This window comes from Athalia rosae, chromosome 2, assembly GCF_917208135.1.
Source record: "Athalia rosae chromosome 2, iyAthRosa1.1, whole genome shotgun sequence".
NCBI lineage: Eukaryota > Metazoa > Arthropoda > Insecta > Hymenoptera > Athaliidae > Athalia > Athalia rosae.
This window is the reverse complement of record NC_064027.1, coordinates 12,626,642-12,759,918: the sequence shown is the minus strand read 5'-3', so window position 1 is coordinate 12,759,918 and position 133,277 is coordinate 12,626,642. Positions and strand designations below refer to the sequence as shown.

The following is a 133,277-nucleotide window of genomic DNA, read 5'->3' as shown; positions in this document are numbered from 1 at the left end:
CGGTATAAACCTTCGCCAGGACTTCCCCTGTGGTTAATTCTACATTTCATCCCCTTGGGAATTGTTCGCAGCTATCTCATTGCTGATTGATCAATCGTTATCCGTCTGTAACGGTTGAAAAACCACCTTGTTTAAAATTAAATCGGGTACATACTACGCATCAAATGAATGGTTTAGAACCCGGTAACATGAAGTGTTTTTCACATGGCCAATTTCTATAGCTATAGTATAGTGTTTGCACAAATATGTTACTTCCTTTAAATGGTTTTCACAAGTTGTTTTTCACAGATATTTGTGTAATTATATGTTTGCCTGAGAAATCGAAACTTCTGACCAATTAATTCAGTTTTTCGATCTAATTTTCTGATAATGGCATCGATTCATTCGAGACTATATGTACATAGGTATAGACGATGGACGATGTTCACGTTGCGCGGATGTTATTCGACTGAACTCTAATGCTGATTGGAAAGTTGAAATTTTTTCCCTTCTTCATAATTTTCCTAAACGATCACAACGTTTATCGTCCGTATAACGCGGAAGCGCGGGCGCCCAAACCACCGCTTTATTCTTCATATTTTCAAACATTTTATCTGCCGTTGAATTTTGAATTGACTTCCATTGACTAGTTACGTACGGAATTCGTGGACGATCAAAGGAGAATTTGCTGCAGTTAATAGAAGTGAATATAACAAAGGTGAAATACGTATTTACCTTTATTCGAAAATACCTCACAATGATCAATATCATGGCATAGCCAACTGAGTTTCTATAACCGCTCTCCTGTATGTATACCCGTATGGTAGGTACGCTACATGGTTGAAAAATACGTAACTGATATATGTGTATGTAATATAGATATATAGCGGAAAATGTATGGGGCATCGAAAGATGTAACCAACTCACGTATAGAGCGAAATACATATTCTCGCCGATGTATATCTATATGTATGTATAATATATAAACATACATACAATGTATGAATTTTTTTAAACCAATGTATCAACAATAAATTTCAACTTATGCGGAGGGTACAATGGTGACGAAAATCGATATTTTCTTATCAAAGCATCAGAGAAAAGAAAAAGAAAGGAAATGTAACCTGATCCGACATTGGTGTCATAATGTATGACGTTGTAGGCACACCCAATATGTCCTTGAATACAAAAATTTCAAGGAATTATTATGTAACAATTTTGTCGAAAGTTCGCCCGTTCGTTCGGCACGCACATCTCTAACGATTTACAGTTTAAGCAAGTGGGTATATCATACGTAATGTATGATTCGGGCTTTGTAATCGCACCACATCTAGACCATCCAAGTTGGTACGTGACTGCGTGGGGCTCAAGGCGACGCTCAAGGTATAAACGCAACCCCATAAGTACGAATGAATGTGTTCAATGACGGTATAAAGTATATTGGGTCACGTATGCCGCCACATGCTATTCCATATTATCCGAACTCTGAGTCTAATTAGATGCTATTACCTGTTTTTTTTTTTTTTTGTTTTCTCATTGGGTCTTTCCTATTTTCTTTTAACGTTTACCGAACGATTTGCCGACTGTTTTGCCCTAATTAAAGAGAGGCAGAGATTTCGGTCGGCGGTGGAGGCTCTTCTTAAAGTGAAGGGTTTCACTAACGGTGTACGGCAGGGATGTGGGGTCGTTTTTCTTTCGTTAATGGTAATGGTTTCCATTCTGCCAAACAAGGTTTCGTATGTTTTGTAATCTAATATTATCGGACGCGCAGACCGTGTGTAGAGCGCAGTACCTACGACCTCGCGTGGGGCTAAGAAGAGGAACTTTGCACTGTGAACAATGGTGCAAGTCTATATAGGTGCACACATAATATAGTAATACAGTTCACCGAATAGCGTTGTGGCAGCCAACTTTCTTGTCGTGGTACTCAGCCTAATCGATGGAAGCGATAGAGTTAGTAGCGCCGTTAGCGGTGGTGATGCTGCAGTTGCGAATGTTTTTATAAAAGAGACAAGATAATGCAGAGGTTGAAAAGCACGTATAACACGGAAACGTGGTTGCGGATATTCTCTTTTTCGACAGGGTGGGTTTTTACAAACTTTGCATTCGCGACGGGTCTGTAATTCGACTCATATGGCTCCGTATCTTTTCATCTGCACCGTGTAAACGCGGAAACAATTGTCACCGAGAATTTCGGGGAGTTTTCATAAAAAAAATACTGCTCACTCCGAATGCGGAATCAGAACTAGAAAAACATGTGGTAATGAAACGTAGCATCGTACATTGAGGACTTTTTGATCGATATGGACTTTTGGACAGTCTTCGAAAAATACCCCGCGTGTAATTGTTCAATGTTGAGAAAAATGAAAGGATTTCACGAAGAACATTCCTCATCTGCGACAGCCTCCACGCGTCTCCGAAGTACGGAAATTCTGTTATCACCGCTACTACTATTTTATAGAATCCAAAATCTTGGTGAATCTTCTTGCGCCATTCTCTATCTATACACATTACGTACGCGGGTACATCGTGATTTCGAAATAATTCTCAGGATAACATCCTTCTTCGGTAAAAAGTTTGCAAAGTACGGGTATGACATATATGTACACCTTCTTTTTATGAACACATACAATATAAAATATGCACGCATGAATCCTCCGGTATTAAGTATTTATCGTGTCACTACCACCTCATAAAAAAAGCAAATAAAGAAAAAAGGTTGCGCCGCTAGAAGAGCTTATCTACCCCAACGGCTTTCCGAACTGCTGCTCTTTAACGCGGTCTTGGAGGTCCGACTAACCTATGCTGCGGCAATCCTATGTCAGTTTGGTCCTTTAAAACGTTAAGGATCAACGCGGTGCCGGACCCTTTCAGATCTTGCTCACGTGCGGTTCCCTCAAATTTACGTACGTATTTGCCGGTTCGGGTTCGAAGCAATATAATGCGAAGGACGTCCGACTGCCAGAGGCTCCCCAGATCCTCTACCATCACCATTTTTCGTCTATGCATTTATCTTTATCACGTATTCTTGAAACACGATGGCTGAAGAAAAAAAAAAGATAAATACCTACGCTGAAAAATGGAGGTAATTTATAGGCCGTTCTTCAAAGATCAATATAATCTGGAAGAATCTGAATCTTTTATATTAGACTCTTGAAACTCGAAATTACTTCTTTTCGAGATCCAAATATTTGAGACACGTAAAAAATAATCTGAAAGTTACATCGTAGAAAAAATTGTATCAAAAATTTTCCACGACGTCGTTTTATCAAATACGGCAATTGAGCCGGGTCCCTCTCTGAAATACCTTTCACCTTTTTTTCCGTCTTTCCGTCGTAGCTTCGGCCGGAAATAACTCATTTTTCTATACTATACTATAGTGGAATCGTTGTAGGTGGATTTCCTTCGGAACTATAATGGGCATTGATTTTCGAATCAAAGATTCAAGTTCAGAAACTGAGTGTTCAATTTATTTTCTATCTTTTTTTTTTTTTTTTTCGGAAGACTCCGTCATTATGAGACGAATTATTGCATGGGGTCGAATGTGGAATGTGTACCTTCTTGAACCTTGTGATATAAAAATCGTTTCATTAAACTGGAGGTTTTTCATTTAATCGCGAATAATTTATCATCCTTCCTTAATAAAAAGGTATATGACCGAGCTGCGAGGCTATACGTGTTAAAATATACGTCTATAACAAGAATTACGGCGCGATCATTGATTTTGTTGTGCAATATATTTATTCTATGGAAATTTTCTTATCCGCGTAATAATAAAGGTCATCGTCGTTAATTTTTCATTTCTTATAAACCATGAAAATTGCAAACTTTGCCCGGTCGCTCTATCCCCTAGTCACTTCTCTGAAAAGTTATTAAGGTGAGTTGTCCTCGGCCCTACTTGGCAGTTCTTTCGGATCGTGACGTCGACGTATAATAATATGTTTAATTTAGTTCCGCGAATCCGTTCGCGAGGCGAAATATCTTGATAGGGGTGCACGACTGCTCACTTTGGACCCTTCGTCATCTTCTATCCCCCATTTCCGGCCCCTCTGCCGCCTTTGCTTCGGAGAAGCACTTGTATCGATTATCGAGACGAGGATTGAAAGTGCATGCTCTGCTGGATTCGGATTTCAAATGCTGATGGGGAAAAGAAAGGTAAGAGGGGAATGAAAGAGGAAAAAGAAGACGGGGTTCGCGACGAAAGAGAGAGGGGAGAAGGTTGCCTGCTTAACGGAGGGTCAAGCAGCCAGGGCGATAAAGTTTTTCAAAAAAACTTTTCCTACGAGATGTACACACACACACATATAATATACCTATGCGCACGTACAATAGGGCATCAAAAATTCTCGTACCATATAGTTAGATATACGTATAATGTATGTGAACGAGAAACAAAGCTTCCGCTTTTACCTACCATGTATAAAATATAGTATACGTACAAAATCTGCAGAAGCCACCTCCACCGCTCAATATGGTCCCGTTAGCTCAGATTTTGCCCCTCCGTCAGACTCTGTGTTCGAGCTTTTGTTTGGATGATTCGTTGCTGTGTTCACGGCCGTTCCGAAGCTCGGGCAAGATGAGAGGGAAATACGTTTGTCGGTCCGAGTGTGGACCGTTGATCCTTGTTCGTTTCGCCCCGGTTTCCCCGAACAGTTGAGCCACGTGATTCCGGTTCTCTTATGTAATATCTACTCGTGCAGAGTGAAGTGAGGCTTGTTTGCGTGGATACCCCACCAGCAGTGGTGGTAGCGGTATACGTTCAAACTATGCGAAGGGAAGTTGTCCCTTCAGACTCTGGTCGGTAGGTTGATGCCATTTTCGCCTCGGAAAAAAATGTAAACGGTGTTTCAAAGGCCGGCAAGAGGAGAGGTAGAAAATAAGGAGAAAGGAAAGGAACCAAAGAGAGAAAGAAAAAGAAAAAAAAAAATTGGAAGTGAAATAAAAAACCAATGAATAGGAGAAGTAAGACCGCAGAAGTTTACTTTAAAGCCTTACTCGTATTCCCGAGCACGAGTCAATGTTACATGATGGAAGTGGAGACGGTATTTTCAACCCGTTTGCATACAGGAACGGAGGATCCTCTTATACCTCATACCGATTCGGTTTCCGTTTCCTGGTGGTGCAAACTTTGCTTTAAAAAGAGCGAGGGATACGTGTGCGACGAGAAACAACGAATGAGAAAAGACGCGAGGAGTGCGATTAAATATGTAGAAAGAGAGAGAGGGCGAGAAAGAGAAAAAAAGTCGGAAAGGAAGGGGGATGGAAAGTGAACACCCGTGTGTTTTCTTACACCACAGCTTTTTTTTATTTGGTTTTGCAGGCTCCCGTTGCACCGCGAATTATTTCTTTCCTCGAGATACGAGTATTGCGGACCAACCCAGCTAAGAATGTAATTCACTGCTACGGACGCTTGTACACATTCAGTGCATATAGAGATATACATACCCATATGTAAATATCCTGTATGTAAATAAGCGGGTACTGCGGCGCCCAGGATATATGTATTCGAGTAGATGTATGTATTATGAGTAGGGATCGCAGTTGAATTTTCTACGGTGAAATATATCGGCTTTTTTACACACTTTATAATACCAGAGGTTAAAAGGGGGCCTTTATGACGAGCTAGATGTATCTCTGCAGACATATTATACCCGGATTGATAATAAATTATCCATGTTACGAACAACCAGAGCGCCTTATGAATCACGGTGCGCACTTCCTGATGCCGGATGCGATCGTTTTTATTCAGCTGCAACTGAACGTTATGGTATGGAATGTATGCGATTCGCCCGCCATTTCATCCTGTCTTTGACCAAAACGAAATGGAGGTTGAATTTTCGTCCGCTAGAAATACTAGAATTTATTCATTACACCTTTACCCCTAATTCGAATTGAACTACTATTGATTGAATAATAATGAGAAAAATAATGCGAATTGGAGTGCGGCTACGATCGTTTAAAATTTATTTTATTATAGAGTTGCAAATACCATGCACCTTCTCCGATGGTATAGTACAATCATTTTTCATACTTCGTTATTTTCACTTAATATTTAATGTAAAAATGTTTACAACTAAATATCTCCGTTCCTTCGAGTGGCGATATCTATGGGGTAACGGAATTGCCCTGAAATTACTTCAAGATCGACTAAAAAGCGAAGGCTCTAAATGTATAACTTATATCAACGTGAGTTATAGAAACTTTACATGTACATGAACTCGTCACCACCTCAGAAATGTGTAAATTCGATGTCTACGTGTACATCACATATATAAATATATATGTCTACAAAATGTGTTGCGTCGTTCATTTTTGAGAATCGTTGAATAAATTTCAATTTTCTTTTTTGCAATCGTCAGGGTTCTCATATACGTATGATCTTATATAACGGCGGATCATAATCTTACACTTCTATGATTTCTAATTGTATGTAAATGTATAAATTTATCACTTACTGAACTTTGCTCTGTGCCATTTTATTGCCAAAGGTATAACCTAAGATATTTAGCTGATAAACACTCGACTAAATTACCATTGAACGTTGATTTAATTACAGATTTAATACCTAGATTAATTTACGGTTGAGCCTCTCTTGTCTCGTAAACGTATTTTTTGCTTTTGTTCTTTCATCTCACAACGTAATTGCGTGGAAATAATTAAGATTTGTATTTCCTACATAACGTATAGTAAATATTTCGGCGCGAGGGGAATAGTTAATAATAAGAAATAAATAACGACATATCTATAAGTTTGAAAAAATTACGTCCTATCGTCCTAAATATTTGGCCTAGGCCATTTTTGATCCTTCTTCAGGATCAAACTATAAAAGGGAATATTGGAGATGGAAATCAAAACTCTATTCCTCGGTAATAAAACAGCGAGGGTGGACGAAAACACATAAATTGTCGGCTTCGGCAATTTCGCAAACCCGGGCATTGGAATTATCACGACCTATCGTACGTGGCGGTTATTCGCAACGACCTTCTTCGAGAAATAAAAAATAAGGAAAAACAAGCAGAACATGAGAAAATATAAACGGTGGAATGAGAACGAAGAAAAAGAGGGGCCGGAGTAATCGCAAAGAAATCCTAACTTGTGTGGGTAAATGTACCGGTTTATAATTTTCGAAAATCGATGGCGCATAGTTTGCTTCAATTTAGCTTCCGATACTATAATTTACTTACATCAAAGAATACTTACGAATATTTATTTACCTATAAATATACCTATGCACGTCCATTTAATGTGATCATCTAGATTTCATCTAGAATCATCTGCTAGAAATACAGAAAAATGTTTCGTAACATAAAGTCTGTAGCAATAGTCGCGAGCGTCTTCGGCCGTTTTTTAAAAGATTCCAACTACAATACACGTTACACCGAAGGTCTAATGTAGACATTTCAATAGTACTACATCTGTTTATTAGCGTGACTCTTTTCCCAAGAAAGTCCAATAGTTGCGGAGTTTCTAACACGCAATTAAAATCGACCAAACACGATTCTCTCTGTAAGTTCACAACGAGTATCTGATTTTAGATTTGAAGAAAAGGACTAGAAAGTTGAGAGCAAACGATACATATACATGTACCATATTACATTATCAAAGGACAAGTTATACGTATAAAATTCTCACTTTTTATTTCGAATGCCACTAGTCGCTTCCTCCCTGGCAGATTTTTCCATACGAAGAGTAATGTTTTCATCCCCTCGGAGAAGTGATCTCGTATTAACATACTTTTTCCTTATCTTCATTGACTGAACTTTTTCTCACTTTGGTGGCGTGTGTCAGGGTTGGCCTGGCTAGCCCTGGTTCGTATTAGGTATGACTTCATCCAGGAGTCGGAAAGTGAAAACTTTATTTCGCAATCTTTGAATTGTAACGGCCGCCGACTGCAGAGAGGATAAGTTCTTGAGACGAAGTTAAACACGTTGCGAGTTGTCATGAATTCGAGTAGCCTGTGGAGCTCACATGTAATACGCATAACTCCATTTGTTCCGATTTATCATCTGATCACTTAATATTTCCGACGGAGATAAATAATACTGCGGATAACGTATATTACGTATAAAAATGGCTGAGCTGACGAGGCTGAGAGCCGGTAGTCACAGATGCAAAATACTCTTCAGTCCGAGCTCCGTTTCCTTCGATCCGCCTTTTTGCATTGGCAGGTCATCCATCACAGTCACTCGAGTTACTTTGTTTTTCAAACTCCAAACTATTAGGACTGTATAAGGGTGTGTCTTTCGGGAGGCCATCACGTAGGTATACATATATGTAATACATATATATATTATATATAGGTACATACCGAAAAAGAAACGTGCAGGTTGAAATCGACTGATACTCTGTTCGACTTGGGATTAAACTTCATTTCACTTTTTACTCGATCACTTCCCAATGTATTTTTTTTTTTTTTTCTTCCCTTTTTTCGCTATCAACGAAATAAACGAAAAAGAAAAGAAGAAAGGAAAAAACAACTTTGCTACCCGAGTGAATATAGGTATAAGGTATTAAAGTATAAAGGAACCTGGGTGGTGAATTTCGGATGTGGATATGAGGCCTTGGATAAACGAAACTGGGAACAATGAAAAAAATGTCCCAGGAGTTTGGGTCGCGCTTGATCTTTGAAATAAATCGAAACGTACTCAAGGGTCACAATAAAAACACCAGACTTTTATGCCCCCGAATGAAAACTCCTACTGTAATTTATAGAATAGAAAGTTTTCTTGGCAATTCCGCACAGCATAAGATCGAACATGGCTGATGTACATTCCTTTAAAGAAAAAAAAAGGTCAGTTCGATCAGACGAAAATAGAAAAAAATTAACAAGCAATCGACTGTGTCGGAGGTAACAACAACAACGATAACGCATTAACAATGACAATCGATTAGGCTAATGAGTATCATATCAAAAATGTTGATAAATTCATTGAAGAAATAATCATTTTTTAAGAAGTGCGAAAAAGAGCATTTTAATACATCTCACAAACAGTTAAAACACAACCAATCATAGGTATCCTAATTCGTTTAACGGTGTAGTTGGAAACATTTATATAACAATGGTATTCATAAACCGCTGAAAAATTATTACACATAATGGTTTTGTTCGGAAGAACAAATTTTTCAATACGTCACTGCATCAGGTTTGCAGACGAGACCGTGTGATTTTTATTTTTCCTCTCCTTCTATTGATTGATTTATTTATTTATTCTGTTTATACGTATTTATTATTTTTTTTCCGTCATTTTCAAACTACGAGGTTAATTCACGACGGATAAAGGATACTCTATAGCGGGATAGCGATTCGACGAAAACTTTGATTTATAGGCGTTTGTCAGCAGAAATATTATCTTCTTCCCTCACATATATTATCATTATTACTATATATACATTATCATCACTATTGTGTACACGGATTACCGATATATCGATGTAGGTATGTATTCGTTTTGCTATTTCGCATGGGTGAGCTTTTGCGCGCATTTAAAAATTTTGTGTTTTTCTCCTTTCTTTCGATTCGTTATTTTCAGAACATCAATTTATATATAATTGTATAATATACATACATTACTTCTATTGTTATCATTATACAGTAAATTGAATGCGTCATATATGCTAATGTAAGTATCCCGGTTTATAATATCAGGTATAGTAGGCATCGTTCACTTCGTATAATTATTTTGAGCGCCCAATTTCATTCATCGTTATTAATTCTCTCTTTTTGTTGGTTTTATATATATATGTATGTGTATATATACTATTCAGTAGTTATTATGCGACATCGTTAATTTTATCGTATAATATAAATATTATCATTATTTTATTATTTCATTTATTTTTAATAAAACTTTTGATTATCGAAAGTTGATTTTTGGGTCATCAATAGGGTCGTATAATACATTTTAAAATCAATCGGGTGAAAATATCGTCATCCGAGTGTATACAGGTGGTGGCAATTATACCAATATAAGCCCGTAAAATTGAAAATTTATTTAGCACTCACAAATCAGATTATTTTCAACGCTCAAGAGAATTGAAGTTTATCGGAGTGAGTACCTATATAAAATATAATATTTATTCAAGTATAATTACGTGCGTATCGATGGTGTGTATGAATTTCAATTCACTATGGATCCCTGCAGTGTATATAATTATATGCGTTACAAGAAGAACACGCTACGAAGGAAGAAATTTTATGTACGATCGAATGAAAAGTATTGAAAATTCTCGAAGTATCTTAGATCTTGAATCGATGGAATATTACGAAGAATTGGATATACGACAAAAAATGAAAAGATGAATCAAATCGAGAAAATTTAACCAATCAAAAACAAGTGAGTTTGCGGCAAGTAATTTTTTTAAATTAATATTAAAGACGCGAGGGAGATAAAATACTATTAAAAAGTTTCCGTGTATCGCAAATCCTGTTCATATAGGATTTTAATGACGACAAGACACGCGAGGTTCTAAAAACTCATTACAATAATTAAATAGTAATTAGTGAATAGGAAGGTAGTAAGTCTGGAATAATTTTAAGCACGTCCAAGTGAACTATACACGTACAAGGTAATTTGAAATTACTCACTTCGCATACAGGCGGTTTCACGATACCCTGACAAACGATAATTTTTTTCTTATTGAAAATTATTTTTTCAACGTCAGAGGCAGAGTAATTTTCCCCTCTTCAATTTGTTTTTTTCCCCCCTTTCTTCGCCACACCCATTCAGTTTCATCCGATGTTCCGTCCCTTCGCTTTTCTAGCTTCTAGCGTGACGCGGCTCAAATCTCTACCGGATTCTGGATTCTAGGTCATTTGTGTCACCCATTGCTGGTGCGTCGCGTTTTCGTCGAAAACTGAGAGTTATCGATGGAGGGCGATAGAAAAATATTGTCCAACCCTGCCCTGACCCCTTGTCTGCCCCGGAGCCGGAAGTACTGGGTTCGAAGGCTTTCGGAATGGATCCCGGAAGGACTTCGCGTCATCTCTCGTTCTCTTTGATTCAGATTTCGATCATGATTTTCCTTCCAACACGATCACTCTACACAAGTAATCCTCCTGTAGTGTAGAGATAATTTTTTCCCTCGTTCATTTCTTCTCTACTTTTTCTTTTCCGACGATCGGTCACCACGCGAATCCTCGGGGTACCAAACGTACTTTTTTACGTTTCCTTACAAAAAAAACTTTCTACGAAAAGTTTTCACCTTGTTTCACCGCTGACGCTATGCAGGTACGTATATACGGGTACAACACATACAGCGTACGTACATAAAGTATAAATTTCGTTTTATTCCGATTGTTTTCACGGTATAAATCGTTACATGAAATTTCATTTTTTTCAGCGTTTATCGGATGTAATATTCCGCGCACCTGTCACGGTATAAAGTGATTCACGAACGTTGCAGCGATAGTTATTATACGTGAACTGGGTGATGAAGGGTATTCGCTGCGCTCTGTAGTACGTAGGTACTACATACGTATACGTTGCACCGTGCATCGACTCGGCATTGCCGAGCGAATGTAAATGAAGCAACGTCAGCTGATCGACTTTGACTATTGAGAGCCAGAGTTATCTCTGGTTAGTATTACGTACCTATACACATTTACATATAGGACCACACTTGATCACTCTATACGATACGGGGTTACCTATGGGTGGAGAAATACAACTATTTCTGCAAGGGATACATGTATGTACGTACATTGCACATACCGCACGCGGATGTGGTTGTGTTATTTGGACTTGTTTCCGTCATTGTGTTACGGTGGAAGGGTAATTGTACCCGTAGTTCATGCAATCCGTTGAGCCCGCGTGACCGGCATGGAGTGGAGTGGAATGGAATGGAGTGGAGTAGGTGGGATTTACTGCACAAGTATCTCGTGTATATATAGGTCCTTGGTTCGCGTCTTTCCATTGTTTCGTTGATGGCGTGTTTGCTCCGGACAGATTCAAGTTTATACTCCTCGTATCTCGCAATGCACTCACTACTATTCGTACACCGTAATCTTGGATTAAGCTTTTCTACACATTTTACAAATATATATGTATAGATATATATATATATATATATATATATATATATATATATATACATACACGTAGGATATACGTACAAGTGTAGTATAACATACGTATCCACTTCATCGTCGAAAATATCTCCTCATTTGCCATGTCGGTTTTCAGCACCACTCGTACGCATATACCTATGAATATATAGATATAAACTAGACAAAGGTTAGGTATGGTATATTCATTCGTATTATTCGAACGTACGGACTTTAATTAACATCAGCGTTACATTCAAATGATTTACTTTGTACACAAAAAATTATTTTTTTTTCTCTTCTTATAATGCTTCGTATAAAATAATTCAATTTTTTCGCGTTTATGTACCTAGTTAATGTATACTTGTGCTGATAAAGGAAAAAAAGCAGAGATGAGATTCGTTTATCTACCCTGCGAGAACGAATTCTCGCGTAGAGGTAAAACTTTGTCAATTATTAACCGCGCCGTAGTGGAGCCGCGGTCAAATAGGGGATGCGTGTATGTACAGAGTGAGCGAAGGAAAAAGTCAATTTTATAACCGAGGGAATGAAAAGCTTTGCCGCGTGAAATGTTTCGACGCACTGTGATTTCCTACGAAAAATCTCTATTTCGAGCGCGCGTAATGATAAATAGAGCGCGAAACGAGAGCTCCATTCTTCTGTAATTTTCGCGATCTTGAGAAAGCTAAAAATTGGCCTTTCCTTTTCGCCCCGACCCGTGGACACACAGGGTGCAATATAAACCCTTTACATCTCGTCCGGGGAATAAAAATATTACAAGTGCAGAGAGAATTGGCAGAGAAATTTCTGCAAGCTGTCGTAGAATATCAAAAGGTCAGAACTCAGAGCGGCGCTACTGCGGGCTACCGGTACAGCATGTATAAGCAGCGTAGGAAAATTTGCTGAATAATTTTACCCATTAACGAATATCTGGCAAAGCGAGTAGACGGTGTAGTACAGCTATGGTGGCCGCCGGGACTATGCGAGTAGGTAGTGCGGCACTTAATCCTGGATCAACAGAATCCTTCAAGTATTATCCCATGACGAATGACGTCGCAAAATAAAACTCTACTCTACACCTATTCATTCAACGTTCCCATTATGCTATCCCGATGGTATATCGTTGACCCAATTGTTATACAATGAAATTCTTTCCCTTTCCTCTCCATCGCCTTACTTATTATTCCACCGAATCATTTCAGTTCGTTCGTCCAATCGTTAATCACGAGCCACGTGCCCCTCAACCCCCTCCAGATTTTTTTCTCCATCTTCTATATTCCCTTATTCGCGAACTGTGCGAAAAATATGGCTACGATGATGACGCAAGCGATTGAAATAGTAACCCCGAGGTGGTGACTCTGGAGATTTTCTCTTTCCTTCTTTATTTCCTCTATACTTCGCTCGATCTAAAATTTTGACCTTTTGAATACACGTAGGTACGATGCGTGCATCTTGCATCGTTGGCCCGCGTGCATGGTCTCGTATTATCCCGGTTTTAATAACCTATATGTACGTAGAATTTGTATAATATACATGAATGTAATAGCTGCCCGTTTATGGGATTCGCTTAACTTAAATATTGAATTTTAATAAAATATAATATAATATCAACAGGGGGAAGCATGCATGCATATCGATAACCTATTTTTATTATAGATAACGTACAGCTACTACAAACTACGTTCGATAATCGTGGTAGAACTCCTTTCAATTATTATTTAACCATGTGAGCAAGAGGGCCTTAATTTTTTTTCTTCGTTTCCTTTTTCGTTTTTTTTAGTTTCTTAATCTCTTCAAATTTCTATATATATATATACGTGTAACGTATACACTATTTTTAATTTACACACATATATCATCGTACAGATATACACTTAACTTACATATGTATAGATTATTTATTTATAATTTTTTTTATACCGTTGTTACGAATGAAAACTATATTATATGTCATGTATATAAATTGCACTGAGTGTACAGTTATAATTTTATCCTTCGTGTGTGGTTTTATTCGTTATTTTTCGGTTTGTTTAACATTATTATTATTATTATTTCTTTTCTTTCTTCCTTTTCTTTTTTCTCCTCTGTTTGTTAATAAAAATTTTTCGTTATCGGTATACATACATATACCTATACTATATCTGGTTTTTATATACGCGGCTGCGAAAGCAACGTCTTAAGCCTCGTCGCCCTACGTCAGCCCATGTATATATATGTATATATCGATGCCCTGTATCATTATTATATATATATATATATATTTATTTATTCGTAATTACGTTACTTATAACTACGAGCAAAATTACCCTTCGATCTTTATCGAGCGAAGGTATTTCGAGAGCGGACTTATTATTCACAAGGGGTGGATATCGTAAGATGACAGTTACTTTTCTCAGGATGGCCATGATGATGACAATGATAATAATGATAATCCAGACGACAGAAGAAATAGAAATAAAGAAGAGAACGCTGTCGATGTATATGTATATAAGAATGCGCAATTCCGGACGGAAGTCACGACCCCACGTACAAAGCCGAGCTACGCTTCTTGCTTAAAACATATACCTATTTGATTTTTATGTAATAAGCATTCTTAAGTCGATCTCGTCGCGCAATGTCTGCGTTACGCCTAAGCCGATGGAATTCATAAAGGGCCGTTGCACGAAGACGTTTCTTCAAGCAGTTGGAAGATGCGATTTGTACAGTTTTTTCGTAGACGAGTGTAGAAGTTTTTTTTCTTAATTTTCGGGTGAATTGAAATTATCTACCAATGTTTGGCGAGACAATTTATCGTTTTTCAAATGTTTCGTACGTGTGAATCGAAAGCATCGTTTCGTGAAAACTGTACGAATTGCGTTTCTGATTATAATTCAACGGATCATTGAAAAAAAAAAAAGAGAAAAAACTCACGGTTCTGAATAAAAATAATTGAAACAGACGGTATTCATCCTACTCTCATTTCAGTCTTCCCGAGTTCTAAAATGGCCCAATGTCCACGCGATGGCGAAACGCGGTGGTAACGTAACTCTCGAGTTTACTCAAACGACTCTGCACGTGTTATAATATGTACTTATACAAGTTAGCTTACTAACTCCATATAACAATAGTTGTTGTTTACCTGTTTTGTTATACGAGTAAAATACTTACGAGAGATATGGATACGTTACACCCCGCACACGTTTAGCCAACTTTGCAAAGCCTGTTTCCAGGCGTATCGCGTTTACAGCGCCGAGCAACATTTCGTTGAGCGGTACGCTTGTAATTTTTGTCACTTTCAATTATTAGATATTATATATGATGAGAATATCTAACCGATTTTCGTTTAGTACGGATCATTGATGCGATACATGTAGAAATACACGATACAAATATTCATATATAGCAGCTGTGCGTGTACCTGAACTCGAGGCGATTGATCAAGTATACTTGAAAAACTTGGCGATGGTTACGGCTTCGTGTTGTTGATCGGAAGAAATGTCGTTGACGCTAATTAAAAGCATTAATTAAACGGCCGACGTTCGTGATATTCTGGGCGTAGAGAAATTCCTGGTTTTTAGCCTTGGAAATATTCCGTATAAAGGAGCGCGGGGCCCTCGGGTTTTCTTCCTTTAAGATATTTCGCAGCGTGAAATTGTTGAGTAATATTTAAAATGGAGTCGTTGATTAGACCAACCTGAAAAATTTCCGTTTCCCTTTGACTTTTCGTGACCCGTTTTAAGATCGTGAAATCTTATCATCATCCGACCTTTGCTGCACCCACGTCTCGAAGTACCTTGTTTTCTCTCAAACATCATGCCACGTTTCATCCGTGTCTCAATCGGAGATTCAACATCGTTTAACAATAATAACAAATCGAACATACAAAAATTTCAAATCCCTAATATTCGAATCTCACCAATCTCTTGTAACCGCTTTTAAATATAAACCAATATAAAAAACCACATAAATTTCGTATCATTCAACAATTTTCTCTGACTAGTACATTGTTTTTCGTACCAACGACGCTTCAACGGCGTTATCATTACCTTCGATCAGGATTAGAGAGATGATTTATATCTACAACGACTATCTCAGTAGCAGTTGCACGAGACCGAGGCAAATCAAAGATGCTGGTAACGACGTCATCGTTAATCCGGGACAACCGTTTTCCGAAGTAACTGAAACATATCAATAAATAACAATGATTTATTAGCCCTCCGTTATTACCACGCCGTTATTATCACATATGCTTACAACACGACTACACACACCGTAGTATACTATGGCAAACCAATTTACTCCATAAATTCAGGTATGACAATGTGTTCTTGGGTTCGAAGGCCGATACCTCGCAAATCTTGGCAAAGGCTAATGTATATTACACATGGGCCTCTCTACGGCTTACACTACACTGCATCGTGACTCTCGGTATAGGGGTGGTGCTGTCGCAGATATTCCGCTAAATGCAATAATAGTCGTGGGCTCTATACGGAAATGCGCTAATGCGTCGCTAAATAGGTAATATCCAGCAATGTGACAGAGACATCTGCGAACACGTAACAACAACGATACGGTGAAATGATGTACACGCTATACAGGGGAATTATCTTCCACGCCGTTGTGACATCGGTTGATGCCAAGTTTCAGGCTGAACAAAAACGAGGATTCGTTCGATCTTCGCTGCTTTTGTATTCATTGGGTTTAAGAAATTCACATAGATTTTCTATTATTTTGTTTCACTGCAAGCGATTGCCGGTAAGACTTGAAATTTCCAAATAATAAAAATCGACTTGCGAGAATTTCAAAATTTATAAATCGCGAAAACCTCACCGATGAGTTTATCGTTTGTAAGTAATGTAAATAGTTTTGGCAAAATCTCAAGACGATGCGGTTCTTGAAAAAATATACTCACCGAATATTCTATCGGAACATTTGAAATCATCAGAAAAAAAAAAAAAAAAAAAATCGTGTGTCGCTCATCAATATTCAGCTAATCACTGTGTTGACGTTTTTTCTTTTCATTTACGGATACACTCTTTTGAATAATCTCGACACATCTCGAATTTCAAAACATTAACTTTCAGCGAGACTTTGACTTGTTTTCCTGAAACTTGTTTTGCAGAGAAGGTAAACCAATCTTGATTAAAAAGAACGTATCAAATTACGAGCAGCTTTTTGGACTACGCGATCTGATATAGCGCGATGCGGGGTGCTCCGTTTTCTCGAAGTCACTTCGACTGTTCCTGCGGTTTTAAGTAAGCGTACTGGCTCAAGCCATTCAGAAGACTTGAAACTTTAAGGAAGTTGAATAAGGGAGTGGGGGTTTGAAAAAATGAGTGATTCCTCAGAGAATCGTTCCAACTTTCTGATGAGTATTATACAAAATAACGCATACCTGTGTATACACGTTTATAGAATCAATTTCGTTATGGATTACTGGTAATTTACTCGCAGAAGGAGTTGAGGAATATTTGTAGTTGGTATTCATTGAAAGATGTCCAATTACATTAGCAACGGGGTAACGGAATACCTCAGTCCCGGTTGTTTTATTATTTAATTGACGAGATAGACGACAGAATTGTGGACAAGGTTCCGAAGGACTCGGAGGACTTTTATAAACGACCTGGACAGGACTAACTGAAACTCGGAGGTTAATGTGCAAGTTGTAATTACTTTATTGGGATCGAAAGGGAAAAAAAGATCCGATGGCTACTCGTGTATTCCGTCACCTGACGAAGTTTGCCATAATTTCGATCGATCGTCCCTCTGAGGAGGAAAAGAACACTTCGTCATTTCTACACACTCGAGTGTTCGGATCTCAATCATTTTTTTTTTTTTTTTTGTTTCGTTTCCTCCCCACTTCGATTCTTTGCAACTATAACGAAAAAGTAATACTTTATTAGAGCACGAACGAAATAATTTTGGAAATATTCAATTCCATTCCAATTTTCTGTATCAGTGATTGAATTTTTGACTAAGTGCACGTCGCATCAAATGTGATTGGAATTTCATGATTGTAAAAACTTGGTAATAACTAACAGGGCTCTGGGGCTCTTGCTATTTCGCACCTCTGACTGCCTACGAAACAAACATTCAATTATGGAGATTGAATTTAGATAACTCATGCGTTGGAACAAAAATTCGATGCTGGTGCTATGAACTTTGCTTCATTTTTTTGATTATCATCTCTTTGATGTTACTGATCAAAATAGTTTAAACTGAGTTTCTGAATGTCGCGTACATGAGGATCAACCACTAAAATTGGAATATTAGGTGAGTAAATTTCAGGGAGCAAGTTTCAGAAATGTTGTCGACGTTTCGTAACTTGCGGATGATTGTTCGACGATGAAAAACGGTGTGGGTTTCCCGAAAACTTGATCGATAGCGGAAATGGATTTTCATGAAAATTGAAATATATTATATTATTCCTGACAGCGATAGGAGTGTAAAGTTGAAAAAAGTAAAAAAGAGAATAGAATGAAAAATGGTAAAGAAGAACCTGAAGCGGGGTCTTGTCCAAGCAGCTACTAGAATAATCCTTTGTGAAAATAAATCCGTCTATGAAAATATACTGTGATGGGATGTATTTTCAAAGATACTCGTTGCAGTACGAAAGGATTAAAATTCTGTATGCGCCGTAAATAAATTAAATTATTCACCGGGTAAACGGAGTCCTGTTAAATTTTACGTACAGATATACCCGTACGTCTACCTTATATTACAACTGTACAGCGATGTTGCAAATGAAATGAACTCCGTCCTCTGCGCTTCTGTATTATCCGAAAGACAAAAGGTGCGCTCTCAAAGTATCGCGTCGCCAAGATTGTCCCCCGTTTTCTTAAACCCGACTATTAATTCGACGGTGGTTTTGACCCTACGGTCTTAGAGCACCGAACTTCCCAGCCGGACAAGCACACGCCGTTAAAGGATTAAAACGAGATCGATGTGGAGGGACGCCCCGCCGTTTCGTGCGTTTCACAGTCTCGCAATTTTGGTGTGAACGAAGCGAAGGGTGTTACAGTCGATGTTTCGTTTCTGCTTCGATCAATCCTATCGATATCTATTCGACAATTCTATACACGTATAAAAAGTGGCGAGTCGCAAAGTTGAATTGTACGGGCATCCTTGTATCACATCCACCTTGCAAGTGGGTACTTTAGATCCTTTGTAAGTACAACTTGATGATCTTGTGAACGTGCACATGACTTGAAACATGTCTCGGGTATTAACTTAATTATACTCTCCTTGTATAATATTAAAATATTCGTACATAATTATATTCATGAAATTGTTGGAGAAATTTTCAGCGTTACGGATGGTGTATATGGTATACATATGTACGTACACTGGTGTACATATGTAAGGCAGGGAGCAATTTTTGCCTCGATCAAGTCTTATTTCATCTCCAGTTTTTTTTTTTTTTTTTTTTTTTATATTTCACTTTTATTTTTAGTTTGCAAGTCTGTAGAAAATTCTGAAAAGGTTATCGGGCCGATATATGAAAACAGCGCGCGATCCGCTAGGAAAGGCGCGCGTTAAATTGGAGTGCGTGCGCGATGGTGAGGATTTCGTTGATGGGAACGACCCCTTTTCAACGTCACCCTCTTTAGTAACCTGGATTATCACTCGGCGTATATAGCTGGAAAACTTTACAGCGCAGTAGGGAGAACTCTCTTCAAGGACCATCGCGTCGCGTCGCATTGCCGCTGCAAACTCTTCCCCCCCCGCCCCCTTCTACGCCGCCACCCCCGCGGAAACTAACTCAAAATTCAGTCAAACAAAACACTTAACCGTTCGGACGAACTCTCTGGACTCCCTGGGCTTTTAGATCCACAGGATTTACCATTCCAACTTGAACGAACGTACAAATTGCTGCAGTATATGTATATATATATATTCGAGGGTGATAATATCACCTTTTTTTTTTCAACAAAATTTTTTTTTCACCAAATTTATTTTAATGAGACGCGGCGCGCAGTTGCACCGTGTAGCGTTACATCGATTAAGTTCCCATATATGTTCGGTGTACCTTTGGCTACTCAAAGGAATTTTTTCACTCGTTCATCATTTTCATCAAGAGTTTCCTCTCATCCGTCTATCCTCGTTACAGAAAATGCTCATCAATATGTATATGTATTAATGATCATCATATACATGTGACATATAACATGCAGATACATATATATTTGTCGCGCGTATACAAGATGTTTAACGTATACGATAATACCTGATACAGTTCGGCGGATATTGGATATATGATCGCATAGCGATTGGTACGATTGTACGGAAAATGTTCAATTTTTAATTGAACCTCAGGGTCATAATATAGGAAAGAGGAAAGAAACGTTACCTACCGATTTGAATGATTGAAAATAAATTTTGTGCTAATTTTATTTTCATGACGCAATCACGAGTTGTCGCCTCGATTTTTCGGAAGAAAATAATAAGATATTCGCCGGGGAAATGATTATAAATATAATTAGATGGGTTTACGTAATTCGAAATGAAAACGGAATCGTCGAATCGCAAGTAATGTGCTCGTTATAACGGATCGCTATATTACGTTTACCTCTCTCTGGGACGGGTTCTCGTAGCCCTGGGCCGAGCTGCACTTCGGCCGTTGACGAATATACGGCAGGAATCTCAGCCAAGCAGCGCAGGTTCAATTGACCGTTGACATAATGAGTAGGAAGCAATTTAAGTACCAGGTTGATTTCGCTCCACTGAAGTCCCGAGCTCACGGCGTTGTGCTGCTGACCCTCGTTCGATTCTACCCTGTGTTGTTTGGTATTCACGTGGCCGATCTGAGGGCAACCGATTAACCTATAATTAGTAATCATATCCTGCGAGGAGTAACTCGCATATTAATTACATGGATATATGATCGTCCATCACGAGGGGACGCGCGAATGGCCGAGGCGCGCGACGTCGGGACACTTAATGTCGAGTGTCCGCGACCGATTCGAGTGAAGCCGCGTTGCGTAATTCTGGATAAATAATGAAAAAAGGCTTCACGAGTAAATTTAATAATGTTCGCAGTACCGAATATCACGTTGAACAACTCGCTTTGTTTTCAAATATTTTTTTCTCTCCCTTTTTTGTTTCAATTTCACGGCTAAAATAATGAATACCGTAGTCTGACACGGTGTAATTTAGTAGGTTAATTCTCGCGTTGATTATAGAAAATCTGAATAAATTTAAATAACTCGATCACGCATAATTACATGAAATTTGGAAATTTAGACGGACAAAATGAACTTTCATTGAAGGGGGTACGTGTTGCGACGAACGATTGAAATATTCTGATTAAACGTTGGTCATTCAAATAATTGTTCGAAAATAGGTTTCCGCCACCGATATACCAATTTTCAATCGTTGGATTTAATTTAACGATGTAATCAACACGTTTTACATCGGTTCGGCGGGTCCGTTCGCGGCGTTCAATTATTGCATAGCGAATAAATAAAATCGACCGGTGCAATTTTTCACCCCGAATATAATGATCTTTGAACAAGTTAACACGCTATAAATAGCAAATGTTGTCGGGGTGTAGAAGGAACTATCTACGTATACGTAGGTAATATGCATATATATCAAAAATGGGTAACAGCTGTTGTACAAGGCACCCCATAAAATAATTTCTTAAAAGTATGGTAATGTTTCTAGAGGGTTGAAAGGTGAAAGTAATTTCTGATAAGAGGATTCTTGAAGAAAAAAGAACGCGCAGCGAGGGTTTGCCGTCTCTACTACGTCTGGTCAACAATTACCACCCGTAGATATACGTATATGATATTCGCGCAACGTTTGAGAATTCCGAATTTTCATCCATATATTCCATCCTCGCTTTTTTCCCGTGCGTATAGTTATTGAATCGGAAAACGACGAGTATATTGCGCTTTTTGTACCGCTGGACGCGGCCCGTTAACGACCCGTAAAACCATTCGTAATTTACCCATTTTTTTTTCAAAATTGTATATTGGAAAGAGAGAAGAAAAAGAAAAACCGAGTCCCAGCTCAGCTCTCAAAATGATATTCAAATACCGAAAAGCCGCGAATAATATGCGCGTGAGAATCGGAAAGCGGAATCACATAAACCTATGTATGAGAGATGTACATATGTATTATATATATACAGGGACAACCGGTCGAATGTGTGTGGCTCCAAAATGTGCGAGGTATAATGTTTAAGTGGGATCGGAGAAAATGAAATGTTATGCACCGAAATTCAACGTTTCCGAAACACCTTGCGAACCAGCGAGGCCACATGGCGCAACAATTTGAATAATTTTAGGGGCTACTGATCCGATATTTTACCTGCCAATATCGGGCTGCCGGCGTACCCATGTATTTCATATACATACGTATATATACGTGGATGAAATTCTTATATATTATGTATTTATATATAATGTCTATGTAACATACTACACATGCAATTTATAATCTTATTGAATTTACCTGCTCTTACACTCATGCAGAATGACATACGGGTCTTTACGATCACTTGCTGATTTTGGTTATTTTGATATTTTTCTTTTTCGAAATTATTATCTTTTCTTTCTGTCTATATCTTTGGAAATTATTGAAACAATCTGCAGATCAAATAATCAAACGTGCACATTGAATTTTTTGAATTTTTTTGTCAGTTTGAAATTTTGAAAAGACTGGCAAAAAAAAAGGATACCACTGTTTTCTAGGTGTTGCGTCCTGAAAAAAAAAAATGTCGGAGAGAGAGAGAGGAGAACGTGGCGATGGCTAAAAAGTGGTCGAATCGACTTGAAACACCCCATTTAAAAATTCAGTTCACCGCACAGAAAAAAAAAAAGGAAATAAACGCGAGCTATATAGCTACCGATAAAAGTGCTGCTCGTGACACTTTTTAAATTGAAAATTTAATTGTAACAAAATCGCGAAACGTTTAAATTTTCAAAGTCAGTACCGTTCGTTTCAACGATTTCATTACATTAACGAATGAAACGCGTTGATTAAAATTGGTATTAATGCTAATTGGGCGTCTCGAAACCTTACGAAGAAATGGTTAATCAGAAAATCGATGTTCGATTGCTTGTCAATATCGTCAACTTATTTCTATATCGTTATCGATGCGATTCGATGGTATTCGAGGATGTCGAGTAGAGGAGAATTCAACAAAATTAAGGTAATCTGTAAAAATGGATGAATTGAATGAAAACGAAGGGGGAAGAATTACGTAACATATATTATGTACCTATACGGTTCGTGATATCATATTCCTATGTGCGGATGAAGAAATTGCATCCCTTATGTACGAAGCCGTATAGTGTGCAATGCCGTTATAATATATTTAAATATATATGCGAATAGAATATTTATCAGAAACATTTTCTCTACACATCGTACGTACGGGATCATAAAACAAGAGCTGTATCACCCCCGTAACAACCACTCGCGCAGCTGCATGAGTGTTTATTTTATACCGCGATATGAGGAAGGGTAAATATCCGTGTGTATAACGCAAAAACGTTGCGTGGACGATTTTTCCTGTTATTGACATTCGTTTTATACGAAGGCGAACACGTTAGATGGATTTTACCGCAGATGCGGAGCCTCCGCCACGGTATATGCAAACGTCAGAAGTGCTCCTGAAATCCTCAGTCTATAGTTTTACGGTGAATTCAATCATACGTAATATATTCCGCACGCGACATTTTTAGTTTCACAACGCGGTGGTCTGCGCGTTTTATGTCCCCGCGTCTTACGTATATATACCTAGGTATATATGTATTATATATCACTACGCTTCATGCCCGCGGTTTTGTCCACTGCACTCCGCTCCGCAGTTTACGGTAAAATTATTTAGCGTTACGTCCTTTTCTCTTTTAACTATATGGTAATATTTCTCGGCAACAGTGCGCGGGATTGCACAAATCCTCTGAAATATAATACACCCGGAGTGCACCGCGTGAGCATCTCTACGATACGTGTGTTATGTGCACGAACACATTTGCACGTATGCGAATGTGTTGTACATATATGAAATGCATTTATGTGTACGTATATTAAAATGGCTGTAAACCTCGCCGTGGTGTTTGCGGATGCCCATACGTCTGGCATTCCTAGTACGTAGACCACGGCCGGGGAGTGGACTATTCTCTAGGGTGAAGAGAATATGTCCACTTTTCTACGTTTCGTAGTTACCCGAGTCTCTGCGGAACAGCTCGTAACTTCGGTTTTATATTCTATGTACTTCAAAAACCGTGCCCTATCGAGATTTCCAGTATTAAATAACCTCTCACGAATTATCGTGGCGCATGTTTGCCGGCTTGATTATAAAACGAGGGATAAATAAATCGTAAAACGACGCTCTCAGATCAAAAGATGAATCTCCTCCCCCCTTCCCCGGCTGATTTCCAAGTTTCGTCGAGATCTTCCGATGCATTTCGAACGTGTGACTCAAACGGGCATAAATGTGGTGGTCTGTCGCCATTGCGATCGGGTGCCGGGGTTAAATTAGCGCAAGAATATCTCTTCGTTATTTTACCGGCTCAACTTTCGTTCGCGTTGTTTCTCAAATTTTCATACCGTTTTCAAAAATTAAATGATGAAACGTTGAGTTGATGAAAGTGTTGCAACTTTTCTTGACAAAATTTCTTAATATTTTATAAATTAAGGATGTAATCCTTCCGGCTTTTCCTACAGAGGTATACGTGTATTTCTGTTTTCGATTTACTTGAATTTTATTTTTTTTATTTCGGGCGAGGCGAGGCTCGGCAGGTAATACTCGACTCGGCGTTCGTGTTTCAATCGCGTCTTACATATAGATATAAAGCCTGTATCGTCCGTTCTTTTTGAGTCCGCGGTTTAATGCGGGTCCTTTTAAAAATTTCTCGAACGTGACATCTTTTGTTATAGTTGGAGCAAATTTTCTGCAGAAAGGTCGTCTGTTTTTATTTTTTACAAGGAATCCGTCCTCCCTTTCTCGGTGTTTCCCGTGAAATAGAATAGTTGTGTTTGACGCTATACGTTGTAAAGTCGGATTGGAACGCGAGAAATTCTTTCTTTTTTATTCTCCGTCTACGAGCACCCGCGTTAGGTATGGGACAAAAAGACGCTGTCTTGTCATTAAAATCCCATTCTCATCTTTGCCGAGATTCAGATAGAAGCGTGAATATCAGCAGATTTTCTTCTTTATTATTTATGAGCATTTCTAAAGGTGGGCAAATTATGACTTGTGAGTTGGTGCCGAGTAATTCTAACGGAAGAGCAACGATTACTTGACATAGCCCACGAATCGGGGGGCATAAGATCAAAGAGAATGATCTGACTAAAGGTAATGCTGAACTATGCCCAGCCCGTTGCAAAAAAGTATTATCGACACAGAGCGCGAATGTCAGAGAAAGACTTCGGGAAAGAACTTGGGAAAAAAAGGTTCCGTTGAAAACTAGATGAATGAAGCTATGCGGCTGTTCTGAAAAATTCAAAGAGACTGTCAGCTGAAAATCCGTCAAATTACCGGGTAAGTTTTCGAATTTCTCCGGCTCGGTTGGCCGGTAATTATCCAGTGGTTGCAAGATAATTTGTTTTTTTCTTCTTTTCCTCTCGAGTTTCCATAATTTATTGGTTACCCGAAGCGTGCGAGAAACCTACTTCCGAACATTCGCTTCGTTTCGATAAGAAAATTCTGAGAATTTTTTCGTTCGAGCTGCCCTTGATAAATATCAAAGGTGCAAGAATTAATCAAAATGGAAGCTACGTTCTCCTCTTTTCGTTGAAACCGAATATGTGCCAGGATCATTCGAAGGTTTCAGGTTCTATTAATATTAGTCCGAATGTTTCTGGGCCACCCTGTACGTTATACGTAAGACACTACGGAAACCTATTACCCCGAATATAACAATGAGGGATTGACTGTACTTTCGTTTATAATAAAGCACACTCGAAGAAGGCGCATCAGTTACAGTTAAGGTCGAATTACAGAAGATTTATTCCGATCGAGATAGCAGCGCGGGGTGCTGTGTCGGTGATTTCTGAGGTGGTGTGGCTAAGGCAGAGAAAGGTGGTTGGCAGCGGATACATTTCCACGGTTTAAGCAGGTGGAGTCGAATGTATAGAAAATGGAGGGCGTGGGTGGATAAAAAGGTATGGAATGAGATGGGCGCTGAAAAAGAATAAAGGAAAGGAAATAAAGTGGAGGGGGTCGCCAGCTGATACCGAAAACTGCGTGCGTTGATCTCACGACGTCGAGTCAAGTGGAGTGGAGCCTCGGAGAGATCTGATCGTCTCGCAATCAGGTGCACTCGCTGTCTATAAATTCGGTGCTTCTCTCCGTTAGTTATCAATAAGCATTGTTTTACCACTTTCGGGGTCGCGTAACAATTGATCGCGCCGGCGTCGTGGGCCTGATGAAGATTAATATTCGCGTTGTTCGTAGCGTGTACTCCGAATCCTAAAATATGGCCTTCCAGCGGAGCATATTCGATCGAAAAATTACAAATCGGCATCTCACTTCTCGACGGGAATTAAGTGGTTCGGAGTATATACGGAGGTGGTATAGGGGGGTGGTACGAAATTGCGGGAAATTCAATCGGTCCGCATGAAACGCTATTAATCATCTTTAGAGTCGTTAGTGGCACGCGAAGACTATCAACGTTACAAAGTGGAAAAATCCCGCAAAGGGCGAGGCTGAACGAGCAAACTACTCACTCTTGTACCCGACGCCCTTCGCGCTATCACTTTTTTGTAGCCTTTTTTGTCTCGGTTATCAACCCGGTTTATGGTTACCTGGATATACCTATATATATGATTTTCAAGATTATTTTTTCGCACAAATTTCACCTATCAGGTACACGCACCATCGGCGTTACAACGCTAACACAAGACTTTCTTCTCATCATTTTACGTCATCTCTTTAAAAAGAAAAAAAAACCATTTCACTTCTACATATTTGCAATACACGAACGCTTCGAATCTTGTAAATATTTCGATGACGTTCCAATTGTTGTCGGATTTCAATAAATTCTCGATTGATTCTCTCGGTTCCTAATAAATTCAGAAAGTAAGATAGAAAATTCGTCATTTTGATAAGGTGTTGTGACGCTCGGGGTTAACTTTGGTCGTCTCGGGTTGGGCTAGGTTCGAGTACAACTTGTCCAACAGGCCAAGTAATTTTCTTTTTTGTTTCCCCGAAACAGTTTCCGGTAGATTTCTGACAATATGCGTGGATCGGGGAAGTCGTTAATTGAAACCAAGAATTAAAAGGCATTTCTCTACGTTCGAGCCGGCTGGCGTCCCCTTCGCTTTGATCTCTGAGAATTTGATCTAGCAGTTTCATTTGCACCAAGTATGTAGTGTGGCGGTACGCCGTTTACACCCTCTTTTAACTGTATAAGTCATATCGGGCACAAAGACCCTGTTATAAACAGACGCTCGTGCAATTACGATTCATCTGACAATGCGGCATTGTGGCAACAATCAGAATTTGACGGAGTATTTTTTTCTTTTTTTTTTTTCATTTTCATTCATCCATTTTTTTTTATCGTTTCCATTTCTTTTTGCCTTTCCTCCTTCTGCTTATTCCCTCGATTCATTTTTCTATTTTATTTGCCCCTGTTCGTGCCACTTGAAAACACCGCATTCGCCTCGTAGACACCCATACCTATTTACGCACATTAACATCACGACTTACACCACGAAAACGACCGTTGCAGCAGCCTGCAGTGCGGTATAACGCTGTCAGTTGAATGATATGTATAATATAGAGTATATATTTTTCATCATTGTGTTTTCACCGCGACTGCCTCCGGGTTGCGAGGAGGTAAATCTACCATTCATATTTTCTTTTTAGATTTCTATGGCGAATCCAACAACCGCTGCTGCGGCGCTGCACTGTACGTACTGCACCGCTCTATAATATAAGCGAGAAAAGCGAGTGGTCGTGTTCGTATCGTATAGGGTGGCCCATTATGTTCATCGTTTCATTCAAATATTTTGCGTACCGAGGTAGATACGAGGAAAATTTAGGATAAAAATTGTTTTTCGTTAACCAGGATAACCGCTGGCCCGATCCCGCCTTTCTTTTTTTTTAAAAAAAACCAAAACGCGCGCACACTTTTGAAAATCCCAACTACAGTTGCCCCTTTTTTCCTCTCAATTCACATCTTGCATGCGATATGGAAATACAAAAATCTATGAAAACTTTTTTCTCAACTCACAGGCGATTGAGAGTTTGTAAATTATTTTCAACAATTCGTTTTGTACAGCCGAAGATAATGATTTCGGAAAGAATAATCTGACCAGCTAAAAGTTTTGTATGAGAAAATTGAATCGTGGTTTGTTTAAATTTTTTTCAAATCGGTAGGTTTTTTAGAAATTAGAATGATTTGGCCATCATTTGGCCCGCTCAAGACCTTACGACTTTGTTTCGAAACTCTCATGCGTAAACCATATCTTGTACAGTTCGCGAAATATTTGATCTTATTGTTAGTGTTTGAATAGACCACCTTCTATATTACATGAACGTACGCGTATATCATTTCCCCTTCAGTCTTGATGCGTGTGCATTACCTGGATCATTATCTTGTCTTCAAAGGTCTTTACAAAAAACCTCTTGAAAAAAAAATCTTGCTCGTTGCTGGCTCGAACTACTTCCTGCGATCGATTCCTTACTTTTCTCTTTTTCAATTTTAACATTCGCCCGAACACGCGCTCTTCATCGCGCGGTTAGAAGCATAAAAATTTGAATGAGTATATGCGCTCAATTTCAGTCGCATAGCTGATTGTGATGTCCGGTTCCATGTTTCTGTACACCTATATACAGATACCATCGTACTGTGAGACAAAAGTCGGAATGATATATCTGACCGACGGATAAAAAGCCACTGCAGCGCATTCTATGAACAAAAAGTTTATTCTTCACGTCTGACGAGATGTCGGTCGTTATACCGCGAAAAAATTCCGAGTACATCGCTCAGATCAGAAATGTTTTGTCGGAACAACCGAAGTACCGTTTCATCGACAAAACTTTATCGTTGAGATTTTTTTTTGTTTTGTTTTTTTTTTGCGAGTCCGACGAATCTGTTTTGAAAGAAGCAAAATTTTGATGAATTACACGGTCATTTATCTCGCGATGTAGAAAACTGATTCGTCCAAATTTTCGTTCATCCAACGTGATAGTTACGTGCAGATAATTTTTCATTTTCAAAAACGAATCGAAGTGAAGTGAATGAAGAAATTTTTCTTCATAATTTTCTTTGGAAAATCATTCAGCATGCCGAAAAATACTTTTCCTTCGGAACTTTAGAATTATAGATGAAAAATTTTCTTTCATTGATAAAATCACCTCGTTGTGACTATTTTTTTGACGAATGGAATCTTTGATGAATTCACCGACGTAATATTCGACGAAACAACCGTTGCCGTGACGAAACGAGCGTCCATGCTTAATCGTTGGGAAATTTTATTTCCCCAACAAAGTTAGTGAGATTTACACGGGAAAACTTTTAGACGGATTTTTCCCGCGGCCGAAAAACGATTCTTCAGTTTACCCGGCAACAATTTTATTTATCTACGTCTTCGTTCGTCGGGGCCTCGATCAGGACGTTAAAATTTCGTTTTTATTTTCGAACGAAACATTCCCTGTCGTGCGACTCGAAATCGGAAATCGAACTGCAGTGAACGTCAAAGTCGCATTCTGCAGTGCTCCGAACTTGTCCCCCGATACGTCGTTTTTCACGTAACTAAGCTTCGCCAGTGGGTGTGGGTATACGCGTATATGCATAGCTTATTTATTGTTCAACCGTGAAGTAACTTGGCGAAGTTTCACGTATAGTATATCGAGCAACATACCGCACCCGTCTGAGTAACTAAGGTTGATGTTCGTTATTCTCTGTTCGTTGTCCGAAGTAATTGTGGTGAATATAGTTGTTTCTATTCACACTTCTATTACCAACAACGACGCGTACAAAGTTAAGTTCTCGGCACCGTCTAATAGGGATGGAATAATTGGTACCAAGAGTATTGCCAACTTAGTAACGCGGTGGGAACTTCGACGAGAGCCGGAGTGGTGGATCGCCAACTTACTTTGCATTGTGTACGTCGCAAATTGAACTGGATACACCTGATTTGGTAGTAGGTACCCCCGCGATATCAGGCTACGTATTTTTTAATTAACTTCACGGCGGCCGTTGTTTGTTTTTTTATCCGGTGAATCGAACCGTGCAAATATTTACCGAGGAGTGTAAATGGCACTCGTCTTTCGACTACGTATTCTTGAATCTTGTAACTCCGACACCATGTAAATAGTCGAGTTGGAAGACAAATTGATACAAGGAGATAATTTGAGAATGTTATTTCGGCGGGACTCGGGTCGTTTCTGACCAAAAGCAAAAGTTCAAGTCTCGCGAATCACCAGACGTATATATATATGTATATGCTCATAAAAGGGTGAAAGACTGTCGTTTGCCGTTTCTTTGCACAGGGGTGGAACATGCCATTAGAGACGCGCAGGGGTGCTTCCACCGAGGCAATTTAGTAGTTGAGTAAATTTTTTTCCCTTTACTTCTCAATTTATATTCCACAGTACTGTTGGTTCTGGCTTGAATTAAATAAAAGATTTGATAATGAAAATGAAGAGCGACCGAATATATGATCCGGATACATTTTACCACTATTGATTTCGTTCGTATGGCATAATTTCATAGTTACGATTATGTACAGTTGTAAATACAGAGTCCAATGAATTCTTGAAATTTAATCGTATTCGGAAAAGGGGAAAAGTTGAAAAAAATCGGATATTATTCCCTAGGTTTGTAGCCCAAAGGTCGCCTACGGAAGGAGCTGAAATAATATTGGAATGAATAAAAAATTTGTTGCTTAATCTCATAATTAGATATCGGTAGAACGGTTTCCAGGAAATCATGTACAACGCAAAAACTGTGGAAAGGTCAATTTGCACTTCAAATACGTCCGTAACTGTGAATTCGTTTGCATATTTTTCACCGCGCCGAAGCTGTAAGGGATGTTATGTATACAATATGTACACATATATACAGGGTAGCTCATTTCAAATCTTCCATTTGAATATCTCCAGATAGGGAAGAAAGTTTCTGATGAAAATTGCATTGTTCGTTTTACAGAATCATCTACGCGAGAGCGATGACGCGTTTACCATACGTGTCGCAAGTTTTCAGCTGTTATATAATGACGAAAATTATTTCGAAAAAGGAAAAAGAACGAAAACACAATCACGTGATCGAACTGTACACTTGAAATTTCCGAAGCGTTGAAAACACGAAGAATTACGTGAAATCCGTGCGGAAGAACGTTGGAACACGAATCGTCTATAAATTTAGTGGAAATCCTCTTATCACGCCGTCGGAAATCGACAGTTATCCAGAGCTTTTAAAAGGCCGTTCGAATTCCCGGTTTTATACCGACTGGATGAGAACTTTCCACTCTGTCGGTGTCATTATCCGTCTAGTGCAGGTTCATCGGCGGATCATTTCGAAACGTTACGACATAGAAAACGTTATCTACTGCAAAGACAATAGCGGAGTCGTGTACAATATTCCCCGAACAAATTGAAAACTGGGATATAGGTCACCGACAATATGCGTCTAACAATAAGGGTAAGTTAAGACCAAGTCGCGGTCGTGCTAAGGGTGGAAAAGCTGTTCGATTATCGGCCCGGTATATTTGTACGACGTGAACGCGCGAGGCGGTGGGGTCAATCCCGCAAGAATGACGAACAGTAGAGTTTATCCGCTTGTATATCCGTTGGGTGGATCTAAATGGAAGAGCCGTCACTTGTTTGCTCGGCATCCTTCGGTGGTGGGTTGATATATTCGAATTTACGAATCCCTTGTACAGCTTTGCACGGACTGGCGAGGCTTTACAGAAACGCAATGGCCTCCCGCGAGACCAATGTCGTACACACCGGGGAAGCACAAATAGAAGAAAATGCGTAGAACACGAAAAACAAACGAGGGTGTTCAAGGCAGGTAATACACTATAGGCTCTTCTCTATACCTTTCTCTTTCCCTGGACTCCCTTACATTCCTATCCACTTCCATCTCTTCTTTTTTATCCCACAGCCACTTTCATCCTATAAAGAAAAAAAAAAAAATATGCCGACGGTTCTTCCGCTGCTTCTTGGGTTATGCCAACATCAAACGACATTCGGTACGCACGGAAAATAGTTCAAGAATATAAAGGAAAAGAATACAGCGAAAAAAAAAAACACGCGCGCACTCCTAATGAAATAAAGATGTGAAGCCTCGTGACAATGTTACAGAGAGACGAAGACGCGGTGAAACGATGAGGAGAAGGTGCGACAAGGTCGCCAGGAATATACTCGGTAGATGGTTGGTTGTTTTCGGGTGTGTGTATCCGTATGGGTAGGTGTCACGAGAAGTACGAAAATCACGAAGAGGTCGAAGACGCAGAAGAAGAGAAAGCCCTCGTAGAGCGGAAATGTTTATTTTCCCACTACTTGGCGGGGGCGCGTTTCCTCTCGTGCGAGTCTTGAAACGTAATACGACCGCCAATTCATATTACAAGTAGAAACCAATTTAGATTCGAAACTTGTAACTTCGCAATAAAGTAAACCAACTTTATCGCGGAGACGCGAGTTGATCAAGAGCATTATATTACGTATCTTGATATCGCCGATAAGTTTGACTATTCGAATCCAGGTTAATCAAATCAAAGTCGGTAAAGAAAATCACAAAATGTTCACTTTGTAACGCATACATTAATACCAAAGCTTACGGAAATTTTGTCGGCAGTTCCGCGTTCAATCTGATAAAGAGTATATGCATTAGAAGTTGTGAAAACCAACAACGTATATTCCTATAAACGTACACGCGAAAGCGAAGACAAAAAAAAGATAATAAAATACACTGCAGCCAACTCTGTGCCCTTTAATTCGCTCTCCGTCGCGTCGACTGGGTGTGGCAACGGCGACGGTGGCATGCCATTTAGATTTTTTTTTTCAGACAATATTCATTTACAAGAGATACAAATTTCGCATATAAAAGTGGCTGGGTGTTTTTTCTTTTTTTTTTCTTTTATTTTACGCGCTGAGTGTTTGCCGTGTCATAGAAACAAGAAAAAGCCCAACTCTATTGTTTGCATAGGGAAACACGCGAGGCAATGTGGGGTAGCGGGGCGAAATGGGAAACCCCAAAAATTTCGTGAAATTTTTTCCCAATGATCGAAAAGAACTTCAAACATCATGCGGGATCGAATATTTCTTTCTCATGATTTCCTTAAGTACCCCGTTTTTTACCCGTCTTCCCCTATGTACGTTGTTTTTTCTCAGCAAACAACAAAAAGTTGTTCGTTCGACGTAGGATTCAGCTGTGTCTCGTATTAGATGTCTTTACAAAGTCCGGAGTGCCCGCGGGTTGTATACTTTTCTTGGCGCGCATTCCTACGTATACAGGGAAGTCGAAGATTCTCCGGCCGCTGGCATTTCGCGCGTACGTACGTTTCCGTGGATCGAACAATTTGTGGGCGAAATAAAAGAGAGAAGTGAAAAGCAGAGAATGTGGCGGTTACGCCGTCGGCCGCGAAACGATCGAAAAATACCTCATAATTGGGTATTCTCGGTTCGTCGGTGTATCCAAACTGGAGACTTGAACTAACAAAGGTAGGGGGAAACGGTGAGAGGGAGGTAAGAATCGAAATTTGCGACATTTGCTGGCGCGAGGGGTATATTTGAACTACGCTAATTGCGGTGCGCTGCCGCAAGGCATTCATGCCTTTCGTCTTTCGAGCTAACGTCGTCGGGACGTCTGCCCCTTTCGAATTATAAAGTCAGTCGATTATCATCCTCGCCTCTTCCTTACCTAGATGCTAATTTTATGCGTAAAGTAAAGTTCACCTCGTACAGCTCTAGCTGGTTATACGTATGCGGTATATATAGGTATACAGTTGTGTAGCTTTCCGTTGATTTCCGGTTCAACGCGAGAGAGTAATCCAGGTATCAAACACGAGGTAAGTCCCGCTTACGTCATTGTCACTTGTAATTTCTGACTCGTTCCACCAACGACTGACTCTAGCCAACTTATAAGTTGCGAGAGACCTCTTCAGTAAAGACCGCAGTTCAGCGAATTAGAAGCGCGGCGCAACCATCTCAAATAAATATCATAAGACCTTGCTACTTATTCAATGCTTCTATCTAGTTTTCTTGCGAACTTTACTTTCAGCAATCGGCAAAAAAAAAAAAAAAAAAACCAAGAAATGCATCTCCCACGGAGGCTACAGTTCAACCCGACCCAATTCTTTTTCAAGATTTGAAAAATTATGATTCCGCTCTCATTATATTCACTCATCGACGTTTAAAGCGGGGGGGGAAATCTCTTCCGTTGAATAGAGAGCTGCTACGATTCTATGAGTCAGATTAATTCCATCTTTTCTGTATTTTAATCTTAATGGACACTCGGATGAAATCTTCAATGTCCGCACCTCGTTAGAGATATGAATATTTACCCCGTGGTTTCGCAGGCTTTTGCCGGGATGAGCGAAATTCCAATGCTGTAACAATGACGTGTTACCCCGCACCTCACACCTCGGATTATATCACTTTTTTCGAAAATTGCAGCAGTCGAGTGTCGGCGCGCCGACATGATGTCAAAAATTATCGCTGTAACCGCGTCTCTTGTATCAGACATCGTGTAATTAACATACCTTAATGCTTCACAGTGATTTGCATTCAAACCCGATTTGTACGTCGGGCTCCCTACATTAATTGGCGAGTTTTACTCGAGAGATGCACTTTTTAGAGCGGAAAAGTTATCCGATTCCAACTTGTAGCCATCATATTACGTACGGAAATAATTGCCATTATTCAATCTACAGACGAAGGAAGAGACGACGTCGGAGTCGTACGTTTACTCCATCCAAGCGATAAGCGTTGAAAATCCTCAGCACTCGCTTTATCGTATTCGGTTCATTGGTTCCACGATGAAACGAAAATTGGCGAACGAATTATTTTGGTTACGGAGTCACAAGAATAATCACATACGTCGCATCGTCGTTTTGCACTTTGCGAAACTGATTGTCTCGTCTTTAAAACGGAGACTACGTTCTTCCGATCGGCTTTGGACTCAACACAAATATTGACCGACACTAAACAAACGGATCCTTTCATGGACAGGAGTCGTGCGAGAAGAAAAGGAATTCGTGGTTCGCGTTACCTTGAATTTTCCAGCCTTTGCGCCCCTTGTTTGCAATGTCTTGGTATTAAAATGTAAAATGTCTGAGCGATTTACCTCGGGTGCGATGAGGGTGCATATCGCTACAGTGACAACGGAGAATTTTCGTCACAGATTGGCAAATCCCACGTCTCCTCAACTCGTACGGTGAATTAAGACGAGATGAAAATTCACGCGGGTTTGATTCGCCGGCTGATGTGCTTTTGCTCCGAGATGCAAGTGCGTTTTCTGACGCGTGATTAACTTGCGAGGCGAGTAATACTTGCTCCTCGGAAGCGTTGTCTAGAGACTTCTATGAGGGTACAGATGTCATGTAGGTAGCGTGTATTCGCGATACCTGGATAGTCGACGTAGGTACACACGCGGCGTAGTTTGATACGGAATACCGGGCGTGAATTGAAATTGCGAAGTTATTCGAATTCAACGAGGATTTAGGATCTTGTCGCTGAAGCAAAGTTCTGCCGCGACGTTATCAATTCGCAGTTCCGTTTGATAACGGCAGATGGGAAATGGCTCGATTCGTAATATCCTCGAAATGCAGTGTTAATTAATCCGGCACCGGTATAAACGAAATGGTCAAAGTACGTTGCCTGGAGGGGTGAGTTTTGATCGTTTTAAACTGGGTCTAGAGAACAGGAAACCGTATTTGAATGGGCCAGCTGAACCGCAACGCAATCAAATTCGTACCAAAACGTGGTGGTTGGTTGGCTGTACAGGGAGAAAATTAAATTTCATAAACTTATTCCATTTTATGTACTCTCTTTGTGCATCCATTCATATACGCGCCATAAATGCGGTGTAGCGCTGGAAGCTCCGGCAGTATTCGTTGAAATTCCGGCTTTGAAGATGTTGAAAATCAACGGAGGAGCAAAAACTGTTTAACCATATTCGACAGAGGAATGGATCGTCTTGATTTGATTTGCTTCATTTCGTCAATTTCGGTCAACTCAGATGACAAATAACGTAATTCAAGTCGCACATCGTCAGTTCTCGTGATTAACGTATCCTACTCGTTTCCATCGTCTTCGAGGCAAACGATGCAAACGAGAAACAAAGAAGTTCCAACACGGTACTTACAGGAGTTCATCGCACTAGCTGCACGCGATATTACTACACGTCCATTTTCAAGCTCTAACTACTTAGATTTAGTAAGGGATCGAGTAGGAAATGAGGGGATCGTGTACTTTGTGGTAACGGAGAAAATCGAAACAATGAAATGATAGAATCCGAGTTCTAAGTTTAATTTCAGACGCCAATTCACACACGCGGTGGCCACGTTCGGATCAAAGAAAAGAGGGAACGGAATGAATGCCATGGTGTACAATTGTACAAGTACACGTGAATTCTTTTAGCTCGTACAAAACGACCCGCGGACTTTTGATGTTCCCAAAGAGCCTTGAAAAAAGTCAGTCGGGCGGTGTTTCGACGATCAAAAATAAGTGTAAAAGGCATTTCTCGAAACATTTCGAAATCCTTCTGTACTTACACCGAGCCACACACATATCAAGGACTTCGCTAAATAATTGTTACTCCCACACTTGGTGTACGTGGGTCTCGATAAAGGTAAAATTGAATTATGAAAAATGAAAATAAACTAAAACGAAATAATATAAAATACAAGGAGAACGCACCGGAACGTTGTTGAGTGTGAACGAAAGCTGAGTAGGTGGTTTCGAAGGTGGTGAGGTGCAATTTGCTCTCAAAATATCCCCCGGATCGTAGCGTTCCCTCTCGGATGTGAGCGCGAGTCTTCCCTCAGGTAAAGCTGAAACACAATTTTCACAGAGATGAACAAGACTCTTCGTACTCTCCTTTGATAGATAAGCCAGGGTTGACACTTGTTCAGAACTTGCCTAGAAAATACTTTTTCCCCCATTTTCTCCACGAGCTACGGCGCAAACCCCGTACAACGTTTTCGTACCACTTGTGATAAGATTATACTCATGTTTCATGTTTTATCTCTCCTCGATGAAAAGAAAAATAATCTTACAACGCTACGATTGTTTGATAAATACCCCGCAAGCCCGACAGATAACGGACATTGCGAGATATTTTCTGTTTTTTGAAAAATCGACCGATATCGAACAATGTATCAAATGATATGGAAAGTTCTGAAAACAAAGTACCACGTTGTACGTCGTATTACCGGGTATACTTATTTACAGAATGGCAAGCATTGGAACGGTACGGTGATAATTTCGCTAATTGGTAACCGTTGCCAAATTCTTGTGGAAATCAAATCCGGATTTGGCGATGTTATTGGTAAGCGAAAATTGCACGTAGGTGAGGCTTAGGTTAGTTTGCCGAGGTCTTTTGTATGGTAATATGTGAATTTACCTTGCGGATTACCTGAACGCGGAGATCAAGGATTAAGGATTTGGCGTAAAAACTAATCCGCGAATATTCAACGCTGTTTGTGTTAATTTATCGAGGAACGGTCTCGCTATAAGCGCAGGGCCCCTCCATACACGTGATATTCTTACAAGGATATGAAACTTTTATAACTCTTCGGAAATTGCACGAAATCATCCCATAAGGTGGTTAACCGGAATTCTGTCCGTTCGACGGCGTACCATGGCGCTCGGGGTACAATGAAGCGGGTAAAAATATTCGATGGAGAGTTCATCAACTTTATTGGTACTCACATACTACGGTCAAATTCTTCGTCACAAAGGCCGTTGAAAATGATGGTGCATCGGCGGTAACTTCGCAGCTGAAGTTACCCGATAGTCTGAAGTCGACGTTCCTCAACATAACTTGACTCCCGTTGGAGTTGAGAATCTGAAAAGTGGAAGAGATCAATTTTAGAGGAAATTTTTACCGATACCTGTTGTACGTACACGCGACAGAAACGACGAAATATATTCCCCACACAAGGTCTACGCAACTATCGACGCACTTCAAAAGTCGTTGGGTCAATCGTGATTGATGAAACGTCATTGTCATTCAACTTCCAAATCATCGGACGTCAAGAAGGGATATGAATTGAATGGAGAAGCAATTCACATTGCAAAACCGCCAATCCCGGAATTTAATCCGGTTCGAAGATCTTCCGGAAGATATTAAAAAATCGGCGACGGAAGTCCGGTAAAAAGTTGTGACGTAACGCGCGATTCGATGCCAACTTGTTTTTCAATCAAGGGAAAAACAATCAAGCTCGTCGTATGTATATAAGAACCGTTCAATTTCTCATGGGAGGTTGAATGTACGTATATTTCGCGATATCCATGTAGTATTGACAAAAGGAAATAAAGTAGGTCATCAATTCTGAATTCACAGATACCCTTACCTTCGGAATTCATCGTCACAGAACAAAAACCTACTTAAATCTTCTCCTCAACTCCGTACTATTGCTTCCGCGCGAGCTTATACGAATTCGAACTTGAAAGCTTCATTGTCACGCCGAGTAAATACCAAGCAGAATCCGCTGCATTAATGGTTGAAACTAAAGGGTTTTCAAAGGTGGAAATAATATTTCTCGTATAATATATTTTAATCACGAGTCTCGTTCGGAATAATGTACTCAACCGACTCGGAGAGAGCGCTACAAAAACGACGCGGATTCAATGAGAGATGAAGCATTGAAAGTTCTTTTTCTCTTCTCTTTTCTTCTCTTTTTCCTTTTTCATCCGTATTTTTATACTCATATTTGTTTTTAACTAGCAAAGTACAAAACTGTGAAGAAGCGCGTATTAGGAATACAAGTGAGATGAATAGTGAATCCCCCTGTATGCTATCAAAATAAACTTGAAACCGCTTCACTAAAAGTTTCACATTTATAATCTTTTTATTTTCTTCATATTACTTCGGAAGAAGGGAGGCTGATATTGACCGACCCCTTCCATTCTCCGTCCATAACTACCGTACTTCTTTTTTAATGGAACACAATCGAGAATTTATCGGATTTCGATACTATACGTATGCACGTAGGGGATAAATTGCAATGCATATCTGGAAAATAGCGCGATCGAAAGAAATTATTAGTGATATTGACTTCGCTTCTTTGCACGTCTAATGACCCGTCAAACACGTATATTTCACCTATAGCTGTATTACTTTCGAACATTAAAAGGAGATAAAGATTTCTAGATTTTTCAAGAATAAAAATCACATCAATTCTATTCAACTACGTCGCTGATTTCCTCTAATTTTTTTATCCGTTCGTAGAATGAAGAGCTATTATTCGCAAAAATGATCTTTTTTTCTTACCGATAAAGGCACGGGAACCGACGCGGTATCAAGCGATGATTCTAAACTCGACACCGCCATTTCAGAATCTAAAAAATCCAAGAGTTGTGCTTCTGTTTTTTACCTATTGGACCGATACCCATATCTGAGGGGACCGAGAAAAGTGTGTCTGTGCGTGCATCGGGTGAGGGGAGACGAGAAATAATAATCCAAAAATTGGTGATCAAAATTGCTTGACGAGGGTAGAAATTTCCTACCGGTGCGTCGAGTTGGCGCGACCGAATTCACCCTCCGCGACTCTTTCCTTACGAATTTGACGATCGCGGGCCTTTTGTTATATATATAAACATGAAGCAGCTAATCGAGGTGAATACAAATTCGTCTATACGGAGTCAGAATTACGACTCGTTCCCGCTACATTGCTGCGCTCATACTTTTCTGTATATATTGTGTGGATAATCATGATTTTTGTTGTTAGCTTACAATTTGTATACAACCTACCGCTGAAGTAATTGGAGTGCCACTTGAAAAATTACAGGATTTAGAAGGTAAAACCTCTCGGAAATTTGACGTTCACATGAAATTGAAGAGAAAAAATAATCTAACTCGATCGGCAGATCGCGCTATGGAAAGGTACGTTGTTTTTCCATAGGGAGATTGAAAAAATCTTTCCGACTATCGAAAGAAACAATTTTCGTATCACGGGCCTCGTCTCTTAACAACCGTTTGATTTCATCGTGTCGGAAACACTCGATTTTCAAATCACCTCGTTCCGTTCCGAATTTTCTTTCCCCCGATTTTCGGGTTACTCCGTTATCTCCGAGTCCATCCAACTTGCATACATACGCGGTACATAAATACAGCACGTAAATCAACGTGGTAAATATCGTGCATTTAAAACGTACATCATGCGTACATTCGAGGCCGTATATATTCGTACACATACAACAAATATACTTCCCGGCGCGACACTCTCGTTAACGATCTCTGGTTAACTATGCAGTTTAGACTCTACAAGGTTTCGTTGTGCGGTATGATACGAGAGCGCCGGTGGTACTCGGTGCCTATGGGACACTGTACCGTTGGTACGCAAGTACTCCCGTGATGAGGTAGGTAAACGTTGCACAAACCTCCATTTACATCTCATTTACTAACCCTCAAAGTACTCGGGGTACCGGTGGCGGATTGTAGGTCAGTTGTACGTAATTACATACATTCATACACAACCCGTATATACATATTCGTAAGTAATTTCGTCGGTGTTCGGGAACCGGGTAGGCGCGCCCCTCTCTCTGCGTGTACTACACACGGGTTCGAACGATGCATATTTTCACTTGCCGGCTCTCCGACACTTCCCAAATCCATTGGGAATCGTATACCAAAAAAAACGGAATGACTGTACCAGCCACTACCCGAGATACGTTGGAATCATTATTCTTCGTCAAAGATTCCCCTCCTCGCTTCCCTGCTTCTCCATCCCCATCCCTTTTCCTTTGTTAAGTGATCTCCCTAATTATGTAAATGAACTCTTCTCGCGGGCGGCACCACCGGCACCACCACCACCATCCACGGCACAAGGAGAAACAGCGACCGCCGACGTCGACGCCGACGTATTATGAACGTACCTATTATACGTAGGTACGTACACACGCGTACACGCGAACGCGATGTATCATACACACGCGTTGTACACATGCAGGCGAAATAGGCATCATTCTTAATCAACGCCGCTTAATTATTTGAGGTGATGTTACACACCGCGGCGAATGGATGTTTGCTTAATTTCCTACGCAGCTATTTGGCGCTTCTCAATGAGGTGGTGGTAAGTGCGGTTTATTACCATTTCGTTACCCCGAAACAATATACGTACAGCTAGCGTGGCACGTATATCCGTGCAAAGCTGCCGATTGCTGGCCGTGTTGGAAAATAATTGAAATACCTGTACCACCTATACTCCGAGTGGAATACCCCCGTCGCGGTTTCCGTCACGTGAATATAAACCAACGTAAGTTTATTCAACCGTCGAAGTTAGTCGAGCTACCGAACATTTCGGTACGTGCGTACGCAGCTTCCCCGCCGTTATTCAGTACATCAGATTTACGTATGATACGTGGTCGCGTATACTTGTGATACGCTACATATACAAGCGCGAGGATATTCGCCGGGAAGAAATGCAGCGTAAAAAGCGCGTTAAAACGAACGTACAATGGCTGGTACTGTAATACAATCTTGATGTTTTGTAAATCAAGTAGAAAGGGGGAAACCACGGGCAGATGATGAATCCCATTCAGCATAATTATAAGCTCTTCGGAGAGCCGGGTTGTACCGCTTCACTTTGTATTTATCACGGGCTCTGTATTTCTCTCGGAATTTTACACACCGTTGTTTAAAGGGAAAAATTAATTAATCACTCTTACGAACGTGCGATGTTTTTTTCTTCGTTAAATATTTGTCTGTTTCTTTTTTTTTTTTCCGGACGTGAGTTTGTATGGATTTACAAAACTACTTCATTTACATACGAGTATTCCAGGCGGTTGTGGAAGTGGAGATGGAAAGATTGTTCGTACAAATGCAGCATAAGGTGTTCCACGTCGCGTTGGGTTCGGAGGGCCGGTATTATTGATACGAAGATAATTCCGTCCGTTGCATTTGCATAAAGAAGGACGCTTAGCCACGACCGCCGGGTGTCCCTTGAGTAAACACAATTTGGCAAGGTACTTTAAAAATACCTACTGGATAGCGGGGCGTAAAATACTCAAAGTCCTTCTCTCTATTTGCACACCTTTCTCTTCCACCCTCTCTCTCTCTCCCCGTTCCTTCCTTCAACTTTAGGTAACACACTTCGTTCCACAGGTTGTCATTGGAAATTTCCCACGTTCCGATATTTACACTGTTACATTGGTAATCTGCAGCCTGTTTCGATATTTTCATTTTTACAATATCCACCGTATAAGAGGGCAAAGACGAGAGGAGAACAAAAAGAGAAGGAAAAAGGAATCCAAATAAGAGCTGACAATCAAATAATAATACTGGGATCTAAGACGCCTTATATTCCGCACGCATTGCGCGTTCCTTGTCAGAATATGATATAATATCGTGTGATAAACGAAATTTTTCCATCGAATAAGATATTCGAGATGATCGAAATTGCGCGAGGTCGTATATTTATAATATAAAGAAAATAACGGTAACAATTATAATGATTTTTTGGTCGGTGAGTTACCTCGGAAAATGAATATGCTACAACGGAGAGGAGAATGAGAAAAAAGGCGAGCAGCTGGCGAGACGAGGGTGAGAAATAAACGCCATGGAATGAAGAGATATCCGTATGTTGGTTGGTAGATACGTAAAGCACGATAGGCATCTGCCCCGAGTAAAGCCGAGCTTTGCAAACAGGGGAAATACTACCGAGTGTTTTGACTCCGATGAAATTTCGTCTCACTATAGAGATTCTGGTCCACTCGCGTTGTTAATCCGATTTTTCTTTTTTCGTTTTTATATTCGTTCTTTTGCCTTCTTATTTATTCCCCTCTCTTATACTCGCTCCTGTTCCTCCGGCTTCTTCTCCACACCCCCGCAACGGCTCGACCGTCGCGCGGTTCAGCGTTTCGTTTCGTTTGTTCTCGCCTCATTCTCCCTACCTCGCCTGTCTCAGCCACGCTACCAGCTCACGTACTCTACGTGCTACGTGTTTATGATACGCGAAAAACGAACAATATTCCACAGCTCTTGATGGCCCCGCACTTCGGAACCACCATGTTTTTCAATTAGACCACATCCCGTCACGTATAAATATGTGGGAAAATAAATGTATTTATTACATTATTGTACATGGACGTACGTACGGCCATGATGCTTCTGTGCAGACGTAATCTTCTCCACGTTTCCATCTATTTCAAATATTAAATCGCTATTCTGTTTTCATCATCTCAATTTCAGATCTATTTTTCTGTCACGTTCACTCGGTTCTTTTTTTTTTCCAACATTATCCATTTGTTTATTGCTCTCAGGTGTGCGGATTACGGATAGAGAAAAAAAAGAAAAAAAATTATCGCACAATTTTTACCGTTACAAATCGCCGCAGTTTCAGATAGCTGGAACCAATCGGAATTATGATCCATTTCGCGTCCCTGGGACGGTATAAAAACTGCTTTCCGCCCGTTTACAGATTTTATCGAGCTTCAACAGATTTCACGTTTCTAAAAAACGCACAAAAAAAAAAAAGAAAAATTATAATCGAAACATCCTCATTTACAGTCGAGACACTGCTTCAATTTTTTTTTTTTTTGTCTCGCTCGCTTTTTTCAATGGTCTCGTCAGTATTTATTGTCAGTAATTTTCGATTTCATCGATTTTCCTCGAAGAGAAACAAAAAAACAAGGGGGAAAGATTGAATGGAATGGAAAATCCTCGGGAAAATCGTCGCCCGGATAATTATTCCCCTACCTCATAATGTCACTACGTAACGAAAAATTAGAGGAAAATTATTTCATCAGTTAATTTTCGTGGTAGGGAACAAAATGTAATCAAAGTATCACGCTGTCAAGTTCCCAAGAATCTCACCGACCTGCCATTCAATTTTTTAGAATTGCTGTTACAATTATGTACATGTTTTCGCACAGCGTTTTTTTCGAAGAATCACACGGTGCACGGTGATGATGATCTTTGTCGAGCTAGCATCGCCACAACGTCAAATTGAAAAATAAACTATACCATAATTTGAGGCTGATTCTAGGCTAGATAAATGCCGTAGTGCCAAGTTTTACGCTTTTCAAAAAGACCTACAACCTGTGGTGGTGTTAGCTTAACGTTAATTCAACACCATTACAGGTTTTGGGTGTTTTTCGAGAAGCATAAAAGTAATCAGCCTAGAATCAGCCGCAAGTTATGGTATACTTCATTTTTTGATTTGATATGAAATGGAAACCGGCAAGTTATGATAGTCCAATTATTTCGCGGGCGTTATCTTGTATACTTTGGATACAAAAATAATAAATTTGAAAGGTCTGTCTTACATTGTCCTCTGGATTATAATACAGATATATATCACACTGCGACGATTTCATCCCCATTTATTGAGAGCACCTTTTCTCATCGATGGTGTGCCGCTTCAGAATTTATCAGCTGAGCATTTTCTCAAGGATTATAGATCTGAGTGATTATCATTAAAAAGTCCGTTTCATAACGACGAAACTTGCGCATTTCAACCGGGTTGGCTAGAGAATAAAAAGATGCACGAAAAAGCAAAAACAGAAAACAATTATTTATTCATGGTAATCGTCCACTTTTTTCTATACCGATCGGTACGAAAGAAATGGTTGTTGTTGTTGTTGTTGTTGTTGTGTTTGTTTTTTAAACTTTATCAAGAGCCGGCTTCAATTTATACCCCACGACGCATAACGAAATGGGATGGTCTGTATAGCCTACATCTCATTTGACGAAAAAGTTGACCCATTTGTTTTTAATGTCAGTGAGGACCGACGGGGGCGAACGGTATATCGAAATTATTCGGATAATGCGTATGGTGATATCTGAAAAAAACAGAAAAGAGGCGGAGAAAAAAGGAGACGAGACAATAATAGCAATAACGGAAAAGTAAATTCAACGGCAGGTTGAAATCGTTTAGGACTTATAGCCGTATGGGTGCAATATTTGGCAAGTTTTCATGTACCATCAGCTGGAACCACCGCTTCGCAAAAGTGCGGTCGCATCGATTGCAGGCTTTAGTGCTGATTTGTTGCTAATTTTTTACCGGAATCCGAATTTCGTTGCTCAAGCCGTTTGGACGAAATCGAAGGCGGTGCTAAGTTGCGATCAATTGAGCGCCGCCACCCTTGAAAATATCGTGACGAAATCGTAGGCCGTTGTGGAAATCGAGTGTAAGTTAGTTAGTTGCCGTTTGTCCCTCGAATCTCGATTCTTTGTCGCCAACCGTTGAAGAAAGAAGAAAAAATTGAGAAGTATACTAGAAAAATTTATTGATGCACAATGATCCGGAATTCCGGCGTTCCGAAATTTGTGTGGCATCGGAGAATGAGTATACATAAGCGGCGGTTCCAGCTCATGGGACATCAAGTTTTCAAGGTGACGAGCGAACGCGGATAAGACTGTACCCACTCTTTCGCGAAACACGATTGCGATAATTCATTTTTTGATCTCGTTATTAAAATTCCTTTTTTCTTTGCCTCTTCTCCGACATTCTTCCATGTATTCAAACAAGTGGTTACGAAAGTTTATACGTTTGACTTTTTGCTATCCAATCTTCAAATACCCGAAATTGTCCTGTAGGTACGTACTGCATACATATTTATGAGCGTACCGAGGGTACAAAAAGAGGTTCGGTTGGTTGGTACTCCTCATCTGGAAATTATACTGACAAATGCCAATAAAAGAGTATAATTTCTTCAACAATAAGTATATCCTCTATTATTACAATATTGCTGTTTGAGGTTCCGGGAAATTTTACGGAGTCGGGCAAATTAAGTTTGTCATTCTTATTGACGTAACGTTAACGTGCTTGAAATTCAATGGGTAGGTTATACGTGCGCCCTTAATTCTGACCCTCTTCAAGTTCGACGTCGATCAGCATTTACGTTATAAACGCGTTACTTGCATTTCAGTTCTTGTATTTTATACATTCTATCCTTCAAACTTGTTGGCTCTCATTACCCGCAGCTTTGAATCGTTCGAATCCCTCGTGCGGTGCGATCGCTCTACCACCTCTTGCAATGTTCAGCTATTTGTGATTTTTCGCCCAAAACAAGTTCATACCGAAAATTTCACGAAATCACCAGGGGTCCCAGATTTTGGTACCACCTTTCAATTTCGGAAGAGAAAAGAATCCCTCAAATATTCGAAAATTTCAAAATAACGACATCGCATCTTTCGATGCGCCCATATGGCGAGCAGCGAAGTCCAATTATACAACAGTGTGTTCGTTGTTGAGGTAAGACGCAAGCCGGTAAACAACCGTTCCAGAAATCAACCCAACCCCTGCGGTCTATATTCACCTCGGTTTCCGGTCAATCGGTGGTAGACCTTGAACTACATCCCCCTGTCCCGTGATACCTTCGATCTGCGGCCAAAGTGTACAGCGATTGTAGTCTGAGGTGAGATACTTACGTCGACGTTGATGCCGGCAATAGGAAAAGTCTTTGTTGGCGGTGCCTCCTTAGGTGCGAAACGGTAAAACTCGTGCCTTCCTCTGTACCACTTGACGGAGTACAGAGGCGCGTCTTCCAGGTCATAACGGCAGCGTAGAATCGCTTCGTGACCTCTCTGGACCGCCTCGGGTACCACTTCCAGGCTGACATTCCGCAAGCACCTGCCACCTTTGAAAATAAAAGCGGAGTCAGATTATCGCGTCACGCTGGTGCCGTGGAAGCTGCGGATGTTGCATAAGTTGTCCGTGGGGTGTTTGCAGCGGTATGTATGTACAGCGAAGCGTTATACGTGTATAGAAAAGCACCCGTCATTAGTCTAGTTTTATTTTGCGGAGATTTGGCTCGTCTGCTTTCGTCAGCGGTAAACAGCAATATGAGGGAATTCCGATTCCCGGGAGATTATCGGTAAAATCGATGGACGCTTTGAATCGCGACTCTCTGGATATAATGTATTCGCAACGTGTGCTCGGGGACATTGGGAGAAATTTGATTTCGGTACGAATGAATATTACCAAGGACGCCACGCTCTTGCCCGACCATCACCTTCCGCTCGCTAAAGAGCTTGAACAAATGAATTTACATTTGCATTACGTCGTTCGTTACGATGAATTTATGTAACATGAAAAAAAGCTTTATTTTCCGACTCGCTTCCTATGCTCTTCATTTGCTGAAGAAAAAAAAATGTTTTTATTCATCCCGCGCGAAACTTATATACAAAGAAATTTCACCGGAGTTATCAAATTACTTACGTCCGTAAGACACGGTTTTGAACGAGGATTTGAAAGAATTTTGAAATTTCTTAAGGTAAGTGCAGAATATACTTCCATCGTATAATACATAATTCAGATTACGTCACGCGCCGGTATGCGTTGGGAATAACGTAGTAACAAAAATCCCGTTCCGAAAACTGCCGACGAAATGCTATCGCGATTATCTTCCGAGTAAAAGTAACGATGGTATCGAATTTTAAAAACGTATCGCGTTGTTTCGAATCAGGTACGTAATTCGGTAGGGATCCGCAATTGCTGCATTGTTTTTTCTTCTATCTTTAAACGACGAGCTACGTTACAAATTACTTTCAACGGAATACCAAAAAAAATGTGCGTCCAGCTGGATCGAATAAGGATGGTAAGTAAATGATGCACGTGGACTCTTTTCTACTTTTTGTTAATTTCGCAGAAAGAACTTTTGACAAGGGCTCTCAAAAACAAGGGATACACAGTCCGTGTAAGGTCAGTTTTGCGAAGAAACAGTTGCAATGTAACAAAAAGCATTTATTATGTGCCCTCCGGTGGTTTATCCAGTTTAATACTCGACGGTATCCCGTTACGTGGATTCATTTTGTCCGATTTGATTCTTTAAAAACTTCTTTCGTTTTTTGTTCTTCTTTTTTTTTTTTTTTTTCTCTTTTAAATTCTAATCCTACATCTCGGTTGGTGTACCGTAAAAAGGACTTTGAGGGCTTATTCGGGTAAGTTCGAGGATAAAAAAAAAACACCAAAAAAAGAAAATCGCCGGGCGGGCATGAAACGCTGAGAAAAACCGCCGTGTAGGGTTTAATTGAGTATACCTATAATAAACGCGGTACGATATCAAGTGTATTAAAAGAGCACCGGACGGAGACCGAGTATCTGTGGAGGTGAGAGATAGAAAAAGCGCTGTAGGACCAACTGTTTCAATAGGTATCTCCGAAATCATCGGTATTCCGGGATATTTGGATCCATTTTCGTAATATGAATCGTAGCGAACCTTTCATTCGAGTCCGATTTCAATGTCATTGATGTTCGAACAGATGTGATCTTATGATAGTAGTCTTTGTCAGTATAACTTCCGTGCATGATGCAAAATCACATGTACTTGGCGCGATGATTGATTTGGATTTTTTTTTTTTTTCTCAAGAAAATTTAATTTGACGGTTATACTTGGGAAACGACTCTTTGGTGGCGATTGATTCAGAAAAGTTGATGTACTTGGCGATGTTTTTTTGCACCCTAGGTAACACTATACGTATAACGTGCGCTCAATTTTTCTCACGTTCATTCAAGCGATGCTATTATTCGATTTTCACCATCCGATTCCTTTACTTTTGTTTTAATGTTTTTTTCGGTTTCACCGAAAGAGCAATAATAATTCCGGTTTTAAGTTGTGAGCGGGTTGAGTGGTTTAGTTTTTTGTTGAGCGTGCAGACTTTCATAAAATTTTCGCAGTATCATGAAATAAACTTGTCCGAATAACAAGGGTATCGTAGGTACCACACAGTACATTGAAATGGGAATGATCTCGAGCAGGTAATAATAATCAGATGACATGAAACTGAGATTATTTGTTATGATATTAAAAAAATTCTTTACCGCCTCGCGTGCTTCCGCACATCGAAGAACGACGGTGATGAGTTTCGGCGGGTGAGAAAAAATAATCGAGGTAAAAAGTATAAAGAAAAATTAAAACATAAAGAAAAATGAAATTTTCCCAGATCTCGAGTCGGCCGAGCCACCCCAAGTCACCTCCGTTTATGAAGGAGCCTATTACGAAAGCAATGCTAAATTTTCATCTCGGGTTCGCGGGGAGATGGAGGTATAAAACTGCTTAAGGGCGAAAACGAAAGAATGTATGGGCTGCATATCCGAGCCAAGGTATATGGTAATAACGTCTAGTTGGTGGCCGATCGCCAAGGAGGTCGATAATTTCGCTGGTTTTCAACTAAGAAAGTAATAACTTAGGTCTGAACTAGAAATTAGACTTCGGGTATAAGATTCTCCATGGTCGGTTGGGCGCTTTGAATCGAGAGCACCAACAGTAAAGCAATTTAGACTTTCTGAAAGTTAATATACCAAGCCACGGTGGCAGTGAGCTTATCGTGTGCTGCAAGCACTGCTTTTTTTCTTTCATATCTTCTGAAGAGGGCGAATAGATATAGGCAATCACGTGATCGAGCTAAATCAGCGATGCAAATAAGAATCCCGCGGAAACTATTATGCGAAAGAACTACGGGCGTGGGAATCGGCACCCATTCGATATTTCAGTAATTCAATTTCAACCGCGAACCCCTTTTCGCCGCCTCTTTATTTCCGAAAGATCGTTACTCGTCCGTGTTCTACCGTTTGACGAGGAACAAAAAATCGAAAAACAAAGAGAAAATAAAACATTTCTATGGTGAGTTCCGTGGAATTTGTATCGCAATTTTTCGCCCAGTTATCTCTCGCCGCTTTGATCATTGGAGAAATATCTCAAATATCCCCGATACATAGGTATACGTGCATCGCCCTGCATACGTATACCTATCTATACACATGTGCAAATATACAGATATGTGTATCGTATTCGGAACTGGGGGGCATTTTTCTATCTCTCTACTCTCATTCTTTTTATCTTCCTCTCTTCGCACGCGCACACATGCTCTCTTTGACTGTTCCAGTCACCTGAACCGAATGCCAAATAACAAATCGATATTCCAATCGCGTCTTGGGATATCGCGTTCACAATGTCGCCGTTCTTATTGATACGTGTATGAACGTACAGACCTATATACCCGCCCGGAATACGTACCTACGTACGTACATACCTGTACAGACGTAGGCCTGTGGTGAAAACAAAAAAAAAATCAAAAAATTGAAAGAAGTAAAAAGTACTCCGGTGTAGATTATTTCTCTTTTTTTTGTTGTTTCATTGGAGTTTCTTTTTTCTCTTGTTTGCGGAGAAAAGAGTTTTCATGGTGGTGTAGGCGCCGCGCCGCGACGCGACGACGTCTTGTTGTTATGCCTTTCTCGCTTGAACCGCGCGCGTCGTAAAAGAGCTTTTCTTCGAGATTTCGCTAACTATACGCGTCAATGCGGGCCGCTCAGGGGTCGCTCGGGGGTAAAATTAAAACTTTCCGCCCCCGAGTAACTGTTCATTTTTCTAAGACATTAACCACCGCACCGCGTGGAAAGTGAAGGTACGCCGTGGGCTTTCAAAATAATTCCATTCCCGTCCAGTGATCCATGAATTATCATCCCGACGAATAATCGATATTGTGCGCGGCGTATTTTTTGGAATTCAATAATAAAATGATGTTCACGAGTTTCTCGGCAATTCGCTCGACAATGACGACTCGCATGACCTTTCTCTTATCTTTCTTCTGTAAAACGTTTTTTGCTCTCAAAAAGACTCGACGATAAATGTTTCTATTCAAAAATCTGTAAGAATTCTAGAAAATCATTCACCCGGTGAAAAACAGCCCCTTCGTAATCCAAAGAGTAGAACTAATTTCACCTTAGACTCTTCTTTCTGTCTCCTGTATTTAAATTTGTTATTTATAAATATGAAAGTGGAAAGGAAAGAACAAATAAAAAAAAACTCGTCTTTACTCCTTCAAATCTTACATCAAACGATTTTTCAGCACTTTTTCACATCCTGCGATTCAAGTTAAAATGGTGGATGTCATCGTCATTATACGATAAAACAAAGTTTGAAATACACAATTTCAGAAAGTAAAAAAAAAAGATTATGTTTTTCACCGTTCGCAGAGTACTTGGAAGATTAAAACCCAAAAATGTGTGAAAAATAAAACTAAAACAATGCAAAAAAAATACACAAATGAGGCGATAAATTTTCTTCTCACAGCTGTAACAGTTATTAAAAAGGAGTAAATGAAATTCGGTACTCGCGATGGTTCAATTAGTTTCCGGTTGACGTGGAAATTTTCATCTGACATTTGATTAGCACCTCCCTCTGGGCATCAGCCACAACTTATCATCTTCGCGACAACGCGTTGGAGAGTAACGTCGCATCGGTGTACAATACAAGTCGTTTATTTCCTTTGAGCTTCACCGAACTCAATCGTTCAGAGGAGATTGGGATTCGGTGGTTCAAAAATGATAACACTATCGCGTAACAAGTTGTTCAATTCACCAAATTGAGAGCGCTGTAACTAACGCGCGTTTCAATCAAGCGTACAACAACTAATTACGCACATCTTTGACAAAATTGCATAGCTTGCAGCTGTGGGACGCGTTACATCAAACATCAGAAATTTCGCTTGTTCGTAGACATATTACAATCTGGATGAGACGTCCAAAGTTGGATCATTAAGAAAAGCGTGACGTTTGAGTTTTTTTTTTTTTTTCGGTCTACCTTGAAACTTGTCAAATTTCAACTCCTCAAATTTTCTCGTCTTTCCAGATTCGGCTAGACACCAACTTCTCAGATAGAAATAACCTAATTTTGATTCGATCCGAACGACGAGAAGAAAGCGCATCGGTCGGTGAAATTAATCCTTGACCAAATGAGAAAAAAAAAAATTATGTTGCTCAGAAAAATCAAAAAACTCCACTATTCCGTAGCACGTCCTTTCAACATTTGTTGCTCCTTTTTGTATTCGTTGTATTCATCTGCCTGTTGTTTTTTCGCCGATATATTTTTTTCTCGGCTCGAAAGCAATAAGATTCCACGTTCTGGGTGGAGGGGAAAAATTGGAAAATGAGAAAAAACGGAAGGAAAATAAAAAAGAACGACAATAATAACTGGTTTATATCCTCGCGCCTGCACCCTAATAATACGGGCATATTAGATCGTACGAGTGAAATATTATTCCCCTAAAATTGCAGTTGACACGTATATCCCGGTTATTCTAAGACTCCAGACAAACGAACGGGGTTCTGGGTTATAGTTGGATTTCGATGCTGGCGTAGCAGCATCATCTGGCGAGCATATCATCTCTCGCTCTGGTGAGAGAGTAGAGTAGAGTCGAGTCGAGTCGTACCTACGTAGAGTCGGTGTTGCGGGAAAAAGTATACATCTATCACGGATAAAATATGCCGTAAGATTCGCGAAGGGCGAGGAAAAAATGTACAACACGCGCATATTTATTCCTAGGCAATTGACGTTACGCTATTTCGCTGTTTGATATTTGCAAGTACACGGTATCGATAGCGAAGTTACTGTGACGCGAGTAAAGCGACGCGGGTTCCATGTATATATATTAATATAGCGGGTCGCGTAATTAATGCTGCTCGTATACGGAGGTAAAACGAATATAACTGGAATTGCGATGTTCTACAGCCGGATTAGCGGTTATATATGTGATGATACTATGGGTGCAATATCTCCCCTTTGTTTCACACATCCACTCACGCACCCTGTCCCCCCCTCCCGTCCCCCCCCGCGGCCCGACCTTCTACATGTGTAACTACAAGCCACATACACACGATTAGCTGATACACACGCTTGACAAGTGCGGCGTGGAAAAATATTGGTACGTATGTACATCGGTACGTACGTGGAAGCTGAAATATTATAGGTACATACAGGTATACGTAAACTCGAGAGATGATGCGGAGATAGACGCTTGATATTTTAAAAAAAAATGGTCACTCCAAAGTGCGACAATCGGAAAAATGACGACGTTACAAGATAAGACAGGACGAATGGATAAGGTCGCGGAAGATGTAGAGGACGGACATGGGTCATTGGCACTCTTTTGCTCTCCCCTTCCCTCATCCATTAGTTGGGTATTTATTTTTTTATCAATCGGATGTACGTACATGAATTTCTCGGCATGAGTTTTTTCTGACGACACCTGATTATAATAAATATGATTTACTGTATTATTCTATCGAACCCCTGTTATACGCCCGTCTTCCCCTACACGAACTCGGTAATCGTTAAAGTGGCGCTCGAAATATTTCAGCTGTAGTATGAAATTCGAGCCAACAACCTAAATCGAAATATGTGTCGCGATAAAAGTCCTCACGGTGAGGATATCTAGGTATGCACACCAGGGTGGGTTGAAAAAAAAAATTTTCTTTTCTGGTCAAAAATCATAGAAAATATTTAAAAATTGTCGATTGTGATTGTTTTTTACTCGTTCACTGATCAAAATTTTTTTCCTATCATTTTTGTGATTCGAGTATAAAATCAAAAAATGACATGCTCTTCTTTTGACTTGAAATTGAAGTTGAGTAGCCAGCAGCGTAGCGCTTTGTTGTGAGACGTCACCTTCGGGGCTGAGCAGAGGTGACGCCCCAAAACAAACCGCGCGCCCGTGGCTACCTGATTCCAGCTAACAATAAGCTCGGGCTCACTCGTAGACCGAGAAATTCGAATATTTCGACCCATGCATAAATTGCGTAACAGTTTATTTCTTTCCGTTATACGTGTTACGATCTCTCTCGAATTAATATATTGCTCAGCAGTCAGAAAGGGATCATTTGGAAATGTAGAGATACATAGATGTTAGGCAAAGATCACCGTGATAACAAATCCCTGCACGGGTGAATAAATAATTTGCTGACACGTGGAGATCCAGTGCCGCACTTGCATTATAGTTTAATGATATCAGCAACGAGAGCGGTGTCGTTACGATAAAATATTATTCTCTTGGATCCTCTTGCGGAACAGGGCTTGCAGGTCAAAAGTTGACACGCTCACCAATGAGTTGTATAAACATAGTTGTATAAATAAGAACAAAACGATCACGAGCATATATATATATAAAACGATACAGGTAAAATTGCGATGAAAATAATAATGTATATACGTGTATTTGCGACTATGACATAGATTTTGTGCTTTCTCTCGAATATATTAAATAATCAGTATTAATGTGGCTACTTATCTTAGTCTACGCAGCCGGTTCGGTGCGTCCGTCCAGTCCGACGAATTCGGGAGAACAGGCTTATGTTCTTTTTGCGTATGAAATACTTCGATTCTCATCGGTACTCTTCGATCATAGTCGCGATAATTAGGCAATTGGAGAGGGAGATTCAATGGGAGTAGGCACACCGTCTAACACGGGCCTACAATTGCGACGAATCAAAGTGGATCTGCGACTAAAACCAATCGATATGCCTTATGATTTTTCTGCTCTCAACAGCGAATAATTGATGATTACTTGATCGATTGCACGAGTAGATGATTTTGGGTTTCAGAATTGGATTCCTGAGCTGATTAGATGTGAGATTACTTTTGAAGAACCAAAAAAAAATTTGATTTTTGAGCAAAAAATTAATCATTTTTCTAATTGGGTTTAATATGCTTCTCATACGTATTTTGATCTCAGGAATCCGAATCCGAAAATGAACGAGTTATCCCCATTTTTTCGCATTTTTTGGTACAAATTTGAGGATATCTCGAAGGGAAAAAATCGTAGCTCAATTTGGACAACGGATTCGTGTTTCTGAGGTCAAAATACATAAGAAAAGTGCCATACGATCAATTCTCATTCTCTCAGATTCAAATTCCTGGGTACGAATTACATTAAAATAGACGATAAAATGAATTTTTTATTCTTGATCCCGAAAAGCTGAAAATTGGCGATCACTCGGTCAATTTCAGAGATAGATCAATTCTTCTTTCAGAATCGGATTCCTGAGGTCAAAATACATGAGAGGAGTGTCATACGATCAATTCGCAAGAAAAAAAAAATTTGGCCCAAAAATCCCCAAAGGGATTTGAACCCGTGCAAATTTATCGATTTTTGGGTCGAAAATCAACATTTTTTTTTCTTGGGTTTCCCATGCTATTCTCATGTATTTCGATCTCAGAAATTCGAATCTGAAAGCCAAATTGATCTATCTGCGGAAATTACCGAGTTATCCCCATTTTTTCGCATTTTTTGGTACAAATTTGAGGATATCTCGAAGAGAAAGAATCGTAGCTCAATTTGGACAACAGATTCGTGTTCCTGAGGTCAAAATACATAAGAAAAGAGCCCTACGATCAATTTTTATTATTCAAACTCAACTTCAATTTTATGTCAAAAAAAGACCTTGTCATTTTTTGATTTTATACTTGAATTACAAAAATAAAAAAAAAAAAACATTGTTCAACCCACTCTAATGCACACGCGTACAATCGGTACTGTAAAAAGAAGAGGAAAAAACCATTCGGAAATCCGATAAGAATATCGAAAAAATATCATGCTCCAAAATATATTTTCTTCAGAAAACAGATTTTTCCAGTGCAATACCAGATTCGAAAGCGACAGGTGTACGTTTTTAACGTAGAGAGCTTGAACACCCTTGAACGATAAAATTCTGCGTGCCGCATGCGATGAATATTTTTTATTTTCGAGAAAAGAGGGTTTAAAAAATGATCGTAATGATGAAAATGGAAACTTTGTCGATTATGGATTGATTTTATTTCCACGGTAATTGTAGTGCTATGTATAAGGTTTGGCTACACAGTAGGTGTTCCCTCGAATTTTAAGATTATGTGATCGTGCATCACAGTTGTTTTCGAATGTAGTATATGGCAGTAATAACAGAGGTTTCACGGTACGCGTGGGGCGTACCGAACTTAAGGCTTTCGTGGAATTAGGTCGCGACTTTCCCTTAATTATCTTGATTTGAACTTTACAATTACTTAACCCGTAAATCGCACCACTTACTTCGTGGGTAAAACAGTCGCGCCTGCTAATTTATCCGTAATTATAGTAATCCCGTTATTTAGTTTTTTGCCCGTCTGCAGAGTAGTAGGTAGTCCTTCGTGTTTTGTTACAGACGCTGCTCGTATAGCCGCTTTCAAGATGGATGAAATAGGTGCAGTATTATTATATACATATATACGTGTAGACATTGTGTACAGTTCAGTAAATTAGATTACACGTCAAACTTTGGTGTCTGATTTAGAACAAACAATCCAATTTTATGGGAGTGAATTTAAACCGAAAACAAGCTTTAATTACTTATCCATACACATATGTATATAATATGTATGAGGGCGGATCGAAAAAGATGAAAATTGTTGGCGACCTCCAAAAAGTAAAAGATATCGCGAAAACAAAGTTCCACTTATTACGCGAGAGAACGAGATATTTCGGGAACAATAAATTTTCAAGAAAAACGTTTCGGTAGAAAATTTTATGATTCCAAAGTGAAAATATACCATGCCATCGTATATTTCATTTAATGAACATTTTCAAGGCCACTCGAAGGTCGACCGGGTATTTCCAATGGAATCCCTTACTTTATTCAACAGATTCAAAATCTGTTGAAAAATAGACCTCATGGATTTAACTTGAAGAAAAATTGACCAAACGGTACCAAAAACCCCGAACGACGATAAATGTCAAGTGTATCCCGAAGTTGACAGTCTAGTACATTTTATATCGGGATTGTGCAACTTTTGTTTGACAAAATTCTCCTGAAAAATTCATTGTTCTCGAGGTATTTCCTGACCCTGCATATCCAGGTTATAGATATAGTATGTACACGTACGACCATGTGTGGGTGAGTACCAATACTATAATCTAGGTATTGAGGCAGCAAGAACGAAGCAAAGCTGCACTTGACAACCACCGTAATAATGGATTCCTATATACAATACAGTATAATTAACAACCGCGCGCACGGTACCCGTTTTCTACATGTATAACTATATACGTACACATAAAACGTAGTCCGTAGTTTTGGAGAAATAGTGAAACTGGTCTCGAAGTAACCGAATGGAACGGGAAAGCGGAAAGTCAATTGGATCAAATTCGATGGCGCAGCGAAGTGAAGCAGCCGAAGTAAAGCTGGAGCCGGGATCGAAGCTGAAACTGAAGCTGAAGCCGAAGCCGAAGCCGAGTCGAAGGGGGTTGCGGAACACGAACGTGAAACGCCTTTGAATATCCTGAATTTGTGAGTTCCCTTCTCAAAGAGGTGTAGGATTCAGACTCAACGTCGCGCCGGCACCCACGACTCCTGATCTCGCGACAGCAGTTTTTGGTTTGTCCTCAACTCCACCTATACAGGGTCGTACCTTCCCACTTTCCACTTCCCACCAAAAGTCAAGCGGTATAGCAGTCTACGCGTGAAACATACTCTCTGAGCTGACATTTCCTCTACCGGTAGGTTACACGGTACGGCGTGTTCTTTCCCACTTTTGATTTTCCATTTCTCTTTTTTCTTTGCCCTTTTTATCATTATTATTATTAATATTATATTTTTCCCCCTTTTTCGTACATTTCTTTTTTTGCACAGGAAACTGAAACTAGGACAGAAATGCACCGCGTACAGTCGGAGATCTATGCCGTACGACAAAAAACACAACGTGTATTTTTCCCTCTTTACATATATCATCACACCACACGTAAACCACCCCCCCCCCCCCCCGCACGCCTGTCTCTCTGAATCATCGAAAAATACGTACATCGATAAATTATTGTAGATTTGTTGTACGTATAACCTCAGTTACACGTACGTTGAGTTTGAGAAGAAATTATTTATTGCTACATGAAAATATACGTACATACAGTTCTCGGATCTTTTCCGTTATAGGGCCGAAACTCAACGAGGAACATCCGACACACAGCCGAGTTTTCGAGGTCCTCGAAGTAACGAAAAAGATCCCGGTCCTCACGTGGAGGACGAAAAAAATGCAGTTCATAAATTATCGATGCGATATTGCAAAAATTTTTCTAGGGTAACTCACATCAGATTAGGGTAGATTAGGGAAAAGATTCGGTAAAAAAAAACTTCAAACATGTTAAGCGAGCCGAGATCTTCGAATTCATAAAATTGAATTCAAATATTTTCTACATCTCAAAAGTCAGGTGAATATTCAAATATTGGATTGTTATTTGACGGGGTTTACTTTTCGGTAGCAAAAATCAAGAACAAAAATTGAAAAACAAAGAGAATTGAAGTAACAAATATGAAAATATTACTTCTCGGCGCCACCTGCAGCTGGATATATCGACTAAGGAAAATGTAAATAATTGAAAATGCAAAAATAATATGATATTCCTCGGCACAGTCCAAAATCACGTTTATCAGATGCATGGTAGTTAAATATTTTTCCTTCAACGAGGTAAATATATTTTGAATAATCCCCGAGACAATTTACAAGCTCATACATTTTTCCAAGTCACTAGAGAAAAGCGGAGAGAACACAACAAAATAGCTCAAGTTCTCTAGTAGTTTCAACGATAGGTTGAACGAAAAAACAAGCCATTCATTTTTGAGCGAGCCTGTAGATGACAGAGTCTTTTTTGAAACAAGAATTTGATATCGTAGCGGGTGAACAGTTCGTCTCGCTATATGTAGGACTTGTATAAATAACGGACATGCATGTATAGATACACAGAGGCGTTGTTCGTTAACTCAATCGCGATAGTTTTGCAGAGTCGATGCAGGTTGAACTACTCAAAATTCTGCACCTGCCTGCATCGGTTATATACACCTAGGGGATCGGAGAGAGGGAGAGTAGCGAGCGCATCTAGTTAATTTTCTTTGTGGAGGATGTGAAATACTGATTTGGAAATTTCGTTTTTTTGCTTTCCCGTTTCTTCGCCAGGCGTCTATAATCAAACCCCCGTTTTGCCCCTTCTCGAACGCGGAAGTTTAACGGGGTAAGTCCCTAGAGAGTAATTAGTGAAGGATCCAATAAAACCCCGACACCTGAGCGAGGGGGGGAGGGGAGGACTCGTTTTTGCTTTCGCATGAATTTATACTGTATAAACCTAAGTGGTTCCTGCACTGCAGCTGGTAGATTTATGTATCGTGATTTAATGTAAATACATAAACGACGACGTGCCGGTTAAGTGAATTAATAATTATGCATACATATATATATAGACCATTAATGCGCAAATTAGTGAAATTGCTTATCGATCGCGATGTCATCTCATGATTGTTATTAGCGTTTGGTTTTCATGTGGTTTGTTTTTCATAATAATGCAGTTGAACACAGATGAATATCGTGTGTGTGAAATATCAAATTCAAAATACTTTCAACCTAATTTCAATCGAGAGACCCTTTTTTATCGCACAATTACGTGAAAAGTTCACGAGGTTCGGATTTTATCGGTGTAACATAATTAAAATGAGTAGATAAAGCGAAAGATGCGCCGGCCATAAACCGAAGACAAGTGAAAATGGGCGATTAAAATTGACCAAGTTTTCATCAAGTTTTGACGGAGTGGCGATGAAATAACAGCTCTTTTTCCGAAACCTCGGAAATATCAAAAAATGTCATTTTTAATTTCCGTCCTTAAATTTCGAACAGATGTATTCACATGTGGGTATACGTAGTCGTACGTTGTTTCGGTAAAGTAAATATTCAGAGCGTACGTTCAGGTTTTCGAGGTTCGCTCGAAGGAATGACAACGATTTAAATTAAGAAGAAAGGAATGCGAGACCCTCAAACAAAGCTCGACGCGTACGCTATCCACTCGTCACCGAGATTCCTCGGGGTGGAAGAAGCGCGCTCGGTCAAACGAGGCGTTGACTTTTGACAGTCGTACGTCGTACCGCGGGGGGAGCGATAACTAGAGGAGGAAACGACGGGAGGGAGGGAGGGATGGATCCTATTTACATAATCTTCTTAATGCAAATACTCATACGTCTCGGAACGATTCCGGAAGTAGCGACCAACCGGCGAAAGACCAAACCTAGAGCGACCCTTGGGCACACGGGCTACACCCAGCACTCGCCCGAGAGTTTCTCGGTCGTACACCGAGAACGGCTGCCTCCTACAACACGTAGCTATTATTACTGTATATACTGTACGTGTTTACTTATCCCACAATAGGCCACCGTGGGCTATTTATAAATTACCACCATATGCTTCCATACGTAGCCTATGTTTGACCCTTTGAAGATACAAACCTCAGACTTGTCAAACAAACACTTTAGCTCCTATACCTACTTCTCCTTGTTGCCGTAGCTGCTGCTGCGTGACTGTCCGGGTCCAAAGAAAGGGTTACGGGGTGACGGTGCACGATCCGAATTTACCCTTTCATGCATCACTCCGTTCTTCTTAGCTCGCTACGCGACGCGAACGACGCCCGTGTTATATCGAGAACGTTCCACGGCCTCGACGTACACCACAGGTATACACGCGTGATCCGTGGTCCGTGGTATCTGGGTCTAGGTCTAGGTCTGGGTCCGGGTCTAGGCGGAAAACGAGGGTACATCTTCGTTAAAGTACGGGGTGTGCGTCGGTTGGGTAAATGCAGGGGATATCGCGGCGGCGACGAAGCCCGGCGTGGAGTTTATACGCGAAGAGTTCGCAGGGAGGGAGCGAAGGGAGGATGAGTGGTGGTGTTCGTGACGCGCGCTCGGTATAGGCTTTGAAACCGGCTCTAGGTTGGTACAAACGTTCTAACCCACCCCTAAACTGAGCCAACCTCAACGTATTACTAGGAAAATAATGGCTCGGCCCTCGAATTAACCTTATCTCTGGGGCAAATTAATATTTGCGAAAATCTACAATAAAATTCAACCTCCGTTCGTTCCACCCTGTATAGGCGCGCGTGGGTGTACGGCGAGGCACCTCGCGACCAGACCGGCGAAACCCATCGCGATATGAGAAGAAGAGAGAATTAGAAGACAAAGGAGGAAGGAAGGAAGGAAGAAAGGGAGACAGAGGGAGGAGACGGCAGTATACCACTGGCGAGAGGAGCGGTAAAACGCGAGTCGCCGAAGCTTTTCCAAGGAGCTCGGAAATTTCTTCCGACGTGCCACGATAGACTTTCCCAATTTATAGACCAATTAAGTTAGTTATAGTAGCGGTAATAGTTTCACGATCAATTGTCGACTTTTCACGAGCTTTTTCCGAAACCCACACAGCTATGCGCCCTATAGGTACGGTGTGTGTATATACGTATACGTAACAGGCGTGCCAGAGAACCACCATCTATAGAGTAATTATTCACAGTTCGAACGCGTTGAAAGCGGAGCCGACATTTTACTCGCTTCTCCTCTTTATTCCATCAATTTTTTTATTTTTCCCTCACTCTTCGGCATTCTTATTTTTCGCTTTCTTTTCTCTCTTTCTTCTTCGTTTTTTTTTCTTCTTTCGAGTGATATAAGATACACCCCCTGAAAGCAGTCGTGAAAATTTGCACACCTCAGTCGCGTGGAATCTTAAGTGTAGTTGAGCGTGTAGGACCACCCCTTATTTTCAACACTTCTCTCTCTCCTCAACCTCCACCTCGTACCCCCCACTCGCTCTTATACTTTCCTGCATCGCCCCTTTCAACACGGATATGATTTTAAATACTTATACATATATGTATATAGTATGTACAATATACACACCATATACACCCACTGCATATTCGCGGCGAGGGATGAAAGTAAGGCGGGTAATGTAGATTCCAATACGAAATTATGGTCCTCTCTCGATAAAATAAACTCATCCTCTTTCTATATTTACCTAATTCTTTTTTTTTTATATTTTCATTCCTCCTATATCCCAAGTTGGGGCGCAAATGTCGACAAGAATATCGATCAATCGGAGTCGACGATATCGGTAGATATAATGCGACGATCGGTAAAAAATTTTCCAAGTTTTTTTTTATTTCCTTTGTGAGATATTGTATTATTATACTAACTATATATCGGAGATGATTCTTTTCTCAACCTTTTAGTTTTTGCTACTTTTCCTATAAATCTTTACCGGTAGCAACGTTTTTACTTCCTTTTTATTTTCCTCTTTCTCTGTATGTCTCTTATATGCCGTATACTTATTTATTCTTATTTTATTTTTATGTTTTCTGACGTTCCGACGATATACGGCAGCTTGCGTTTATAGCATTCAGAGAATGGTCAGTTTGTTTATTCACTGACACACGAAACGGCCCGCTAAGTTACTCGTAAATTAAGGTTTCAATCTCATCCCGCAGCTATTGCGGTAACAAATAGAAGAGAACCTTGCCACTATCGCACGTCGTTTTTTATATCAAGTGGATGAAAGTTCATATATATTTTAACGCGGCATCCTACCGTTTAAGTGAATAGGTATTGGCGTAGAATATTTCTCTTATGCACACACGTATACACCTATATTTATAACCACCGTTACAGTGCAGCGATTGTTTTACATAAAAAGGGCACTTTACTAAATTATCTCCCTGTACGATATTAGTGAATTCCACGAAGATTCTAAAACCAACTCAATTAATTGTACGACTGTTCGCGTTATAACACAAGTAATAATCGAATACATGTTACTGTATGTAGTACGTTTGAAAACTAATAGAAAAAGTAGGTGAAGTTTTGCTTCTATATGTGGAGCTTTTCAAAATTTAACAGTCCTGTAATTTCTGGTGTGTAAGGAGAAGAGGTGTGGAAAATACTGTTAATAGAATAAATATCCTCAATGTTAGTATATTTGTATGTACGTAAAATACGTGTGTAGGTATGTATATCGAGGACTATAGTTACGATTGAATGCAATTCGAGAAAAACTTTTTTACAAGAGGTTTGAATTTCAATCATTTTTGTTGGTGTTTTCACGCCCTTTTGTCGAATGATGCAGTCGCGTGATTTTGTGAGATTTTTCACTGATTTTCACGAAATTTCAAATTCATGGAAACCCCGTTCGCGGTACTTGTCTTATTCAATTTTGCGGAATACGTTTTCATACCAGAAAATTGATTGAAATACCAAAAAACGAGGCTGGCATCTTACCGATTCGTCGTACTCGTTATGGACCAAAAAGGAATCTGCACGGTATAAAACACCACATCTACCTATATGCGATGTACTGTGTATGTATGTACATAAATTATGTATGTATACGATCTACATGTAATCACGTGGCATGAATGAGCGATGAAGTAATCCCTTATAGTCTGTGTTACGTGTATATATACGTTCCTTTTCAAATCTGCATATCGTTCCGAGCAGCTATTGAAGAATGATTGTAGATTACGTGTAAAGTGTCGGTTGAAGTGAATCGAATGGAAAAATGTTATTGAAATTTTTATTCCCCCCCGCCCCGCCATTTATTCCCATCCCTTGCCGCGCCATCGCCCGCGTCCCCCCCGATCGGCTTTTTACAACTACTCCAATTCCGGAGTACGTTTTTTCTCGTTGCTCTACTATACATCGTGCAACCATTTACAACTTATTTATTATCGGCACTCACTCGCCGAAAAAAAAAACCAAAAAACAGAAAAAAGAATCGCAGAAAAATTACAATTAATACTTGATACGATGTTCTTGTGATTTGGGTTAAGTCTTTCACTCGAGATCACGGATGGTACGTCCTCATAGACGGCATGGCAACACCCCGTCAGTTTCAATTAGCAGAGATGTTGATACATTTGTTATTTCTTTTTTTTTTTTTTCTGGTTTTCATTCAGACTTCATACCTACTCCTCTTCCCGACCTTACAATTATCTTGAGGCTAAAATAAGTGAAGCAAATAAATAGAGAAAAAAAAAAAAAAAAGAAAATACAAAGAACGAGCGGAAAAGCTTCGGGGGAAGGGAGATGACGTTTGGTTAAAAGAATAGTTGTTCCCGCCGACCGCGAACCCGTATCTTCATAGCTCGGGACCCGCTTTTGTTTTTACGGATTTCCTTCTGCCTCGCTTTCCCTGCAGAGCCTAGCTTATATCCGCATGTACACGTATATATTTACAGTTCAGAAATTAGGTTCCCTGTGTTCGTATAATATGGGATTCGGAGCAGTAGACGCGATCTTATATACCGGTATGTATACCTATAGATACGTATGAAAAAAGGAAAAGAAGGGCGAAAGAAAAAGGAAGAAAAATAAAATGGGAAGAAATGAAAAAGGTAAGAAGAATAAGAAAGGGAAACTATACATGTATTGCACCTTCTCACGAATTGACTTACCGAGGTAAACCGGTGAGCTTTCCATTTTGTATCAATCCAATTGTTGGTATTTCTGCAGTAAATCCGGATCCTTACACCCGTCTGTAAGAGGTCCTCGAATTTTTTAGGATTTTTTTTGTTCTCCGTACGCACCGATCGGCGTATATCGTACTCTCTTTATTTTGTGATTACACCAATCTATGGGTGTGCCCGAAAGTCGAGAGAATGACGAACAAAGGTTTGCGGCGAATTTTGCCATGCGTAAAAAAGTATTTCTCGCAACGAAAAGTGGTGAATAATTTTACCGCTCAAATAACAAAAACTACATCTCTGACGGTAGAATCAGTTTTTTCATCTCGCTCTTTTCTGGTGGCCTTTGTTTTTCTACAACTAATTCTACAAGGCGGGAAAAATTCATCGCGTGTAATGATGTTGATATCGAAATACACTGGAACGAGCTGTTCGCGAAAAGTTTCCAATTATTAATAATTGTACCTCTAGACTCTCGAATAAAATTTTTTTTTTTTTCATAATTTTTGACCGAGAAGAAAAATATCGAAAGCAGATTAGAGCGCATTCTCACAAATGTCGATTCAAACTTTCTAAATTCTGGAGTACATGTCACATATACATCATACACCAATTGGCAACGATCCGGTTGATTTCAATTCTTCTTTGGCGAAAATAGGGATGTTTTATCCTATTAACAAAATCTTGTAATTTCACGGGTGAATGTTCTTTTGCACCGATCATGTCAACGATCATAGTTATATGCATATGGTTAGTACAGACGGTATCACTGTATGAATATGTATTTTATTTATCAATAACTAACATCTTGCATATTAGTTGCATCAAAATACCGAAGTCTGTATACCTATACCGTATAATGAATTACTATCATACGTCTACCGTACGTAAGTACATACCAACCTACTCATATATCTGCTGAGGTCAAGCCCCCAACTATATTAACGATTGGCTAATGGCACTCTCTCACGTTCTGTGTACTTAGTAAGTTACGCTTGTTAAAGGGTTGTCCGCATATACGTATGTATAATATCTCTGCGGGGAATTTGTAACTCGAATATATGTCTAAGGTAATTAAATGTTATCCAAAAATAAAACTTATACGATAAAACGATTTCGTTATAATTTGGATCGACTCTTGGGTTTGAAAACGAGGAGGTGAATAGGTGGGTCATAGTTTTTTTTCGTCAAAAATAGCAGCGAACGTCGTTTGTCAAACGCCGTATTTCTCTTCTTTAAATGTACAAAAAATGAAAGAGAATTTCATCAGTCACAGCCGTTTGTACAGTACAGTTATTAAACAGTACCAGATTTGAGAAGAAAAGAATGAAGAATACGACAGAATGAAAATAAATATAAAAAGAATAATTTGACTACGTGTTGATTGTTTTAATAGGAGGTGAAAATCATAGGAGTGACGATGTTCGGTTTGTTTATTAAGTTTGCAGGCTGCACCGTATGTGCATGCTAACTCAATTTCTTCATACCACATTCTAGAATAGAATTAGTATGAAAAAGAATAGAATAGAAGTGTTTTGTTTATTATACTCGGGGGAAGAATCCCTCCATGGCCGTGGGTACAACGCTTTGATATACAAACCGACCGGTTGCTCCGTTCGCAAGCTTCGGTTTCAGTAGCGAACAAAGAAATGAAGGAAATAAAAAATAAAAGCAAATAATGAAAAAAAAACTCGTGGCTCGCGGCGATGAGCTCAAACGTCGCGAGTATTACGCGATGTGCGAGAGGCGTAAGGGTTCGCCAGAAAAAAAGAAAAAAAAGACCAAGGAAAAGAAGAGAGAAAAATTGTTGGATTTAGGAAAACGGTGCAAAAGAACAGTTTCGGGGACATTTCGCGTGAGATGACTGTCTAGTTGATGCAGACCGATTTCAATAAAACTTGGCAAGAGCCTTCAAAACATCCACGCACAAATATTATCCTCATATCAAGAACTTTCAAATATACTCAGGCACGAGCCTAGCAAGTGGTTTCTCATGCAATAATAGCTTCGAAAAAACTATAAAATACTCCGAAACTATCTCATACGATAGGAATTGAACTTTCTCATTTACTACCAAAAGATTTGTACACACGGACTGAATTCAACGTCCCCTGAGCTAAAACCGCTACCTTAAAAGAGTGCATTCACATTGATGGGAGGATTCAGTGCTGATTAGTTGGTGTTTGTCCCTTGAATCTTAATTCTGTTATTCGAACGATGAAAGTAAAAAATTTGAGAAGTTCTGAGTTTGTGTTATTAGGATGAATAAGCATTCTTAAATTTGTGGCAACGAAATACGCATTCCTAAAGTTGTGGCAGTGGGAATACGCAATTCTGATTCTGTAGCATTCGAGTAGCTGGAGAAACTTTCGATGCCAAAAATTCAGGACGGTGTTTTCTTCCCGAATACACGATGCCGCACAAATTCAGGACAACGTTCTCTTCCCGAATACATGATGCCACAAAATCAAGAGGTCGTATTCTCGATACCACAAATTCAGTGATGCTTATTCTTGATGCTACAAATTCAGAAATGTGCATGCTTGATGCAACCAATTCAGGGAGTCGTATGTTCGATGTCACAAATTCAGTGATGCTTATTCTTGATGCCACAAATTAAGAACGTAGTTTTCTTTCAGTAATCTAGCACTTAATCCTATCGAGTGGTGGTGCCAATTTCAACCCACCCCCTCGATTTCATCCAAACGGCTGGAGCAACAAAATTTGTGTTTTAGTAACAAATTAGCAACTGATCAACACTAAATCCTTTCATCAATGTCAACGCACTTTCGTGAAGCGGTGGTTCCAGCTCATGCATGGGACGTCTGAACTTAGGTACAATCTAAACACCGCTTTCCCCAAGGAATTTTCGTTTAGATTATAACCATGTCCTCGCTCCGTGTAAAAATTGAAAAAAAAGCAAGAAGAGGGGGGGAAAAAGTACAAATCGTGATAAAAATGGTTGTTGGGATTCGGCGAGGTATAAAAATTGGAACGCGAATTCATCCCGCGGTGCTCGATTTTCTGCCTGCAGATACAGTGTGTACATAGAGATGTAGATATATAAATATATATATGTATGTGTCTGAATTAATAGATACACTTTTTCAACGCATCTGTCTACGGTCTCCGGGAATGGGAACAGAGAGAAAACGAATGCCTCTGGCATCCTGTGTCTGCTCTTTCGTGCTAAAATCCGGCACAGGAATTCGGAAGCTCTTTTTATATCGTCCGTGCAGGATTCGGGGTGTAGCTATAACCCGCCACCGAGGCGAATAGCGTACCGCCCCACGCAAGGAGGAATAGGAGGACAAATTGCTACGCGCGCCGGTGGAGTGCCGCGCGGCGAAGCAGTCGATTTGACCATTGATCCCCGGCTAACAGCCGGACTTATCACTGTTAACAGATGACAGGGCGACTGTACGTGACTTTTAGCGTTAGCGAAGCCAAGTGTTCGGTATATACACACGATATACTTGTCCATAGATATACAATTGCATAAAATCCAGCATGCTCGCCTATTTTCTAGTCGTTACATACTCATACCGTCGCGATACAAGAACCGGTTACACACTTCTCGGTTCTTTTTCCTTTTCGTCGTTCCATTTTAAAAAAGATTTTTCACTTCACTCGTCATAATTTATCGGGTATTAGTTTTTCAATCCGCTTTTCGCTGCTCATACCGATTGTACGTTTATACGACTGGATTTTCATTTTTCGTATAACCGAGAGCAAAGTTGTCGATGATTGCAAAAACCACTGCTTCTGCGATTCGGTGAAGTTAAAAAAATTATCTTTCGCATGTAAATGAATAAACTCATCGTCTGCTATGCAAACTACCTACTTCGATTAGAAATGACGTACGAATATGTATTTCGAATATAGTATCAACGAGTGGTCCACCAATTGGATCACTACTTTTTTCACACTCTTCCAAAAATACACCGTTATAATGGTTCACTAAGTGCGTGTTATGGACTGCGAGCGATTGTGGTGTACCTATACTGGTTGCATCAACTGATTGAATTATCGAAGATGCTTGAACGGACTATATGAAAAAAGTCAATTTGTTTTTATACGTAATGGCATGGAAAAAAAATGATCCATAATTGAAAAGACGGGTTGGTCTATGCTCTATACCTATACATAGGTAATACAGAGTTTAGAAAAAAAATATGAAAATAGACTTCGTCTGTCATTGCTAGACGGCTGAAAGAGTATTTCAAGCAGATTTTCTGCCATTTCACTCTCCAGAAATCGCCCATATCGAATAGATATTTATACAGCATAAGAACCTTTTGCGAAGGAGAGAAAAGCGACGGAGAATAATTTTAAGTAATGTTCATCGACGTCTGCGATTCCAACAAGAATCACCCAAACATCCCGATTGTTCAATTCACCGTCTGCGATATTCGGGAGGTGATGAAATATTATATCGTCGATTTTATCCCAGACATCTAGGTACGCGGTACAACCTTTGGCGAAAACGTGGATGACGTATGGAAAGGGATGTTCCTCTGTTCAAGGAACAAGTATCATAAGTATAACTTCCTATACCTGTAGTCTGGAATTGGCAGTTCCAAACTTCCGAGGAAAGGGCATGAAATTATTTATGGGATACCTACTCCCGTATTTCCGGTGTTGGACGTCCCTCGCTTTTTTTTCTCTCGGAATCATCCCCCAACTCTGCATCCGCCGCCGTTTGCCACTCCCCGCTCATCTCGTAGCGACCCAGCCGGCTCCTCTAAAAGTGACGCCCTTGATGATATTATCTCATGAAATCTCGTCGCTGACTATTTCGTTTGGTAAAATTGGGTATACTCAGCTCCGGTAGGTATACAGTCAAAATTCTGATCTCGGTACGTGTCTTTGACTCAAAACTTCACACGTAACTGGCGTATATGCCGACACGCGGCGAGATATTGCACCGCAAACGTCAAAGTGAGCTACGATTATATTATCGAATACTAGCGAATACGCCTCCGTTTTCTGCTCTACCGTAACCGCGGAAGAGGGGTATAAATACGGGGATAACCACGGCTAACCGGGACCGATTTACAGGTTCGAGATTGCGTGAGACCAGAATATCACATAGCAAGCCACGCGCTAGGGTAGGCCATCTTCTGGACCCGCAACGCGTATTCCGTGAAAACGGGATACCGCAGTGAGTTCTACATAGGTAAATACGTACTCAAACGTAGGTAGGTACCCTACGTACCTAGAACAGTTTCGTAACGTTGCGTACAACGTAAAATTACCGAGTCAGCGGGAGTCTTGTTTTATCTTCACTTTGGGTTGTTACTTTTTTTTCAATTTTTTTCCTCCTCTGTTCTCTTTCTCTTTATTTGCCGTCTGAAGAGTTTCTCTGGACGTGATGATCCTTGCGAGGAAACAACGAAGGATAAGAACAGGAAGGAGGTATCCGGGAAAATATCCACGGGAAACACGTCGCGTTTGTCGTCATTTGCCTAGCGCCATCCTTTGCCATTTCTCTGGTCTTCCCCACTGGGAGTTACACGGAACCTTTCTCCGAATTTTATTTCATCGTGTGCGTGTACGAGAATTCACGTACAACCCAAAGCCCTAATAATGAACCAACGGAATATTGCCTAACCAGATTGAAACCTACACCTATGTGAACGGGAATCGATTCGGAATCGTACGTACAACCTTGGACCACTGTGTTTTCGAATTTCGGGTGGCGGCCATTTTATGAAAACGCTGTAACGTGTTGTTCTTCGAGGTTCGAACGAAAAACAAAATGGTACCAACGAGTACAAATGGAGTACGATCGATTTCAATCGTCAAAAAAATTTGATTTCCAAGTCGGGGTGTCAAGTTCACATAGACGAAACTCACCGGGAAAACTGGAATCCCGTGCGTAAAACGGTAACGCACCCTACACGGATCTGAACGCGAGTATTCGAGCAGCATCTTGTCGGTGGTTATTCCCTGGTTGTATTTGTATAAATTGCGCGAATTTCGAGACGCATAATAAGGGTTTACAATGGTTGTAAAATGAAATAGAATGAAATAAAACTATAGCGGGGAGAAAACCCGTTTAATACGAATTACTTCAGGCTTAATTCTACACCCTGGCGCTGATGATCTGATTTAAACGGAAACTCGTCAAACGCGAATCGGTATTATTATGTACCCAATTCCAACGCGAAGAAGCAGATCCAATGTTACCTGAATACACGTTTTCCGGTGTATCCGTTTGCAATAATTATTGATTCTAGAAGGACATTCCCATAATAATTAGCCGCACTAGGAAGGCGATAATTATATTGTAGGTATACTTGTCGACGAGAGAGAAGTGAGATAAATAAATGAGAAATAGATCGAAAGAGGGAGGAGGAGAGGGAGACAGAGAGAGAGAGAGAGAGCTGTGCAGTATCGCGCAACGTGCCAAATAATTAGAAACCTATTAAGGACGAACAAAAAGTGGATCTCGTTGAAATTGGTTAAACGCGACTTGGCTGCCGAACGAGTCCACCGGGCACCATGCACCACCAGCTCAGGTTCCCACGCGGAATTTATCCCGCCGCCGAATAATTACTTTACATTTTACCCCCCTCCCCCCCCCCCCTAACGTGCATGTGTCACGCGCACACGTATGTATGTTCAACCGATACGATCCAAACGATTTCTCGATCCCTCGAATCCTTGATTTCTCATTTTTTTCCGAAGCAATTGTCGTTTCGAAAAAATTTTCATTCCGCCCTCAAAAACTGATCGGGACAAATCATCGTATTATACGAGCGAACAAGCTGCGAAAATTGCCCGCGGTATAATATACAAATTCCAAAGACTCGCGCCCCGGTTCGACGGAGAATAATGACGTTGATAGGCTTTCAATTGGCTCGGATAAACAGCGAAAATTTTACCCTATTGTACGGTTAGGCGGTACGGTATGATACACGTGTAGTCCGATGCTGCATCGGCACACATCTCGCATGTGTATTTACTTGTACATATATGTAAAACGTATACGGCACGCAGCAGATATATGAGTGAAATTTTGTCCACGCATCGTGCAAACCAACTCGTACTACAGTTCGCCACACGGTCATCCTATGAATCACCACGTCACTATACGCGCATTGTTGTATCTGCATACCTATGCATGCAACGTCGTTCTATATTGTTCGCTATTGCCAATATGCTGCGTATTCCGCCGGCCGCGCGATTTTGTACATTGGGCCACATGTGCATATATTGAGGGTGAAAAATATATAGCATCGGTTACTCTGTGCCGTTACCTGCAGTGGCGGACTAGGTACAGCCGGGTATACGTATTCGTACGTTATACAGACGTATTTGAATTCGTTTTAGAATTCCGACGTTGAAAATTGCATTTGCCAGCAGCTCTTTTTCAACTCGAACTAAAATTTATGTAACGCTGTGTATATGTATATCCGAATCGTTCTTCCGCCCGTTTAGGCTAGTTTTCCGCATCTATCGATTTATTTTTCTCCAAGTTCCGTTTGTTTATTTTGCTTCATTCAATCGGTTATTTGTTGTTTATTTTTTTACCCTCGTAGAAAATTTCCCTTTTTTTTTCTCTCGATATTTTCACCGCTCGAAGGGCTGAATGGATTGGAACCACTTAGAGCAAAAATATCAAAGCACATGGAGCATAACGGATCGATAGGAAAACTTCATTGAAATCGCGTGCTAAGAGGGTGTGCTACTGCTACCGCTTCTGCCGCTGCTGCCGCTTCTTCTGCCGCTGCTGTTGCAGGGGCGAGGAAATCAATTACCCGGAGAAGTGTAGAAAAATGTTTAAGCTAAGCGTTCAAGCCTACTTTATTGTCGGATTTGCCAAATAATAGGGTGGCTTTTGAATTTGCGAGGTGCGTTATACCCGTTATACGCATTAGGCGTTGAGCGTCAGGTGTTATACGTTTTCCTCTTGCGGAGCATTCGACTTGATGCTTTTCGATTAATCTTCGGATCGAGGAGGATTTTTCCCCTTCTATCGTTTCGCATTCCCATAAACCAGATCCTACGCTCCGCAGTCCAGAGAAGATAAAATTTTGCCGAAACCTGTCAGGCACATAAATTCATACACCTGTGTGTTCTCGTTTTTTGCAGTGCTCTTGTTTCCTTTTTCCTTCATTTTTTTCTTTTTTTTTTTTCAGTCGGTAAAAATAATTACCAAAATGAATGCTTCGTTAGCGCGGCGGACCTTTGCCAAGGTTTTTCGTTCTCACAATGAGAAAAGAAAAAACTAAAAACTAAAACGAATGAGAATGTAAAAGAAAATTATATACAGGTACATCGCCCAAATGTTTTTCTGTAGGGATTCTTAATGTTTATCGTACAACGGATGATCGCAGTACTCTTTCTTCCATTGAGATGATATGGTCTTGCAGGGCGTATGGGAGGAATGTGAGGAGTAGCGTGAAAACGAATTTCCCATAATATCTGTAGAATACAGACGTTGGGATGCTCAAAAAAGTACCAACGGTATTCGATATAAAATGACGACACATCGCGCAACTTATCTCGGATGTCTCTCTGCACGGGACCTTTTGCGAGTTCTTTTCAAGATTGCGATGTGTCAAAGGGCAAAATACATATGTATACGTACGTACGTACACACGTATCTCTGGGGTCCGTTTATCCAAAGCCAAACGGACGTGACCACAACGGTATTTGTGATTTTTAAATCGAGCGAAAACCTAAAGTCCTTCTTCTACGGACTGCAGGTTCGATTTGCTCGGTAACATTTTCAATAAAACGAACTTCTCTGGCTTCTTTCACAGTCGACCAGCCAACCACCCCCCTCCCCCCACCCACTGAATACACCCCGGCTTCGGTGATCCTTCTGAAGATTTTTCATTCAACATTCACCGTGTGCGCCTCGTAGATGGGTATACCTGCTCCAGGAACAGGTCGCCGACGGCGAAACTTGTGTGGCAGTAAAAACTTTTCCGGTTGTTATTTTTCAGAAGTGGCAACAAAAGAAAAAGTCGAAAACAAAAAGAAGTGAAAACCAAAATGAAAATGTAAAAAAAAAAAAAAAAAAACGGTAAAATTTTGTTGTTTTTATTCGTTTAAAGATTTCTGCCACTCATCCAACTTTATTCCTCAACTTCTTGGTGCATCTGGAGTACCAGCTGCGTAGGGTGGGGGGTTCGCGGCAGCCGTAAGTCACTTTGCTGCCTACCTACTGCTGTTACTGAACTCATCCGGCGCTCATTCGTTTTATAAAATTTATTCTCGTCGGAATGAACAATAATCGTCGCGTCGCGCACTCGTTGAAGTATGTACAGGAAATGAGAAATTGTAACGCAGCTCGTCCTCTGTAGAAAAATTTCGCAACATTTCGCGCCAAATTTGCCTCAATCATAAACAGTGAATGTAACGGTGCGAGTTCAGTTTTTTTTTGTTGTGCATGCTTACCTTGAATGCTAGCAAAAATTAGAGCGAGACCTAGCCACAGGTGGTGATACATGGTCTCTCGGGATTAAACGAACGCAGTATTTCTTCCAGATCGTAATGACAGTTCGTCACGAATATTTCGAACCACGAAACTCAACAGCTGATACCAGATTTGCTCGTATTATCTTTGGATTTACTGCGCGACGAGCGACAACACGTGCGGAATAGATCACTTTCTAATGATTCTTGTAATTCATCAACGAATGTCAAAGCATCCCCTTATCACCTTGACACGTATATGAAAATTTTTGTGACACATGTAACGGCGATTCAATCTGCTGATTAATCACACACTCGCACAACACACAACGCCGCAGATGCACACCCCCCCTTCAGTTTTTGTTTTATATTTTTCCTCCAATTTTTTCCTGGTTTAACTTCATTTGTTAAAGTCCGTTCATCCCTTATTGGCTTACCGTCTTTCGTCAACTTTTTCTCTTTCTTTCTTTCTTTTCCTTCTCGGTTTTCGTTTGTTTTTATCTTCTTAAGCCTCTGAAGATGTATAAAGTTACCCCAGTTGCGATGATTTCGCGGTGTACGAGATTCCCGCGGATGATAGAAAGTTTAAATTGAAAAAAGAACAGGGGAAAATAAGTCGAACAAATGAATGTAGATGATCGCTAATCGGTAACTCGTTCGATCCGTGTTATCGATTCGCACCCTTTTGCGATACACCGGTGACGGCGTATAGACGAAGAGATTTTAAGTACCGCTGACAGGGTAATTGCACGTATATCTGCACTGGATTGCGACAGGCGAGACTGAACGTCGCCGCGCGGTGCTGAACCTCTTTGGATGTAACGCATGCGCCCAACTTTCATCCAACGCGCACGCAACAACGGCCAGGCCCATGATCTTATTCTACACCTACCCGCTACCACCAGCGGGTACCTACTTTTCCTCTTCCTTTTCCTTTTCCTCCCTTACCTTTCTACCTTTCCAACCTACCTCTTCTACCTCCACCTTACTCCATAAGAACTGAGAGTTAGAGCACCGGATTCAATTTACTACCAAAACTTTTTGTTGAATAAGGTTTGTTACGTATCATCATTCATCCGCATTAGGCCCATTGTTGGTTTCGTTTCGTACACCTTAATATCTAGAATACTGGAAACAGTTCTTTCTTCGTAAAATATTTGTTGCCATAAATTGGCGGTGCGGTATCCCGCGCATGAATATCACTGCGTGATTTTTCTGAAATTTTTTTTCTTTCCCTCAACCCTGCAGATCTTTTATCTGGATTTTCAATCCCTTCTCAGTTCAAGGAGTCAAAAAACCATTGTTTTCGATTTCGGTTCCCTCCAGAGCTCGCAGGCAAATTAGATTCTTAGACGAAACAAGATGAGGCAACGAGAGCTCGCGATGACAAAGAAAGGCAGGGCGAAATGAAGAGGAATGAAAGAGGGATGAAAAAAAAGAAGCCTGGGTCAGGGTGGATGTTTGGGAAGGTATATTGACCGCTCGATGAATCACGTGGACTCGCAGAGCTAGTTATACCTTCAACCTCCAGCGGACCGGATAGTCTTCGTCCACGCGAGTTCGCTACCCATGCCCCCCGTTCTCTCTCCCGTACTTCAGCCATCCCAATTCATCGGATCCTATAGTCTTCCAACTCTTTGTCCTTGTATCTGCAGCAGCGGTACGAAATACCCGGAGAGAGGGTGACGTGAGCTACTAAAGCTTCGCAATCCCGTCTGATCTTCGTCCGCGGACGTGTCCAGGAAAAGGTACGACCGGCCTCCTCCACTGAGTGAGCGTGGTGGACATCTCGAGGAAAGTAGCAGGCATAGGATATGGTGGAAAGGTTGATCTTCGTTGGTAGGTTATACGGAAAGCCCTAGCTTTCGCGAACACTTTTGCACCCTGTCACTCGTGTCACCGGTTGCACGCCCCGCACGAGACAGAGCATGAAAGATCGAGAAAAAAAAAACGTCCTCTTGAGAAAACTGAATGAAAAAGTTTTTTTTCTCTCGTTCTTTTTTTTTTTTGAAATATCTTCAGAGGACTTCCGCCGCGATTTATCGATGCATAATGTGAAAATCAAAAATAAGTAACACCGTACACTTCTACGAGCTTTTTTCCTCCGTTACGTTTCATATACGAAGCATATCCTTGCACTTCGGCGTCCTGACTTCTGTTCAGAAGTTAGTTGTGCAGAAGTCTGTACCGCCGATGTTTCTGTCGGTGGCACAGAGCGTCCACTTCTTCTACGTTGTTTTTTTTTTTTGTTGATTTTTTTTCTGTTGTTTTTTTTGTTTTCGCTTTTTCATTTTGTTATACTTTTACTACTTTTACCAGTACTTCTTCTACTTCTCTCGAAGTCTTTGTGCGCCGCCTCGGAGACAAGAGAATTCTCTGGATTTTAGTTGAGATGAAAAATCTTGAAAAAGATATTTTTTGTCTTACGGTAAGAACGAGGAGTAGTGCGACTCGTAGGTATATCGGGCGAGAGAGCGTATTACAAAAATTGTACGTAGGGGAGTTACGGGCGTTAAAATCCCACGCGACACGAGGTCCAAATTTTTACCGGTAAACAACTGTAAAGCCAATATACACGTGTAACGTTCTGTGTACTACTAACTGAAATAACACGGTGAATAGAATTTAGCGGAATGATATTTGAAACTTGGGTCGACCGCCTGTTTCACCTTAGCAGTTTTGGGCGTGGTTTGACGTAGTCGAATATCAAAAGTTTGCCGCCAGTGGACACAACACAACTCCGGAGAACTATGAATTGCGCGAAATATAATATCTATATGTGTACATAAATACCTGTACGTGTACGGGCACACACGGACCGGTTACAGTCGTGATGCAATTCCCAGCGGAGTCATCTTCTCCGTATGTGCCAACGGTGTCATATTATACAAGGTACTACCTACCACCTACCCCGGGCTATATACGTTACACGTTACCTATACATGCATAGGTATGTACCGCGCACACGGTGGCACGTGTACATAGGTTTACGTGCGAAACAGTCAAATTTTCCTTTATATACAGCGTTTAGCTGCTGCAGGAGTTGTTAATTTGGAAAAGGATTACCATAGCGGTAACGACCCACCAATGACATCTCTCAAGTTTCGTGCTTCGTTTCTGAAATGTTTTTTCTTGTTTTTCTTTCATCGCCGGGTTTTCTTTTTCATTTCTTTTTGTTTTGCGGCACACAGTTAATTAACTGAGATGTTTTTAGCCGTCTTCACGGTTTTTCGAGTTACCCGCGTATATACAACCCTCGCTCGCTACGTAGCTGATGTAGGTTGAGCAAAATCGAGGGCACTCACTTTTATACCGATATAGATGTGTACGTATGAATTGTGTATGTATATACGTACGCGCGATGTATAGTTTCGGTCTCCTACACGGTTGTTAATATTTAAAGTTATATATTTCGGAAGTGTGGGTAATGGTTATCTTGCGCAGCTATTATATGATTAATTATAATACGTATATGGCTTTGCGATAATCTGCATCACAGTGTGACACGATGATGAGTTTCATACACCTGCGGCGTATACGTACGTATAATCTATATCTTGTATTGCACAGTAGCATCGTTGTGTGTATAGAAATGTGTGTCTCCGTCTATATTGTATAGGTACCGTATAGTTAGATTTTGCGTATCAGCTAATTTCCTCGTCGGCGGTATATAACGATCCTCGTGCTTTGCCGTATCGACATCGTTCCAATTTCAGGATCATCGCCCCTGTAATCCGTAATACTCCAACTACGATACCGAGACTCGTGGAGGGGTTGGACAGAGTTCAGGTTGAGTTAGCTTTTTTCATTTGATTTCTTCTTTGAAGGACCGGCAGTTGGCTATATTCCTTATATACCCTCGGGGGAATATTTTAATAGCCCAGTTTTATCACATTCGGTTTACTAGGCTTTTGAAGTGTAATTTGGTCGCAACTTCAGCTCTCTCCGAACTGAATACCCTCCGCTATAATATATACTATAAGCAGTTAAATCAGTAAAAACTTAAACGGATATACGGCCGCGTCGTAAGGTATGCGTATACGAACCGTATCGATCATCAAAAAATCTTTGAAATGTTTATTTATTATTTTTTTTTTTATTTTTATGTCTTCGGTAGTACTCAAATATTCCCATTTCGTAACGGACGCATCATAATATCCGATATAGTTTTATCGCATGAATGATTCATCGTATATAAATATTTTTGCATACGTTACACGTATGAGCGAATAAACGAACAAATAAATGAGACGAACGAATTCAGTCCATAGCGAATCCTCGTATTCCCATCCATCGATCATACTTTTTCTTTCGACGATTCGATCGTCATGTGAATTTTTTCGAAAATTTCTTGTGGCTAGTCTATGCGGGGTATGCAGCAGCCAGAAAGAAAGCTTTCAAGCATCTTCTCTGAACTATGTTCCGAAAGCAGGGAAAAATCGAACAATGTTGTAACGAACCTTTGCCGATGAAATCCAACCCCATCGGAGCAGACACGACAAGTCTTTCGAAAATATCCAATTTCCGGGTTTGCGTACAACTCAACAAAATCAACGTCAACACCTCGAACAGGTCTAATTATTTCCGGACAGCTTCACCGATTGACCCGAAATTCCGCCTCGTAGTCAGCTTCGAGTGTGTTCAAAATCCACCTAAAATGGTAACGCGAAAAAAGAATCGTTGCGAAAAACATAGGAATTACAAGTGCATGGACCATCAGTTTGGAAACATTGAATCTCAGACCTGAAACAAACTCGGGCGGAGTATGATTATTTTTTGTTTCGGTAATTACTTGAAATCGTCTAGCTCAATTCGCGACTTGAATTGCTTTAGTTTTTGAATGCCGTTTCCCAACGCGTTTCGGAGCTGCGGAGTTTCGACTTTCGCTGCGTATTGGAAACACCTGAAATTATCGCCGGAAACGTATTTCGAGTCGAATCGCTCGTAGTGCCTGAAATTAACCGGCAATATTCGGCGAGAATTTGGTTGATTAGTTTGCGAGTAAACTTCGAAAACGAAAACAATAAATGAACGAATTAATGCGTACATACGGTGTAGACGAAATTATATTTTCGCCGAGCGATTTCGCCACGCCATATTCGCATAGTCGGAGGTACGAGGGTGGAGTGACGTCGTGACTACGAGATATTCACACCCGAGGATCGCGTCGGTACGCGCAGTTAACCGAAGGCGATAGTTTCCCATAGCTAAACTATAACTGTTTCGAAGTTTAAAATACCGGTATCACTTCGACTCGTTCCGGCTTACCGTACAATTACTATAACTTTAGTTATATGCTATCGGCGTCAAGAGGTATAAGCTCAAAGAGAGGTGGGAGTCCCGCTGCAGTGTATAGCGGCAGTTGGGTAAGCCAGTGCCGGGTGGTCTGAGGACGAGAGAAAAAGCTTTGCTGGGTAGTGACGCGGACGGGGGATGGAAATAGGAACGGGAATGGAAGTGAAAGTGGAAGTGGAAGTGGAAGTACGTGGGGTGTGGGGTGTGGAGAATAGGTAGGGAATAGCCGCAGGTTTCGAAGAAGCCGGTAATTATTCGCAAGATTCCACACAAACGACGCCGTGAATGATAAGAATGGATCAGCGTTACGTGACTGACGACAAACAAACATTCGACGGGCTTATATTCTCTGAAAGCTCAACGGATATGAAAATCCAAAGAATAAAAGATCGAATGAAGAAAATCGAGAAACAAAACTGCAGACTCAAATTTCACCCATCCCTACGTCCGATACACGGAGAATCGAGTCACGTCGAGAGTCTAGCTCTTCGTTAATCTCGAGTCATTCTTCGCAATTGTTACGTGATAATTTTGATCGAAATATCATCGTTACTGGCGATATCGATCGGTAACTGAATTTATATACATATGTATATACGGAATGCATATATAGATATATATATATATATATATGTATATAAATAGATTGGCGTACCGCAGACTAATGTCAGAAGTTTTCTCCTCAAAAGTTTTCCGGAATAGTCGAATGGTTTCGGTAGAAAAGCTGAGCGCGAACGTCGGCAACACCCCTTGACGTTTGTGACTGTGAAAAAAGATATATAGTCCGCTGTAGAGGAAGTGAAATTAACTTCGAGTCCGGAACTAATTAGCATTAAGCAAAACTCGGGTGGAAAATGTTTCTTGACGACCCTTATTAGCACACTAAGAGACCTCATACATTCGAAGGGTGGTATATCCCTTCGTTCTGTGTACATATATATATATATATTATTTTTTTTTTTTCAACCTCAAGCCACTTTAGGGCTCGACTTACAGCCGTTAAAAGATGCCGGTAACAATTGTTCGTTATAAAACAACAGCGGCAGCGGCAGAAGCGGGGGGGGGGGGGGGGGTCGGTAGGTACGAACTGTCAAGGTTACAGGCGGGTTAAAGCTCAGTCCGTAAAAGCGACGGGTAAAGTGTTGGTTCTTGGCATAGAAGTATACAATTCGCGTATAGCTCGTCGTCAAAATTGTTGAATTCGCGAGGGTTGATGCTATACGTGAGATGGGGGTAAAGACGAAATTAGAATTTATATGGAAAAGCTTAGGGAAACCGCCGAAATCGAATTACCAAACTTTGAATGGTTGACCTAACAAATTATCAAGTGTCTGTCAAAGAATAATCAATTTTCTTCCTTGCGAAATAACTATACATATAATATCGCGTTAGTCGAGTGACTGTAGAGGAAAAAAAATTCATCTACCGTTCATCCCAAATGGCGATCGTTTGACATCAGCTCTAACAACAATAAGTAGGTACGAGTGGGTGATTGTACAGGACGCGTTCGTACCTATAATGCATATATAATGCTCGTGATTCAATCAGGATTAGTATACGCAACTGGTTTAGGTTTACAGGATTTCCCCCGAGAGACTTCACCACGCAGGTTGGGTCTGGATGGGAACCTCGAAGGGGAAGGGGGGCCCGTGGGGTCAGGGGGGGGGGGGGGGGGGGTGAGGTGAAATAGGTAAAACGGAGCAGAGGGTTGAAGGAGACGGAGAATTTTCAACGCGGTGGGACAGAACGAGAGGTAAGGATGTTTCGTTGGAAATCCAGCGAAGTCTTACAAGACGCCGCGGAATGTTGCGGGTAACTGACGGAAGCCATTGCGACCGAGTTGGAAACACGGAGAGGGACAAAGAGGCTGTGAATCACTCGTTTTCATTCGGTGAACTCCCCCTGCCGCCGCACACAATCTCAACGACGGCGCGGTGTGCGTGCAACATGAGCAACCTGGTGTTTATGTTTACGGCGTCGTAGTCCTCGACGTCTTCAGTGTCAACCCGTTATAGACCTCCGCGCGTAGGTACCCCTCCACATGTATAATGTACACGTGTGTATATCATACTATATTTATCCGCATGTTGTGTGTATTTTCTATGTACCGGTGAGATGTACATTCGTATGTATGTGTAATGTATGTACTGGAACTATGTGAAATGGAATAGCTGGGGTCGCTCGGGGGGTTTCTTGGTTGACTATACGAGGCGTCGGGACGCCGCCGCGGAGAACGCACTCAACGTCGACTTCGCGACACGGCGTTATCAGAAGGCGAAAGGGTAGGAGAGAAACTGAGAGAAGGATGAGGAAGGGTAATGCCACAACCGCCACAGACGCCACGGGAGAGTCGGAAGCAACAAATCGCTTCGTCTAACGTAACAAACAGCAACCTCTTCGCAGAAGCGTCGCGACGTTTCAAGACTCGGGAATGCCCTCGAGCGTCGCGTGAACGGTGAAATGAAAATGGAAAAAAAAAAAAAAAAAAAATACATCATCTCTCTCTCTCTCTCTCTCTCTCTCTCGAGGGGCGGTCTTTATCGAAGGGCTACAAACGGGGCTGTGGGTGCCGCGAGTCGATTCATGTTTCTGGATGATCGAAAAGCCATTTGTCGCCGGTGCGAAAGACGAGGAGGTGAAATTCCGGTTCCAATTGGCCGAGTCAATAAGGTCGGGATTCGGATCAATCACGGCCCGTTTAGCGAGCAGTCTGTTCTGTGATTTGTCAAAAGCGCGTGTTATACCTACCCTCGCGCCGTTGCTTCATACCCCTACATCCTCGCGTCGGCCGATAGACTTCCGAAGTCGCGTGAGCTTCGAGGCGTTCGTGACGTGGTAATAATTCGGGTCAACGTCACTTTGGGCCGGTGGGTGGTCGGTGGTCGGGCCTACCGCTCTTGGAAATACTTAGGCATTCAATTCCCTGGGTGTAAGGCGGACGACGGATACCCATTCCGAACTCGGGGGTATTAAATATCCAAAGCCCAAAATAATTGGCAAATAACCGAAATTACTCGAACCCGTAACCTCGAGGAGAAAATCTAATTCTGCCTTGCCAATTAAACAATCAAACTCGATCAATCGTCACTAAAGGAATATTGCAAATTGAAATTTTCAACCACCGTCTAGTTCCCTCCATCTTTTGACGAGCACACCTCCCGAATCGTTTACATTGCCGTCGCTGTGCAATCACGGAATTGAAGGTTTGTCAATATGCTTAATTCGCGGTGCAATGGGAGAGTGATAGATTACAACCTGACAGCGGTTCCCGTGGCTATTGGAATGCCCCGATGGCTGGTAAACCGATTCCAATTCGTACTACGATCGATCAATGAACTTAGAATACGCACTTTTTAACAAACAAATAAACCCGTCCGCCCAACTTTTTTTTTTTTTTCATTCGTGCTACGTCAAATACCACTTCAATGCCGATGTTTCGTCTGAAAATATAATTGAAATTCGTTTTTGCGAAGAAACGATACTACGCATAATTTATTATTCAACTTTGAAAATTCTCTTTCGCAAGTCCTTCGTTTCTCCCCAAAACTCGCTGTCATTTTGTTTATTTTATCTTATCTCATTCCACATCACTGCAGCATCGAATTTACCGAATATGATAAAATTTGACGAAGAAAAAATAGGCAGCCAAATTTCAACCGACATACATGAACTGCAATTATTGGCGGAAAGATCGAACTCGTGGACATGCGAAGTGCGCGGCACTTATATATTTGGATCAGTTGAAAAATTGTTATAAAAAATTACGGAAACCACCCGTACAACGTTCGTAAAGTTCGATCACTTTTTTTTTTTTTTCGTTTTTCAACCCGCGTAATTCACGGATGCATACCGTCATCCGTTTACACATGTAGAGCTATGAAATATTGTAGAACTCGTGTACCGCGATACGGCCGGGTAGTATAAGTTAACGAATGGTACATAGTTATAAAATGATGTCGAGGGGACATTACGATTTCGCGTCATTTCCCCTTTAGAAAAGGGGGAGAAATAACCCGAGTATTTCCGGTACAGAGTAATATATCGGAGCTTTCTACCTTCCACTTTTGCAGCAATAACACCGGGCGGCGGGGGGGCGGTAACGCTACTTCGATTCATACCCTATACCTATATTCGACGTACTCATACCGCTAGAAATACAACGTAACTTCATGCAAATCACGAGGCTATATGATATTCAGTTCCCTCTTTATCGGTTCTACGGCATACGCGGCAGCCACAGGTATACATTACAGATAGATAGATAGATGGATAGACAGATAGACGTGGCTGCCTATAATCCAAGCTTCGTCGTTGGGTATGGGTAACGTAGGTAGACGGCCGTTCCGTACCCACACGTGCGCATCTATACCGATACATCGGGGACAGAAGAGACAGTCGGGATGTACAGGTATAATATATATATTTATATGTGTATATATATATATATAGGCGTTATATGTATAGGCGGGAGGATATGCTGCCCACGTATATCGGGAGTATCCTATGAAGCTGCGCGCTGGTAGCAGTTTGGACAAATGACATGTCGTCGGAACTCCACGGGGGGAGAACTGCATTGAATTCGCGTACGCAGCGTTCAAAGCTTAGCGCGAATAAATTCCGTGAAACGACGAACGGGTTACGGTTGATGGAAGCTACGATGGACCCGACAAACCCGACGAGTTCGAAGGGCGCAAAGTGACGGGTCTCGTCGTTGATGCTACGTGTATCACTCATTCTGTCGTTCGTCGATACATGGGTATGTGTATACGTACGTACGTACATAGGTATCCGCTCTGTTCCTCTGTACATAAGGAAGGTAACTGACTCCGGCGCAGATGTACATAGGTTCATGTACATTTGTAGGCGGTACGTATAAAGGAGGTTGGTATATGGCAATTCGTTTGTAAACCGAGGATATATATCGAACCGTCTAATGCGCTGATCCCATTGGGACAACGCGCCGCTTGGTGCGGGGAGTCGTTAACGACTTTTGAATTTCGAATTTAGAACTTGGAAAGTAAATCTTTCTTCAATTCATGATCTGCACACCTCACACCCCGTTCATGATTCTTTTTATCCCCTCACCCCCCCTGCCACCCCTCCACCCCTTGTGCTCTAGCTTTGAAGTTCTTTAAAGATCCAATTAGACGTCGACGCGACGATTCGGCGTCGCCCGGCGCCATATAGTCAGCGTTTTATCGGAATCGATAACAACGGTATACATAGCGTAGGACTTATATATTATATATATATGCGCCTCATATACTGCAACGCTCGTGAAAGTGATTAATATATTAACTTGGAAACAGATACGGATCACTCGTTCGAAATCTCATAGCGGAAATGACTCTCGATTGGTCTGCACGACGGAAGTTATTCGGAGGTGTGGGTCGCCTGGGTACCCCCGGGTTGCTGCAGATTCGGGCTTTCCGAAGCATATAACTACAGACAGACACACATATATATATATATATATCTGTACAAACACACGCACACACGCACACACACACAGGGTATACACAGAGCGGCAAAGTCGTCGGAAGACGAGGGAGAGTTTCGAGAGGTAAATGATAAGAGGGTAAGAGGGAGATTGGGTGATAAGGAGAAAGATAAATATGTATACTTTCTCGCAGGTCAGGAGTGATGGCTGCAGGTATATCCAACAGTCACATATACCCACGCAACACGAGTAGGAAAGGAAAATCGCGATCCGCCTACGCCCGATACTCCGCGACTCGACTCCGATATTCTATCTGGTTCGCATCTAAGAATCACACATCCTCGTACACACACCAGTACAGTCGTAATTGTGGTAGATTGAAAAAAAGAAAAAAAAAACTCAAAGTCACTCGACCGACTCCGTTTAGAAAAACCTCCAGTCCGATCCGAAAGTCCTCGAAATATGGTATCTGCGAAAATTCAACTTTCCGCCGTTGGTAACGAAAAAAGAGAAAACAAAATTTTATCAGTTCTTTGAACTGCAGTCAACTATTCGTTAACAGCTGCATTCAATATGCTCATAAACTTATTGTAAAAGTATGAGTTGCTTTTATCTAAAAAAAAAAAAAAAAAAAAAACGAAATGAAAAATTTCCGCAATTGGGATGCTTTGCGTATCGCTGCTTTCTGCAAATCGAGATGAGGTGAAACGATATATGTTCCGTTGGATTAATTCGTCGACCCGCATTGTACCACGTAGTCGGATGTACGTGTATCAAATGCGTTTCATGCCGTCATCAGGAGTAATGGCGATCATCCGAGCATAAGGGTCAAAGCAGAAGAATTACTCGTCCATTAAAAGAAAATCGTTTTCCATTAACCAACTCCCTCAAGACCTGCAGGCGCCGCGTTACGGCCGGGTCATGCGCGTTACGGTAGATGACCGTTTCCACAGGAATCATTTTTACAGAGTTCAGTTCCACGGAAGAATTATTCTACAGAGTTCAAGTAGAAAGTTCGTCACTGCATATAGAAATAACATCTGATCGCTCGGTTCTACAAAATCGACGCAAGAAGGTTCGTTTCTGCAGGATTATTTCAAATCATTCGGATCAGTGTCCCGAAATCCTATCTGATTTCGAGTACAACGCCACCAACATAACTCTGTAAAAACGAACCAGCGGCAAGTAAAATCTGCAGTAACGAACCTGTGGAAACGCACCTTCTTGCGTCGATTCCGTGGAACCGGGCGATCTGATATTTTTTTGTAGGAACGAACCTGTAGAACTTTTGCTCCGTAGGAACGATTTTCCTGGAAATGATACCCTCTCGCGCGTACCACCAGCTCGAGCCCATTCTACGAACTACCACCGTAGTAACGTGTGCCGTCTTCCGAGCTACTTATTCGATGGCGTACAAAATTTTCGCGAGAATTCCCGCCGGCGGGGCATCTCTCTGTATTCCGGTGCTTACACCTGCTTCCGTCTTTCACTAAACAGGGAAGATTTCATATGTTCTGCCGTGCTGGAGTATGAATAATTATTTATGCCGGGAATGCTCAATATGAGGAGCTTCGATAAATCCGAGACTATTAATAAAGGATGATGTGCCGGAGTTTATGGATATAGGTATATATATTTGATAACGATCTTTCGAGCTTTTGTATTATGGATCACTGAAGGGATATTGCAAATTGAAATTTTCAACGCCCATCCAGTTCCTTCATCTTTTGACGAACACTTTCCGAATCGTTTACATTGCCGTCTCTCCGTGCAATCATGGAATTAAAGGTTTGTCAATATGCTTAATTCATGGGTGCAATGGAAGTGATGGATTACGACTTGACGACGGTTCTCGTGGCTATCGGAATACCCTGATGGGTCGTAAACCGATCCCAATTCGTGGTTCGATCGACGAATGGACTCAGAATTAACGAAAATAATCGAGATATTGATATCGAATATTCTTTGCTATTCCATCCCTTGAGATTTTTCGAAAATCATAAGTGAACTGATGATAAGAGATAAAAAAAATCGACAACAACAATATGATTTATTTCTCTAAAGGATATTGCTCCTGGGTATTTCCACCGTTGATAATATCCTCGAGTAGAATGCTCGAAGCTCATGGAATCGAGGATAGACGTAATTGTGATTAGGGTCTCAAGAGTCGATGCTTTGAAAATCTACTCCATTTTTCTCTCGAGTGCGCTCCGATATTTCGAAATCTCCGGTATACATGAGATTCTACACGTGAACACACGATGCATTATACGGTGAAAAATCGCCGTTAGTTCATTATATGTACAAATTACAACCGTTCGAATAATATTCATTTCCACGAGGCCCCAAGCCAACGGGATTTCTTCGCCTTGTATCATGAAAAATAACCGTTTCAAGATTAGCCCAAAGTTCGTGCGAATTGACCTTGATCGGCTGATAACATCGGTAAAATGATCGACACTGATATCGGAATTCGGACCATATATAATTTGTTTTTCATTTCAACTGACCCTCCTTGACTCGAGTGACGTAAATCTTCCGTAAACTAAACAGAAATTGTTGCACAACATTGCGAACAAATTAAACATCCATCGGATCAGCTCGTAATTAAAATATATCGTTTCATACCACGAGATAATTTTGCAGGTCAGCTTGTTAAAACTTGAAATTTTTCCAGAGATGAAATGAAACCCCGGCATAACGAGAAGAGAATAATATAGCATTAAACTAGAAGAATATTACAAAGTGAGTTTATATATCCACGTAACACACATACCCCCCTATAACTCTGGACTTTATTTGCTCCTTCAGTCTTTGACGTCGAACTCCCCGCATGAATATCGGAATTCCTTGACTATCTAACACATTGTTGCGACCAATTGTGTTATTATCATATCGTCCAACGTTCACTTTGTCCCACAAGAGAATATAACTATATTCACGAAAAATATGAGCTTGGGGCATAATTTGAAAGGTTCTGGTAGACACCGCGAGTCCCGAGAGCAGTTTCAAGTGCTCAGGTGCTTCACGAGTACCTATGTATACGAGTATATCCATATATATATATATATATATATATATATATATATATATATATATTTAGTCAGAGAGCTTGCAGCCACCGGAGCGTAACCGACATTTCTTGCATCAACCAATTTACCGCTCCAACAATAGTGTAAAATATTAAAAAATAACTGCATAAAACTATTCCTCTAAACACCCTGTCTTTCCCCATTTGGCTGTACCGTAATAGTCACATACTCTAGGAATTTCATCAGGTATCCGTTGAGAAATCACAAAAAAAAAAAATCAAAAAATTGCGAGGGAAATATTTCGATGAAGTGACGTGCGTTAAAACGAAATCTCTAATAGTAGAAAGGGGAATATTGCAAACGCCCGTAATTCTCGAGGCAGAAAATTTCAAATGCTTCTTTAATAACGCATGGAAAACGAGGTACAATTAATTGCGCATATGGGAAATCGAGTTCCACATTCCTCTGTTGTATTATACCGCGGAAAGAGAAATAGATAGAGACATAAAAAATAGAGGAAAAAGTGAATGAAAACAAAAAAAAAAAAAAAAAAAAAAAACATGAAAAAAAGCGGAAAGCGAAAAAAATAAATGGACCAAGGGCTTTGGATGGCTGCAGCGTAAGAAAGAGTGTGATATATTGACTTCAGTCGGTGTGGAAATAAAAGGATACATGCAGCTGTCACGTTACACTCAATCTAGAGAACGGCGACGGCTGCTAGTGAAATATGACGTAAGCCCTGAATTCACGGTTTAAGTCCTTCTTGTTGTTCATTGTTTCGTTACGGCGTCAGCTTTTCTCCGCGTTCACTTGACACGACGTAAAACTCTCACAATGGTTTTCGCGGCTGTCTTCGCGATGGAATAAAAATTTCGCCCATCGTCGATACGATACTACGCAACGAAGCTTATACCGGTACGTTGTATTTTCCGCCGTTGCCGAGATTGTCGGAATAATCAGTCCACGTCGCTAACAAACCAGGCGAGCGGCGAGGCATCGTGCATGGTCGCACCGGGCTTTGCAAACTAACTACCGATTCGTTGCCACTTTTTTTCAACGTACCTACGCAACGTATCGTGTGCACTCGTATGTGAACGATGAAAACGAAAAGTCGAATGGTCTGTATACAGCTCAGTCGCGCGATAATTTTGTACGAGGGTGTTTTTTGGTAAACGGAACAACGATTACTCGCGGCTAAAAATACGCGAAACTGTTACGCGTATAGGTATATGTGTTTGTAAAGGAGTTGTAGCGAACCGATGCCTCACCCTAGGGCCTTTGGGGACAATGTCAGGGTTGTAGCACGAGGTGGATTTGTTTGTTCGCTAAATATTTAGGGTATTTTATTTGCCCGTACCACACCTCCCTTGTTTCCATCGTTTTCGCCTTTTAATGTGTTGAACCGCGACACCTGCCCCGAACGGAACGGCCGGGCTGGCTGGCTGGCTGGCTGGGCGGCTGAAACCACGGCCTCATGGAAAATTTCACGAAACGATGTTGGCTCGGCGAAGTTTTTCCGGTAATGCGTCACCAGACACACGGTTGAATGGGTCTTCAGCTTTGTTTTGGCGTACTCTTTCTACTCTCAGGAGTCGCGCGCTACCAGTCCCAAGTGAATCTTGTAGTTATTTCGAATTTTCACAATTTACTTTCCATACTTAGAATCGAGGATAATTGAGGTAGACTTTCTATTATCTACCGATAATTACATACCGAATTACTAATCACCGGAACTCCCTACTCTTAGTTCTACCAAACTGAAGATATGAACTCATTCGGCAATGATTGTACACGATTGGATATTCAATGATACAGATCAAGTTCCAAGTTGATCGAATTCAATCACTCGTGAGATATTCCATTTGGTATGACAAGATCGTCTACCAGTGAGGTTCAATTTTTGAAGTTTGTCGCTCAGGCTCCCCTCTATCTTGCATAAATGTCCATCAAAATTCGAAACACCATAGTGCAACGACATGAGAACACATAATCGAGAATTTCCCGACAGTATTTCGTAAATTAAATTCATTTGTTCGGTGACATCGTGCCTTTGTCCCTCAGATCATTCGCGCTTCGTGCGAAGAAAAGCGAAGCTTTCTGACCAAACTGCTCATTGACAAATTCGGTACAGCGATACAATTGCGTTGTCTTCGTTATTCCCGTTCATACCGCGATGGCTAGATTTATGCAAAATTGTCACTGTTCCCATTTGTGCGAATTCATGTATTCGCGACTCTCCACGCCACCTCATGAAATGACGACATATTTTCACGCGGTGTATCCTAAGCGGAAACTAATGGTAGGAGGAAGTACCGGGGCTCTACGTATTTCACTCTCATCTTCGTCTTCACAAAGATCTTACCAATCACCGTAGTCTTCGACTCATTATTTTTCGAACCAACACGCGGTATTCGTCGTCGCTGATTTCAGGCTCCCTTCTGCTTCGCGGTTCTTCCAGTCATGCGATATTCACGCCCAAAATAATCTCGCGTCATTTTTTCACGGAGCTGTACAAGGGGGTACGTCGCCATCCGATTTCATAGCCCGTCGGGTACCGTACGTGTGTTTTCAATATGATGACATTCAACGAACAAACAAACCCGACAGATTTAACGCCACAATAACGGTCATGGTTTATTATATTTGAAAAAATGAAAATTTTCTTTTCTCGTTTTGCCGCGCAGGGCGTAGAATGCAAATGATCATCGGCGTCAGGCCGGGTTTCTGCAGGGCGAATATAATGTTTACCTTGTCATCAATTGAACGCAACAAGTCGTGAAAAAGTAATAATAGGGTTAAATCGCCCGGAAGGTACGTATCAAAAGAAACGCCCCAGTTCCAGGTAGTTACTTCTAGCGTTTGATTGTTTGATTTCCAGGCAGGTCGGATGGGGTTAGGTAGGGTCGGCAAGGGTCGAACGCGCTACGCACAGCAGCACCCGCGTATTCTTCAAGGGTGCAAACTTACGGCGAAGATGTTGCGGTCTTCCGAGGTGGAAAACGTATCTGGATTACAAATAGGTATTAATTTACTATACCCGGTTCTTTGAATCCCTTCGAATTTCGGAGTCGGGAACGAGCGTTCGAATTTTCTGGGCCGGATAACTTTTCGACGGAATTCATTTGAACGGAAATATCGATTCGCGGTTACGATATTAACAACTCGGGGGAAACGACAACGGCATTTCTGGCCCCACCGCTGGGTTATGCTGTACGTGTAACTGAAAAATTTCGTTTACGAAACTTTCGATCATAATGGGAAGTTTTTTTCCGAAGCGATCAGCCGGGGTGGCGTTCACGAATAAAGCAACGATATCAACGAGATACATTACAGGGGTAATATCTGTATCGGAATAACGATCCGATATACGATATCGCTTTTCAAACAGTAGATACACAAAAATATTTAAATGTACGATCGAAACCGATTACATTATTCAGGAGCGCATCACCACCGTACACGGTTTGAGTCCACCGAGTCTTTTATTGTTTTCCCTCGAATCGGTATATATAAGTATTCATTCGTACAACTGTATCGACGAGTTGTGTTTTTTCATCTTTCCTCGCTCGGCGGTGGAACTCCAATTTGACGATTGTCTTTTTTTTCTATCAGTCTTTGACACGGAATGGTTTTTCCATCGTCGGTTGAATTAACGGACCGTCGTAGGACCGTTGAATTGCAGCGCCTCTACTCGACGAAACGTTTGTCAGTTTAGTCACATAATTTCGCGGTTTGATTCGACATCGGTACGGTTATTCGAGGAATGACGTCGACCGAGAATTCTTAAAGCCCTCACGACATCCCGTACATGATCTCGTAATGAAGAAATCTAGAATATAGAGAATATAGGAGGGCTAGAACATCACGACGAGCTCCCCAAGCTTTCCAGCCACGTAGTGCCGGCGGCTCTCTCTCCTGCATGCGTGAGCCTTCGACTCGGCCTTCGGCCCTACCTCCACCTTCGCTCTCCACCCTCCAACCTCCACCCTCCACCCTCCGACCTTTTCCGTCCTTCTTTTTCGCCCCGCATCGACTCCGACTCAGTGGTCTCGGCGCTGTTTTAGAGTCAGCACAGCATCCGGCTTCAACAACCCAACTATATGTGTGGAAGATTACCTTATTTGTTACCTCGTTCTAACAAACCGCAAACACCGAAAAGAGAAGATACTTATACCTGTGTATGTATCTCATATATAATAATACCCGTACCCGCGAAAGGGTAGGTATGTACGTTATACCCGCGGTGAACCGAGCTGATCATCATCCCGTAAAGTAAATATGAATTTTGCTCCCATAAAGTCGGTGCTTTTCCACGTAATCATCTATTGACCGTGAGAATTATCCAATATGAGTGTGAGGTACGGGGTATACGAGAATCGCGTAAATTTCTGGTTTGTTTAGGAAGACATTCGTGTGCAAACTAATAGGCGCTCAGGTGGCCTACCTTTGAGATGAGTTGGAAATATCAATTTTGTCGGGATCTGGTATGGGAAAAAAGGAGAAAGAAATACATAACAGACAGTCGGCATCGAGGGTGGCGCGTGGTATCAAAGAGTTAGCAACTTCCTGCCTGGTCAAGAAGAGTCGTCGGCGATTCGAAAATATATACATATATATATACATACATATACATACATTTTTTTCATTTTTACTCTTTTTTCCTCTCTTCATCTTTTACCCTCTATATGTACTCCTGAGAATTCCCTACAGCATCTCATGCATAAAAGATCAACGGATGCCTTGAATCTCACGTATAGAGTTCCTATCCAAAAACATAGCACTGTCGCTTTTCAGCACTTGATTTCTTCTACCCTATCACAGATGAAGAAAAGAAAGATTTTTAATATCCTCATCTCCTCATCTTCGCGACAACTATTCTTACCGAAAATCATAAAGTCATTTCGATCCTTTAGAACAGGTACTCCTCCACTTTTATATAGTTTTTGTTTCTAGTAGATCGCAAGTATTGAAAATTATTTTAACTCGCTTCCGAATTCAAGGGTTGTTTGTAGTCGGCGATAGGATCACGGAGAGATTTTTCTAATTTCTCACGGAGCTCATTTCTTCGAACTAAAAACAAATAGATAAATATAAACGAGAGCTATACATCGATGGTAGAAGAAAAAAAGATTTGGACCACACCAGATTATGGTTCAAGGGTAGAAAATCCGCGTGTATATTTTTACCTCGATCGTCACGTGACATTCCGAATTGAAATAGCTGTATACTATATTCATAGATCGTTAGTATGGGTTGGTACTTCTTTTGTAAGGCCATCCCGGAATTCCCCTCAAGAAAGTTACTTGTGACTTTGGTACGAGTTAGATTACTACGTTACATTTGAATTGAAATGGTTCTGATGTATATTCAGAAAGTTCGGATTATTCTTTGCCTACGTACAGCATAATAACGCGCGTTACACTCGTAAAATTTCTATAATTTACATCGGATCGATTAATTTCGAAGACGTCTCTCTCATCCAGATTCCATTGAATACCGCGCCGCAAATAAATGTATTGTATAACCGTACAGAAACTCGGGAGGGGGGGTAAACCGTTTTTATTTTACCACTATCAATTTTTAGGAGACGATCACGGCGTAACGGTCATTGATACTCTTAGACTCCGAGGTATTCCGCAAAATGTGGTACGATAATATAAAATTTCATATCGCCCCGTGGTGTGGGTAGTTCAATATATCTATGGCGGTATTATATCCGTATCCGCATATATACCGCGGTGTACCCCCGTATTATATCGATCTCCTGTTTTGCATATAACGTTGTTCATAAGCCGTCCTGCAATTCTATTCTACTTTAACAGCTTTTGTTATTACGATAAACGGAGCGTGACTTTTTTTTTTTCAAGTTTTTATTTTTTATCTTCCACTTTTTATTCATACATCTACACGGCTATACGCGCCGTATTCGCTAATATATATCCTCGCCGACTCAATCACTCAAATTTGATTCAATCGCCCCCCGGCCATTCTTAAAAATTCATTAACCCCGTCTGCTGGTCTATTCCCCGTGAAAATAAAAATTAAACCATCCGCTACGTATAACGCGGCTGGGTGGGGTCGGGATTTCACGGAAATGCCGTGCACAACTATCACGGCTGGTTGTAAAAGAAGCCAATTTGAAGAAAAAAAAAAAAGTAAAGGAAAGGGGAGGAAGAACCGAAAAAAATACACGTACGCACGAAAAAATATAATAAATGATACGAAGGGGGTGAGAAAAAGTGAGAGAAAAAAGAAAAAAAAAAAAGGGATGGAACAAACTTGTATGCTAATTTGGTGGCATATTTAATCATCCTAATGGACAAAAAGCTTATCGCAACCATGCAAGGTAAAACTTGTAGTTCTCGTTGTCCGTAGACAGCGGCTGTCTCACCTATGTATAGTTTGGTATATCTTTCGCTGGCAGATGTACATATACCCCACCTTATCCCTCCGTACACTTCTACGTATGCGGATACGTATGTACGTAGGTACGGTACGTAGAGGAGACAATCGTGCGCATACGTACGTATGTACGAATGTATTATACGTCCGGAAAGAGCGACGGTGTCACGCGACGCGCTATCGGACAAAATGACAGACATGTGTCCTGTTGCGTGACTGCAAGTAGAGGTATACGTTAGTTACTTACTTACTTACTTACTTACTCACATCAGTCAGTCAGTTACCTGCTAACGTTTACGTTGGATCCTCCGGCAGTAGCAACGGCAGCGGCAACGGTATAGCCGTAGTAGCGGTAGAGTTAATGCAACACGCGCATTAGATTAATTAAACTTGAATTAGGCTGATTACGTTGGCCACAATCCCGCACGAGCCATGAAAATGGTAAAGCACGGCTGATTTTATTACCACGATAAAATTCTTGATTTCAATCTTTACCGCACACGGGACAAACAATATCTCCGTTTCCATTGAACTGTTTCACTATAGATACATCTCTGTCATCCCTCAAAGGACAGACGTCGATGACGTATCTATATACCTGTAACCCGTGTACGGTAAAACTAATTGCCCCGTGTTTTTGATCACGGAGAGTCGATCGGTTCCACAATGTTGAAAGGAATTTTAGACAAAAATCAAAAAAAAAAAAAAAAGCAGATTCATCCCGAGCACTTTAGTAAATTGTTTACTAGCGTGCGAAATAACGCTAAATTTGCCTTGCTTGCCGGGATGATATTTATAATGTAATCTTTTTTTTTTTTTTTTTTTCTCCACAGGGCGGGTAGGATACACGTTCGTACAATACCGTATAGATATACACAGGTAGACGGATGAACGAGTGTACGAAAGTACGGTGGGTTCGTTGATATAATGAAATTTTATATGATCGTGGCGAGAAAAAAAGAGCAGTGTTGAAATAAAAAAAAAATTAAAAGAGAAAAAGTCGAAATAAAAATGGAAAGAATAGCAAAGAAACGCGTAGGTATATAAATATAATTTAACCGAATTTATTCTGCACCTGATGTAGAATCTCACAGCAAGCGCCGTACAGCGTTAGAGCGTAATTGCACTTATCCTGTGGTGGGTATTCAAGTCTCATGAATTCCACCGTTACTTAAATGATTTACTGAAGTACGCGTCGGATGAATGTAAGGCATGAAATTCTTTGACTCGAATTTATACTCGGCGAGAGAACGGGTGAATGTGCTTAATACACCTGATAATTCGCGGAATATGCTTCAGATTTGCTGCGAGTGATAATATAGCATGCATTAATTAGCTGCTGTTATTCCGCCAATAGGCGTGGCTGGTCTATATATTTTCATGCTCCGAGAAGCTCGACGTACATCGATAAAAATTGGGGAAACGTGAATATTATTCGATATCGAAATTTCGTGTAATTTCAAGATCATTGAAATCTCGTGCGAATTTTTGTCGAGTTTCGTGCGAATGACGGAGATACGTTGTTGGACCGTATCGTCTATCGTGAATGTAGGAGTTCAGTGAAGAAGAAACGTAAAGGATTCGAAAAAGTTGTGGGATTTGAACAATTCTTTATAATCCCTAAACGAGACCGAGTATCGTCAGGAAAGGAGAAAAGAGTTGGGATTCACGATTGACTGAAAAATTGCATCGCCTTGCACAAAGGTCTGGAATAGAATTCGACGATATCACCCAAAATTTCTCGGACTATCGATGCGATCGATTTTGACAGAATTTGAAAATCCTGATTCCGTTCAACCCGCTGTCATCCCGCTGAATCTTGCAGCCTCGAAAAATATCAAATCATTTTTGACCACGTATCGCAAGGATGTTTTTCGAGATTCCGAATGATGTACGTACAGTGTTTCGTTCAACAATCATTCATCTGAAGAATATACGACGCATCAAATGGCGAATGATAGGATAAGGTGCGCGGGGGTATGATTGCTGGTTTATTAAATATTTTATTGAAAGCGTCCGCCATGTCGATGTACGAAAGTTCAGAAACGGGTGAATTTGGAAAACTTTCGTTTATAGATTCGGAATTTCTTGATCGCGTTCAAGAACCTCCAGCGGCGGTTCTGTGCGGTGCAGCGTTGCTATTGTTGAAAAGAAATGCACGTGTGTGGGACACACACCGACGTATCGTTACCCATATCTATAAGAGTCGCGAAGCGGAGTGAACGAATGCAATAACCAGTAGTTCGCGGGTTGTTGAAAAATAGAGGAAAAAAAAAAGCAAAAAAAAATAAATAGTAAAGTAAGAATTTGTAGAATTTCTCTGTAGCTTTATACACAATTCTAGCAATAGTTCCAGGAATATACGCGTCGCTTCTTTCTCCTACATACCTACCTAGACCCGTACCTTCGCTGCGAGAACGGGGAGAAAGGAGTTCCGGAAATCCATTGAACTGTACGAAATAAGTTACTTGGCACGCCGGATTCCGCCAAAGCTTAAGTCAGTTGAGCCAAAAGCTGTTTTAATACGATTGGATTCGAGCTAATAGACTTTTCGACTCAGAATCAGTTTATCGGTATTATGGATAAACCGTTCCGCGAGTTACACCGACACCATTCCTTGATTTCAGCTCGATATTAGTTCGATTCAAGCAGCAGCTATAGTTTCATTTAAACGGTTCGGGATGGTCGCATTTCGCTCGTGGCGCTCGGTAAGTAGTAGGGATTTGGTTAGATCGTTCCGCTGTACGTTCGCCTATCCCGCGGGCCACCAGCCCGGCCATAAGATCAAAGGGAAGCGGAAGAAGAGACAAAGAGACAAACGGACGCGAGCGTTGCGTCAAGGAGGACGCGTCGACTCCCGCCCGTGCGGACAGATGTTCCGTGCGGTGTTTAAAATCGTCGATGTGTGTAACGTAGGGAAGTCCTTACCGAGCGCGCTCACACCATCCCATGGGCCGTGTAAGCCCCGTGTCGTCTTCCGCCATGCGGCATACGGGGGATAGACTACCGCGCTAGGATCTCCACGAGTTGGATGACCTAAAGGACCTGGAGGACCTCCAAGGAATAAATAACAGTCTTTGTCTTCCGTTCCCCCTCCTCCCCCTCCTCCTCCTCGTGAACGTCCCTGACGACTGCCTGGTACTACGTATACACATACAACGCTTCTTCTTACTTTATATTCGACAAGTGGTCCGTCCCGCAGCTTCTGTCTGACAATATGTGAGCTTAAATACACATGTCTGTATCTCCGCAAAATGGCGACGGAATAAGACGTAGGAGAAATTCAACTATTTGAATTCGCACAACCGCAGCTTCGAGGTGCAAAACCCCCAGGAGAAAATACTTCCTGTCTGTGCCAAGCGAGGTTCGAGCGGAAGAGAATTTGACCAAAAGGGTATACTTGAGGTCGAAGACCATTTTACAGAGTAAAATGATACGATCGTTGCGAAAAATCCTATGCATGGGGAGTTCGCGATTCTCTTTTCCTCATTTCTCGAATTATTCGAAACACGTTAGCATTCTTACAACGGAATTCACGCCGCTCGAATGATTCCACAAATTTTTCCACGCACGAGTTTGGAGAAGTACAATGTTTTCAATCGGGATATCATCAATCAAACGGATCGATATCGCGTAATATATGTATCGGGATCGTGATTCATATTGCGTTAGAAAAACAAAAAATGAAAAGTTTAGAAGTAAACTGAGCATGCATAACTTTGTTGAATTTTGGAACGCATATTGAAACGGATGCAACGACGAGGGATGGAAAATAAACGGATGCTATTGTTGTTGTTGTTGTTGTTCGGCATAATGCAGTGTGCGAATAATACCTTTTATTGCGAAAATTTGGCACGAAGCTTGTTCGCGATGCTGTATGGAAATCGAAAATCCTGACGATTTTCTTCAGTTGGAACGTTTACATTCTGTTGATAATCGGTGTAACGTCGAATCGCTCTTCTGGGGTAAATGTGAAATGAATTTTTGGTAATTTGATTTCAACTTCTAACGGATACCTCGTTATCTCCGACTGCCTGATCTGGTAGACGGTTACTACGCCACGTCTACATACACATCTCTACGAAAGATATCGGTCGGGAATTTTGTTATGCTCGTCACTGCGCAAGAATCTGCCAGGGTAGGGAGAGGAGTATTACCATAGAAAAGAGCACTTCCGTCGATATCGCGAGATCTTCGCATCATTACCAAAGAGTCATCGTTACCATTTCGTTACACGAATATACACATACAGACGTGAACGTGTATGCGGAGACACCTAGTCTCTCTGCCGTAAGATCCCGATGGTGCTGGTCTGGCGTAATCGAGTCCTCGGCTATTGGCGAAAGTAAATCTTTATAGCGACTATTTTGGCCGACTTCTATCGCGGCGAATGGTCCTTTGATTATTTCTGACAACCTACCTCAACGACGTCACTCACGGTCGGAGGTTACGCTCGGAGAAAAAAGGTTATACGACGAAAAGAGCAACGCCGACGGGTTCCTAGCGTTCGTACCTCTGCGAGTATAGGCGAGGGACGCGTATACGTCACGTGTATACATACATCAAACACCTGTCCGTTAAAGGGTCGGAGGGTTTGAGGCGGGGATATCTTGATACGGGTTGAAAGAGTCACCGAGTTACACGTGGGGCGGTCGGAGGAGCGAAGATCACTTTGCGGGACGCGAAGGAGAAGCTCTCGAGGATTCCGTGAACGTCATCAGGGGGGTAGTCGACGTATACCCGTAGATAAGTCTTCCCGCGGTGTCGACGGGAATGAAAGTATAAAATGGAATCTTTTCAAGGTCTGGATATGCACAACGAGGCGGTGATTTCGATCCGTTGAATCGGAGGGAGGTGTGTAGCGTAGCGGGGGGACGGTTATATTCGTCGATGTGATATACCGCTGACGTTGATACTCGGGACTAATCGTAAGTAGAGTTGTTCGACTCGCGTTCGCAAATTACTACCTAATTACGTCTGGCCACACTAATCGCGAGTTTGGCGCGCCCTTTGATTCCGCTCAGAATCAGGAGAGGTCAAAGACAGCCGCTCAAATCCACTTTAGTCGATATCAGAGAGAGGGGCACCAGAATTTCTGCCTCATTCGGTCAGCCGTCGTCTCACCGGGTCCAATGGACAACTCCCTGCAGGGCCACTCGGGCTCCTCTATATCTTCGGAGAATTCAATTCCTGACTTCGATTCGCACGACCACGTACTTACACTCTGGACTTGGTCCATTCGGTAAGTCCCGGACTGTCCCTCGAGGCACAGCTTACCTACCTGCCAATTGTACTATTCCGACCTAGGCGGTCGTGATGGATAGAAAGTAAGGACGTAAACCGCGCCAACTTGCAACTACTACCGACTCACCAATCATCCCTGCCTCGGAGTGCCTTCAAAGGTCCCCCCCCCCCCTCCCCGCCCTCCCGCCGGTTTTCTGCGGCGGCAGCGGTTCTCTATTTTAGCCTTAATTTTGGAAACCTCTTCCGCTGTTCTCTTTCACTTCCCTCCTCTTATACACTCTCATCCCGCTCGTTCGCTCGGCTATCTCCCTTCGGAGGACTTAACGAAATTATTTTAGGGCGTGCGGGTAATTAGCGTTCCCGGCTACACGTCTGTATACCTATACGTATACCTTACGGAACAGGACAAGGTTGACGAACCGTCTCTTCCTCCCATTGATATGCGGCGAGGACCTCGTTCACTTCTCCTTTACAGCTCCTCTCGACGAAACTTAACTTCGATTAAGACTCAGGGTCACGGGTCCTCGTGATTTTTCCTTTTAAATTTTCAAACCCGGAGGGCTGCGATGAAAAGTTTATTGAAAGGACGGCTACTGTCCAAATTGCCTTACCCTTGCAGGCGATGAAGTTATTTCCAAATATCCCCAACAGGATCTGACTTTCCAGGATTAATGTCTTAAATAACGTTCAACACTATATTGGAAATTCAATTATAAAGGATAAATTCATTGCGCCGGATGGAACGAATCTATAGGTACATGTAACATCAAACGATCGAACCGGCGAAAGGAATTTATCAAAATTTTCCACACATTCGTTATACACCTTCAATTTTTCTCGATTCCATTACCGTCTGCGTCATTTCATTGAATTTTACTGCACCAAAGCTCCAAGTATATGGATGATTGCAGGAGCTGAAATTCCTCGCGGTTCTTTAGACGGAGAGGAATTGGGACGCTCTCGAACGCTCTCGACTTTAGCTCACCGTAAAGAGAAATCACATTTCGACAATTCTTCAGAATGCATTGTATAAATCAAGGTATGTCTCCGCAGAGGGAAATGAGGGCATCAAAGACGACGAAGTAACAGGGTTTTGCGGCGGAAGTAAAACCCGACTAAAAATCATATTCTACGACATGTGATGATTGATGTAAAATTGTTCGTCAGGTCTGAATAAAATCGAAAAATTGTTAAAAAATTGAGTGTGTTCGCGTTCATTTACTTTTTTCAACCATTCAGATTTATTTAATAATCGCGAATTCTCGGGGGATTTATACTTGACGAAAGTTTGTCGAGACCGCGGGAAGGATTCGTTAGCGGGTTTCGTTTTTCTTTTTATTATTACTTTATTTTATATTTGTACAAGAGAATTGAAAAAAAAAAAAAACAAAAAAAAAATAGCGAAAAAAAGAAGAGAGATAAAGAAGGAAGAATGTTACAAGATTCGTAAATTTTGTTGTAGCTGCATTGCGGAGGAATTCTTATATGAAATTTCCGCAATATGCGGGTGCAGTGTATGCGACTTCTATAACCAACGCGAGGATATAACAGCTGACTTGTCGACACGTATAGGTGCCTAATATGTATGTACCTGTGACGTGTACACGTATACGTGGATTTTCACAAGTCTCGCAATTGTTTCACTGCAACAGCCAACAAAGCTTTGAGTCATGAGAAATTTGCCAAGTCCAGAAAAGCTGGATTAATTGGAAAACGTATAGATATAATGTCACAAAAACAGGCTGACGTGTACTTTGTTTTTGCGAAACAGGGTTTTTTTTTCAACCATAGTTGTCCGTCGGACGATACGACGAGCTTTAACCTTTTCGACAATCAGTGTATAAATTCCCGTTACATGTCCGATGCAATTTTTCTCATAGCTTATGTCGTCCAGAGTAGACGTAACAATGAAAAGTCAACCGTCGATACACAAGACAATAATTCGCATGAACTTCGATATGGAATTCACCAAAAATTGAATATGATGAAGAAAATTTGTACCGTGACGGAAAATTGTTGGTCACGCGTTAATTATCTGAAATCAGGAAACGAACGTGCTTGGTCCTCCGTAAAATAATCATAAGGGTAGCTTTCGTCTGTTCGCGCGTGAAACGTCTTGCAAAATTACCTTTTGGCTGACAAAATTGTCTGTCCGTTAAAGACGATTATCACGACTAACGAATCGTTGCAGGAAAAGTTTTCCTCGCTTTATATACCGTTATCAGCGACTTGATCGCGATGTTTCGGAGGTAATTTTAGCCTCCTGGTGCCTCGGATAACACTCTGACAGTACGTATACAGTTATACACACATAACGCACAATAAAAATAATCGCCCACTGATCACGATACGGAATAAAATAAGAAAAGCTCCGTTTTTGGACCAATCTTTCAGTGTCGAAATATGAGAGTGAAATGGAAAAATATTCGAAAGCGATTTACGAAAGGTTCGTCGATTTGAGCGACATTTTTTGAGTGATATCAAAACAGCGTGATCAGGCTATAGATTATAATCGATGAATTCCATCAACACACCGTCAGGCGGAGAGTTTTATTAAAATGATAATTGTATCTAATGCCTAGAATGTTAACATTATCGGGCTTCTTTCATGTACCTATATTTCATCTCCATTTCGTAAATATAAAAGCAGAAAAAAAAAAAAAAATTATGAAATAAAACATCACCGAATGAGACGCTACAGGAACTTTTGCAAAAAAAAAAAAAAAAAAAAAAAGAGCTGTAGAAAGTATTTGAAGAAGAACTGTCGATCTGTACATGGAAAGGCAAAGAGAAGGGAGAAAGAAAAAAAGAAGAGGAAAGAAGGAAAAAAGAAACCAACCGAGGTAGAAAAATATAAAGGAAAAGGCCAGTTCGAAGAATTCTCTGCCGCTTCTACCTTCTGAACAATATAAAGGAATTTAGCTTGCGAGCTTTAAGCAGATTACAAGCAGGTATTACCGTTATGCGCATTATCGGGTCAGTTTAGGCAGTACCCAGCTTACGCCCACGTTCCTTATTACCTGTACTATAAGGATCAGAGTAGCCCAATTGCACTGGAAGGACACATAATACGAAAAGTATATTTTATATAATAATAATAAGAAGTCGGCCGATTAAAGAAGTACAAAAAAGAATCCGACTGCCGACGTACTCGAATCAATTAGCAAATTGCTTCGGGTTGCGACGAGACAAGGGTTACGCCATTACCTCACCGGGGTCCGAGAGATTTCTCGGAGAAAGAAACGGAGACAGAAAAAAAAAAAGACGGAGAAAAAAATAGACGAAAGAAAGAGCGGACATCGGTTCTTGAATCAAGAGAATCTGAAGCGTAGAAGAACGATGTACACAGACATACGAGGGACTACGATATACCTCGTCAAGTCTGGTGGACGTAAACGTGCATTTCTACATCGCTAAATTGCCGGGCATGAAAAGACGTTGGGATTCCGTTTCGGTACCCTTACAAGTCATTTCAAGGCTTTGCGGGGCGACGAAGGTCCACGAAAATCGACCACGCGACCACTCTACCGTACGTATACGTGTACACCGTGGCTAAAACTGTACACACGAATCGCGTTCGATTCGTTGACACAGCAGCTTCACGGGCGTTTAGTTCTTTGTCGCTAGAGATTTCGAAAAAAGACGCACACGTTCTCTTTTTCTGAGTGGGGCGGCGTCGAACCAGGAAACTGAGAAATTCATGGCTGCGTATAGCGTTGCTCACATTTCACTTTCTTTCACGACTACCGGATGCCCCTATCTGACCGGGCGATATAAAAATTTATTCGTTCGCGATTGCATCGATGTACAGGGCGGTCCATTCGAATCGTTATACAAGCCCATGTCTCCAGAGCCATTGGAGATGGTCGGAGAGATTGCATATCAAAATTTAGGTTCGATGGGGGAATCGGATGTTTTGAACGGAACCCCTTCAGTTTCTGTCACCTCGAATCGTTACCGATACGAGAGAAATCCGATAAAAGAATCGTTCTTTTTGCTAAAAATCCGCAGGAGACATTTTTGGTGTTTCGTAGTTCGCTTGGCGAATATTGCGGAAGATTTGACGGGGATAAAAAGTAATATTCCGTGTAAAGGTGAACTTGAAAACTCGTCGAGTTAGGATACCCAATAAGCTCACTGATCCGATTCGCGTCATTTGTCAACTTTTTACTCATTGCCATTTTACACATTTTCGACGATATTATCAGTTCCCGCGTTACGACTCGGGAAAACTTTCAGGGGCTATAATATCTTCTTTGTTTGTTGAGTTACGTGCGCGAACTTTCCTTGGATTCTTCTAGGAGCTCACCATTACGATTCCAGTTGATCAGAACTATGGAGTCCCGTTAGAAAAATCGGGATTATCTCTATACCTTCTCAGCACATCCAACGATAAGTTTTCGGATCGCACCGTCATTTTTTCCCTCGCTTCAAGATCGGCAACTTTTGATTGCCAAATGTTACTCTAATGGTCTCAAAATCATGAGCACTTCGAATTCTATTCATTAGCATTTAAATGACTTGTATTTTTTCATTTTCCGTACGATCTACGCAAATGGTATAATACGTGGCGTGCGCGTAATTCTGAGCATTCTCAGGCTAAAAAGATCTTTCGAACCAAAAAGATTCATACGTTAGTCTTACCGCACATATTTTTCTGAAACTGACATGAATGAGTCGCCGGTTAGTTGCCTGTTTTCGGCTCGTAAGTATTTTACGAGGCAACTACAAAGTTGAACGTATTAGGCGCCACTTTAAGGTCTGACAACAGGCGTCAAAAAGCCTTTTTCTTTCTGTCTATGCCAAAAAAGGTTTTTTTCTCTTTATTTCTTTTTAAACCTGCTTTAGATTTCCGTATAACGCCATCATATAATATTTGGTGAGTCAGAGTTAAGCATCTCCTAAAATATGTTTGCTTCAGCTCGACTAGTAACTTCTAGCTTATCTCTGACTCTGCTCTCAACTTCTTCGTTATAGCCTTAAGCCTCGGTACAACATCCCCCAAAGAGAATCGAGAAATATCACTAATACACACCGGGTAATGGAAAGCCTCGGTTTAGCACTAAAGTCTCGATTAATCGATTGCTGCGCGATGTCGAGTTTGTAATTTTACTAACACTGCACGTGGACAAAAAATTTCAAGATGATGTCATTTTTCATTTTCACAGATTTTCTTTGTTTTCTTTGTTCCGTGAAAAAAAAAAAAATCAGGGTTTAATAACGATAAGTGAAAATTACCGAATTTTAATTACCGAAGAGAACCTTCCCGTCAAAAATGTGTCAAGATGGGAAACTGACGAGGGAAGATTCCGGTAAAATTCAAACGAAAGTCATCCGCAATTTGTCTTCCAGATGACTAGGGAAGATTGAATCCAAAAATGCTTGTTTTAATATTCACATTACGTTAGTGTAATGTGTGCGTTGTGTCGCGCAAAGAATCCTTCGCAGAGGTCTTTTTCGCCCATGTAAATTGAACTTTATTTTAATATCACCCACGTGAGAACATAATCTAAATTCTGTAGAAAGAATTTTTCCTATGGAACGAAAAATACTTTGATGTTTAACGCGAGACTTTATCATCATTTTTTTTTTTCTTTCTGCAAAAAGAAATAGAGGAGATAATAATAGATGTGAGTATACTTAAATTCAGAAAATCAGAGATATAATTGGCGTCTTTCAGACATTCGTAGAAAGAAAAAAAAAAAAAACTAAAAACTTCTCTGGCCAGATCCCCCGCGAGGGAGTCGCCTTTTTTGCAACAATTATACGTAGCAAAATATCAATGAGCAAAAAACTCGAAATTTGAGCACTTCGTTTTCACCGGTCGTTAATAAATGGGTCTAGCGCAAACCTAGCATACCTCTACCGAGGCGGATTGTATAATATTATACACTGTTGATATAAACTAAAGGTAAGTAAACCACCCCTTTGTAGAGCTGTGTATATAGTTACCGATGTCAACGAATCTATGGGACGGTGGAGACGCTTGTCGAAAATTTGCGTGATAAGAACAAAGACGGGTAGTTTGTTGGCTACGACGCTTAAAGGTAGCGAGCAGCTAGGGTTGGCACTACGAGAGGTGAAGTCAGGTAGACGACGTCAACGTCGAGGGGACGCAGCAGGCGCACTTTGGTTAGTTACCAGTAGCTAGGCTTGATCTGTAAGGGTCTAGTGCGTTAAAGAGGTGTGGTGGGAAGAGGTGGTACGAAGAAGGCCGAGGGGAAAGGATAAAGCTCGCCAAGGGTGAGGTAAATAAACTATGGCGTTACAAAATGGTCCCATTCGCTGACAGTGAATTCCGAGAGGGGTGCGGGTTGAAGGAAATTCGGGACTACTTGGCATCCCTGCGGGCACGTGGTAATTTAGTTCAGTGGATGGGCGGGTTCTCGAAACCGACGACGCGTCACCGTTCGCAAAAAGGTGGAAGTTGTGTAGATCCGTCATCTATGACGTGATGTTTCTCCTTTTCGTCGTCTCCGTCAATCTTGGAGCTTTTCTAACTCACCGATACTTTTATATCGTCAGACGACTCCCTGAAATCCCGATACCGATATAGTTCAACCCTCCGACAGCTCCAGACAATCTCAAATATCCTCAGAGATCACGTCATCTAATTTACGTAGGGAGTCCATACATATATGACGTATTACATCCGGTTTGGATACAGTTATTTTGAAATCTCAACTCAATTTTCTCAAAAAAGAAAAAATAGTGAAGTTATAAAATCTCAAATTTTGTTTGAATTCCGTTTTCGGAGGAAGAAGATTCACACTTCCTGATCGACGAAGCTAGATCAGGCGTAATTTTTGACAAGTGATCGTGATATACAAAAAATAATGCACTTGCGAAACATTTTTATAATTAGCTACCTCTCATCTCATGAGAAATAAGAATACACGCGAATCTTTGTGATTATACATTCATGTATCAGGCTACAACCGTAATGACATGGTATGTTCCCGTTAGGATGTGCGTGCGAGTTCCGATTTCATCACTGGATACAAGCACAGCGGGAAAGAGTATCTATCCTTTGAATAACATGGGAATCCTTGTACGTAATTTGCGGAGTTATTATAACCTGCAGCGTTTATGGAACGCGAAATAATGCGAGTACCTGAGGAGGTATGATTTCTCAGTTGACGTCGGACGCCACAGGGCGACAAGGCAAAGGTTCCATATCGGTGCCTCGGCTCACTCAGCTTTAGATCATATGCCAGTTTTCCCCATTTATCCGAATACCCGGGGTTCGAGCCTCCTCTTTTCCTTTCTCAGCTCGCAAAACCACCCGAGAACATCAGAGTTTCCTTCGCTGCGCAGTTTCTTCCGAGGAGGCGATCTCTCTCGAGCTTTTCTTCCTCCCTCCCTCCCCCCCCCCCCCCTCCTCAACCGCGACCTTCTCCTCCCTTCTCTTTGCCGTTTCTTAACCCGGAGACCTCCCTCGCCGCTTGCTTCGCACCCCTGCCTACTTCACCGCGACTCCCGTAGCCAAGGGATCGCGCAGGCGACACGAAACTTCGCTTAGACGACAAAAAATTAAATCAAACTTCAGACAGTTTCTGACCGCAGTGGTTTCAGCCCCCCCGTACCCACTCTACTCCTCGGTATACCCCGCAGCAACTTGATCGGGTAAAATATAATTTATCGCACTCTCAAGAGTTATAGTGTACGTAATAACCGATCTGAAGAGGACGTGTCTATATCGTACGTACGAAGAAGTAGGGAGGAAATTATCAAAAAAAAAACAAACTTTTTCGCAACAATAGAAAAAAGAACTACAGAAGAGAGGAAAAGCTCGCACGACGTTCGATCATCGAGTGACCTTCGATTCGTCCAGTTGGCATAATCGCCGGAGGAGTAGGAGGTCGTCGGTGGGACGCACTAATCGGTGGCGTAGCGCGAAAGGATTTCGGAGCGGCTCTATCCACTTAAAATACCGGCAAGAAAATTTGTTGATTACTCGTTAGTAGGAACCTCCATTTCGGATAATCCCTCGACTAGAAATCCGGAGCCGTGAGATCAAAAGATCAGAGGCTTTCGAGAGCGGGCCACGTAATCCCTAAGTTGTCGTTATATTAAGAGTTGGCAACCCATCTCGACCTATCACCTCCGACGTAAGAGGTCGAGGTTAGCTATGTATCGCGCGATACATAGAGGACGATACATATGTACGTAGTTACGGACGGAAATAACCGTACCAACGCATTCCTCAAGCACTATGGAATCGAGTGTTAATAAAGCGGAGCTAGGAAACGGGTTTGATGAACGATTGACTCAGCTAAGAGCAGAGCGTAGTTATTGCGCGCCTGATACTAAAGATACAGCTTGATGTATACACATACCTATACCAATACACATTATACGCCATTTGCCGGGACCGGAATCTCAAAGAGCCGGAACTGGCTCGAGCGGGGACGGTTTTAAGCGTTGGCCAACTATTCCATGCGGATCTTGTTGATATTTGCGATGCACTATATGGATATGGTAGCGCGACTTACCATTGAATCAGACCACCCGTGACACACGGGTACACGTAGCTAGACGTGTACACGCGTACACACGGAGACGGGCTACCCTCTCGCCCTCGATACCTCCTGAACATCGGCGCGGTTATTGATAATCTATGCAATGAACGGCCATCGACTCCGGCGTCGGCGATGATGAAATATTATCGATAAGAGCGTCACGTAACGTGGCAAAAGACAAAAAATGAAAAAAAAAAATTATTATCACAAGTCTTTGTGCACACGTAGTACACCATAATTTTACCAACGTCGAACTTGTTTTTAATGATGCGGTACGTAACTAGATTGTTTCATTCAAAGTGCCAATCACTGCTGATGTAATTAGTATTTCCTGTATGTATAGGTGTTCCCCCTTGATCGCCGTTGAAACGCGTGACGACTAAAGAGGGAAAACAAATTCTCCAACGATCCGCTGAAATCTACCAACAATCGCGTACGGTCCGATGTGACTGCAGTTTTTAGAAGAGGGAAAATTGCGCAGAATTCTTTGCGCGATGAGATAAAGGAAGTTTTCCAACGGATAGAAAGTAAAACAAACAACAAGAAAGTGAAAAAGAATAGAATAAAGTATTACGATCAGAGATACCATCTACTCGAGATTGTTTTAATGTTTCCAGCATCTCACTGTGTACACTGATAATTAAAGTAACTTCCGTCTCGACCCTTCTAAGTAACAAATTCTTTACTGAAATGTATATATAGATATATATGTTATCATCGGTATTCTTGAAAATTAGAAGCCGGCGTTGAGGAGGTCTTTATTTCTCGATTGCCTGGGATATATGTATCGAGGGCTAAGAACCAGAAGGGCGTAACTCTCGCCTTCTGAGATTTTCAATTAGTTCTCTGGCATATTTTGAGAAATGTATGAATCGGGGTTCTATAAAACTTCCGCGAAATTCTCTGAATCTTAAAATGACAGCGTTCTTGACACAATTTATCGAACAATCGATGAAAATGAAAATGAAAATGAAGTGAAAATTCCATGCAGAATTCTCAATCGTGGCATCCGGGTAAGGGAAATCGAATGAAGAAGAATCGTGAATGAAGATTGAAAAGCATGCAGAATAGCCGCGGTCTGCACGGTGGGGTGTTCGATTTGTCATCGAATGCTCTATACGTAGGACGCGACACTAGGTATACCGTAAGATGCGGGGAAGGTGGGAGTTGGGAGTTGGGAGTTGGGATTTTCGCTTCTTTATTTTGCGGGGAATATAGCATGCACGGTGGGGGTGGCGGTGTTAGGTAAAGTGTCGATGGTGAAATCCGGGGCGGAAGTATTCGGTGGTAAATTCATCACCCCTTGGGCGTACCTCTTATGTTGATTCCAGTTGATTGCACATTGATTGCGATTCCATGATGCTCCCTACGCGCAGACGTGACTTCTTGACGAAGTATTGTGATTCTTCTAACCGCATGAAAAGCGTTCGGGTAAAATTTCTCTTTGACAAATTTAATTCCTTTTCCCCCGTGTAGCGCAGCTACGACGACGTTTCGTCACGATCCTCACCCCAGAGGGTTTCGTACTCTGGTATGAGGACGTCGACCATGGACTTCTCGCGGACGGGCCACCTACACGGCGCACCGAATGGGAAAAGAGAGCGAGAGGGGGAGGGAGGGAGGGAGGGAGGGAGCTGAAAATGGTCGAAGATGTCGCGAGGAAAAGTAAGAGAAAATCTGAAGATCGAGAAAATAAGAGGAGCGAGCGAGTCGAAGAAAAGTGTAAAAGTGTAGAAGCTCGAGAAGGGAAGGAGCAAAGATAGAGCTTTTTCTATAAAAGGCTGAAAAATGAGGAACCAGAGTTATTGAATATCAAAGTTTAGAAATTCCGCAGTGCCAGCGAAGTTCACTCGAAAACATAACTTATAAGTAACTTCGGACTAGCTTAGGGAAAAAGCACATGGGCGGAAGCAAGGGGACCGAGGCTCATTCATCTCGTCAAGACGGAAGTTAGGCTAGCTCAAGACAAAGTTTGGGCAAGGTCCAAGTTGCTAAAAGGAAGAAAATTTCGGAAAAATATAGAGATACTGGTCCAAAAGAATATAATACAATACAGTTCCTCGTACATCGCAAACACATATGTACGCCACACGTGTACATAATGACATGTCACGGTGTTGGTGAAAATACGCCCGTGACCGTAAACACCGACACGCGTATATGTAACGTATTTGTAAGTACACGTACGCGATACGCATAGCTGACAATTTTAGCACCGATTCGGACATTTCAAATCCCGTATACGTACCGGGGGATTGATCCGCAAAATAACTGGTTAACTTTTTCCCTGTAGGTACGCATAAAAAACACCTAAATTACCTGTCACGTTTTTTTCATTTCACACGCGTACGTATCACACGAAATGGCGATGGACGCTCAGATGCGCCACTCACTCAATTTCACTTTTGGCACGAGCGTCATTTTTTTCCGACGGAAGTTACTCGAATACTTATTCCAAATGTTGTTTTTTTTTTTTTTCTAAAATCTATTTCCTCGGATAAGAAACGACGTGACTGTCGAATGTCTTCGTTCGAGATTGATTTTCAGTTCAGTTACACGCGAATTAAAAATCACCGCATCCTTTTCTCATCCGTGGTACGGTGAATTTATTTCATATCCAACAACGGCGAGAATTCGAGCTTCGATTTTTCGCGACGTGCATTGAACTTCTGGCGAGCTCGTCGTTTGAAATGATGAAAAACGAAGGAAAAAAAAAAATATATCGGCGGTGCGGGGTGCGCGGCGGGGTAAAGAGCAGAGGACAGTTTTAGTAACGGATCGTTGAATTTCTCCGTGCATTCAAATAGGAAGCCGTCAATACGAAACCAATATCGATAATATAGACGTTCAGAGCTATGAAGTATAAAACGTACACGTGGATATCCACGTACTGGATTCCTCTATTCAAATAGATCACTCAGGTTGGCCAACGAGCAAACCGACCGTATAGAAAACACAACCACCGACGTGTACGAGTTAGCAAAAGCGCGAACGAGAAAACGAAGTAGTCCAATTAAAAGATATATGGGATCGTAAAGAGGGGTTAAAAATTTCGGTGATTAGTATTTAAAAGAGTAAAAAGAACAAGCCGACGTTGCGACGGTTACGGGTACCGGAGTATTTATTTAAAAAAAAAAAAAGAAGGGACGATGTACGTGTACATTCGTACATTCGTACACATTCCTGCGAATAATTTCTAACATTAATGCGACCGGGATATTTTCATCGGCGAGTTTGAATAAGCCCTTTGATTTTCTATGCAACGGTTGTACCGGGTCGTCATAAGCCAAAAGATTGACGTTCGCGTTACGTACGTATAGTTCTGGGTACGCGTACGCACGTGTTTGGCATATTTTAACATGGAGAACTTTTGTCATACCGTGGCTTGTTTCAACCCTGGTTAAAAACACACATCCACGGGAATACGCAAAGATATATGTTTGAAATTTTCGGATAAATACGTGGGACAGCCAGTTAATGCGAGCAACCCCTAACGGCATCCCCTGCACCCTCCTCCGCCCGCCTCGCCTACCATCTAAATCAATACCTATCTTGTTTACTGGACCTCTGCCAGCAGAAATTCACTAAGCACAGATCCTATCCTAATTAAAGCCGTCTTTTGTGTTCGAGTATATACGTGTACGTGCATTTGATAAATTCAACGGTTGTCGTTACAGCGCCATCGCGTTTGTAAAAATTAAATTTGTCATCGCCGAGAGTTTGAAAAAATTACGAGCATCGCGAAGTGGATAGGTTGAAATTATTACGCGGTTACGAAAATGGTACATTTATTTGTCGTCTTCTTGTTTTTGTTTTTTTTTTTCCGGAAATTAAATTCCCCATTCCCGTGTACACGCGCATGTATAATGTAACGAAATAGCATGCATGCAACGAGTAGTAACCGAAGTTCGATAGCCGTATATTATACTTGCCAACAATTTGAACCTGCGGCAGGTATATTTATACCAAACTGCTTTTACTTACATACGTAAATATGTACATACAATTATACATGTATATATATACATATATATACTCCACCCAAGTAAATAAATATTAGTTTTTCGCTCAACCGAGTAACCAGAGGTTCAAATTCGTGTATCTGCACGTCGATTTAAGTTCTTCTTTTCGGATTTATCGAGTGAAAGAAAAAAAAAAACATGTAAATAAAAGTAAGACGGTATATAAATTTGATCGTCACAAAGTACTGGCGGGTAAGAGAATTCTTGATAATTGAATTCTCCGTTTTCGGGGTAAACGGGTTATTCGAACTTTGAATAACTGTTTTAATTGAGACGAGGGCTGTTGACTCGGTGCTTTCTCGTTTTCCAAGTTCATTCACTCTGCCGCAGGATATATACATGTATATACACATAGTATATAGTATATACATATATATATTCGTAAATAATAGAGTTGGAAAACACCGGTCATTCATTGCTTAATTTACAGAAAGGAAGAAGACTCAAGAAGTATATTATAGCTCTGGAAGTCGGTCGACGTATGTCGGTATATATGGGAGCTATTACTTCCGGTCGAACTCCCCCTACCCCGTAGTCAATGACTTCGTTTTTTTATGTACCATGCTGACTTCCCGAACAATTTTGATGAAATTATACTTCAAGTATCCGCAATCGAATCGAACAAAAGCGGATAAAAGTACCCTTTCATTTTGATTTCAACTGCGAACCGATCGCGACGTGCATTCAACTCTACCGGAAATTGGAATTCTTCCGAAATTTTCTCAACTCCCTTTTCAACTTTTAAGTTCGATCCAACTTTATCATTTTTTGTACCTGTACCGCGAGAGCTCGAGTTTCCTCTGTAATAATGCCACCGTCATCTCAATAGCAAATACGTATACAAAATTGACGGTTTCAATTCCGCGGAAATTACGCCATCGAGAAAATATGAATAAATAAATAAACTCCACGGTAACAAGATATCCCCTCGTCTTAGCGCTCATATTGTCGTACGTATAGTTTCTCATATGGTATTGTCTGCATAGCACCTGCCAAAATAATTTCACGTGTCAATATGTATTCAGGTATATAGAGTTATACAAATGCACGTGTAAGATAGTAAACCCCGTCGCTGTTTCGTGTGCGATAAATTAATACACATACTTATAGAGTGTGTTCCAATTGGAACAACGAGGGGCAAAGTTTTCAAGGTCTGATAAAAAAAAAATGGATCGATACCGAGTTGAATCTGCTTTAATTTTTGACGAAACTGCATTTGAGGTGAAATTCTTCGTTCGAAATTTCCGGTCCCTATTCTCGTCGTAAAATTCTCGAATCCTGGATTTTCTCTAAAATTATCGACACCGCGCAACTCGCTGGGTTTTCAGAATGAGCGAATTTTCGAAATTCCGGAAATCAAGTCTCGTCGGGAAAGAATCACAACTCCTCCTTACAGCTCTCATACCCGGTGTTATTCGAAAAAGGAACACCCCGTATATACACGTCTTTGTTGAAGAAGATGATATTAATTTCCCACGTTAGTACAACGCCCAGGTAAGCATTTGAATTTGTCATTCGTCAGACTTTGTGCAAACGTACGGTAGCTCCTGCTCGTTGCTAGGCTCCACGGAATGAGAGGGATGCAGTCTAATTCGTGCCAAGGGATATGGACGTAATTTTGCCACCGGCTCATTGTAAACCCTATACACACACGTGTACATACACATGTGCACATTCGATAGGGAAGTACGGGAATCCCAAAGCCTTTCGATAATACAACAACCCGATTTGCGCGAACATTTTCCAGCGGTGTAGCGGTTGTGTGGAAATCTGCATACTTTAGCCGCCTACATTACACAGATAATACCTGTAAGCTTGCCGTCTACAATTTGACTGAAGCATAGAGTTCGTACGCAAAAGCTTGGAGCGATATCCAAGGGTATAAATTGGTAGGTGTGCATCGGCGTATCCCGTGGGAAAAGAAGAGCGACTTTGAGGCGAAGAAATTGATAATAAAGATGAGAAGAAGAAAAAAGCAAAGGGAGAAGCGGCGGGGGGGGGGCAGGGGGGAGAAAAACTTTTCGCGTAAAGGTAACAACTCTGACGAGAAGACGTACAACGTTGGGAGATTAGGTTTTCAGTCATGCCTCTCTTTTGATATACGCGTCGACTCACCAAAGCAAGCAGATGATATCAACCCCATACCTGAAAACCTGAAACCTGATACTTTGACGTGGAAAAAATTCGAAACGTATAACTGTAAGGTTATACGGTGTAACTCATTTTCAACATTTTACTAAGATTTTTTGAGAAACAAAACGCATGCGGGAAGAAGTATATCGACTCGATATTGTTAGGAATAAAATCCATCGCTGAACAAATCGGTTTCCAATAGTTCACAGGGAAATCCGTCATCGGATGACACGGACAACGTTTCTATAAGTTCACGTTTTACCGAGAAAATTGAAAGCTAATTTTCAATTGTGAGAAGTTCGAAGTGCAAACATGATATCCAGAACGATTTTCGAAATACGAACGCGCTTTGTTCGTTGTGATGGGGTATGTCGTGAGAACAATTGAATTTCGGAAAACTTGAAATTTGTTCCAGGATGGATTTATGACTATGACATCAACGTTATCTTGACCATGTGATCTTGTCCCGGGACAGCATAATTGCCGAAGATTAGGTGCCTTGCGAATAAATGTTTTGTTCTCACAATGAAAGACATAATGAACGTCGATATTCGGGCAGCTAAGAATAAAGACATGAAATGGGATCTTGGGAGGATCAGAAATTCCAAAGAAGAACGCTTTAAACTTTCCAGGTACTGCTAATTATCGCGATAAATATATACGCACGGTATACTACATAGATTTTTTATTACGTCTCTTGATTATTTTTCTCTTAATTAAATTTCTATCTTTTTGTTTCCCCGCTCATTTTCTCGAAGCGAACTCATTATTTGTACGTACCGACGATCGATCCCTGTTAATTGGTCGTGTGGCGTCGGAAAAAAAAAACGACAGAGAGAGCGTGAGCTTGAAAAAAATAAATGGAAAAAAACACAAAAAATAACCATAAGTCAGTTTGCACGCTGGAAAAGCTTTCAACACGAAGTAATCAATTTTCAACAACGATAATCTACTATCGACAATTTCAGGTGTATGCGTGTTATAACGTTGCGTTCGCACGTGTAGACCCTAAAGTATACATACAAAATAACCACATGATATTTATATATATTTATAAATTTGTACTTGATACGCGGGTGTTTGCTCTCAATTTGTGCAGTATGAATTCATGTGGATCGCCGTGATCATTCCGTATGGGTTGAACGATAAATTGAAGGTAAAAACAACCGACAAAGCGATGGTAAAGTTCGTTGTGTTTTTCTATTATCAGATTTCCGTTGCTTTGTTAATGGTTTGCGAAATGGTGTTTATTGTACATTGTAAATATAAATTAGGCCGGTTCCACCGAATATCGACGAACGATTCTCGATCGAAAATCTGTATTGTCCCGCAGCGATGTTAGGAGCAACGAGAGAAAACCGGTTTCGTGAAAAATCTGGTTTCTCTTTTAGACATTTCACGAAGAGTTCGCCTGAAATGGACCATACATTCGGAAGGATCGGACTTTTCGTTACATAAAAACCGTATGGGGTCATTTTTTTTTTCCGCTGACTCGAAGCGCCAGGAATCTGCGGGAAAAAGTTCCGCGAGAGAAGAGGTGAAAACGGTTTTACGTGTTCATTTACTCTTCTAGGTTCGGGTCTTATCGCATCGAAAATAGAGAAAAATCGAAATATCGATCTCGGATCGTTTGACGACAATCGGTGAAACTGTTCCCGCGTACCTCCGATCGGTTCACGCGAAGAATCAACACCCGTTATACGCGCACACGCTGCCCTCGAAGAGCGATAGACTCCGAGTTTGACATGGAAAGTTGATTAATGTCAAAATATATAAGGCAGGGTTCACTAGGGAGCCGAAAGCCATCCAACTCTGTGGCAGGTAAAGTCAGCTCGTTTCAGAGATACAATATACTGCTGAAAATCGATCTAACGGTCAGCCTCGTGACACCTCCGTTGTCAAATTTAAGTTCCGCTAGCGGAGCCAAGAGAGGCATATCCGAGATCACTGAAAATACACGCCATATCCCCATCATCCCAGCGTGTATTTATATTGGTGAATCGAGTGTACCTGCGTTGTGTGTTTTTCTGTCAAATCACGTATCGGTGATCATTTGACTTGAATTATTTTTTCAACCAATTTTTCAATAACTTGCAACTGGAAAAAATTACATAAAAGTTGAGATGTTGGTCAGCGTCACAGACTGTGAAGGAGAATTCGCACGTAATGTCTGGTACATATGAATGCAGATAGATTCTCAAGTTCTTTCGGACAAAAAAAAAAAAACAATGTACTTTTATCACGTACTCGTACAATTCTTGTTTCTGAATCTAAAAGGAGTGAAAAGAATTTTCGATGGGGGTGCACAATATCCAAAGTCGGGGAAAATATAGATATTACATACGTGTATGATATAGGTATGTGTGCAGCATATACGCGAAGAATAAGTTCATAGCTGGAATAAGAAGCCAATATAAGTTTATCGTTTCGTCTTGCCAATGTCCCAAGTAATTTATTAGGAGAAGAAGCACACAAGAATAGACATTCGAAATCAGAACCTTCTTGCCCAACTTTCCACATCAGTACGTTTCGGAAGCAACAAAATACCTCCCCATCCGTAAAAAGAACCCAATCATTTATATCGCCAATGGTATATACGCGGAGGTATTCTCCCGAGGTGGAAACCATAATTCCGTTCTGAAATTTAATTATCAATGCTTCGTTACATTTTTTTTTTTTTTTTTTTATTTGTAACATCAACGGAAAAATACGATGGCTGTTCTTCATTTCGAAATAAATTCTCCTTGGAAATCGGGGAAGGAGGACAGAAAAGGTGAGATTAAAAATGTATGTAGAATTCGTTAGAATAAGTAACATGAATGCAAATTTTCCGCAATGAGAATTGTTTTTTAGACTTTTATTTCTCGTCGGCTCAGAAGACGAAACGTTGGCAAAATGTTATTACCAGCTGCGCAATAACAGAACATCCCGTGATTTGTGCGAGGAAAAATAGTTTATTTTACTTTTTCAGTTCAACTGGAATTTATTTTCCGTTGTGCAGATTATCACTTCACCCTGTTCTCATTTCACAATCTGTGTATGGATTTTTTTGTTGCCCGTTGACGTAATATTTTTATCCGAAAGTTTCTAATCGCTACAAATATCCGCGCTTTTTGCTTGACATTTTGACAAGCGCGTAATATAGTCCGAATGTATAATGTGGTTTTGGAATTGCAGTTGTAATTCTGCGAAGAAATTTCCTTGGGGGGCTCATTTTGCCTTTTTTTCCCCTGTAAGTTATGATATCGGAGATAACAAAGTCGTTTCCCATGGGACAGGAACACCCTGTAGAAATTGTATGAGGGTGACATAAAAAAGGGTAATCCCGATGAGCCTTATATGGAACGTCACGATTATAGAACAGATGACAGTTTACTCGCGTTTGTCTTTTATTCTCCATTCACTACTACCTGCAGTTTAAGCTGGAAAAATGGAGAGACGAGGAAGAAAAAAATAAATGTCCGCGTTTCAGCCATTGTGCAAAATGCATCCTGCATCTGTTTCGCGACAGATTACATTATACAATAGGTAAACGTGCACGCGCTTTGTTGTATTTCCTATTTCGGAGTACGCATATTGTTGGTCCAATTGTTTCAGTTATTATTGTTATCGCTCGATCGAACAATGGCTCTTACAAAGTAACGCGAAGAGTCAAAAATATCTAATACCAACTTGATATCGACTGGTGAAAAGTCAAGTGAAACGCTATCCTCGTTGTATACTTTGATTTCAATATCATTTCAATTCATGTCCAAAATTGTCTGCTTTGTTTGAATTGATCATTTTCATCCCAAATCGGGACGTCAAAAATAAAATCGGTCGCCTCTGAAATTCGGACTATCGTTTCCAGGGCTAAAAAAATTCTTGTAAAGCTTCGCTTGAGTCTGCGAGCCCAGACTTCAGCGTAGAATCATGTGCTTTATTTCGACAACTGATTCAAGGGTATGACCAAAAAGACGAGGAGAGGTAGAGTCGATAAAATAATATCAGGAACCCACACAGAATGGAATAATATTTCTGAAAATATTGAGGGTTGAAGGGAGTCGGACGCAATCGAAACGATCTGATAGCAGGACATCGGGCAAACCTGACGTATGCATAAAGTGGATACTAAAAAAACTTCCGATTTGTTGATGCTGAAAGAAACGGAACGTACACGTGGTACGTGGTAGGTAAAGAATATTTAAGTATGTGTATTCGTCGGGGGTTGGAGGAGGGGGTGTACAAACATGAGTTTGTTTTTCAGTCGAAAAAGTATTAGCACGTGTGCAATACGAGCATGTTACGCAGGCGCAAACGTGAGGAGGGAAGTGTGCATATATCCGAACCCATCTACATGAAGATATACCTACACCCCCGGGCATCTGATGGGCATAAATTGTAACGTATGGCTTATAAGATGATCCACAGGCAACACATTCGTGCGGAAGCTTACGATTTATCGGCCTGTTGAAGCGACGGTGGCAATGCGCCATCTGCCGTCAAAACGGTCACTGTAACGCCATCGCAAAGTTATTTGCTAAGAGGCGACGCCTGACACGCCACAAAAATTTCAAGAAAACACAAATAAAACTGAAATTTCATTACGAATTTGTTACAGTGTATTAGCATAGAGTATTTTCGCGATTCGCATCATTTGCATGCATTTAGGTTTTAAACGCGAGAGTAAAATGAGCGAAAGGAAACTTCCTTTCATCTCGTTATAATGTTTGTTCTTGAATTTTTTCGAATCTTGAAATTCTCTGGGATAATTGAACGATAAACCACATTTCATGAATAGAGGTATTTCGATTTTTCGAGGATGAAAAATTTCTTCAAATTTTATTGATGATGATCCTGCCGGTACGCGTTATTCGCTCTGACTCCCCTTTATCAGGGTATTATAGTTGCGCAGGTTCGAAGCCGTTGAAAAGTCTTTAATCTGTATGATAACATTAAACTTTAGGCTAATTTCAGCCTCCATTATCCGCTAACGTTCGTGTCATCGAATCGAGAGTGTGTGTTGGTAATTTTTGTTTCATATATGTTTGTTACCGTTGCGACGTATCTGTAACCGTTGAAATAAAAGGGCTCTTCGGAAAATTCGTACCTCCCCGTCTCTCCCTGTGGTTGCGGATTAACAAACTTTTGCTCGAACGCGCGGTCGTTTCACAATAATAATATGTATCGAAGTTGAAATCAAAACTCACCGCTGCAGAAGTAACAGTTTGGCCAGTTTTAAAACCTGAGGGTGTGGACAAAAGTTTTTACCAAACAAATCCGGGGCCGATCCCGTATCGCGCGGAATATGGCTTCCGAATATACCTAACAAGGGTGTTGAACATTATTAGCGCTCGATAAATTCATTCATTACTCGCACATGAATATATTTATTGTAAACAGTGTAGTAGTAGCTACATATCCCAGGAAACGAAACTCCCCGTTCCAATCATCTCGGTTATTAATAATATTATTATTACCATTACTGTTATTGTTAATCTTACTCTAAATGTCAATATCCATTTGTTCAGTTATTTATTTATTTATGTATTTGGAATTTTCGTCTTCCGAAAGAAGCTTTTTTATGTAGATCGTGTAAATGATGTTCAGGTACACGGAACACGCTGTGTTGCGGAGGGGGATAAATTAAAGAATCACGAATATCCTCTTCCTTACACAATATTCGTCATCTCGGTTAGGGAGTTATCGTAAAAATGCGAAAACACGCGCCCCCATCCCTCCACAGCATTCCGGTAATAATTAGTTAGGATGCCTTGGAAAATCTCACCCTCACCCTCTCAATTCCCATTTTCCTCTCTTTTTTTTTACTCCCCATTCCACTGTGCTATCCTCATCCGTCTCAGCTGCCTGAGCGTCTACTTTCTTCAGGATGTATTTTTGCCTGTGAGTACTGTCATCTTTTTATTTTTTTTTTTTTATCCTCCCTCGTTCCGTATACATATACCTATATGGCTCCGCGCACGGAAAACGTACATAACCAAAAATCCTTTTTTTTTTCTTTCAAACTTTGAGAAATTGTTTCGATGTACAGTAGTTTAAAGTTAGCCGGAAACGTGCGATGCTCGCTGAAATCGCATTTTATTAATTCTAAATTGCTCGCAAACTAAGCACAAATCCGAACAAAAAAGCTCGAGATCGCTTTTGTTAGCAAATTTCCTGTCCTCTTTAAATAATTCTCTATCATGACAGCTTTGCGAGCAGTTCAGGTGCAACTATTGGCCGAGATTGGGTTCGGCCATTTTGTATTACACGCTGTGTAACTGGAGAATTAGAATACAAAATGGCGGCACCTACCTCCTGGCCAATATTTGTGCTTAGAATGGCCACAAAGCTTTCTTGTAGACCCTAATGATCAAGATCTTGAATTATTCGGTTCTTGTTTTGATTTTCGTTTTGTTTTCACACAATTTAAGACTGAAAAAACGAGTTATTTGGCTATAGTTGGCACATTTTCGGCTTAGTTAGAATCGCTGTACAATGGAATGATCAATTTGAAGTGATCTAAAATTTCATGCAAACACTCGGAAATACGGAAAAAACATTATCTCATAGTTTAGAGAAAATCTTTGTTTTCGGCCGTATATCATTCGCGTGGACGATCCCTTAGTTTGTTCGAGTTCGTGGATTTTTGTTCTCAGCTTGTAGCACAACGACGATACATGTTTGAAATGGAACACTTTGGAATCTTACTAAGCCTACGTTGTAGTACCTACATCGCGTAAAATTCTCCTTCAGGCATTGTGGTAGGTCTGACGGTTTGTTGCCTACCAACAATTTTCATGTTTCATGGCGTAACGGTATAAGGAGGTCCGAACATAAAAACGTCATGCCCATAGGCGTCCCGTTCCGGCGATGATGTATAATAACTATAGCCATTTAGAGAAAGAACGATATTACTCCTGGCAACCTGGTACACGTGCCACATATACCTACATATCTTATTTTTGTTTTTTGTTTTTTTTTTTTGTTTTTTTTTTCACGCGGATGTATTAACGTTTACGTACATCGTATGCACGTACATACTCATGTACAAGTACATTATGGAACCCCCCCTTCGTGAAACCTGTTATCGTACCCTGGTACGGTAAATACCTGGACAAAAGTGTAAAAACTCTAAAGTTATAATACTCGTTAATAAGAATGGGGTACCTACAAAAGAATCCCCGTGTAGCGTGGAAAACTGCATTAAATTGTAAATAGTTCCGAGGTTGCTCTCGTATAAATGCAAAACTGAATAGAAATGAAATGAAAAATAGGTATAAGTAAAAAGCGGGTATTTAAGTGTCGGGGCTCTCATATGTATCACGAACTTTGAACTTAATTATCCACAGTGTGTATAAGGGAGCGTTACATTCTGTTTACTTCAATGAAACATAACTGGAGAAACTCTCGGAAAAATTTAGTTGAAATAACGATTACCCGGATCCATATCAATTAGTGATGATAAAATGGAATTTCGCGACTTTCGTTACGAGAGCACACTTGAATTCTCATTTCTGTTTCGATTCTATATTCATATTGGTGTTTCCGCTCATAACGGGTGTCCAATTTTGAAACATGTAATCAATTGCCACCGACTCGCGGCTGACCACATGTTGCATGGAACAACGAAGGAAAAAACTCAAATTGCCGATTTCATAACATGAGTGCAATCATGACGCTAATCATCATCGATTTTTTTCCCCCCCATCCCATTTAACCAGACAACGGACGGATATTTTTTAAAGATCTAAAAACGAAATGAAAGCTCAAATTTTCTTGTTTGCGTGAGAAAAAAAATTTGGCACCCATTGAGCTCCTATTCACATCTGAAAATTAGTTACTTCCTCGAACCACCCTGTATACGACCCAAGAATATCGCGTACATGTAATAATATCAGGCCCACTTTTGGAGGTAACGGTGCTCCAAATGCCGAAGCGGGATATCCGAGTAATTGGGTAATTAGTCAATGAACTTTTCTTCCAAATTGGTACGTCAGTCTGTACTCGAGATTCGCCCTCGTTTATTTCGGAGACAAATCTGTATTTTCGAAACACGTGTCGTTCGCAACCCCGTATAATGTATACGTATAAGCGCACACGTATATAGGGTGTGTATAGCGAAGCTCAGATAAGCCGTTCCGGTTTGCCGTATTTTACATGCACCAGAATCTACAAGAAAACACGTGACAGAGGGTAGTGAAAAATGAAGAAAAAGTTAGAGAAAAAGCGAGAAAATTCTCGCTTCGCGGTATAACTGCTACACGTAAAGATGCGTCTATACGATACACATGAATATATGTAGCCATAATATACGTATATACCTGTTAATCGATTCGCCGTTTATCCGACCACATAGTAAACGCGGCACAATGCTCCTTCAGATGGGAAGCTGCGCTTACCAGGCAAAGTTTAATCATGGCGTTGCTGGGCTCACCCATACATACATACGCAAGTATATATCGATGTACAATACTTGAATATAGTAGCAAATTTCCACAGCTGTAGGGATTGGTAGTCGGTTTGGAACGGTATACTTTCGTACGGATGCGAAAAAAAAGGGACTGTTGCGCCCGAAAGGTCGCTTGCTCAAGCAAACATATACAATGTCCATAGATAGATATGTGTAAGTGTTTACGGGTATACGTACTTTGGCAAGGTCAAAAAGTGTAGCGGATATCAGATCGCCGAAGCTTTTCCAACCTGCTTTGATGTACACCTAACTTGCACCGATGTGTACAGACAGGGCTAAGGAAATACAGAGAAATGAAACCAATTCAAAACAATTCTTCGAATAGGAAAACCCACAGTGCTTTATTTGCAAGAAAATATTCAGCCCGAGCAAGGTGATGATCGAAGACAGCTCGTGTTTCACGTGATCTGCAATGAATGGGATATGGATGACTGATGTCGGGCATTGAAGTTTAGAAGCTTGTAACTACGGAGAAAAAAATGATGAAGAAATTCAGAAAAGGTTTAAAACCCAGTCGCTACAGCGTCGCTGCATTTTCACATCTCCTGGCACCGCGTGTCGCTACAATGTAGCGAGTTTCTTTCACGAAACCACAGACGGTTATCAAAATTACAGCATTCGCAAGCTAGCGCAATGTAAGTTGACGATTGAGTTGAAAAAATGTTGGCTCTTTTCCGTTATTTCGAGGACCGAAACTCGGTGAGTAACATCCGACGAACACTCGAGGGGTGGGTCTGTCGGAATAACGAAAAAGATCCAAATGTTGAACCGCAGCTTTCGACGACTCGCGGCGTTGTTTTCCACTTGGCATGCAAAGGTTAGAGAGAGAGCGGCGCTTACTAACGTACAAACATATACATACGCCTGTACATAAACTTGACCGAACCGTCAATATGTTCCCACGATGATGTAGGTTTTGTAAAAGTTTTCTCTTACGTATGGATCGAAGTTGATAGTATATACGGGGACGTATGAAGGTATTCGGCAATAACCTGGTGCGCAACGGAGGGCTTTATCGCCTCGAAACTAACCGCAATTTCAGACACTGCAAACACCATGTTAGGTCAGTGGCAAATCGCACGTTATCCTACGGGTTCGAATTTCACTGCGAGAGCTCCTGTTAGCACAGCACAAAGGTATTATTGCCTTTTCGAGTGCAAAGTACGGGTTTCTCTGTAGATATAAGCTGTATATTGCACCTATACAGGTGTACCTATACCTACCCATTTTATGGGTGTATATATATATATATATATAAATAAGAACCGTCGACGCGACGGATGTACAACTTATTGTCAGTGAATTAAAGCTTCGGCTCGAGGGGGCGGATAACAGCGCGGTGTGATGTTGCCAAATCGAATTGTTTTCTAATTAGTATGGGCTTATTCTAATTAAGGCAATGTACACCGCTGTACGTTCGTTCGGTATACCTGCTGCAGTGCCAAACACGAGTATGACAACTTCCAGAACCAGAGACGTTTTGTCTAATTGAAAGAAATTTATTTCGTCAGCGGACTATAGCGAACCAGACGACGTGGTAATTGGTAATTAGTAATTGAGTAGCTCCTGCAGGAGAGCTCTAACCGGTGGAACGTGCCCCACCCGCTTCGTTCACCCTGGCAAATTCTAATGCGCTTTTAAAGTAGAATAATAATAATTATAATAACGATTATAACGATAATGATAAAAATAATGAAACAAAAGTAAATAAAATTGAATTAAAATACCCGGCGACGACGTCTGGTGTAGCGCATACGCATACGTTTATAGGTATACATAGGTATATTGACCATTGGGGTGGAATGGGATGTACATACACGAGCGCATGTGGAAACTCACATACGTTTCTTTGGTAAGTATAAACTCCGCACGTCGTATACATGGCGTACGTAGATATATTTTCGTGGAATATATCTATCGTCTACTTCCGGCACTTTGTTGCCGAAGTTAAAGAAGAAACACGCTCCACCTTCAACTGAACGAGAAAGTCCTCGGCAAAGGAAAACAATAAGAAGGTGAACAATACCACGAAACAGAAGAGATCAGTTTTAGATAAGACCGCATTCGACGCGATGACGGAGTAAAGGGTCTTTCAAAACCTAGAGAAGAAAGAAACCAAAAAAAAAAAAATGAAAAGGCTCACTCAAAGGAGTGGTTGAATTTCATGAATGACTTACGATTTTTTTCTGGTTTTTTGTTTATACCTGTTATTCTATTTTTTTTTTTTTTTTTATCTTTCATCGTCACTAAATTTTTATCTAGTTTTTATTCGTCTCATAACCAAATGCTCGTATTCATACTTTTAAGTCGTTTCGGTAAAAAATATCAGGGAGGGTGGGGTAGGAGCGAGTAACGGAACAGCGAGGATGAGGCGTGGCTGAAAAACAGTTTTTTACTCCATTACTTTGTATCCAGAAATTTTTCGGCCCTTCAGAAAATTCTAACAACGCACAATGCTCGTAAGAACTTTTGAATTTCCATTCGATAATTGCACACATATCGAAGGGACAAAGTTACAACGTTGAGTTTGTCTTGCGATTTACTTTTCGAAGAAGAAAATTGACCGTTCACGATTTATACGAAAAAAGTGATCCGTCGAAAAACTCGACAAATTAGGGAGACTCTGAAAGGGGAGATGACTCGAGGTGTGAGGTCGGTCTCTTTTTAGGGGTTGCGTGTTCGTATATTTTTGGTGGCATTTCATGCATTCCATGAACGCGCCGAAATCCTCTGTACAACGTTTTCGATTCCACATAATCCAAACGTTTCTACGATGTGAACGAAAAAACGAACAAAGATCTAAAATAAACGTATAACTCGGTGGTTAGAATTGGTTGCGATTTAACAGTCAACTCCAGAGTTGGCACTGACCTCGGAGTGGTACCAGCTATCTGTACCGCGCAGATGTAAAGCCAACTTTTGAAAATTATTATACAAATTGACAATAGCCACCCATAGAGTACGAAATAGTTGACTGAATTTCGGGCGCAATGTACAAACGTACTAAAATTTTATCTCTCCATTCGAATAGAAATGTGAACTCCAGCGACAGCGGCGGCAACGCGGCACTGCAGCCGCGCGGCTTCTGAATATCGCAAACTTAATGCACCTATCCCCCTTCGCCCCCTCCTTATTTCCTAGGAAAAATTATGCAAATACAACTTTACCGCGGTTACAGTTATTTTACAATCGTTCCTCGGGGGGTATCTGGATCTATTTCACCTAGAGTATACGACGTAACTTAATAAGTATATGTATATAAATGCTGGGAAACGGGTAATCGTAAAACATTGCGGCAGAAAACATATATTCGTACGTATAGGTACTACGTGGTGCGGTGTTATCAAAGAGGATACTTTACCCGCGCAATTTTCAACTAAAACAAACTACAAAGCACGTATACCCATCTTCTATTTCCGATAATATACGATACACCTACATAAATATCTCCTCGCGCGTTATACGGTGAAAAAAGCTCCCAGCAAAGAATCGTATCGATGTGTTTTCCCTTGACGTTATGGTTCATTATTACTCGACGAAGAGAAAAAAAAAAAAAAAAAAAACAAATATATATATAACAAAAAAATGAAACAGAAGAAAGTTGGAAAAGTTGGCTAAAAATCTGAGAATTCTAATATCTCTCGTATATGATTTGAATTTCTTTCCAATATTTGAACACGGTGAAAACTATACGGATATACATAGTATGATATTATATTATAAGCAGATATTTGTAACTACATTTATTCTACCACTAAAGTTTCGTTGCGATCTCAGTCTATATACTTTAGAGCTAGTTTAACTTTGACGCTTCTGTCACCCAAACTCCACGGGAGTGAAAGGTGTTATAAATTTTGAATGAAAATCGTATTATCCTCGATTTAACCTTTCCACTTTTGACGTCGATTAATTCAAGGGCGAAGGGTTTGCTTTATATATTGAGAATATCTTACGGACTTTCATCTTTATCGCACACCGCGCGAGGCTTCGATTTTCCTCGTTTTTTCTTTTTTTATTTGCAAAAAAACAAATTCATATATATACGTATATATTCCGACAGCGCGTCTCGTGGATGTCAATAACAAAATTATTTTTCCTAAATTTCACCTCCACATTGTAACCGGGTAGGTATTTTCTTTGAATAGGAGATTAAGCCGTTAAGCTCCGAGGTTGGCCATTCAATTTAAACCGCAATTTACTTTTTTTCCTCGCAGTCCCCGCAGACAATGTGAAAACAAACAAAAATGAGCTCAAGTTTAAACACGCAGCTCGGTGAATTCGCGCAACACGTTCACAATTTGAAATTTAGCCACCACGAATTTTACGTCGTTATACTTCACGGAAACAAAAGCACCAAAAATAAAAAAAAAAAAAAAGAAACAAAAAAACCGTCGAAAAAGCAAATAAAACGAAGTTGAAAAATGAAAAAAAATTGGAAAAACAAATATCAAAAGAATGGCGGAAAATCATTTCTATTTCTATCGTTGGCGAGAATTTTATATAACAACGGTCTATCGGCACCCGGTGCATTACCATATAAAATCTGTGACTCGTTGCACGTGCGGTACAACGCTTTTATTCGTATAAGGTGCAAAATATACAACGGTAAATAAGCATATGTTTAAAATATACATATACGTGTATTATTTTCCGAAGTAGTCAACGTGCATACGTGTGCCTACTGTATGTATTCGCCTATACTCCCGTTTGTAACGAAGTGAAATTCTAAACTGGCTAAATTTCATGCACGTAACGCATGTACATATATACACGTGTGTGCATGTATTTTGTACATTGTGCTTATAGGCGATATGAAGAAAATCTTTGTACAAAACTTGTAGCAAACTAAGAGTTTATAAAGTGGGTTCATGAAATATTCAGTCAGTCACTAGCACGCCGTCGTTGCCGTGTACCACCTCCGGTTTTTATTTTCTTTGAAGCAGAGAAACGCGAGAACTGGATATATACGATATACTCGTATATCCATTTAAATGAAATCACCTTGATATTTTTCATTGAAAAGAAAACTTCTTTCATACAGACGATAAATCGGCTGATATATTTACTATTGTTGTAACTATTGTCCTTAGAAGCTCGGAAACTTTAATACCAACTAATTTTCAAACGTCACCGCAGTCATAAGTTACCGGGATAAATTATATGACGTATAAGTGGCTTAATGGATAACTTCGACGACGTATAACTTTGTCCCAAACAAAGACGAACCCCGCGTCTACTCGATATATATTTTGAGAAGTGCAAAAACAGAACTGAAGAAGAGAATAATCTTTACTCCGCGTCACGTCGAGTCCCAGTTCTGTTCGCTGATCGAATGATCCTTTCCTTTCCTCTTTTCTTTTTTTTTTTCTTTTCTTTTTTATCCTAGAGTAGAGTCTGAGTAGTACGTCGTCATTGCGGGGAACAGGAAATTGTACTAAAAGGCTAAGTGACTTGTGCCCTAGAAAGCAACCCATGATCATCCATGATAAATTAGATTTATAACTGAGGAAAGAATGCAGGTCCTAGGGTCTCACGGACCGAAAATACGAAAATGTACAGATCTGACCACATGAAACTCCATGGACAGTGTTTTTCCTTTCATCATAATCGAAACGTGGCGTTCAAGTGCGCGTCCAACTCCGAGGTCGAGAGAAAAAGCGCATTAGCTTTCGTATCATTCTGCAGAATTGAATACATTTCGCTAAAAAGTCAAATACAAAGCAATATTTGAAAATCTATTTTTTTTTATTTCGTCGAAGGCACGACAAGGATGTCAGACAGGGCAATTACAACGCTGTCGGTCATCCTTTATTTTCCAACTCCGAACCTTTTCTTTTTTCTTCCTTTAGCGAGACGCACTTTCGATTCGTCCTTATTCGATAAGAGTATCAAGCCCATGGACGAAATTTAACGTCATTTCTATAACTCGAACCCGGACCCTATTCTTCTATATGAAAGTAGGGGGGGGGGGGGAAATTCCCGTCTCCTCAATATTCTTTTATTAAAAATGAAAATGACGTAGAAATTTCTGGAACACATGTAGTCGGGAAAATGTTTGAATTCGATCGGTTTTGATACTATAACGTCGCGCAGTTTTTTCTTTTCTCTTCGTCGACTGAATCGAATAAAGAAAACCTCCCGAGAGAAAAAGAAAAAAGCGTACACAAAGTGGCGAATTAAGGACCAACCTACTCCGGCGGTTACCGTATATATACGCATTCCTAATTTTCAAATTCGCCAAGTTCAATTTTCAGGCTGTTCAAAATGGGTAACGGAGAAAGATGTTACGTGCCGAAGGGTCTCGATAGGGAAAAAAAGGGGGGAAAAATTGAATGAAAAGAAAAAAAAAAGAAGAGGTTTGCGGAGTGAGCTTTTATGAGACAATATAATTTTCAGCACTTTGGCGTATATACATGTATATCGTCGAAATCGTGACTCATCATCGTCGTACGTCGAACGAGGGTAAAATGAATTAGGAAGATGCAGCGCAGAGGGATGTTTTGATCGTTAGGCGATTCTCGGTTCTTGCAAGTATATGTAAAGCGGAAGAGAACTCCCTCATTGACAGCAGGTACACCCTACGGTGCATTATATAAAGTTCCCGCGCGATATCCTTCCTCGATATCAGCTACTCAAGGAGGAGAGCGGCAGCGCAGCGCACAAGTTCGCTCCGAATTAATTAATAAGATACGTAAGAACCCCAAAGGGTACACCCTTTTGACGATAAATCACAGTCACGTATTAATTATCACATTCTGGTCCGTGACTCCAGTTACGCCGACGGCTATAATTCACCGTGCATCGTCAATGGCTCTGCCCCGAATAGGACGAAGGACCGAGCGTCGTTCGAGAGACCTCCACACCACTCCAGAATCCCAGAGTCTAGAGTCTAGACAGGCGATTCGGTGCAAGGCTGTTGAAATCCGTTGTGGATTCCGGTCGTGGACTAATATAAGGGATAACCGAAAAGCAAGAGGTAAATAGGTGGGTGGTACCCGGTCGCCTCTATACCTACGGGATAAATCTGTATCGAGGTAAACGGGGGAAGGTTCGCGGGGATTTTACCTACGCTATACCCTGTAGGGTTGAGGAGCCGCATCCACCTCGATAAATAATAAATTTTCGCCGATGCGCAAGAAGTAGCGATACTAGGTAGTTACATAACCCATACCGGTTTAACGTGGGTTCAGAATTCCGATTTGATTTCTTTTTTTCTTTTTCTTTTTTCTTTCTTCTCTATTTCTTCTTTTCGTGTTACGTATATTTCAGGGCGTTACATTTTGTATTGCTTGACTTTTTGCCTATTATGAATAATCTATGCTCACTGCTTGTCTGCGGATTTTTTACACAACCTGATATACATGTCTACTGGCATTCGTCTGCGTCGTGACTATGATATTTAAAAAATTATTTTCAACTGTAGGTCAAAAGTTCTTCGATTCGAGACTTTATACCGAAACCCGAACTCGCGAATTCGCCTTTGTTCGTTTCTTAAACTGTACCTATAATACAATCATCAAATTCCGGAATAGGTACAATTTGTAACCGGCATCTTGAAATTTTAATGACGGGAATTAAATTTCACGTCCGCTCATCACAAACAACAACAACAACAAATAGAGTCATAACGGTTGAGCAGCTCCGATTTCGATTCGGAAGGACTGGCGTGAAAAAAATTCAATCGCATGTTCGTAAGGTTCTTTCGTTATTTCGAGACCCGGACGGTGCGGTGTAAAAAAGAGCGAGAGCGAGAAAGATTCGGATCTAGATCGTAATAATTTTTACTGGGCGAGCAAGTAATTACTTTTTCCGGTTCCGTCGTCTCATCTTTGCCCGATGCTAATGTTACGGGATGAGAAGAGTTGAAAACAAGCTTAATTCTTACCGAATTTCGAACGACCCTGTTGAAACGCTGAGAAGCTGCTTGCAATTTCTCAGTCTTTCATCATAATTAAAAGCGCGGCAAAGAATACGAAATAACATGAGATAGGAGGGAAATTTCGTGAAATAAAATAAATTATTACCGTGAATATACTCTTCGGGCGTTACGTGTAAAACTGTTATCAATTAGCGATTGAAAAAATTGAACTTGCGGTGTACGATAGTTATATTGAAATAAACTCTACGTTTCTCCATACCCTGGCAATTGACTCTCTTCGGATTATTTTTCGGCGTATTACATCCCTACCCGGTAAATTCTCCGGAACGTTTCACATTGAGAACCTCTTAAAAGTTTCAATCCCCACTTTTAACGTAATAAAGTGAATATCAAAAGTGAAAGGTGAAAAGTTCGATTAACTGAACTTCCATCAAGGTTTGATACTGCGTAAATACAAGAGAGGAACGACTGATTTGTATCGTAACGAGAACTGCGCAGCTGCGTGATATTTATTTGCCTAGAAAAACTCAATTTTCTTATCATAGCGGTTCTAGTATTCCGTTCTCGAAGAAATAACGCGCGACTTATGATTTCCAAAGCTCCTTCCGAAGTGGATCGCAATCTCTGTTTACGTATAATACGCTTTTTTCTTCGATGTCACGGAAGACGTAAGCGCGGACAGATTTTTCCATCTCATATAATAAAGTAACAAACTGGCCAGAACGGATATTCCCACCGACGTCAAAGTACCCGAGTAAAGAGATGATGGAAGAATGAGCAGAGAGAAAGAGGAAGAAAAAAAAAAAAAAAACAGAAAACAGAAAACTCACCCAGGTCACATCGGTATACGTGGATTTCTTCGAGTCATCGATTGATCATTGAAACTCTTCTTCGCAGAAGAAGGTCTACTTTCAATGAGGCAAACGATATGCGAGGTCGAGAAGTTGGGCAGGTTTTGGAAAGAGATCTTCGTTGCGGACCTACTTCGCGTTGTTTTTTTCTCTCATTTCTCACCAAAGTCTTCGAGAAATGTCTTGATAAATTTTGGTCGAAGAAAAATATCTTTTATCCGGGCGTAAGGCTCCAACCGCGCGCGCGTCGTTTCGAAAAGTAATAGACTATCGGAGGTATCGCGTACAATCGTGTTAACAAAGTTGAAGAGGCACCGAAGGCGGGCGCACCGCTGGAGATCGTGAGAACGTGTTGGTAGAACGAACCGTTTCAGAAATAGGAAACAAACAGCACTTCGCACTTCGCCGATGTAAGAGGTAAATATCGAACTCCGTATACTGCGCGGTGCATATAGTCGAAGTAGTTCGATGTAGAATAGCTGTTGATCCATCGACTTTCGAACGAATTTGTATCGCGCCCGTATTATAGATTGAAATTTGTAACTCTCTTCGATTGTCTCGCAGCGTTTCGTGTTTCTGCGCTTTACTACGACACTCGCAACTTTCGGCTCGTTCGCGATCGCTCAAAATGTGACGTTACACGTCTTGTAAACAGGGGTATTTAATAAGTATTGTATACGCAATAGGTGTACGTAATGTAGATAGTATTGTCGCTAGTGAATGACTTTTGAAAAAAACTCCTATTGTTTTCAGGTGACTTCTTTTTCATTTCAAGGATACAACGGTTGTACCAAGTAAATTACGTTTATCCTGCGACCCCATTGTTCTATACGCGAGATTTATTCTTCCCTTTTTACGTCATTCTTTCTTTGCAAGCTTATTATTTTTCTTCCACTTGTCCAGTTTTCCACTTATTCCTTGTCCCATTTTTAACGACGTTGCTTATTCCTTGCCGCTGGATTATCCAAATTATAAACATCGGATTAATTCATTTTAACACCACTCAACAAAGTGCAACACCGAGAAGGGTTGTTCGGTCATTTCCAACAGAAATATACTCGACTTCCCTTCACCCTCAAGAGCCGAAATTAGTCGAAATAACGTTCGAAAAAGTCTTTTTTCACCTTTTACCAAACAATCGTTGCATTGGGTAACACGATGTTGGCAATTCCCCTCCGTTCGACCGTTGAAAAGCAAATTCCTGACACTATACGGATGTAGCCCTGCATCCGATCCTGTGAACCATGTAGGGCCAAAGCCATGAACCGCGCCCAAGGGACAACTACTACCGGACGCCAACGAGCACCGATCGTACGACGCCTGCGGCATAACCAGGACGTTCCCTCCCAACGACGCCTAGGTAGTGGTGTTCGGTGACGTAAACATCTTCGCGCCCCATTAAGCTTCTGATCCGTATTTCACTCGGTTCGTCCACAACACGGTAACTGAGTATACACCTATAGGATGGATTTACTGCCCGGGGTGGCTTGTCTTTTTACACCTTATAATACCTGGTGTGAAGTCGATATAATAATACTTTGCCGATCGTTTCGAAACGATAAGCAAGCGAGGATGCAAATTCAGACGCTGGCTCAGCGCGTTCGTCTCGGAGAACAGTATTTTCGGTTTATCTTTTAATTTCGATTCTCATCCCGAAAATCGACAAATGGTTGCATAGGAAAAACGTCGCTGAACCTTTGAAAATTTTTGCATATAATCACGAAAAATTGTGAAATCCATTTTTCTTCTACGTCCCGTTCGGCTGTTTACCAGTATTTTTTTGCACATACATATAATTTGTCAAGGTAAGTAAAATTTCGAGTATGAAGGCCTCGAATTTTTCTAATCAATGATCTTCAAATAATTCGATGAACGAGGGAAATTAATTGAAGCAAACAATTTCACGATACGTGTACGAAAAACGAAATCCGACTATTTTCAGCTACGGTAAGAGCATTTGCGACTATTTGTTTTGTTTCTCTTTGTAACAAAAAGTATATCGAATTTCAGGGTAAAATTAAAAATTGAAACATCGTACAACGCCAATTCGTGAAAATGTTAAAATTCGATGGGCCAAACGAGTAATCATATTCTTAAGCATATAGTACGTCTGGGTGAACAATTCAAGTATATTTTGGAATCATCCAATGTTTTCAGATTAAATATTTTTGTTACCTGCGCTTCGGGCCGGTTGTTAATTGGAGAAGATACCTCGACTCGTAGAATGTAAATCTCTGTGAGACGTCAATGCGGCCACGGGTCATCGCCGTCGCAGTGCATGAGCTGTTAACTCGACACTAATATATGTAAATGAATCTTATTACCGGTATTGTTTGATTTTTGCAGTCGATGAGGAGAGATGTTGAGTGTCGGTCGTCGCCGGTGCACACTCGACGGTGATCGTGGCTTCCTGGTTCTGCAGGGTAATTGCACTCCTCGATCGGTCGACCATCGTCTTCTTCG

General features: G+C 40.9%; 1 protein-coding gene across 6 annotated transcripts; it reads right to left on the bottom strand.

Moving 5' to 3' along the window:
* Positions 1–12,235: 12,235 nt before the first annotated feature.
* Positions 12,236–132,455, bottom strand: LOC105684870. 6 transcript variants are annotated; one of them, XR_007277163.1, is made up of 7 exons: positions 131,939–132,455; positions 46,507–46,715; positions 37,842–37,977; positions 36,828–36,961; positions 20,571–20,805; positions 15,696–16,179; positions 12,236–15,628 (listed from the first exon to the last, which is right to left on the bottom strand). XR_007277163.1 is itself a non-coding variant. In XM_048650947.1 (6 exons), the coding sequence occupies exons 1-6, from the start codon at positions 132,141–132,143 to the stop codon at positions 16,088–16,090; spliced, it is 1,011 nt and encodes a 336-aa protein (XP_048506904.1). In that variant the 5' UTR covers positions 132,144–132,455; the 3' UTR covers positions 12,236–16,087. The 6 variants fall into 6 exon arrangements, 5 of the variants coding, with proteins under 5 accessions (XP_048506904.1, XP_048506907.1, XP_012253984.1 ...); XM_048650947.1 differs by having other exon boundaries at positions 12,236–16,179; XM_048650950.1 differs by lacking the exon at positions 131,939–132,455 and adding an exon at positions 78,003–79,353 and having other exon boundaries at positions 12,236–16,179.
* Between the last annotated feature and the right edge of the window lie 822 nt (positions 132,456–133,277).

Bases quoted from the DNA above. Each gene is read 5' to 3' on its own strand.
- LOC105684870 (XM_048650947.1), bottom strand. From the start codon at position 132,143: ATGCCGCAGGCGTCGTACGATCGGTGCTCGTTGGCGTCCGGTAGTAGT. The intron at 36,962-37,841 runs GTGAGTACCAAT...ATTGTGTTTCAG, and splicing joins GAAGAATTTGACCGTAGTAT to CTTTACCTGAGGGAAGACTC. The intron at 20,806-36,827 runs GTGCGTTCTCCT...GGTTGCCCTCAG, and splicing joins TCACACTCAACAACGTTCCG to ATCGGCCACGTGAATACCAA.